The 144,179-nt window shown below is 39.3% G+C and overlaps 1 protein-coding gene across 2 annotated transcripts; it reads right to left on the bottom strand.

Moving 5' to 3' along the window:
- Nucleotides 1-33,387: 33,387 nt before the first annotated feature.
- On the bottom strand, nucleotides 33,388-121,076 carry LOC131064226 (uncharacterized). Of its 2 annotated transcripts, XM_057998310.2 has the most exons (10): nucleotides 120,824-121,076; nucleotides 96,543-97,124; nucleotides 80,362-80,450; nucleotides 37,541-37,891; nucleotides 37,090-37,410; nucleotides 36,674-36,922; nucleotides 36,337-36,558; nucleotides 34,883-35,456; nucleotides 34,592-34,750; nucleotides 33,388-34,084 (listed from the first exon to the last, which is right to left on the bottom strand). In XM_057998310.2, exons 1-10 carry the CDS (start codon nucleotides 121,014-121,016, stop codon nucleotides 34,005-34,007), a joined length of 2,820 nt encoding a protein of 939 aa, XP_057854293.2. In that variant the 5' UTR covers nucleotides 121,017-121,076; the 3' UTR covers nucleotides 33,388-34,004. The 2 variants fall into 2 exon arrangements, with proteins under 2 accessions (XP_057854293.2, XP_057854294.2); XM_057998311.2 differs by lacking the exon at nucleotides 96,543-97,124 and having other exon boundaries at nucleotides 120,824-121,075.
- Between the last annotated feature and the right edge of the window lie 23,103 nt (nucleotides 121,077-144,179).

Here is a 144,179-nt window from a genome sequence, read left to right on the forward strand (position 1 = left end):
ATCCTAAGGGGAATGTCATATGTATAGTAGGATGTTATAAGGGGTCCTATGTGACCTACTAAGGTGTCACGCATGTGTCAATGCATGCGTGGCCCCTTAGGACCACATATGACCCCTTAAGACGCTATGTGATGGGCTAAGGGGTATGTCGTTCACACTAGGATTTTATAAGGGGTCATATGTGGTTATAGGATTTTATAAGGGGTCATATGTGGGTCTAACCACATATGACCCCTTAGGACACTATATGATCCTAAGGGGAATGTCATATGTACAGTAGGATGTTATAAGGGGGTCACGCATGTGTTAATGCATGTTGACCCCTTAGGACCACATACGACCCCTTAAGATAGTATGTGATGGACTAAGGGGTATGTCGTTCACACTAGGATTTTATAAGGGGTCATATGCAGTTCTAAGGGGTCATGCATATGTTATAACAAATGCATGACCCCTCAGAACCACATATGACCCCTTATGACACTATGTGATCCTAAGGGGAATGTCATATGTATAGTAGGATGTTATAAGGGGTCCTATGTGACCTACTAAGGTGTCACGCATGTGTTAAAGCATGTGTGACCCCTTAGGACCACATACGACCCCTTAAGACGCTATGTGATGGGTTTTGGGATATGTCGTTCACACTAAGATTGATTTTATAAAGGGTCATATGCGATTTTAATGGGTCACGTATGTGTTAAGACACTATTTGATGGACTAAGGGGTATGTCATTCACCCTACAATTTTATAAGGGGTCATATGCGATTCTAAGGGGTCCCGCATGTGTTATAACACGTGTGACCCCTTAGAACCACGTATGACCCCTTAGGACACTAGATGTGATCCTAAAGGGAATGTCATACATGTACACTATTATATTATATGTGATCCTCTATGACCTCCTAAGAGAACGTATAGTGTCATATGTGGTCTTAAGGGGTCATGTTGTGCGTGTAATAGGATGTGAAAATAGGTCACATTGTAGAGGAAATTTATTTTGTCTAATTTGTTTAAATTTGGTATCTAAATTTTCTAATGTTTATTTAAATTAATTTTTTTAACGTTTTTCTTTTTTTGCTAATGGTTTTCTAAGATCTGATTTACTACAGGGTAGTTTTCTATGTTTTTCATAACAATTTTTTAAAATGTTGAAAAAAATATACATCTATACAATTACGTAATTTTAAAAACAAATTTACACATTTCAATCAAAATATTAAATTATCAAACATTTTTCTAAAATAATGAAAAACAATAAATTATCAAACATTTTTCTAAAATGTTCAAAACCAATAACTATATATAATTATTTAATTAAAAAATTAAATTAACAAATAAATTATTTACAAATTTAATAAAAAAAGACATTATTAAACCAAACAAAGGGTTATTTTGTGCACCTGATATAACAAGGGTCGAAAACTGAAATAAGAAAGATGCTAACTGCTGCAGACAATGCTCGATGACGTGATGCTGACGACCGGTTCGATCTAACCCCCACCAGACAGAAAAAGTCAAATGTAACAATGACCTTTTAACTGTCATTTTCGATATTTATAAAATTTTAAAAAAAACCCTAACTGCCAAGGGTTCGAGCGAACGGGGGGTTCGAGCGAACCCATTAAATATCGATATTTTAATGGGTTCGCTCGAACCACCGTGTTCGCTCGAACCCTGCTGAACCGTTTGGTTCGCTCGGACTCCCAGGGGTAGTCCGAGCGAACATTTATGTTTCGCTCGAACATTGTCAAATCTGAAATTCCCACTTTCGCCAAATTCTTTCGTTGGCAAAAGTGGGAACCAGTTTTGTGAATTCACCCTATCTTGAGGATACCGATCGATGGGGAGCTGATCCCATATGATCGAGATGGAGACAGGGAGGCCCTGAGACGAGTGTTCCAGGACCCAGGACTGGAGATGAGGGCTGGAAATGTGGCTTGGGATACTATGACAGCTATAGGGCTAGCGCTGCCGGCAGTGATAGGAGGAGCGATCAGTGGGTTCCTGTGTCCAGATAGGGCGACACGGGGGTTGGCTATGGGCTGGGGAGGAGCACTGGAGACACTGGTGACACAGCACACCAGATATGCCTGGGGACCATGTGTGCTGGCACACCTCTACTATGAGTTGCATCAGTTTGTATACCATGGATCAGTGGGATTGGGCTGCGGGGTCACATTGTTGCAAGTGTGGGCCTATGAGCATCTGCCAGTGATGAGACCGATACACTTCAGAGGTAGAGGTCACAGACACAGTTTTGTTCACCTATACGACATGATCACATCGTAGCCATGGATTGGCAGGTTAGAGTACTGGCAGCGGGTGATTGATGACATTGACATGGTCATATGGAGGCCATACCTGGGATGTGAGCAGTGGGAGGATGATGCGGTTGAGCTTCCCTACACCTTCCAGAGTAGGTACCTGATTGGGCGGATGCCCTATGTGCTGGAGAGGCAGCTCGTGGATAGGGTTGGCAGGCAGTTTGGCAGGATTCAGCGGATGCCACAGGGCTCAAGCATGTATGCACGGACTGTGAGAGATCAGGCACAGTTTGGGCCCCTGTTATCATATGATCAGGCTGTTACGTAGCTGGTAGAGATGATACCCCTACCCTGGGACATGTGGCCAGAGATTGAGGATGTTGGCATGGATGCCGAGTACACAGCATACTGGGCCGAGCATCCATTCCCACGCTTGACGGATCCAGGAGAGCCATTAGATGGAGATGGTGGTGGGGATGATGATGATGGTGGAGCTAATGGGGGCAGAGGCCGATGGAGGAGGAGGGGACCAGTTGGAGAGTGGAGGGTTGCACCACGGAGGGAGGGTGGAGAGGAGAGGTAGACTCGAGTGGTGAGGGGTCGCGGTGGATTGCCACTACAGGTGCCAACAGCACAGGGTCCCAGACAGGTGCAGGTACAGGGACAAGGACAGATACAAGGACAGGTACCAGTACCGGTACCAGTATAGGCATAGGCATAGGCATAGGGGCAGGCACCCGTACAGGGGGATCCACAGGCAGAGCCATAGGGAGTTGATGCAGAGGAGGATGAGTTGATGGAGCTGAGGGAGATCTGCTAGGGATAGGCAGATGAGATTCAGGAGTTGGAGAGGGAGAGGGATAGGCTCAGGAGGCGGCTCCGAGGTACTGAGTGAGAGTGAGACTAGGCCATTCTACGCTATACAGAGGCTGAGACAGCACTGAGGGCTGGGAGGCAGGCAGCAGAGGACACAGGGGCCGGATATGCCTATGTTCTGCGGGCGAGGGAGGAGATTGCCTACTGGCGGGATCTCTATTATGGTGCAGTGCCAGTGGATCAGTGGGTGAGGAGCTTCCATAGACCATCACGGACAGCAATAGCTACGGGAGGGAGCCGGAGGAGACAGGCATCGAGTGGTGGGGTTATGGGTCCTCCACCACCACCAGATAGAGGGGACATGAGGGATGATCCAGGGGCGGGTCCTTCAGGGTCTTAGATTTCGTCGAGGCCAGGCGGCTCCGAGGGAGGGAGTTCATCATAGCCATAGAGGGCTCCCTACGTATCAGTATTGTACCATTTTTGTATGATGATGTAGACACCTTCGGGTGATTGTAGCCATATGATTTTTTGACATCATTGTATCATGACACTTTATATATATATATATATATATATATATATGAGATGATTTAGCTTTGCGGCAGCTATATGCATGTGTACCCATGTGATGCTTCTATATGTTTTATGATGTATGCTTCTATGTGATTCTTATGATATGGATGCAAATATGTACATGATGCAATGCAATATTTTTGTTCCTTTATGTTTTTAATATGTGTATGCCAATGCAAATGTGAATGTATGTAATGCAGATGAATATGGTAATGCAAATGTAAATTGTGCTAACAGGTGTTGTGTGCAGGATGTGATGCAGTTGTGATATCTATATGTATGTATGAAATGCTTATATGTGGTAATGCAGGTGCAACTACATGAAATGCAGATGTTTTTGGTGTGTCATTATACTCAGTCATGTGATAGCAAGCTACACGGACTCGAGAAGGACGATGAAAGTCAATCAAGAAAGGGGGATGGAAGACAGAAGATATGAAAGTGAAAGAGCTTCTTGTGCGTTATCATCATTGAGCTTTATTATGGCAAGTAGGTTATGACAATCGAGGCATATGTTCAACCCAGAAAGTCATTGTACCTGTTTGCATGGAGATAAGACAGTCACAAACAAGGAATGCCCCAGTTCATACTAGACTCACAGTGTCCTCATATCCTTGGACAAGTCATAGCATTACTAAGAGACAATCCACAAACAACAAATACAAATAGGTGATGACGCCCCATCCTCACCTTTCTAGTCAAAGACATCCTGGAGAGATAGAATCTCTAGTCAGAGACATCCTGGAAAAGCTAAAAGACATGTCACCAAAAGATAAAATCAAAAGAAAACCAAGACTTGACACCAACATCCACTGTAGTCCTCAAGTTTAGTGTCTCTTGTCACTTGTATAAGTTTTATTTGATTGTGGTCACAATGTTTACTTTCACAGAAAGGATAGATAGCACTGAACCATATGTTGTCTGAGTCTGTTCAAAGATTTGATTTGTTGAAGCCCATTGTTGTTGCTGTGTCTCATCTGAAACTGACTGAATCCATGAAACTGATACTTTATTGCAGAGAAGATGAAACTTTATTGCGGATCTGTGATGCAAATGTTGCTTTATTGTGGATTGTGCGCGGATAGACTGAAGGAAGCTGGAAGAAACTGTACTCCTCGAAACATGTGATGTTCTCAGTTCCACACCCATCACTAGACGTAGGATTTGCCTTAGCCACAAATAGGAGCTGATTTATTATGGATGGAAAGGGAGGTGAAAATGGAGATTTATTATGAATGGCTAACCAATCTTGGGTAGATCAATAACAAGCCATGATGGGAATGGGTAAGTTTATTATGGATGAATTGGTCGTGAGTGTGTGCAAAGTGAAGTGATGAAAGAGAATCCTGAAGGAAGGAGGAGAAATGTCTCTACACATGGCACTGGTGACCCATTTTTCACCATGGTACTTTCCCAGGGCGCCACCAAAGTGGTTTTCACCGTTGGACAAAATTATTTCTCTTTACTTTTTTCAAATTTTTTTTTTTTTTTTTGTATTTTTGAAATTTTTTAATTTTTTTGTATTTTTGAATTAGGATACTCTGAAGAGCTATGTGTAAAACCTGCGAAGGTGCATGTTGTTGATAGGATCCTCCAAAGGTTCACCTTCTGTAGTTGAGAGCTGATATGCCCCAGATCCATATGTTGTTGTAATGATGTAAGGACCAAGCCAATTTGGTTCAAACTTGCCCTTCTTCTCTTTGTCTTGCTGATTTTTGGGGTTTTCTCTGAGAACCAAATTACCTACCTCAAATGTGCGAGGCTTGACCTTGTGATTGTAGCTGCGACTCATTCATTGTTGGTAAGCCTTGAGATGATTAAAAACAGTTTGTCTTCGTTCATCCAATAGTTCAAGCTCTTGTAAGCGAGAGACCCTATAGTCTTCATCACTGATGATGTTTTGCAAAGAGACCCGTAAAGAGGGTAGCTCGACCTCAATAGGCAAGATGGCTTCAGTGCCATAGACAAGTGAATAGGGTGTAGCTCCTGTAGGTGTGCGGACACTTGTACGGTAGGCCCAAAGTGCAGGATTAAGTTGGATATGCCAATTACGGCCAGCGTCGTCGACTGTCTTCTTTAGGATTTTAAGGATTGTTTTATTAGACGCCTCAGCTTGACTGTTACCTTGGGGATAATATGGCGTGGAGAAATGATGGGAAATATGGAAGCGGTCACAGAGTTCACAAACATCCTGATTTTTGAAGGGACGCCCATTATCAGTGATAATGGAAACAGGAATACCGCATCGGCAAATGATATAGTTGAGGATGAATGTAGCAATCTGTTTTCCAGTGACTTGTGTGAGAGGCACAACTTCAATCCATTTTGTAAAATACTCTGTGGCAGTGATAATGAAATTATGACCATTGAAAGAAGGAGGGTGAATCTTGCCTATGAGATCGAGTCCCCACTGAAAAAAGGGCTAAGGAGACGCAATTGGTTGAAGTTCTTGTGCTGGCGCATGTATGAGGTCTCCATGAATTTGACATTGCTTACATTTCTTAACAAACTTATATGATTCCTTTTCCATATTGGGCCAGTAATATCTAGTCCCGATGAGTTTCTTGGCCAAGGTAAGACCACTAGCATGTGGACCACATATCCCTTCATGTACTTCACGTAACGCAATTTGAGCTTCATCGCTTTCTAAACATCTAAGAAGAGTGCCATCTAGACCTCTCCGGTATAGGATATCAGCTAAAATGACATATCGATAGGATTGGCGAATGAAAGTGCGACGTTGGTTATTTGATATATCAGGAGGTAGGGTATTGTCACGAAGGTATGTGAAGATGGAACCGTATAATTGGGACTCGGGACCGACAACACATATCATCTCAGTAGGCATGATCTCATATGAAGGAACCAAAAGGTTATCCACCAAGAACTCATAGCGGGTCTCTTTTGGAGGTAGATCAATCAGTGAAGCAATTGTAGCCATGGCATCCACGGCGCGATTCTGCTCTCTTGGTATCTGCTCAAAGTCTATCTTTGTGAAGTGTTGTTCCAGGTCATCCACCATTTGTTTGTAAGGCATTAATTTTTCATCTTTTGTTTGGTAATCATCAGTGACTTGATGGATTACAAGTTGAGAGTCCCCAAGAATACAAAGTTCCTGGATCTTCCACTGAACTGCGATCCGTAATCTTGTTGTTAATGCCTCATATTCCGCTATATTGTTAGTGCAAGGAAATGATAAGCGGTATAATTTTGGTATAGAATCCCCTTGAGGAGTTATAAAGAGGATGCCAGCTCCTGCCCCATGTTGTGTGTATGAGCCGTCAAAGTACAGTTGCCATGGCTTTGCATGTGACATTGTTAAAATAGATTCATCTGGAAATTCTGAACTTAGAGGAACATCATCTATCATGGGAGCATCTGCTAATTGATTTGCGATGGCTTGTCCTTTTATTGCTTTTCTGTCCACATACTCGATGTTGAATTCACTCAGGATCATTACCCATTTGGCCAGTCACCCAGTAAGTGTTGCTTTATTGAGAACATATTTCAATGGGTCTATCCTTGCAACCAACTTGGTCTTATGAGTGAGCATGTAATGTCATAATTTCTGCGAAGCAAAGACCACGGCGAGACATGCACGCTCAATTGGTGTGTAGTTTAGCTCATATCCCACCAATGTGCGACTGATATAGTATACTACTTTTTCCTTGCCCTCAGCAATTTGTTGTGCTAAGAGTGCCCCCAATGCTATTGGAGTAGCTGATATGTATAATAACAGAGGTTGATCTGGAACTGGTGGCATCAGAACTGGCGGATTTAGAAGATAATCTTTGAGCGTCTGGAAAGCCTGTTGACAGTTATCATCCCATTTGAATTTGATGTTTTTATGTAGCAAGTACTGAAAAGGATTACATTTATCTGCAAGTTGTGCTATGAATCTTTGTATGGACTGGAGTCTGCCTTGTAAGGATCGAAGTTGACTGATATTTCTTGGTGGTTGCATCTCCAAGATAGCTTTGACTTTTGCTGGATCAGCTTCGATTCCCCTTTTGGATACAATGAATCCTAGAAGCTTCCCGAAGGTTACTCCAAAGACACATTTCTTGGGGTTTAATCTTACTTTGTATTTTTCCAACCGATCAAAGACGACTGAAAGTATGTCCAAATGTGTATTTCTATCTATTGATTTGCCCAAGAGGTCGTCGACATAATCTTCCATGGTTACGTGCATGAGATCATGAAAGATGGTAGTCATGGCTCTTTGATATGTAGCACCTGCATTCTTTAGCCCGAAGGGCATGACATTCCAGCAGAAAGTTCCCCAAGGACAAGTGAATGATGTTTTGTGTTGATCCTCAGGCGCGATCCTTATTTGATTATAACCAGAGAATCCGTCCATTAATGATAACATTTCATGTCCTGTTGTGAGATCAACAATCAAGTCAATATTTGGTAATGGGAAGTCATCCTTTGGACAAGATTTGTTGATGTCTCTGAAATCTTTACATACTCTGATGTTGCGGTCTGGTTTACTAACAGGCACTAAGTTAGAGATCCATTCAGGATAATCAATTGGGTGTATGAATCCGGCATCCAATAATTTCTCAAGTTCTGCTTTGACTAGTAATGCCACTTGTGGATGCATTTTTCTTAATTTCTGTTTCACTGGCTTTGCCCTCGGTTTGACTGTCAAATGATGCATTACCAAATCCGGATCTAATCCAAGCATATCAGCGTATGACCATGCAAAGTTGATTTGTCGATCTTTGAAGAAAATTATGAATTTTGACCTTTCTGACTCCGTCAACGATTGAGCCCGGAATATGTTGTGTGGAACCTCTTCTGTACCAATGTTTGTTTTAATAGTCTCTTCTACCAACATGGATGACTTTTCCTCATAGGATGCTAGGAGAATGTCGAGCCTTCCATCTTCGGGTGCCTCAGAGAGGTTTTCGCCCTCAGATACGTCCTCTCTTTTTACTTTTTTGGGGTCAGACAGCGGCACAGTGTGGTTTTTGCCATAAGACCCTTGGTTTGTTCTTATTTTCACATTTTTGCGACTGGAAGGTCCGACACCCTCACCAAAATATGCCATGCTATTGAGTTCTATAGTGTATCCCGCTTTATGGTCCCTAGGAGGAAGATCATCTTGTATGCCAAGATAGTCAATAAAAGCTTCATCATTTTGGAATGTGTCAAATTGTGCAGGTCCTTCATGATCCCAGTCAATGAGTTGGTGGTGAACAAGGGGAAGGCCTTCAATGTCTTCAAAGTTAGCGGGACTAAGAGTGAAGATGCAGTTATATTCGGGTATATCAAGGTAATTATCAAGGTCATCGATGGCACTCTCCTCATCAGTCTCAATCGCGAGCGAATCCAAATTATCATCACTAGTAGCGCATTCTGGGACAGGTGTTCTCATCCTATGTGATTTCAACCTAGAACCTTGAGACAAGGACCGTGTGGACTCCTCATGGGTTATTTCTTGACCAACTCTGAACTTGTTATAAAATTCCTCTTCTTCTGTGGGTTCATCTGGCTCTTTGAATGTCTCGGTGAGCTCGTAGTCACTGGAGGACTTATCTGAACCCCATTCCCATTCGTTGGAGTTTGTGGAATAGCGATCCTCTTGTTGAATTTTGGCAGCTTTGATTTGTAAGGCTTCTTCTGTCCTTTGAGTATGGACCTTGGAAGTCAGGAAACCAAGTCCTTTCGAGCGTTCCTTTTTTAATGTCAATTCAGGTTGTAAAGGTTCAATGATGCCTTCCTTTCATAACCCAAGAGGGCTTTTTCCATCATACCCAAATTTTTGTAGAATTTTGAAGGCTTTGCCATATTTCTCACATGGTAGACTGATGTGATGTTGTGTGTCATCTTCAATGTCTTTGTAAAGCATTTTGTATAGATATTCCTCTTCCAGTTCACCCCATCTTTGAAAGGTAGTAGGGTCCCATTTGAGTATCGTGATGGATACTTGCTTGTTAGGATGTGGTCTTCCATATTCTTTTGGGGAACTCATGACTTGTCGTAGGTACATGGTCTAATTTAGAGTGTATTCCCCCACGCCTTTGTCTTGAAACTTGCCTTTAAGCTCACCTTGTTTTGATGTCGAAGGTTTTAATGACTCAGGATCAATGTATGCCGAGGAAGGAACAGCTTCGCGATTACTGGGAATGATGGTCTAAGTTTTTGATCTCAGGTTATTGCAGTATATGAATGGATTAGGATCATCGTTAACTGTTACCTCCACTCCATTATGAGGAAACTTAATGCATTGGTGATATGTGGATGGGACTGCCCTCATTTCATGAATCCAAGGACGTCCTAGCAATATATTATAAGTGAGATCTAGATCCAAGACTTGACAAACCACATCCTTTGTAACTGGCCCAACTCTGAGAGGCAAGGTGACTGTGCCCTTAGATGAATGCTCTTCATCATCATATGCCTTGATGGTGATTTGATTTGTAGAATTCACAGCTTTATCAGAATATCCCAATTGTTTAATTGTGCTCAATGTACAAATGTTTAGACCAGCTCCATCTATCAGGACTCGTTTTATTCTATGTTTGTGTATGAAGGCTTCAATGTGTAGCGGTGCATTATGTGGCTGACTTACGGAGGCGTCGTCGGCTTCTGTGAAAGTAAGGGAATGTGGAATGGAAAGGTACCCCACCATGGCTTGAAACTGATCCACATTCAGATCAGTAGGAACGGCAGTATCTCTCAAGATTTTGTCAAGAATGGCTTTATGTGCGGGGGATATGCGTAATAGCTCAAGGATGGAGATGAGCACGGGTGTCTTCCCTAATTGTTCTACACGGTCATACTCAGGCTTGGTTGATGAGGAAGCGGTGTTCTTGGCTGGAGCACCCTGCAAAGTGAATTTACCTCAGCGGGTTGTAACATGACATTCAGAGGTAGGTTCGGAAGAAGATCCAACGCCTTTCAAAATGATCTTGGGTCTCTGGGTAGAATTCTCAGGGGTTTTGTCCTTGATGATATTGGTAGAGACATAATTGTCCATCGAGATGTGATTGATGGTTGAATCATAGTTATAAGATGCTCTGGTATAGTTGGTTTGGTCATCTGTGGCTGCAGCTTTTCCCTTGTCATGCTTTGGGAATGGTTCCTTAAACATTTCATGTTCTTGATTGGAGGAATGTCCCTCAATCTCAATGTCACCTCTATCAATGAGATCTTGCATGATGTTCTTCAGTCGATGACAATTTCCTATCTTATGACCCTTGCTCTTATGAAATTCACAATATTCATCATCGTTCCACCAATTTGGTTTAACCTTTGGTTCATATGGAGGAAAATCTGGAACTATGATTACCTTGTTTGCCACTAGCTTCTTGAAGACTGACTCAAGTGGTTCTCCCAATGGGGTGTACTTCCTTCGTGACCTGGAAGTTGTTTGAGTATTCACCTAATTATTTGTAGAACTTGATGCCGAAAAGATGAATTTGGGTCGCACTGTGTTGGCATCAACAACACCATCATTGATTGTGTTCTTGTTTTTATTCCAAAATCTCGTCTTGTCTTTTCCTTTAAAGTCATCTTTGTTTTCCTTGAATATCTTAATGACTCCTTGTTCAATTAGGACCTTCTCTATTGCTAAGCCTTTTTCAATGACGTCCTTAAAGGTGGACAAACAAGCTTTCCTTAAGTCATAACCAATCTCTTTGTTAACATTTTGGGTGAACATTTCTACCATTTGTTTTGGAATTTCACAAGAGCATCGGCTGGCTAGATTTCTCCATCTTTGTAAAAATGATGCAAAAGGCTCTCCCTCTTTTTGCTTGGTGTTGCACAAAGTAGTGACTGATATGTCTATCTCTATGTTGTAGGAGAAATGTTGAATAAATGCCTCTGCTAGATCACCCCATGACTTAATACCAGGTGGGAGTTGAGAGAACCATTCCATAGCTTGATCTCCTAAGCTCTGTGGGAATAATCTCATCAAATATGTCTCTTCTACTGCTACCTCAATGCAAGCTGTGAAAAACTGTCTTATGTGTGCCTTAGGATCCCCTTTTCCTCTATACTTATCAAACTTAGGCGTCACAAAGTGTGTAGGAAATGGAGGCATTGGAATGCTCTTGTCAAATGGATAAGGACATATGTCTCTCATTGTGTATGTTGGCTTCGGTGTATTTATGTCCTCCATTTTCTTTTGTAAGTCCCTGATTTGTTGCTCCAAATTGCTCTTAGGTGGAGATCTACTTCTTAGACCATACCCCATGCTTGAGGCACCAATTGGAGGAGGAGCATGTTGCATATATGGATGATATTGATCATACACATGTTCATATGGAGGAGGTCTATAGTGATGCTGCGTATATGGACCACTTGGTATAGATTCATGTTGAGGAATACCGTATCTATTTTGTGCATGTATACCATACTCTACAGGCATGTCATGTTCTAATGTGTTGTCCCCAAATTTGACACAGGGTTTCCTTGTGTCCAAATTTTGAGCATGCCTTTGAATATCCAATTGCTTTGGTGGTTGATCCTTAGCATTGGTATGTGATTGAGCATATCTTTATGCATAAGACTTCCATAATGGTTTGCGAAGGTGAGTATCATATGCTTGACCATGTGTGTATGGGACCTCTGGTTTTTGAAGCAAAGACGATGGTGATTCAGGTACCCTATGTGGTCCTCTATTGCCTCCACTATTAGGCCTTCTTTGATCCATGTTGGAGTGAGGTTGTTGCAAAGGTCGATTTTCCATTATTTGAGACATGTCAAAATCATGAGGTATCTTGGCTCCACTTTGTGCCATCATTTATAAGAAGTATTGTCTATCCCTCCTCATTATTTCCTCAACCAATCGATTGAAATGGGGATTCATAATGGAATCTTCCACATCTGCGGAATGTACGGAAAAGTTGTCCATATTGTCATTATGTGTAGCATTATTGTTTGTAGTGTCCATGTTCTCAACATTTGGAATGTTTCTATAGGCATCCATGTCAGGTAATGTGTTATGATCAGTATTGAAAAAGACATCATTGTCATACTCATAGACACTCATGTTTGCGGATTCTTGCGCCTCTTTAGTTTCTCTCCTGGATTTTTGAAGACGAGTTTCAACCATGAACTAGGTATTGACCAATATGTGTGAGAATAGATGAAAATGTAAAAAGGTATAGAAGACCAAGAGTTGAATGGAATGTAAATGAATCTGAGGTGTACTTGCAATGTCCAAAGTGTAAGACCAAGTATGTATGTAGTAGAGTAGGTGTGACTTCCAAAGAGAGGATAGTTTCTCTTGATGAGGTAAGTTGACCTTGACTCTAAGTAAGACCAAATGAGACCCAAAGGTGATGGACCTTGATGAGGGACCACTTAGCAAAGTGTTGTTGTATGTAGTGTGTTGACAAAGTATGATGAGGACAAGCAAGTGACCTTTTGACTCAAGTTTAGACAAATGTGAATGCAATGTGAGGTGTAAAGCAATGATGGACTTTGTGAGACCCAAGGACAGGTTGACTGCTAAATGAAACCTTGGAAAAATGACCTAGGAAGCTCAAGAATTCCGAAACTGACTGTGTTTGTTTGCTGGACTATAACAGTTTTTCAATTCTGAACACAGACGCGCCTGTATACTTCACAGACGCGGTTTCCTGACACAAACGCGGCTCTGTTCAACACAAAGGGAACACAGACGCGTTTCTGTCCTTCACAGACGCGGTTATACAACACAGATGCTATTATGTCCGACATAGACGCGTTTCTGCAAAATTTGTGCAATTTTTTTCAATCTGTGAAGTCATTTTGTTGTGACCAAATCTGATTGTTTGACTATTTTTCGTGATAAGAGGACACAGTGTTGATGAAGACCCAATGTTTGCAAGTGTCTAGACTCAAATGACTCCAATAAAAGTGTGTTGTTTGATGTAAAATTGTTTTGCATACACTTGAAGACACAAAAGACACAATATTTTGATGTTTGGTCTTGAATGTTTTGAATGTTTAAAATAAGTCAAGCACAATTCTTATGGCTGGCCAAGACAATAGTTGTTGATCCCACATGGGGTTTTACCCCCGAGGCTACGCTATTCAGAGCCGATACTTAGATGCTTGACCTCACTGGCTCCACCCTCGACACTCACTTCTCGGGTCAGCCAAGCATCAGTCCCCATGAAAACTCCCCGTGGCAAACTTTGTTTCTCTACTAAGAACCGTATGTGTGTGGGCCGCTACCAGAGGTCCGACCTCCTACCCCAACAACTAGAAGGATTTGGGCTTCTAAAACAAAAAGGTGCTAGTAAGGGCATCCGCTCATGTGGCCATACATGCAGCACTTTCAGCTCTGTAAATACAGAAGGCCCAGTCGGTAGGGGTTACGCCCTACAACTGATCAAATAAATTTGATCAAACAGGTTTATGGGGAGACATAGTGTCGGTATGAACTAATCAGCACATGTTATCCATAGTTTTCACCATGAATACAGTTGTTTATATTGGTTCGGAAGAGGTGGGTTTTCCTCGCTACCACTCGGGTCGTTCTCTTCTCACTAGTAGTCCTAATGACCACACGGGAAGATAGGCCCTCTAAAGATTAAACAAAAAGAGCCTATTGCTCAAGACACAAAAGACAATGATTCAATTTTAATGCACCAATTGAAGTGTTTGCTAGTCTATGAAAACAAGGCACACAATAAAAATCCAAAAACCCTTGCCAAGGACCTGCAACAAAGAGTTGTTAGTAGTTTGGATTGTTTGAAATGATCACCCCTTCCTGCAAGCACACAAGTTAGGTAAATTTTAAATCCAAAAAGACTTTGTGAAAATAGGGGCCTTCAACCAAACGATTTTGCTTTCAAGACAAACTGCACCAATTTTGTTAGCTAGATCTGAAAATGTTAGCACAAAATAAACCAGATCTGAAACCCTAAATGCAAAACCCAAAACTGAATCAATAAACACAAAATTTGAAACCGGTGAACACAGATGCGATTACCCTCAACACAGACACGACTTCCTGACTCAGACGCGGTTCTATGAGACACAGACGCGGCTCTAGAACGCAAACGCAGCTTCTGGACACAAACGCAGCTAAAAACACCGCAAACGCGACTAAGGAATGCAAACGCGATTTTTGGAACCTGCAAAAATAAAATACTGTCGATAACATAGATGCGATTCCAGATGTCGCAGACACGCCGGAAAATCAGAAACGCGATCCAAAAGTGCGCAGACACGGGAATATCAAAATGCTGCCGAAAATGTTAGATCTGCAACTTCAAAACACAAAATCTGCAACAAGGATGTTAAATACAAAAGGGACAAAAGTCCCACCGGGCGTGCCAAAATGTATATGGTGAAAATGGATAAACAATAATAACGATATTGAAAGGCTAAATGAATTCAACCACAAAACCCTAGCCTAACAAATATAAAGATCCACTATAACATATGAAGATTACCTAAGACAATGCAAATCAAATGAAATCACAAAAATTATACCATCACATGTCCAATAGGGTTTTGATCTCCATTCTTCCTATCTCCATTGATCTTGCTTGATATATTTGCTCTCAGATTTTATGTGTGCACAAGAGCTCAACAAAGAACGAAATGTGGTTGCAAGTAGGATCGTAGTGTAGTCAAGTCTTTAAAATGATTAGGATGAATGATTAGAGTTTGATAATGAAGGAAGCATCTCCTTATATAGAAGACACAATAAGAAATGGAGGGATAAGATTGAGAGGTGTAAAAGGAGGTCGGCTATGATTAGAGGGTAGGTAAAAGAAATAATTAAATAATGAAAGGGGTAGGTAGTGTATGAATTAAGAGATGAATGACATGTGTCATGGGTAGAAAAGGTTAATGAATTAATTAAATAAATAAAGATTTATTTAATTAATAGAAGAAGTGGGATAATTAAATAAATAAAATATTTATTTAATTTAGGAAAAGGATAATTTAAATAAATAAATGTATTTATTTAAATGAGAAATAAGGCTAGAAGAGGATAAATGAATGAATTAAATAAATAAGGATTTATTTAATTAATAGAAGAATTAGGCTAAAAATAATTAAATAAATAAAATATTTATTTAATTAGACTGGACAATTTTGGGTGTCTACATAAACAAAAAGAGTTTATTGCTCAAGACACAAAAGACACTAGTTCAATTTTAGTGCACCAATTGAAGTGTTTGGTAATCTATGAAAACAAGGCACACAATAAAGATCAAAAACCCTTGCCAAAATTCTACAACAAAGATTTGTTAGTATTTTTGCAATAATACCCCTCCTGCAAGCACACAAGTTAGGTAAATTTTAGATCCAAAAAATTGTGAAAAGGGGCCTTCGACAAGACATTTTTGCTTAAAGGACAAGCTGCACCAATTTTGTTAGCTAGATCACAAGATGTTAGCCCGAAATAAACCAGATCTAAAATCCAAATGACGAAATGAAGCCTTCAAACTGGAACAAAAACTGAAAAATATGAAATCAAAAACACAGACACGATTAAACCTAAAACAGACCTGGTAGAAGATCACAAACGCGCCTAAAACCCTCGTAGGCGTGCCTAGACAACATAGGCGCGATTCTAGAACATAGACGCGTCTGAAAGATGCACAGATGCGATTCAAAAATAAAGACGCGACCCTGCAATCTGCAAAATAAAATAAAATAATGTCGAACGTAGATGCAATTACAGAGGTCACAGATGCGGCAAAAAATCAAAAACGTGATTCCAGGATGCGTAGGCGCGGAAATGTCGAAATGTTGTCGAAAATGTTAGATCTACAACTTCAAAAACACAAAATTTGCAACAAAAGATGTTAAATGCAAAAGAGACAAGAGTCCCACCAGGCATGCCAAAATGTTTATGGTAAAAATAGAAACAACAATATTGAAATACTAAATGAATTCAACCACAAAACCCTAGCCTAACAACAACAAAGATCTACCATAACATATGGAGATTACTTAAGACAATGCAAATCAACAAAATCACAAAGATTATACCATCACATGTCCAATAGGGTTTGGATCTCCATTCTTCCTATCTCCATTGATTTTGCTTGATGTATTTGCTCTCAGACTTTATGTGTGCACAAGAGCTCAACAAAGAACGGAAATGTGGTTGCAAGTAGGCTTGATCGCATATGAAAGTTTGAATGCTAGAATGCTTCAAGGATTCCCGGTTGATAATGAAGGAAGAATCTCCTTATATAAAAGACACTATAAGAAATGTAAGGATAAGATTGAGAGGTGTAAAAGATAAATGGTCGGCTAGGATTAGAGGGTAGGTAGAGGAAATAAGAAAATATTGAGAGGGTAGGTAGTGTAAGAATTAAGATATGAATGACATGTGTCATGGGTAGAAAAGGTTAATGAATTAATTAAATAAATAAAGATTCATTTAATTAATAGAAGAAGTGGGGTCTTCTATTTATTTTATTTAGGAAAAGGATAATTTAAATAAATAAATGTATTTATTTAAATGAGAAATAAGGCTAGAAGAGGATAAATGAATTAATTAAATAAATAAAGATTTATTTAATTAATAGAAGAATTGGGCTTAAATAATTAAATAAAAAATATATATTTATTTAATTAGACAGGACAATTTTAGGTGTCTACACTTATAGATCCTACAAACCAATACAATGTATGCAAAAAATACTTCTTAGTAGCAAATCATATGAAACCAAGACCTTACGAACATAGTAGGTTATCATTGAAAATTTCTAATGGGTTATTGATTCACACTTTAAGTTGCACTATATTACCCATCACAACTAGATCAAAAGAAGTAGCTATGCTATGTCATGTTATCATTGTTTGTGATAGGTCTCTATTTTATTTGGTAGGCCATGGTTGGAGATGTTGAGGAAAGACTGTCATTGATGTCAAGCTATATGGAAGAATGCAATTATTATAATGTCTATATTTGAGCATTGGGGTTTTGAAAAGGTCGTGACAAGCTATGGTTGACAGCTATCTTAATGATATCATTATGCTCTAGTCTAGTATTTCTTTATGGTATATCACATATGCTGGTGTCTAGAAGTATCTACAAAATGTTTTTTGAGGTTTTTTGCTCAGAAATAGCATGTACATTCAGGTGCATTATCATGATGTTTGGCTCTGCATCCTACCACAATTAATAATTATGGTTGGTGGTTTGGAAATATAATAAAAACTATACGTAAGGTATCATATTCTAGATATTTGGAGGTTAAGCTTCAGGAGACAAAAATTTAGAAGTGACAAAGTGCTTAATGTGTCAGTTGACCAACTATGTTGGTATTTTGGTTTGATGTGTCAGAAGTTTGTAATGTGTGTCAATCGGAGATAGTGTGTGGATATTCTTTGGGTCCAGTAGAGTGTATATCGGGTAGCACATAGAATGTACCTTCTCCTAGAGTAACATGTGGGATTTTGGACCTGGCCTATCAAACATTTGGTGTAACAATTAGTTTTGTGGTTGACTTGAAGATGCATAAATCTTGTTATGGGTTGTCATGTGAATGTAATTATCATTCTAATGCATACATATATTTGATCTAGGTTCATTTATAACGTGTCTAGTGTGCGTATGTCTGAAAGATGTAGTTGATATGCGAGTATGTGGGTGATATTGTCTCAATCATTATGTGCAATTTTGCTTGAAGATCATATGTATTGTAACATTATGTTCTGAGTTTGATGAGTTCGGATAGAATCCAAGTATTTAGTTTGGAAAGTATGCATTTCATGTCTCTTGTATTCATATTAAATTGGTGTCTCATACACTAGGTTGGTGCTTAGATCTTGGTGTAGGGGATTGGTGTCTCCAGTAGGTTTGTGTTTGCAACTATAATTAGGGATAGGTGTATTTGATAGGTTGATGCCTACTTCATATTGTAAGTTCTCTATTATTTCGTGAGGTTGGATTTAGGCAATAGATCCAAGCAACTATTCTCATCATGGTTTTTCCATTTTTGGGTTTTCATAAAAATTTGGTGTTCTATTGAGTGGATGTGTTTTATGGTTTTATAAGTTGTTTTTACATTAAGGAAAGATTAGTGAATGTTTCTATGATGATTTAGATTCATACTTGGTAAAGTTATTAATGATAATTATTGTTCAATCAAGTTGAAATTTGCATATATCGATTCACCTTCCTTGGTATATCTTTGTGCTTAACGATTGGTATTATAGCCAAGTTCCTTGGAAGAAGCTTAATAGCTTAAGGTAGATGCGGGATGGCACACTTTGAGAAATGCTTTCTTCAAACAAGGCAACATTATTTGATGGATCCAATTATGTGTTTTGGAGAGTGTGGCACCCTAAAATTACATCATTTGCAATTTTGACTGCATTTGGGGCCCTCACCTTAGTGTGCTCATCCCCATGCTTGATCGAGACTTTTTCATGCCTCCCCCATGCAACCAAGATTTATTTTTCCATCTTCCTTAGCCCCATCCAAAATTTGAGTGGGAGTTAATCCTTCATGTGGGCTTATGTCAAAAATTTAACATTGACGATGGGCAAGGATGTAAGGAGGTCTTCCCTCTCATTTGGACATTAAAGCCTTCTCTTTCCACACATCATAAAATTGGGCCCTTTATCCTAACGGTAACCCTTTTTATTCTTCCAATTAATTAATTCATCAAAATCCCTAATTATGTCCTATTTCGACCTTCAAGACCCAATTTCGCATATCTAGATATCTCAAATTCCCACATGCTCTTATAATTTGCTCTAAAATCACAATATCTTGCTTCTCTAAAAATTTGGCGAAAAGTTAGTCGGACCGTGTGTTCGGACCATGTTGGTACCAACATGGTCCCGACTTTTTCTCCCTGAATTTCGGGAGCATGTTTTGGCGGTATTTTACTATTGAAGTCCAAGAGATTGGTGAAAAATATAATTTCTAGGTCGGCCTATGACTCAAAACAAAGTTAGGGTTTCCTACATAAATCATTCATTTCCTCATTTGAAGATCTAAGATCGAGCAATTTGGGAGGAGCCTCTTATGAAGTGAAAGTGTAGGTTATGTGAAGTCTTCTCAAGAATTCGTCAATTCTACGTCAACCATTCTCATTCAACTATTGTGGAGAAACTTTACATCATTCATTTGCAAGTATGTGTGTGTGTTAGGGTTTTGCCATGTTCATGACATTCCACACAACACATGTGATTACATTCAAGAAGCAAAGCATCATCATCATCTATTGCAGATATGAAGGTATACATTTCCATCATTTATTTCAAGCATTTGCAATATTCCATTCAAGGTTGATTCCAACCAGGGTTTGACTAAGCCAAACCCCTATTTCCAACCCTTTTCCCATGCTTTTTTGTTTGTAGAAAACAGGCACGCAACTATTCTTCTAGAGTTAAGCTTTATTAGCCGAGACAAAAAAACCCTTTTCGACATGCAGAAATTTTGGAGGACTAATAGGAGGGCACCCTTGTCTGGACACACGGTCTCTGCAAGTTTTGTCGGATTTCGCAGAGCAGCTCTAAATCATCTCAAACTTCTCAGATCCAAGTGCACGCCTGAATCCCGAAATTGTAGCTTGTTGTTTTCTCATACTTTGTCTTCATTTCCAGCATTTAGTCTTAATTCAACTAGTCAACTTACAAAAGAGGGTCAATTGCATTCCAATTTCAACCAATCTACTTAGTATTTAGTCCTTGCGTCATTTAGGATTGGATCTAGTAGATTCAACCCCTCTTTTGAATGTAAAGTTTCCCCAAGTGAAAATTGAGCTTAGTAGCGAATTTTCTAAGCTCACAATTTTCCACTTTACAGAGAGTAAGGGTGGAAGCCTATCTCATGAAATTAGGGTTCAATATTTGTTAATATTATGGAGGGTTATGAGATTTCAAATAGTTCTCCAAGAGATCAAGTTGGGAAGATGTCATGTGAAACTAATGCAAAGGTATGGAATATTATTTTATATGATCTAGCTAGCTATGAGTTTGTGAAAATAATGCATTACAGGACTGCAAAATAATTTTGGGACAAACCCTACAATATCTATGAAGCTAGTGATAATGTGGAGGAAAAGCTTCATACATAGTGTGGGTTGTTTGAAGGTCTAAATATGAAGGATGAAAAAATCATTGTTAAATATTTACTTTGGGTTGATGAGGTTAACAATACTATTAGAGGACTTGGTGACTAAGTGAAAGAATTAGTGATTCTCAAAGAGGTACTCAAATCTCTTCCCTCTAAGTTTTGATTCAAAGGTTTCTGCAATAGAAGAAGCCAAAGATATGGATAGTTTGACTATAGATGACTTGCATGGGACATTAACAACATATGACATGATAATTGTGAATGACAAATATTTAAGAAAGGAGGCGGCCTTCAAGGCATCTATGGAGAAAGAGGATTCATATTTCACTGAAGATTCAAATTCGAAAGAAGAAAACTTTATGAGAAAATTAAAAAGAGGCTTCAACAAGTATAAAGATAAGTTACCATTCAAATGTTTCAATTGTGGTAAGACTCGTCACATTACATCAAAGTTAAAATTGAGAACTCGATGCAAGAAGAAGAATCAATTGTATGCTAAGGAAAAAGATTACTCATTTGATGAGTTTGATGAAGACACTTCCAGAAGTGAAAACAAGAAGGATGTACTCATAGTGATAGAAACCTTAAGTAAATATGTAGGAAATATGTTCTCCAGAAATGAAGAACAAGACTTTGAAATAGATTTTGAAGAACTTCATCATGCATATAATGAGATCAAGAATCTGAAGAAAAGGATTGTGAAATAAGGGCTACAAATTTTGGAAGATTTCAAAATCAAAGAAAGGTCATATATATGCAATTAATAGAATTGCAAGTTTGATTGGAACAAGCAAAAGGAGAATTGATGTCATAAAAAAAAATTCAGGACCAAGGAGAAGGACTATGAAATCTACTACAAGAAGAAGTGCTATCCTTGAGAAAGGACTTAGAGAAAGCAAACATTCAGTTGAGAAAAAACGTAAAGAGTATTGAGATCTTAGATGAGATCATATGCAATCAAAGGGCATCACACATCAAGATTGATATTGGAATCAATAAAAATTAGATCAAAAAGGCTACAAAGATCCCTATGAAGAAAAATACAAAAGATCTTAATAAACATGGTTATGTAAATTCTGGATCTAATCAACCCTAAGTGACTAAAGACTACAAAAATGAGGACAAGAAGAACTCATCTATGTTCACAGACAAATAAATAGATCCATAAGACAAAATCTAGGTGGACCAGTGCGCAATATAAGGTTTATTCACTCTATTTACTATTTTAATTGTAATCATTATGGACACAAGGCAGTAGATTGTAGAAAATTTCCTTCAAGAAGAAATAGTTTTCTGAGCAGAAATGCATTTGCTCCTTTGGTTGATCTCAATATTATATGTTATAAATGCAACAACTTTGGACACATTAAATGACATTGCAAAAGCAATTTGGTGAAAGCATCTAAATTGTATAGAAAGGAAAGCACCCTTACTAATCAAAGAGTGGAAAGTAAGAAAGAATTGAATAGAAGGCAAGAAAAACAAAAGTTCGAATAGTCCAAAATTCCTCACATTGCATTTCATGCCCAAACTGAGATGTGTGATGGATCCGAAGATAAAGACTACAATAATACACTTAGTATTGAAGAACGTGAACCTATGGAAGAAATTTATGACAATCTTGTAGTGGATGGTTGCAACACAGAAAGTGAGGATCTAATTGAGACCAAGGAAACATAATGCTTGTTGGGAAAAGGAAATGAAATTTGGCCTTGGTATAAAAAGAAAGAGTATGATAACACATTTGAATTCTTTATGTCAAAGATGAGAGAGGGCGCTCTCTCCTATTTGACATTCTAAAGATAGCACAAGTTCAAGGGGAGCGTTGACTCCCTACAAGAAGAAGACTTGGTGGTCTTGTGATGATTTATAGGATGTATCAATGCATGATTATATTGAAGCAGGGGGGAGAATATCTCAAGATGAAGAATTAAAGTGCCCCTTTACCATTGATGTCAAAAGGGGGAGAGAAAACAAAAATTCTTGGATGACAGAACTTGTTCAAGAAAAAGTATTCTTAGGGGATGAATTTTGTTAGTTTCCCATCAATGACAAAGGGGGAGATTGTTGAGAAAAGGTTGTCATTGATTTCAAATATATTGGTCAATTTTGTCATTAATGTCAATGTATTTGAAAGATTGCAATTACTATCATGTTTATGTCTGAGCATTTGGGTTCTGGAAAGGTTGTGACAAGCTATGGATGATAGCTTTCTTAATGGTATCATCATGCTTCAGTCTTAGTAGTTCCTAGGTGTATATCACATATGTTGGTGTCAGAAGTATTTATGGAATGTTTCTAATGATTGTTGCTCAGAAACAACATGTGCACTCAAGTGCACTATCATGATGTTTGGCCTTACTTCATGTCGCCATTAAGAATTATGGCTTAAGGTTTAGAAATAAAGAAAACTTACATATAAAGTATTATATTCCAAATTTTTTAGAGGTTGGCCTTTAGCAGACAGAAAGTTAAGAGTGATAGAGTACTCACTATGCTAGTTGGTCGACTGTGTTGATGTTTTGATTCGATGCGCTAGAAGTTTGTAATGTGTGCTAGGTAAAGGTAGTGTGTGGATGTTCATTGGGTCCAATAGAGTGTATGTTGGGTAGTGCATAGTGTGTACCTTGTCCTAGGGTAAGTGTGGGTTTTTAGACTAGGCCTATCTCACGTTTGGTATAAAGATAAGTCTTGTGACCAACTTGCAAATCTAGAAATCTTATCTTGGGCCAACATGTGAATGCAATTATCATTGTAATGCATACATATATTTGATCTAGTTTTATTGCTAACATGTCTGTCACGTATATGTCCAAAAGGTGTGGGTGATGTGTGAGTGTGTGGGTGAAGTTGTCTCAATCACTATGTGTGGTTTCATTTGAAGATCATATGCATTGTATCATTATGTTCTAAGTTTGATGAGATTAGGTAGAAGCTAAGTAAACAATTTTGAAGGTCTATGTTTCATATCTCTTGAATTCATATGAGATTGGTGTCTCATATGTTGAGTTGGTTCCCAAATCTTGGTGTAGGGGTTTGGTGTCTCCTATAGGTTGGTGTTTGCAAATGTAATTAGGGATTGGTGTCTCTGATAGGTTGGTGCCTACTTAATATATTAAGTTATCTATTCTTTTGTGAGGATGGATTTGGGCAATAGATCCAAGCAGCTACTCTCACCATGGTTTTTCCCTTTTTGGGTTTCCACATAAATATGGTGTTCTATTATGTGGATCTGTGTTTATGGTTTGATAAGTTTCTTTTACATTGAAGAAAGATTAGTGAATGCTTCTATGATGATTTGGTTTCATAATTGGTAAAATTATTAATGATAATTAATGTTCAATAAAGTTAAAATATGCATATGTCAATCCACCTGCCTAATGTCTATGTGCTTAACATGATCTTTTATGAGCAATTTATCTTATGTCATATCAATTTGTAACGTACATTCATGAGGGTAGAGTTATCAATGTTAATATAGATGCATACAAACCACTATGGAGTTAAGTCACTTTACTTTGGACACATACATGCCTACTCCTAAGGAACCTCCATACCATAATGAAAAAGATCATCATGACACATCAATTCAAATTCTATAAGAAACAAATAAAGAGAATCAAATAGAGATGGACCACCCAAGGTATTTCACAAAAACCTAAAGTAGAAAATAATGTTCCAAAACTAATAAAGGATGATACCAAGGAAGAACCAAAAACTAATAATAACAAAGGTTCCACAAAACTAGAATTTCATGTTTAAAGTAATACTTGGAACCCAAACAAGAATTTATGGTAAGCCAAATGAATGTCATACTACCACAACCACAAGTCAAGAAACAATAAATGTGGATAAGAAATAAATTACCTAATATTACACTTGTTAAACATGTGTTTGTACTAAAAATGTAACTCTCATCCTCGGTGTTGCTCTCGCCCTCTATTTTAGACAATAAAAATTGTCAACACTCGGTTGATGTTCCAACCACCCATGGCGTGTTGTTAGCTCATTTGGGCAAATTTGCTATTATTTTGGGTGTCATTGTGGCCATTGTGCTTCCATTCTCATTTAGGTCTTTGACTCCTTTTATTATGGTCGATAATGTTTGTATTGGTTTGCCTTTTATTACTAAGCTCATGGGTATTCGTTGCGACCCCACTCTAAGGCTTGCTATTGTAGCTAGTGGTTGGATATTTTCTCATGTGATAGTACTAGTGTTTTTCATTCATTGAGGGGGAAAATCTATCCTTTTCCTTGTGCCAAATCATCTCTGATGGTGGGTTTTGGACAAGATGTGTTGGAAAATAAGTATTTCTACCAATGTAGGGATCTAATGTGTATATTCTTCAATATTTGGCCTTCTCTTCCTAATCTTCACAAATGAGTGTTGAATTCCTAAAGGCCTCTTGTGGAGGTACAAATATTGAATTTTTTCTCTATGCCAAATGATTTTTCATTGTCTCTTATAAAGATAAAAACTTGGTGTTCAGAAAGCTATGGGCTTGGGGGGAGAACTCTCTCCATTGAGCCTTGGTCAACCTCTTCTAACCCTCTTATTGAGCCACTAATCATATGTCTTGTGGAGGATGGACTTATAAACCTCCCTCTTGGGAGATTTCTTGTTATGAAGCCATAGGCAACTCTATTGATTAGTTCTTGAAGGTTGAAAATCCCACTTCCTACATGGGCACTCTACTTTTACTTGCATTAAAGTGGATATTGAAATATCCAAGCCTCTTCATAGGTATTTGGTTTGTATGGTTCAATATAGGTCGTGGACTCAACCTCTTTCTTATGATGGTCTTCCCTTCAGATGTCATTGATGTTTCTCCTTTAGTCATCTTGATATGGATTATCCTCTCTTGCGCCATAAAGGGCATTGTTATGTGCTACGATGTTGATGAAGATCACCTAACCATTCATGCTCCTAATTCTCCATGGGATGACTCCTCTCAAGGTGATGATGAGTCTTTAGCTTATGATGTGACTTCAATGTGTCCTTTGAAACCTATTAGGGGATCTCCTACCCTGACCTCACAGTCTAATATATCATTGGCTTTCGATGAGTTGCAAAGTATTCATGTGGTGGATGGTCACCTTTTGCCTTGTTGTTCTATGGCTCTCTCCTAGCATGCTAATAATATCTCCATGGTGGAATCCCCCCTACTTTCGTTGTTCTAAAAAATTGGATGCTAATCTCATGGATTGTTGTAAAGAGGAGGAAGAAAGGTCTTCCTATATCACTTCCCCAAACTCATGTTTGAGTATTAGGTGAGAGGCAAATTCATTCTAGACCTAGTATTGTCTAATAGGGACCTTATTGGGTGCCAACGCTTTTATTCATTTGTTATTGTTTATGACAACTTGGTCAATGTTCCTCTCTTCTGGTTTTGTTGTTTCTCTATTGTTTCTAGCCAATTAGGGCCTATTCTATATTTCCTTATGGTGGCTTTGTAAGGGGTCAAGACCCTATTTTCCCCCTTAACCAAAAACATGTGTTTGTACAAAATTTTAATATAATTTTTTAAACATGCATTGTCTACCTCCATCAATGGCTCTTCGTACTCATATAACTATCATTGCATGGGTCATCCTAGGGCTTTTTAAATCACCTTGACTCATTTTTATCCTCCTATTCCAGGCACCTCAATACCCTACAAACCTAATGGCTCCTCCATTTTCGGTGGAGAATAAGTTCCTACAACTTCTACTCACCATGATCTTACTCTAGATTTCTTGCCCAATTGATGGTGGTGGGACTTTAATGGCTACTATTGGTCCCTTATCACCTCCTCTCCATATTGCAACTATGGGAACCTCTCCTCATTTTGAAACAAATAATTATGCTTCTCATGGTCATCATGTCAATTTAGGTGCTAAGGATACTGTGCAGGAGTCGAGTTGAAAGTCATGCAAAGATAGTTGGTAATGAGTTTGAAGTTCACCCTCTACAAGAAAAACTATGAAATCTTGCATGTGTACTCGTCCCTAACAATGGTTTGTAGGTAGGATGTTATAGACAAATAAGATTTTTTCTTGTGTAGGGGTTTGGTTTGCAAATTTAATAATGTATAACCTTCCCTTCCTAGTTTACACAATTGGGTCTTAGATTTGTAGAAACATCTCATCAAGGGAAAGATTGAGCTCTTCCATTGTGTTAAGGGTTTCTTCATACATCATTTGACTCTTCAAAGGATAAGGATTTGGTGCTTGAATATGGTTTTATATGTGGACAAATCACTATTTCTCAGCCAAACCTTAGACTACTTCCTTCAACCCCCTTTCTAAACCTCTTAATGTAAGATTTTTTTTTTACTATCAAAATCTTCCCCTTCGATTTTAGGAAAATTCTTGTTATGAGACAATGGGAATTTTTGTTGATCATTTCTTGAATGTTAATTCCACGACTTCCTACATAGGTCACTCAATGTTCACTTGTATTCTAGTGGATCTTGGTATCTCCAAACCTCTTCACGTTGACATTGTTTAGATGGTGAGGGATAGGACTCAAACTCAACTTATTGATTATGAGGGTCTCCCCTTTAGATGTAGACTATTCTTTATCGTTGAATTCCTAGTTGGTAATTGTCCACTCCCATACCACAAGATTGTAGCGGCATGGTGGAAGAATGCTCACAAAGATCAATTGACTATCCAGGCCTTTGATAGTTTGACTAATGGTTTCTCTTTTGGACCTCGTGGGATTGGTGCAACTCTTGTGAGTCTCACTCCTACTCCTCCATCTCATTTCTGAGTCCTAACCATCTAGTACTTCATTACTCAACCTACAATACTATCAGCTTCATATTTTCATCAACCTACTCTTGAGGTGGTCATTTGATGTTTGAATACTCTATCTCAACATTCCTCTACTACTATTGTGCAAATATATGGGCCCTCTATGAAAATATCTCCTCCCCTTGCTCCTTATTTTATGGAGTTGGAAGATAATGTTTCCTAAATAGAACTGTACTAATGGGAAAGAAATGCCTTCCTATATCCATCTCTCAATCTCATTCTAGAGTAAAGGATTGAGATTGAATAGGATTAGGTCTAGCTTTTTCTAGTTTGGATGCCTAGTTTCCATGTTGTGCCTTTTTTATGCGGATGTGCTTGGCAACTAGGTTCTAATTGTGCCTCTATTTTGCTTTGATTGATCATTTGGTTTGTCTCATATCTCATGGTACTCATTTTATTTACCTATTCGTTTCTTTTATTGAACATGGGTCCAAACCCTTTCAAAACTTGCTTTTATCAATATCAAAAAGGTATTTGTACCTACAACATGAAGGAATATAAATAAGAGACCATGTTATAGAGAAGGAAAGCAAAGAGGAAGAACAAGAACAAAATCATGAAGACAATTTTGATAACTTTGGTTGGAGTGATCATCATTTGTTGGATGAAAAGCATCATGATCTTTTGAAGCAAAAGATTGAACCTCCTAAGTTTGTTCAATGATACATGAACATGATGATAGTATACCTATATCTTAGATTCTTTTTTATGTTTATCCTTCTTATTGCTTTCACATTTTGACAATTTTATTGTGTTTTCATACTAATTTCACCTTGTATCTTTGTTTTAATGTTTACCTTTCCCCACTTTGGGGACATTTTCCTTATTCCATTTGCTCGGCTCCTATGTTTCTTTACATTTACTTTATTTTCATTGTCTTCCTACTTCAATCACTCCATCCTTACTCTCCTTTTCCCTTTATGTTTATTGATTCATATTTTGTTTGTATTCATTACCTGACCACATTGTTTTCCTATATTGCTTCGTTATCTCTCATTTCCTATGTGTCATACATTATGATGTTTATTGTAATATTTTTCCTTTGATACCCATGCGTGTTAGCGTATTTACCTCTATAGCATTTACCAAACTATAATTATTATGCTTCAATTTTACTCTTTGTGAGATTTTATAGTGCCTTACCATGCTTTTAGAGCTTGCCTATCGAGCGTACATTCACACCCTTGGTCATCTATTGTGCTTATATTGCCTTATCATACTTTTAGAGTTATCACACTAGGTTGGGAACATCATGCCTTCCCTCTTTACATCTTTTGCTTCCATGGCCACATCTTTACATCAAAGCACTTTGCCTTCCCCTATATCATTGGAGCTTTCCTTGCTACATATTTACATTAAGGGCTCCTACATAGCTATATCATGGCCACAATACCACCCTTTTGACATCAAGGGCATCATGTTTTCCCCCATTCATATTATACTTGCATTGCTTTAGAGCCACACCTTTTGAGTTGGGGCGGCATCTTGCCCTCTCCATTCTTTTCCTACAACATCAACAATTATCTCTTTCATACTATAAGCATCACACCTTCCATTTCATCAATGTAGACCACATTTGTAGATCCATATTACCATTGGTGACCAATTGTCTCACATTGACCACATTAAGGAGATATGCCTTTCCTAGTGCCTTATGTACCTATACAAGAGTTTTTAGCCATGTGGACCACATAACCATTTTGCATATTGTCTATGCTCAAGGCAGCCTTATACCTTTAGATCCATCTCCAATAGATGATTTCTACACTTCATCATTTTATATGTTCTGCATGCATTTTACATGATGTCACTTTTTTATTACATGATTTATATGCTTGCATCTTGTCTTCAAACTACATTACTACATTTACTTTCATGTACTATTTTTTTCTCCAATGTCTTGCATCATATAGATACATCCAGTTGTAGGAAAGGTCAATATTGTCACCAACATTCTTATGATTGAGTATTTAGGAGTTATAAAAAATATTCATTACTTCGTTCAAATGGGTGTTACTACATAGTGTGGCATTATCTTGTATGCCACAACATCAAGTCCTTTCTTTTCCCAAACACACTATTTGTATACCTTACTCATTTCTTGTTTTTTCCCATTTCCAAGACAAATAAGCAAACTTGTACTTTGTGCATAGTTTTCATTTGGAAGACAAATACTACTTGTTGCTTATTTTTCCTTTGTTTTACAAAATTTCATGGAGAGTGCATATCAAAGATGAACATATACAATGACATTCAATATGGTCCATTACTTTATGTGGAACTAAATAGCATTTTATGTCCAAATATTTATTTTACATGCATGTTTGAAGCTACACACTTTTAGATACATGATCAATCTATGATTCATACGCATCTTAAAGTGTGGTCAAAATGTGATGGTGAAATTTACTTACCCATATCATTCCCCATTTACTTTTGTGCACAATTTGATAGAATGGCTTACTACACTTATATATCAATAAATAGCACAATGTAATGTGAAGTTGGGCTCATTCCTCTGGCCTTCAGCTATTCCTATTACACACATTCCTGCATATTTATCTATATTTTATCCATTTCTATACATTTATTCCACCTAGTATGAGCAAACATTCATTATGTAAACAAACTTTACTATTGCATCATTCACATCTGCAAATCTAACCCCTAAATGTCTAAATTTGGTCAGAAGTCACACAAATCTCACTGGTTGTGAGCCAACCAAATACATATGTTCACAATTTATTGCTATATCCATTTCTTCACATATCCTCACGCAAACCATATCTATTGCATCTTACATGATCAAACATTCATTATGCAAACAAACTTTACTATTCCATCATCCTAGGTCATTTATGTAGACATGTGATCAATCCCACATACGCAAACCTAACCCCTAAATTATCCATAATTCAAATTAAAGTTTGGCCAACTCAAATTTCATTAAACATTATGAGTCAACCAAACACACATTTGGACAATTCCTTACTATGTATCTATATTTAAAGGCATCCAGTTGCATTCATTTGACCATCCTCTCATATCCAAATAAATTAGAGCATTTAAGAAGCTATCATTAGAAAAACACATTAGTTTGTTGCACTAAAATACACCAAAGGGCTACATATTCATTTTGGGACATTCCCCATCAATGTGAATCATTTACATGACAAAGAGTCTTTAGGGACTGACCTAATAGAACATGTACCATACCAATCTAAGAACCCTCTTTAAATTTAACTACTACGAGCCCAAATCGCAAAGCAAACAATGAACCCAACTAATCAAGAAGCGTCATTTTTGCATCCAATAAGATCATATCCACATATTTGACAATGGACCTACAAATGCAAAACAATAATCTATAATCCCACTCCAAGGCAACATACAAACAAAGAATCAAATTCAAACATCTATGTTGGCACCCACTCCTCTTAGAGGAAACTATTTGAACCATTCAACTCTCGCCCAACTCACTGCACTTTGTCGTGGGGTCGTCATTCATTGGTCGTGGGACTACCCCTACTGCCAGGTGTGCCCCACCTGCTTGTCTCTAGGTCTACCCCTTCTACGGTGCTAGGAACTCATACAAATTTGGTGGGTGATATGGTTCCCCTTATTGTCTTTTCCTCTGCAATAATGGTGCACAATACTCCTCTCCCTAGTACTGTTATTGCTCATGAGGAGGTTTTGCCTTATGTCATAGTTGTGGGTGTTGGGTACCCCCTTCTAAACCTTTTTATTCTGTTGGTGGGCAGAGCTTTGCTCATGTTGCCAAGTCTATTGCTGCTAATCCTCCCATGGGGAAATCTCACCCTCTTGCTTGTGCCAAGACCTCCCCCATTGTGGTTTGTGGTCAAGATGTATGGACAATGTGAATTTCTATCAACGATGTGGGTTAGTGTGTAGATTTGTTGGTCTTTGGCCTTCTCTCTCGAATCTGCATCAATGGGTGGTGGATTCTTGGAAGCCCTTGGTTGCTGGTAACATTGAACTTTTCCCTTGTGCCAAGGGTTTCTTTGTTGCTACTTTTGTTGCTTCTAATGACCCTGATTTGGTGTTGGGTAAGCTATGGGTTTGGGGTATTCACTCCCTCTTAAGTTAAACCTTGGACAACCTCCTTTAACCCTCTTACTAATCCACTCAATGTGTCTCCGGTGTGGGTTCATCTCTTGAATCTTCCCTTTCATTTTTGGGAGAGCTCTTGATTTAAGGCCATTGGTAACTCTATCGGTCGCTTCTTGAAAGTTGATGATACCACCCCCTCGATAGGTCTTCTACTTTCGCACGCATCTTGATCAATATTGACATCTCCATTCCCCTTCCTGAAGTTGCAGATCTTATGGTTGGGGATAAGCCATGGACTCAATCGTTGGATTATGAGGGGGGCCCCTTTCGATGTCATTGTTGCGTCTCTACTAGTCACTTGGCCACGAATTGTTCTCTTTCACGTCGTAAGGGCACTGCCACTTGGTGGAAGGATGTTAATGATGATCACTTGACTATCTTGGATTCCGATTCTTCCTCTAATAACTCTTCACAGGTTGTTGATTCCTTCGAAGATGATGTTTCCTCTTGCTATTGGTTTGGCCTCCTCAGACCCACGAATTTGTCTCTAGCTCCTGTTGTTGACATGGCCCCCTCTTGCCCCATAGACCCTTCTCTACTTGTTGCTCCTATTCTACTCCAACCTATGGTGGCTAACGTTTCACCTTGTCAACATTCTGGTCGCTATGCTGACAATCTCACTATAGGGATTCCTCCTCCTGATCCCCCTTGTGGTGGTGTTCCAAATGATAGTATTGCTTGGGCTATTGTTCGTCCACGAAGGAGAGATCGTTCTTCCTCCTCCCAAACTCTTCCTCAAGTTGTGGATGTTTTTTCTCCCCACCCTTGATGTGGGTTACTAGTTGTTTTGTTGGTGTGCTTTAAGTGATCTGTTTGGGCCTTTGTTGTCAATGGGATGTTCTTACCAGTTGTTTGTGGCCTTTTTGGTCTGTCTTTGTACAAGGTCAGCAGCCTTGTTTTGCTGCTTTTTTAATCAAAAGCATACAAATAAAGATGCCCTATAAACAGTCCAAGTCTAAAGCTAAGTGCCATTAAGCTTTTGCACATTTACATTTTTTAATTAGCACTTAATTCATAATTACACATACCCAGAGACTGTCTATTACTCTAGATTGATTTCTTCCTATGTTTATGCATCTTATTGGATTAGCCTAGTTAAGCATAGAACAAGCTTATTTTCCTTTAAAGATATATCCTCCTCTTTTTGTTGGTTACATTGATTGTGTATAATTCCTTCACATTCCTGTAATTTTTATATTATATAGTCATTAGAGTATATTTGGTCATGTTAAGTCTTTTGAGTCCAAAGTAACAAAAAGCTCTTATGTTTAATTAAACTTAAATAGTATTAATATTAGCCACAATTTAGAAGAAATATGTATCACCCTTTACACTCGCTACAGATTCTTTGCTCTCAAAACCGCTTCAAGTGAGTTCATCTGTGCTGTATATGCAATAAACAGTCGTAATTTTTCTCTTGTAAAAATCTGAAAACGTCACAACCGAACATCCTGCAAGACATTAATATAAATCCATTTTTTTTTTTAAAACCATATAACTCAAATATGGAATCACAACTAACAATTCAAGTGGTCACAAAATGAATATAATGTGGCAAAGCATCTGTTTGTAGCTGTAGTCCATCCAGCAACTCTCTTATGCAAATCTGGGTTTGATATATACAACCTTGAATTATATGTGGACAAACCGACAAAATATCAACTAACCCTATGAGGGTTGCAATATTGATCTCTTTATCATACTAGAATTAATGCATCTTCATTAAGTCAAAAATTATTTATTTGTTATTAATTAAATCAAGTGTGGGAAGCATACAACGAGATCAGTTCACATAATTTGCTAAGAATTTTGCAATATAAGAAAAAGTACAGTACAGTGAGACTTTGTTCTCACGAAAGTCCTGCCTTATGCCAACCCTAATATTCATAATAAGGGTCCTGTGCCAACCTAATATTAATATCAGGCCATTGTGCCAAACTTACTATTTAAAATCAAGGCCTTATGTGGATCTTAGAATTGGACCTCAATATTTAGAACCATGACAGGAAAGAATGATGTCTAACATGAATTTGATTCCAAATTTCCAAAACGGAAGAATCTCACAACAACCATGTGAAATCCATTTTCACAAGCCATGGGCCTACCAATAGCATATGAAAAGAAATCGATGATGCGTCAAAGGACCCCACGAATGAAATGTTCTACATTGTTTCTCAACAGCTTATTTCCAAAATCAGCATCATCAATTGATTTACTAAGATGATCACAACTTTAATATTATGATCATAGGTGACAAAACTATATCATCTGGGTCCAATTTAACAGTAGACATCATTTGAAGGGAAAACGAACCTCTCTGTGAGCAATTTTAGATTGCTGCACATTACTTGTACTTTACAAGTACAAATACTTTTCCATTGTCCTCCCAAATTATAAAATGGCCTCAGGGCATATCGTTTATGTTCCGTGCCCTATTGTATTTGAAAAATTGGTGAAGCAACCTTTGAACCTCTCCAAAATTACCTGAAACAGTAAAAAGATGCCTCTTAGGTAACTAATATTAATAGTTTCCCACATTTCCTCGTCTGTTAGAACATTGCCTCACACAGCAAAAAATTTCCAATGTCTCTTTACTGACAATTTTTTCCTGACTTTCTGATGGGGGGACTCAAGTTTGGAATGCAAAAAGTTTCCAGAATTTTGGGAAAGCAGAGGCATGGCTATTAAAATAACTTAAAGAAACTAAAAGCAGCTGAAGTTTTAAAAAGTAAACACAATGTGCTGAATTAACAATGAGAACCCTTTCCCTTTCAGCTTTTTAGGTGTTTTAAGAATTTATTTTCTCAAAAATTAAATCTATTTAGATTTACACGCCAAATGGAGCAGGTCATCCAGCCCTGAAAAGGGGCACATCCCTTCCAAAACCTTGACTCCTTGGGACATTGAGGACATCTCCCCATGGAACATTCCTTATTGATCATATTCTAAATTCTAAACTGAGAAGCAACCTTTAAACTTCATTGTAGATACCTGTGACAGTAACGAGGCGTTCCTTTATCCAACCAGGAAGCTTAGAAGTTGGTGTTGAGAAGCCAGCCTTGTATGAATTAGCCTCCCTTGTTAATGATGCATAGCGAGCATCAACTAGCAGTACAGCAGCATAATCTCCAATATGCCTGATTGCTCGACCTGCATTAGTTCATTACTGCGAAACTTCAGTTTTACAAAGTATAGTTTTAAGTTTAAACAATACAGAGAACATTTGATGCTCCATCATTTCTATATTGAATAATAATTTTACAAATCACACGTTCTACTTACCTATTGATTGATTTACTGCTTTCATACAAAGATTCTCATAATATTCTCTTCCTTTTTGGTTGCAGCAACGCAAAATGTTTAATCCTGATTGCATAGAAGTTATTTTGTCAGTATCTTTACTCACTGGTAATGGCGTGCCCCCCACTATGGCTTCTGTTCCCAGCCGATCAATGTACTTAATGCGTTCAATCAACTCTGGATCAGATGGGCTTGGATAGGGGAGTCCTACCATTACCACACACCGACCCATTCCATCACTAAAATTGATTCCTTCTGAAATCTTTCCACCTACTACAGCTAGAAGAAGAGCACCTTGCCCTGGTCTATCCTCTTTGATGCCCTTGGTGGATGATGCCATTATGGTCTCTTTGTAATCCTGTAAAGTAAGCTCCACAGCTGCATTATTCCGAGGTTCTCGAAAGACACGTTTTTTCTTTTGAAGAGTGGACAGGATCCCTGATTCTGTCCATGCAGCATAAACTTGGTTCTCATACTCAAAAGAAGAAAAAAATACAATAATCCCCTCAGGAACAACTGATGTTAAATTACAAAGCAACCTTCCAAGCTCCTCCATCTGTTTGCAAGTATAAGAAGTGATTACTTCATATAGTCATGAGAAAAAAATGCAAAAACTTATAAGATAGGCTATATAAAGCTACAATAAAGCATAAAACTTCTAAGAATCTAAAGTTGAGACCTGAAAAAAAAAACTAAAAAGAGAGTAAAGGGATTAAAAGTTCAACAGAGAAAGCTTGTTAGACTTATACAGAGTAATAGAACATGCAAACCAATTAGTAAATTACTCATGATAAATGCAAAGCCTTGTTGGATATATTATTGTAGTGTTAAAGAAGGAAAAAAAATCCAGAAGGAATGTTTGGAGTTGCCATAATGTGGGTTTGGAAGGAAATGATTGTTAAATGTCCACTTGAGAATGGTTAACTAAAAATTATGGCCGGATTAATTTACCCTCAAGGTAATTTATTTTTCTTTGAATACTTATTTAACTCCAGCTTTGTTATGTTACACTTTGTAACAGAGATATGCATTCACTTTGGAAGAATCACATTTTGTTTCCTCATTTATTAAGTGTAGCTGATCTCCTTTGTTCTTCATTACTACTCCTTGCAATAATGGTCTTTTATGATGATTTAAGATTGATATTTCTTCACTTCCAAGCTCCATTAATACAGGTCAATTATGTGCTTGAGAAAGCATCTTCCAAGTATATGCAGTGCCACAATCACCAGTGCATCACAACTTAAGGAACAAAATTTAGTTGTATAATCACATTTTTAATAGATTGGAAAAAGTTGTGATTAAATAGCAGCTAGTTTCAAATAACCAAAAATTGTAAGGTTTAACTAGGAGAAACAATATAATAGTTATATTGACCTTACCTCTTTAGTAACTAATTAAAAAAAGTATATATGTCCTTGTAGATAAGTTCTTACCATGCTTGGGGAACTTCGGTTTTGATGGGTAAAATCGAATGTCCTTCCCGTAGGCCCACGCGAAACTGCAATTGGTAAAATACTTTCAGGGGAAACAATATGGCCACAAGAGAACAAGTGCAGTTGATCTGCTTTTATGTGAGGAAACAATCTTTCCTTAATCTCTTCTACAGGCTGAAGAGTTCCACCAGATAGTACAACAGTTCGAGCTTGATCTACAATCTGCAAAATATGTCCAATCAATTGCCCTCAATTCACTTGATATACATGACAATATAAAAGATCTTTACTTGTCTCATTTGCAAAAACATGCCAAAAAAACATCCAATTACAGTACCTCTGCAAAAAGTTTCTCAGCATCAAGCATCACAAATTTAAGATATCCCTCTTTGTGCTTCTCACTACTGGCCATGGTTTGTCTTGAAACAATTATTCTACCATCACTATCAGCATTTGTTAATGCAAGCAGAAGACCTGCCAATGAACGAAACCCAGACAGTGCACTGCTTACAAGCCGTCCTGCACTATTCTGAGATTGCAAATAATCACTCTGCAGAAGCAGATGTTTCTCCCCATAACTGCTTGCCTGAGAAAGAAAGGTGCAAACATAAACTTCTTCAGCATATTTGCATGAACCTTTGAAAATGGTGGTCATATAATAGCATACTTCTACTGTCTAATATTGTAACATAAGATGCATACCATCAATAAAGTAAAAAGCAGCAGTTAGCCTACAAAGCTTAAAATATTTACCTTATGAATAATATTGCTCTCTTTCATGTATCGTTGCAGCTTAACCAGGTTTATATTGTCAATCTCAAGTGAAAATAGGAACTCATTGACAGTCATAATAACACCATTTTCTGAATCATTTCCATCAAATTCGGGACTTTGAACATTAACAAGATCATTTGCAGATCTCCCAGACATATATTTTTTTTTATCATCTGACAAGCATTGTAAAAATGCTTGAACAAGCACCAAGAGCATTTGTATGTACCGTCGATTGCCAGCTCCTAAGCAGTTCCTGAATCTTTCAAAATATCCTTTAATATGAGAGTTCACAAGTTGAAGCTGTTATAAACATGAAACATTCAGATATTTTGAACTTTGTAGCATTAATAACTTTTGATTCAAATGTCGGAAAATATCAAATTGATGATGCAGAAAGAGCCAACACTGAGATTTAACAAAGATATTTCACCTGAAAGTTAGTAATTTGTGAGTTATACATATTGGTTACTGAGTCAACAAGGTTGTGTGCCTCATCTATAATGACAATGCTGTCCTTCAAGTTAAGTCCAAGAGATTCACGAGCAGATTTAAGGAGCAGAGATTGGTAAGGCAGTACAACAAGATTAGCTGATGGTACCAATGCTCGAGATCCATAGTATGAACAGGTGCCAATTTTTCGTCCCAGGTGCTGAAGATCCTCAATATCCAAAACTCCCTGTTGATTAGCTTCTTCTTTGAACTTCTTCTGCAGCTTTTTCTTCCGTAAGAGCGGGCACCCAGATGTGGTTTTCTTGACCTTCACACCTTCATCTAGTAAAATCTGTCACACTTAAAACAATTATTCATTCAGTAATGAGAATAATTAGCAGTAAATGACAGCTTCCATTGAGGCAAAAAAATACAATCCAGTTCTCCATAATCTAAGAAAAAGAATAGAAAAATAAGACAGACAAGCCAGATGCCACAAAATGGAAAGGATTGAGCCAAGACTAAAAAATGCTACATCCGTAACCTTTCATAGGATTATGTTAAAGGATAGGCTTAACGCCTCCCCAGAAGATATTGATGTAATATACAAATAAATATATCTAAGAGTGTACTTCAAATATGAGATTAGCAGCTTATTGCCATGCTAATTTACAGGCTTTAAATTTGGTAATCACCTATGCCCATCAAACAGTTTTTCAGTGACAGCTGTTTTTCCATTATTGCCCTTCTTTGTGCATACAATTGTACAGCTTTCAACACACTTGCAGAAATAAAGAAGCAGAAATCATTTTAATTATTAGTATTTAAGTTTTTTTGTATAAATTATAGATTAGTCGAAATAAAATTGATGGTTATATTTTCAAACTGCAAATTAAACAAGATGGGGAAGTAAAAAATTGCAAATATTTTATGGCCAAAACAAAAATAAAGTGCAAACGGGTATCAATTTCAAACCCTGCAAATTTCTGTTGACCTTGACCACTCCACCTAGTACAATCTGCACAACAATTACACAGCTTCTACTGAGAAAAAAATATAATTGATTTCCACATAGTCAAAAGATAAAAATAGCAAAGATAAGATACTCCAACCTAGATGCAATGAAAAGGAAAGGAGAGAGAAAACTAGAGAATGAAGCGTGTCAGAGCTGAAACAGATCTGCCTCTAAATTGGCTCATACCATTCAAATCAAACAATTGGCTGCATAAAATACTTTGCAATAAGTCTCTAAAATTTTCTTAACGCTGATTTTCAAACATAGCTTTTATGAAAACAGATGGGCAAAATAGAAAATACTCATTTTGGTGCCTATTCATCACAATTAGTCTATTGAGGTACTGAAGAGCTATATGATCTGAGACCTTCAAGCTTCTATAAAGCTGATAACTTTTGATAGATGATAATAAAATTAACAAAATGTAAAGATTGTGACAAACCACTGCCTACGCCATTTGTATCCTAGAGACTTCACAATCCCCATTAAACATAAATGTGTACATGGTTGCAGAGGTCTGTTTCAAATGATTGTAGAAAATTCAAATCTCAATGGAAAACACTTCAATTCCCAATGAGATGGGCACTGTTGAACAAACCAGAGAAACTGAAGATAGTGATATCGCATTGGAAGACAATTTGCAGGAACTAGAGCAACTACTAGAAATCACCCAAAAACTATCTCCTGCTAGGATAAACTTGCCTGGACTGTGTTTTATATGAAACGCAAAGGTTAATGATATGATATTAACTATGTAGGCCATATCTGCAAGAGGTGTTATGGAATGAACCTGCAAAGATAAATAAGACCCTGCAGAATATAATATGCAATAAAAGATCTCAATTAGAAAGGAAAATCGCAGAAATAACAGAAATTAGAATATGTTAATGTTCATGTCACCACTTTGAGGGAGCAATCCTCCAACAGAACTGCAGCTCCAAATATATTTATTCAATCTAAGGCTAAGGCTATTTTTTGGTTGTTACCTAGTCTTTTTCACTGCAACTTCAAGTTTGCGATAGAAAACACATTTCCAAGTAGTCACAAACCTCTTTCAAGTTTCAGCAACGTTCTCCAACAACCCTTGTTTCAACTTTCAAATTACATGGCATAAGTTGAGTACTGTTTATGCATTTGATCAAACTAATTATATGAAGAGCCACTTTGAGAAGATGAAATCTGACTTCACCAATAAAATGAATGGCGTAACAATGGTAGGGTACATTTTGCATACATGCTTTCGGGATGCAACAAAATAGGTGGTCGAATTTTTAGAGCTTCTAGTAAAAAATTTGAGACTAGAAAATAGGAAGAAACCCCACCGTGGGCTATTTGTCTAAAGTCAAGAATAGGGCCAAGGAGGTGATGAGGGGTATGATGAAGGACAAGGGCATGCCATTGTGGGGCATGATCGATAGGAGATGGGATTGACAAATGCACTCCAATCTCTATGTCATTGAATACTATCTAAATCCATTGTTGTTCTATAGCTTCTCATGCAAAGATGATGTTGGAGTCACAGTAAACCTACTAATGTCCATGGAGAAAATGTTCCCTAACCCAACAAAGTTGAATGCAATTTCGCTAGATCTACCAATCTACATCCAAGCAAGTGGTTTTTTCTCAAGAATGGTTGGTGTGGAAGGCACGAAGACCTTCAAACCAAGTAGACTCCATAAATTTCTAGCATTCTCTCTTTATTGTACACTTGTACATCAAAAAAGTGTTAAGATTTTAGTAGATCTTACATGATATCATCTCAAAATAATGCATATTTTCAATGATGGAACTTTTGTAGCCGAGAAGCCAAAACTCTACGATGAATGGCAATGCACATTTTGAGCCATCCATGCAATTCATCTACTTGCAAGCATGATTGAATGTTTTTTAACACAATACATTCCAAGAAACATAACAAATGGATTGTTGTTTTTTTTTAATCGGTGATAATATGTATTTTATTAATTAATATAGTATGTAAATATCTGACAAAATCAGGGGCTTGCCTGTAATTCTGTCACCACTGCTAACAACTATCCATCCCTATCAGAGTTTGAAAGAGAAACTACCAACAGTACATTACCGTCCAGTATAATCTAATATCAAAACAAGACATTAAGGCTAACACCTTACAAACATAAAAACTATTTTCATAACTAAAAAGAGACTCCCCACCTCTACAAACATCTAAATTCACCCAAACTATGCCTTCTTCTCTTTATCAGGGTTGTTCTCCTAGTAATCACCCAAACCGAAGTGCATACCTCTATCCTTCTATCGTTTGGCCTCCCTAGCCATCCGCAACTCTACCTCACACTCTCAAACATAATCTTTTGACATTTCCCAACCAACTCGAGCTTACTCCCAGCGAGGTTCCCTGTCCAAGCCATTGTTCCAAAGAATGAATGGGTGGAATTTTGTGTCACCCCCCTCCGAAAGAATCCCCTCACCAAAACGACGGTGTAAACCCTTACCAACCTCTGCTCTAGTCAAAATGGACATGAGTCCACAAGTGAGCTGCTCTAGAGCGCGGGCTTTAACAACCCACAATAGGTCCTCTTTCAAGCCCAACTCCAGCCCCCACGCTACCAGCATTGGCACCAAATCCACATTTGTTCGATAGAGAAATTCAAATAACATATATTCTTCATAAAAGAGGACAGCCAAAATCTGTGTGAACATTGGGTCATTGAATTTGACCACTCCGCCAAGACGCATTTCTGTAACTTTCCCAAAGAAGGCGAGTTGTTGCTTCGTTGAATGCAAAGAGAAGTTTGCTTCCATTATTCAACTCGCACCTTGCCCACAACACACCAAAAACAAATTCGTTGGAGAAAGCAGAGAAAATGGCAAGAAATAATGCCTTAAAACTCACAACTACCTCTCTCGTCATGTCATCCTTAATTGCTCGTGCATGATATTGTACCCATCCCCTAACACCCAGCTCATTTCCCAGTAGTCCTCGTACAACCCTTCGCTACCCACACCATCCAATGATGCTCCCACATTAAAAAGAATATCAGCAATAGAGTTTTCTTCACGCCAAACGTGTGAAATACAAAAAAATTTAAATTTTGCCAACTCCCCCCATATGGCTTAAATAAATTTATTTAATTTCCAAGAGGGGGCCTCACCTTTGGAAATGGCATTTATAATAACTTGCGAATCACCTTCTAGGTGCAAATAATCCACCGCCAATTTTTCGGCCAATCAGATACCCCCCAAAGCAACCTAAGCCTCCTCCTCGTTATTGGTACCATCTGCCAACCTTTGAGCCCCAAACGCCACTAGATCACCCCTCCAATCATGAGCAACCCATCCAGCACCGGAAGGGCCTGGATCACCCTTTGAAGCGCCAAACAACTAAATTGGGCTCCCTTACTTCCAGACTAACCCGAAGGGGCCCATTAACGGGCGGATTGTGATCATTATTTTTTCACTTTCAATTGCCAAATATATTTTCTAAATAGAAAAAATCAATTACCGAAGAGGAATACTAGTCAATCGACCTCAACAAATCCAGACCAAATTCTAAGTGGACTACAAATGATGATGTCCTCCTTGATCCTAATAATTTTGATATCCTAACTCATGGTTACAGAGGGACCTGTCTCCTACCCCATGAGACGTGTCTCAAAGATGAAGACATGTCTCCAGTATCGGAGACATCTCTAGCAACTTCCCGACAAGTAGGGTGTTTTTGGCTGTCGTCTCTTGCCATCTCCAAAGTCTCCCGACCAAAAATTGATGTCTCTTGTCAAAAATCTTAGGGTGAAATGCAATAAAAGGCAAATAAATAAAATAAGACTGCAGCAAAACAAAGACAGGGAAATAACTAATAAGGAAACCATGTCACAAGAAGATAAAAACCCATGTAAAATTATAGCAATCAGATCTATTGATATTGTAGACTATTTGAGAGGGGCATAAACAGTTGTATGACTGATTTCCTATCATTGTAATGGTCTACAAAGAAATTGCCTTTACTATTTAGCGGTAGCCAACAATATTGAGTGTGCTCAACACCTATATTACCTTACTTTCACTAAGGTAATATAGGTAAGTAGAAGGGTGGAGTTGGAAATGTGCTATGGTATCAACAGTATAAGCAATTTTAATTTCAATTTTTGTTCAATTTTAAAGTTAATGTTAAACTTCACCACTATTCTTGTTTTCAAATTTCTCTGTCATGATATTTTCTGGAAATTATTATATTATATTAAAAAAAAAATGGGGTCTCCAGGTACTGTTGTGACCTTTTTCACACATCGCCCCATTGCAAATGGGGACCCTCTCTTTTCCTGCTTTCTAGGGTTTTGTTAGTGTCCTATGACCTTTTGCTGCAGTTTCACCAAGCCTTGTCCAGTTCAGAGCATTTCAGGCCCTGACGATTGAAAGTTAGTTTTTGCAAGTTATGTGATTCCGAAATGCAAACACCACCAGAGTGCTTAGAGAGGCCAAAGGACGAAGATCGCAATTGATTTGGACGAATCTGGACAACTTTCTATTTTTAGAAAGTTTGCTTTTTTGCTTTTTCCTATTTTTTAGGAAGTTTCATTTTTGGCATTTTTAGCCCAATCCCCGGTATGGCTATTTTTAGAAAGTTTTCCCTATTTTTTAGGGATGTCTGCTTTTTGCTTTTTCGGAATGGGAACCTAGGGTTTACACTTGCACCACTGACCCGCTTCGACCGGAACTCGAAAATTCCAAGTTTTGACCTAAAAAAGCTAAATCCCTAGATTTTAGGCTTTTTGCTTTTTCGGGATGCAAACCTAGGGTTTACACTTGCACCACTGACCAGCTTCAACCGGAACTCGAAAATTCCAAGTTTTGACCTAAAAAAGCTAAATCCCTAGATTTTAGGCTTTTTGCTTTTTCGGGATGCAAACCTAGGGTTTACACTTGTACCACTGACCTGCTTCGACCGCGATCCAAAATTTTCAAGTTTTGACCCAAAAAGCTAAGTTCCTATATTTTAGGGGGTCATGGCACCTTCAAAGGATAATCAGCTCGAAAAATCATCCTGATCCTCAAATGCCCTGAAATTTGGCTAAGTCTGGAATGTCATCTTGATCCTGAAATTTGACTAAGTCTAGAAAATTGGAGAATCCTCCAAAAACTAGATTTTGCATTATTAGTCCTAGAGGCCCGAAACCACTCTCAAACATCCTGACAATATATATGAAATATAACTTAAAGTATAAGTTCTCTTTCTTATACTTAAATGTTATACTAACATTTCATATATAGTTCACCCTCTTGAGAGCCTCCAAAAGTCTGCCTTGAAGAGCAAAGGTCTAGAAGTCCGCCCATGTTGGAGATGTCTAAAAGTCCGCCATGTTGGGAGGTAGACCAAAACTCCGCCAAGATGGGAGAGATGCTTGAAGTCCGCCCAAGAGGAGGGATGCCTAAAGTCCGCCCTAGGAGGTGTCTCCAAAGTCCGCTCAAGGTGGGAGAGATGCCTAAAGTCCACCCTAGGAGGTGTCTCCAAAGTCCGCTCAAGGTGGGAATGTTGCCTAAAGTCCGCCTTGCATGGAGCAACTCCAAAGTCCGCCATAGGTTGAAGAGGCCATGGTGGCCAACACTCCAAAGTCCGCCATAGGTTGAAGAGGCCATGGTGGCCAACACTCCAAACTCCGCCATAGGTTAGAGAGCCATGAGGAGGTGTCTCCAAAGTCCGCCCAAGGTGGGAGAGATGATAGAAGTCCGCCCAAGTTGGGGACACCACCAAAGTCCGCCCAAGATGAGAGACCACCAAAGTCCGCCCAAGATGGGAGCCGCCACCAAAGTCCGCGCAAGATGGAGGTCATGTAGGAGCCCTCTCCCAAGTCCGCCAAAGTAAGAGAGCAAGGTAGGAGGTGCCAAGTTTAAAGTCCACCAAGGGTAAAGAGAGCTATGAGGAGGGACCTTCAAAGTCCGCCCCATGCCTTAGCCAAAATTTCGCCTTGATGGAGAGCCATGAGGAGAGGCCTTCAAAGTCCGCCCCATGCCTTAGCCAAAATTTCGCCTTGATGGAGCCAAGTCTAAAGTCCGCCAAAGGTTCGAGAGCCATGTAGGAGGTGCCACCAAAGTCCGCCATGCCTAAGGGGACTCACCAAAACTCTGCCCAAGGTGCTGCTGAGTGAATGGCCTTGAAACTCCGCCCTATCCTACCATGTTGGTGGCCAACCCTTCAAAGTCCGCCATGTTCTGGAAGAGGCCATGATGGCCAACACTCTAAAGTCCGCCATGTGTGTGGGGTGCCCAAGGGGTGAAGTCCAAAGTCCACCCTATGTTGGAGACCCATCAAAACTCCGCCCTACCCTAGCAAAATGATGCAAAGGTCTAGAAGTCCGCCCATGTTGGAGATGTCTTAGAAGTCCGCCTAGGGGGTGTGTTCCAAAGTCCGCCCTATGCCTTAGCTAAAAATTCGCCTTGATTGAGCTTTGCTCAAAGTCCGCCCTCCATGTTGAAGGGACCCTTCAAAACTCCGCCCAAGGAAGTAGATGCTAAGTATGATGTTGAAGAGCCTTCTCAAACTCCGCCATGCCTTGGAGAGGTCAGGAAAGTCCGCCCAAGTTTGAGGAAGATGAAGGTAAGCCTCCAAAAGTCCGCCTACACATAAAAGTCAAACAGAATCAACGAAAATACAAAGTGATGTCATGAAAATCCTTCAAGATTTCGAACTTAAATCCAAAATAGAAAGTTTTCAAAAGGAGAATATTGGAAGATTGATAAGGATTTTGAACTTAAATCCAAAATGGAAAGTTTTTTTTAAAGAGAATATTGGAAGATTAATAGATATTTCGAACTTATAGCCAAATTGGAAACTTTTGGAATATATTTTCTTCAAATTTGGAAACATGACAACACTTTCCTAAAGAATGAAGTTAAAATTGGAAACATGAGTTGGAAGATTTTAAGGGTTTCTGATTGAGGATTTAACTTTATTTACAAATACTTAGTTGTAAACTTCATTTCTACACCAAGAAGTTCGAGTTACTAAGGAGAGCTTAGTAAAATACTTTCAGTTTGGAGTTCATATGGAGAAAGTTTTGAACAGTGCTGGAGGTTGGATAAACTTTTTTGACAAAAGTTTCATAGATTTTTTTTTGAGAAAGACAACCAGCATAAGGAAGAGTTATTGAATCGTTCTTGAATTTCCTGAGTGTTCTTGAGAAAATTCCAGCCTTACTTCTATCCAAGTCAGAGCTGAAATTAAAATTGTGAATTTTCTGAATATTTTCCAGAATTTAATAAATGATTTTTTTAAAAATTTTGAAGGAAGAAAATCATTTTTTTGGCTAAGTATGAAATTTTTTTTGAAAGTTTTGACACTTGGTGGTAACCACAACTAGCCTTAAGACTGAGGGTTTTAAGGTGAAAATTTGATTTTTATGGCTAAGTATGAAAATGAAGTGAAATTTTCCAAACACCTAGCCGTTCGCAGCCTCAATTTTCTTTAATCCAAGATAGATTTCTAACTTATTTTCCTTTGGTTTTACAGGTCGCAGGAGGAAATAGAAGGGGGGTCATCATAGAGATCGCAGTTGGAGTTTCAAGCCAAACGAAAGATTGAGGACAAGTTCACAGGCAAGGTTCATCTGGGCGTGAAGATACCCAAAATTTGGCTAAGTATGGGAAATGTTTCACAAAGAAAATTCCAATTTCCTCAATTATGATGAAGGCATGTCAGGGTATCAAGAAGAAGGACATGATCACAGCGAATGCCTGAACAACTTGATCCCATCATTTCATATTTGCAAGGGGTTATCTAGAGCTTTTACCCTCCTCCCACGCAACATAAATTGGCAACTGAGGACAGGATCATCACAGAAACACAAATGGAGTTTCGAGCCAAATTCAGAATTGAAGACAGGACCACGAGCAAGGTTCGTCCGAGTATAGAGAGGGCCAAAATTTGGCTAAGTATAAGAAAAAACTTCACGAGGGGATTTCTTCTCCAAATTCGAGGCACTTGAAAGAATCTCAAGGCATCAAGAAAGAAAAGTTCTCAGACTTGGTGAAAATATGGAAAAGTTAGATAAACTTCCAACTTCTTGAAGAATTTCATCTCCTGAAGGAATTAAAAAAAGACAAGCTCCCAAGCAAAATCAAATGGCGACAAGAAGGAATCAAATTTCCATACTTAGACGATTTCTTGACACAAATTGGAGAATTCAAGAAAGACATCCAACACGTTGAGGTGGTGCCTCATCATTTTCCAACCAATCAGATCGCTCCAAGTCAGCATGTCCAGGTTCGATGAACCTGACTTATCCAGAAGCTGCTAGAAGGGCACACTTCACAAAGCAACAACTTTCTATTTTCATTGATGGTTCATATTTAGCAAGAAGGACAAGTGTCCCAAATGTAATTGGTCGAGGGTAGTTAGTTTTGGGAAACCCTAATTAGGGTTTATAGCTTTCAATCTGGGCCCTTGATCACTGTTTGATCTCGGCCGTTCATTTATTCTTGAAAACTATATAAGGTTGTCTCCTCTCATTTGGAGGGGGTGAGGTTTTTGATGTATTGTTGCTTAAGGTCATTTCAAGATAATATATTGCATGTGCGCTGCTTTGTAATCTCTATTATTTGAATGATTTGCATGGTTTCAATTGCCTCAACACTTGGTTAGAATTAATTTAGATTTGCTTTCATTGTTGTTAATTTGAATGAAGGATTTGATAAGTATCAATTGACGGTGTATCTCCGCTCATACTTTTGGTAAATGGATGATTTCCATTCTACCGTGCAAAGTTAGTCTGAGCCCATCCCTGTGCATCCCAACATCTCGATCATAAGCACAACCCATTGAAGATTGCATCGGCCTTGTGTAGTTGTCCCTAGTGTGGCGAAGCAAGGTTTGGTTTCTCGAGAGCACCCAGTTGATACCGTCTCCAGAGTTTGTAGGATTAGATTAGCCTTCTTAACCCTATCCTTTTCCCCCTTCCTTTTGAAAGTCTAAATCCCAGAAAATCCCAAAAAAAAAGAAGAGCCTAAATTGCTAAATCCATCCAAGTCCAGCAGTTCAAAATACTTGTCAAACGTAAGTCCCCCTTGAAATTTCAGCATACACTACCCAAGAAGCTATTCCACTAAAGTCGCTTGTTCGCACATATAGACCTTGGAATCAGTAGAGATTTTTCAGGAGAGGATAGAATACCTTCGGGTATCCTATCCTAATGTTTGGTAGATGATAAAACAAACACCAACAGGTACCCCCGTCTCTTCTTTTTAAAAATTAGTTGTACCAATACCGGTACAATCTCCAAGTACCCCCGTCTCCTAGCAACCTTGTCCTAACTAAAGCCAACCTTGATAGTGATCTAGTTCAACAACTTAAAAGAGGCTCTTACCAAGGAGCTTCATCATCTAGACATGCAGCCCTCTAGTGTAGCTCTCTTCATAGCAGCAAGGCCATTGGATACGTCTGATTTTTTGAAACTTTGTGCTCAATTTTTATGTTGACTTTATACAAAGTAGATTGTAGTTGATAATTTGAAAACTAAAATCATCTACTAATTATTTTTAGTTTATACACTATTCATTATGCAATGCAATGTAATGAACAATATGAACATATATGATGAAAATCTATATTCCACAATTTATGGGCTAAAACTCCCAAAAAAAATTTCTCTCTATATCTCTATACTATTGAAATGCCTTAAATTTAAAAAACAATAGTTTTTTCTCTTTTTGGGGTTTTTTCTTTGGTTTGATAGTGTCAGAATTGTTTTTCAATTTTTCTCCAATTAAATCCTTATTTTTTTCAAAAAATATTTATCTTTTGGTTTGCTAATTTTTTTCCCAAAATATTTTTCTTCTACAATGTTGGCACACTTCACACTCAACCACAAAAGATTTTGCATCCTACTTAAGTCACCTAAAAAGAGATTTCACTTGATGCACTAATACCTCTTCAAGAAGTTTGAGTACATATTGTGGGGGATGAATGAAGTTCCATGAAATGCAGTCATGGTATTTCAGCAATCATCCCAACCACATAAACCTTGGTATTGACTAAGGATATTGTTCCAATTGTTGAATAATATTCTAAATTTTGGAATCGACTTCCCATTCTAGAAAAATTGCCTACATTCATGTGGGTACTAGAACTAAGAGAGAGAACGATGAACCTTCCTCTTCATACTTACAAGAACGTGCACAAACCACCAGATTCTCTTTGCCTTTTTTATAAACAATCTCATAATCAAAATCTAGCATCTAAGTCACCTAATTTTGTTGTTTAAAGTAGGACACCCTTTGCTGCAAGTTATATTTAAGTTTATAATGATCAACTTTGACTTAGAACTTGTGGCCCAATAAAGTAAACATGCTAATGCTGAACATCATGTAGAATAGTGATCATCTCTTTTTTGAGAAAGATTTAACCAATTTTTCCTTGTCAGCTGGTGAAAGCAAGCAGTTGACCCTCTTGCATCAAGACAGCACCATACATGTCCTGAAAGCATCACACTTCTAGGACAAATGGTTATTAAAAATCAAACATAGCCAAAACTAGGGTGGAACACATAGTAACTTTGAGGGAATGGAAGGCTATCTCAGCTCCCTCATTCCATACAAACTAAATCTTTTTGAGCAATGCTTTCAGTGGTCCTAAAATTTTGCCATAATTTCCAACACACTTCTAGTAGTACCTAAGCAAGGCTAAGAAACTTCTAAAACTTTCGAGTAATTTAAGTTTGGGCCAATCCTATATTGCCATGATCTTTTTTGGATCCATTTGCACTCCCTCTTGTGAAACAATGTGTCCCAAATACTCCACCTCTTGCAAACTTAGAGCACTTGGCAAAAAGGGAATGATCCTCTAAAACCTGGAGGGTAAGCTCCACATGCTAGATACCATCCTAATTGTCATTGTTAATGAGAATATCATTAAAAAATACCAAGATGAATTTGTGAATGTAGTAGTTGAACATCTGAGATAGCCTTTAAATTTGCAAAGATACCAAATTCTAAAAGGTACAAGAAGCATTAGTCAAGCCAAAGGGCATAACCAAGAACTAATAGTGACCTTAATTTTTTCTAGAAAACCATTTTCGAAATATCTTCCATCTTGACTCAATTCTGATAATATCCCAATCTAAGATCCAGCTTGGTAAAAAACATTAAGACCTAGAAAGCTTATCCAATAAATCATCTATGATGGGAATCGAGAACTTTGTCTTTGATTGTCAACTTGTTGAGTTCCTAAAATCTAGGCATGTCTACTATCTGTCATCTTTCTTAGGAACCATCAAAATGGGAGATGAATATGGACTTCTACTAGATTAGATGACATCAATCTCTAATAGCTCCCAAACCATCTTCTCAATTTCACTCTTCTCGTAAAAAGGATGTCTATAGGTTTGGATGCTTAGGGATTACTACTTGGTATTATGGGAATGGTATGGTCATGTGATTATTAAGGAGGCAATCCTTTAGGTTCATGTTCCTCAAAAACATGTTGATGCCAATCCACATATCCATGAGTGTGCTTCAAGAGACTAGAACCATGCAATAATTGTAAAATGTCCCTTCTTTAACAAGTTGCTCATGTGGTGAGAACTAACCAAGTAAACATCCCCATCCTTCATATTGTGCAAAGTATATTATTTGCCTTGTTGACAACATTTCATCCAAATTGCGAATAAATCACAAAGTGAGTGGTCCCAAGGTTTGCAACCATTGCGCTCCCAAGACCACATAGCACCACCAAGGGAGAAAGCATATATGTCAAATGTCAGCTAATAATCAGCCATAGAGAATTTGACATTACAACACTTATTGCCATAGGACATGGTACTCCCACAAGCCACCATAATTTGGAGATCATTGCGAGAATGGACATAGAAACGTTTCTTGCTACAAAAATTATGAGTGTTGCCTCCATCAATAAGATTCCCAGAATGTTGGTGCTTAATGCAACCAATAACTTTGAGGGTTTTAGGGGAAGAGAAACCTGTGAGAGCATGAAAAAAGATGTAAGCCTCCTCTATTGACTCACTACTCTATAGAGCTGCCTCATACAACTAGTCCAAACTCCTCAATGTCATCAGCCACACCTACTAAATTAATGAGGTGCAACCTTTGTTCTCTACACGAGCGGCCTTTCTACCATATTTGATAGCAATTAAAAAAAAGTTCCTTAGCCCACTTCTCAACCATCTTCTCATGAGATAGCCTAGTGATAGTAGTGGGTTTACTCAATCTCCAAAATCATTCCATAGCTAGGTGGAATGAGAAGAGAGTCCCCAATCTTTTTAATGAGCCACAAGCTTGTCTTCTGCCAAGCAAACTATAACAACATTTATCATATGTTGCAGGTTATTCATTGTTATCTCCACCTACATTTCTAGTTTCAAGCTCAAAATGAAACAAATTTTAAGAGGAATGTTTAATAGCCCTTGCATCAAATTTGACACCTCAACATTGGTGTAGTCAATGATGGTTCCTATCTAGATAAGTTTAAAGAGGTTGCCTTCTAGGTCCTGTTGGTGTCTGCTTTATCATCTACCAAACATTAGAATAAAGTACCCAAAGATAATTTATCCTCTCTTGACAAATCACCACGTATGCTAAGATTGCTAGAAGATCATATAGCGATTCCAAGGTTTCTTTTGTCAGGTCTTGACGTGTGGATAAGCTCAATGGGCATTGTGATTTGCTTGTAATACACAACGGGACTTATGCTGGAACGAATTGTCAACAACTTTGGGATTTAGATGGATTTGTCAATTAAAGCTCTCTCTCTGTCTTTTGGGATTTTCGGGATTTAAGACTTCAAAAAAAAGGTAAAAGAGATAAGGGTTGAGAGATCTACTCTAATCCTATGAATTCCAGAGACGGTATTGATTTGGTGAACTCAGTAAACCACACTTTGTTCCGCCTCACTTAAGACAACTTACACAAAGTGGATGCAATCTTCAAGGGATGTGCTTATAATCGGAAGTTTATGCATACACAAAATGGAAAGCTTGGACTAACTTTGCACAGTGAATGAAAATCATCCATTCACTAAAAGTATGAGCACCATAAACCAATACTTATCAGATCTTTAATTCAATCTAATAACATGAAATAAATTCTAACTAATGTGTTGAAGAAATTGAAAACCTTGCTTAATCACTCAAACAATAGGGATTACAAAGCCTTAAGAGAAAGCACACATGTAATATATTATCTGGAAATGATCTTCATGCAACAATATTTCAAAAACCTCACCCTCTCCCAATGAGAGGAGGCAACCTTATATAGGAGTCCAAAAATTTTGAACGGCCAAGATCGAACAATGATCAAGGGCTCAAATTAAAAGTTCAAAACCCTAATTAGGGTTTCCCCAAACTCTAACAGTTAAAAATGAACAAGGAGACAAGTGGCGTAGCTGCTATTCTCACTGAGGTGAGTGTCCAGTTTCCTTCTTTGTAGATTCAATGTGCCTGGACACAAGAAGTCACACCTCCTCTATGGTGACACTTGGCAAGTTGCTAATTTGGAAGTTGACCATATCCACGTCATCAGTACAGGTGGCGAGAGTGTCTTCCCAGCCTGTTGCTTGTGTCAAGAAATTTTGGTCTATGTGTATGAAGCTGGAAACTCTGGAGAGATTCTCCCTGAGAATTGGCCCTGAATCTTTGAAGAAGTTTCCTTGAACTTTGGCCCTTAAATTCTCTGCACGCAGATGCTTCTCTCACACCTCATCCTATTGCAATATCTCAGGTGCCACGAAGAAGACCTTGTCTTGAATATCTCTGATGGTCTTTTCAATTTTTGAACACTTAGCCTCGGATTTTCTCAAAGATTCAACCCTTGTAACCAAGGCAAAGTACCAAGTACTGAAATCATATAGGCCACTAAGCTGGATGACTTTTATGTCTATAAGATCCTGCTGAGAAAGTCCTTTGATTGCTTTCAGATATGGAATGATTCCTCTCTGAATATCCTCAACATCTTCCCAAGCTTCAGCCATGTCTTGAATTTTGCTCAATAAGGAAGATGTGGAGTCATGTGTTGATGTCAGGTTCTCAATAAGTATGTCAACACGTTCTGAGGCATCACCCGTCCATTCCTTAGCTTCTCTGAAAGTTGTCTTCATGTCTTCATAATCCTTTAATGATTCTTGTGGGAGAGGTATGGGGCGAAGCAACAAGTACCTCCTCCCGATCTATAGGTTTTGTCAAATGTTGAGCATATCTCTTCCATTACTCATTTTCATCTTCAACCTTCTTTCTTTTTTCCTTTTCCTTAGCTAGTCTTGCCTTAAGAGTGTTGCAAGAATCATCAAAATCTTGGATCTCTTAGGCTTGAGTAGGCTTACCCAAATTCACAGTAGTGATTTCATAATCCTCAGGAGTGATGTTATCCTAAGTTTTCCCTGCCTTAGGTACTGCCACCTGAATTGTCCTGCATCCTGCACTATCTCTCTGGATCAAGGAGAATCTCTTGGTTGGCTTGGGCGGCTTCATCTTGCTAGATTTATCTAACTCAGCCAAAAGTTTAGCTGTATTATCTATATGGTGAACCTCTTTAGGAACTTTGGCTTTAATTCTTTCTCTCAACCAATCAAGAATGGTTGACTGCTCCACGCCACTCTCATCAAAATTATCTTCTACCTCCTTCGGTCCAGTGACTATGCCATCGAAGAAATCTCTTGGCTGCTCCAAGTTCTCAACTTCAATAACTTCAGCCACTTTGGGTTCTTGTCCTGGTTCCTGAAATGGGAACTGAACTAGTTCCTCCGTGATCTCCTTAATGACAGGAGAAGGAAGTCTCATTTCTTGTTCTTCTATCTCAACATCTTACTCTTGCTCATCAATTATCACTCTCAGCGGCGTGGTAGAGGAAGCACTTATGGTCGAGTGACCTTCTCTTGTTTGTGGTGGTCCACCTACATCTACCTCTCTAGCGACCTTCTTTCCTTTTGCCCTCAATAAATTTGTAATGGGCTCTTTTCTTTTCCTCGATCCCACACTTTCGAGGTTCCTGAGGCCGCTGGACGTTACACCATGATTCGAGGACATAGATTCATCTCTCCCCATAAGATCATATGTGAAAGTAACATTCTTCGCCTTATGTTCCTTTGTCTTTTGAGCTGCCCACCATTTGAAATATTCAATTACTGGCCTCATAAGGTCTCCAAGGTTAGACCTCTCAACATCTGACCAATCAATGGGGGCAAGGGGCCCATTTTTCAAGACGACATAGTGCAGTTTCTCATACTCACTGTCCTCTTCAAGCTGGTCTGCTACCCGGAATACTTCAAAAACTCTGATCAAATTTAGCGGAATTCTAGACCACAACCTCCTCCTTATGTCAAAGTTGTCACCAACATTGGCCCAATAATCTTCTAAGTCTGACCTATGCTCGAATTTTACTTCATTTACTTTCCCCATTTTATGAAAAGGGTCAAAATGACTCCTAGCCTGGTACTGGAAAAAGGGATACCACTGGATCTCCTTATCAACAAATGCAGCAGCTTGGGATGACGGACATGTTTCTAACCCATTCCCAATAGTAAGCAAAGACGCTCCCATCTTCTGCTTTTTTCTCTTGACCCTCATAAAAATTTCTAACTGTCGTACTACCTCGAGTAGTACCATTCTGTTCGTGGGAAACTGTTGTGATGTATTCACACATCGCCCCATTGCAAATGGGGACCCCTACTTTTTGCTTTCCTGGGTTTGTTTTCTGGGTCTTTTAGGGTCCTGTCTATTAGCTTTGCGTTTTGAGTGTTGTCCGAGGGATCACTAGGATGGCAGGCTCTGTTTTAGCTAGGGTGAGTCAGTGGATGCTCAGGGTTAGGGTCATCTTTGGAAGTCTTCCTTAGAGCGAAGTTTTTCTCTGGATGCTAATTGTGTCTTGTTTTTGAAGAGGTCAATGAAGCTTGGTGAGTGAATATCATTTTTGAAGGTTTGAGTTAGGTCAAAATGGTAAGTGATGAAGTCTTGAGCATTGATTGATGAGTAGTTGACCTATCTATCCTTTGGAGACGCCTTGGACAAATCTAGACGTGATGATTTGATGAAATGGTCAAGAAGCCTGAGCAAGACTTTAATTTCGCTTCTGACCCTTCCAAAGGGTTCAGAGCGAAATTTCACCAAGGACCCAAGATTTCACCTAAGTCAAAGAGTGGTTGAGCGAATTGGCACGGATATGGAAGGATATCCACCAAGGGTTGAGTCTAGGGCAAAGTCAAGTTAATTCCAAAGTGAATCAAGCCTAGAATCAGGAATTTCGCTCCTGACCCTTCCAAATGGTCCAGAGCGAATTCCTTCATAAGACATTTTACCTTGCCCAAACCTATGAACTAATCCTTGTCCCATGCATTTTTGAGAGCCAAGAACTTCTTTGGATAAGGAAATATGAAAATGAAAACAAGATTTGAGCCTAAATATGAATTTTGCTCTTGACCCTTCCAAAGGGTCCAGAGCGAAATTCACATAACCTTCATTTTCTTCCTTGTTATGGCCAAGTTTTAGAATTTTAAGGCATGATTGGAGTGACCTTGAGGTGTTCTAGCCTTTGAAAAGAGGTTTGAGGTGATGAAATGGTGAAAATCAACCTAGAATGGAAATTTCGCTCCTGACCCTTCCAAAGGGTCCAGAGCGAAATCCTCATCTGACCCTCTATTTTGCCTAGGACATTGGAAAGACCTTGTTTTGAGCTAAGTAAGTGGCAAATAGACTTGATGGTGATAAGGAGAGGTGAATTTGATCAAGTTTGAAGGTGAATTGAGGCAATGGAGTGTGAAATCAACCTAATTTATGAATTTCGCTCTTGACCCTTCCAAAGGGTCCAGAGCAAAATTCTTAGAAGTCACCTTTTTTCTCCTTGTTTGCATTGAAAGTCGTGTTCCTTGGACATGGTAAGGGCAAATTGATATGTTCTAGCCCTAGGAAGTGATTGAGGGCATTGGAAAGTGTGGATTTTGTCCAAGACAAGAATTTCGCTCCTGACCCTTCCAAAGGGTCTAGAGCGAAATTCATATTCCCTCTATTTTGCTCTTTAACTTGACCAAGTTTGGAACTTCTAAGGCATGGATTGGAAGACTTGGATGCATATTTGCCTTGGAGAGGAGGTTTGAGGCGATGAAATGCTGGAAATCAACCTGGAAGGAGAATTTCACTCCTGACCCTTCCAAAGGGTCCAGAGCGAAATCCTCCATTTGACCTTCCTTTTTGCCTTAAGACCTAGGTTAGCCTTGTTTGGAGCTAGTTTGATGGTGGATTGCCTTGATTAGGGTGGAAGGAAGTTGAATTGATCACGCTTGAGGAAGAACTGGATGAATGAAGTAGAAAATCAAGCCAAGAAGGAAAATTTCACTCCTGACCCTTCCAAAGGGTCCAGAGCAAAAATTCCCATAACTCTCATTTCCTTCCTAGTTTTGGCCAAGTGTTGGTTTATGAGGCATGTTGGAGGGTGGATTGATATGTTTTTTCCTTAGGGAGTGACTCAAAGTGAAGGAGTGAAGGATTTTAGCCTAAAATAGAAATTTCGCTCCTGACCCTTCCAAAGGGTCCAAAGCGAAATTCCACAAAACCACTCTATTCTCCCAGTTTTGTGCCAAGTCAAGGTGGGTCATGGTGAGATAGGATTGGATTTGTCCTTAGGAATGACTTTGAGTTGCTAGTGATCAATAAATGTGAAGGAATTGAGCAAAATCAAGAATTTCGCTCCTGACCCTTCCAAAGGGTCCAGAGCAAAATTCCTAAGATCACCTATTTCCCTTGCAAATCAATTCAGGCTTTTGGTTTTTATGGCCTAGATAGGAATGGAATAACGTTTTCTTGGCCTTTGAGGTGAATTGAAATGGATGAATGAAGAAATAAGCTCAAGGACAAGGATTTTGCTCCTGACCCTTCCAAAGGGTCCAAAGCGAAAATCCTAAAACCTATTCTATCTTCCAAAATTTGTGCCAAGCCAAGCCTAGACCAAGGTGAGAGAAGTTGGGAGATGCCCCTAGGATTGCCCTTGGATGGATTTTGGCCACCAAAAATGAAGATTTTAGGCTAGGACAAGAATTTCGCTCCTGACCCTTCCAAAGGGTCCAGAGCGAAATCCTAGATAGGTCATGTCCTTGGCCATGTTTTTTAGCGAATTTCTCCTAGCAAGCCATTTTGAGGTCAAACAAAGTGTTGCATACATGGGAGAAGGATCCAAATGGAGATTCAAGGTAGAACAAAGTGAGAAGAGTGGAGCCAAGTAAGAGAAATCAACCTAAAAGAAGAATTTCGCTCCTGACCCTTCCAAAGGGTCCAGAGTGAAATTCCTCAAAGCACCTATTTTCTCCTTGTGTGAAGCCAAAACATTGATTCCTATGGCATACTTGAAGGAGGAGTGAGGTATTCTTGTCTTTTGAAGTAAAGTGGAATGAAGAAAATGAAGGATCAAGTCAAAATCAAGAATTTCGCTCCTGACCCTTCCAAAGGGTCCAAAGTGAAATTCTCAATTTCACCTAATTTGCTCATGATGAAGGTCAAGTTGTGGATTTCTAAGCTTTGGTGAAGAGAAGGATAGCGTATGCTTGCCTTGGAAGGCATTTTGGAGTAGAGACCTGATGGAATTTGTCCTAAAATGCAAATTTCGCTCCTGACCCTTCCAAAGGGTCTAGAGCGAAATCCTTAAAAAACTCCATTTTGCTCCAATTTTGCATCAAGCTTGGTATTGGTTGAGATTGAGGGCATCCTTAGACAGGCATCTGAGCGAGTATGGTCCCAAAGTGAGAAGAATTTGAGCCAAGAATGCAAATTTCGCTCTTGACCCTTCCAAAGGGTCCAGAGCGAAATTCCTAAGTGGTCTAGTATTTTGCCTAGGTCCTTGAGCAAAACCTTGTCCTGGGCAATTTTCGAGGTGAATAACTTGATCTTGGTGGAATAATGTTGAAAATGAGGTTTGATTGAGCAACTTTGTCAAAATTCGCTCCTAGCCCTTCCAAAGGGTCCAGAGCGAAATTTTTATAGGGCCCGTCTCTGGGGAGGATATTGAGCGAAATTCCATTTTGATGTCTTTTTGTTGATGATTTAAGGTAAGAAATGCTATGATTGGAATGAATTTATTATGTGTCCTTAATCACCTTTTGGTTTGTTTTGCAGATGGAAGAAGATCAGAGCAAGGACGACCTATTCCAGTCCATCACCATCAAGGACACTTCAAAGGCATGGAGGAGGACTCAAGGTGTTTTGAAGCCTTGGAAAACTACATGTGTTCAAGGAGTTGCCAGCTATCTCCAAAACCTTCACTTCGCCACGCAAAGGAACCACAAGATGACAAAGAAAGGCTTTGCAAGCACTTCAAAGCAATATGAATTATCAGAGAAGAAGGAAAGACTTGACCATAAGGAAGCCTTATCAAGCACAAGGGAGTCAAGGAAGTGCATCATTCATCAAGTCAGAAAAAGAGGAAGATCAACCAAGACACAGACGTCAAACAAGGTGGCATCTCAGTCACTTTCCCTCCAGTTAGATTGGTCCACCTCAGCATGTCCAGATTAAAAGTACCTAACCCATCGGAGGCGGCACAAACTTCGGTGTACCAACCCTTGCTTCCTATTGGTCCTCACTCTTGGAATGTACTTTTCTCATTGGCTAGAGGAAGTTTATTGTAACAAACCCTAATTAGGGTTTCTATCTTGTAATCCTAGCCATTGATTCTAAAACAATCAGAGCCGTATGTTTGTAAAGGGTTCTCTATATAAAGCCCTGGCTCCTCATTTGCAAAAGTTAATAGTGAGTTAATAGTTAATAGTTAACTAATAGTAAATAGTCAGAGAGTAGGAAATAGTTAGAGTAGAGTAGAAAGAGAAGGCAAAGATTGTTGCCAAGATATTGTTGCAAAAGACTTGTAAACTTCATTGAAGAAATGGTGAATTCTATGGGTCGATTCAACAATTTGCATGGTCTCTATACTTCTCAAATTTGATTTCATGTTATTAGGTGAATGGAAGAAATTTGTATGATCAATGGTGAAATTCGTATATCCATACTACTAGCGGTTTGTTGGTGGCAGACTTGCCTTGTGTAGTCAACTAGAATCATTCAGCTTAAGCTTAACTTCAATCATCGCTTCTTCATTGATATGCATCAACCTGACGGTGTCCATGCTTGTAGCGGTGATCTAAACATCATAAAGCTTTCCCAGAAGATCTCACTAATCTTGTGGAGATGATCCTAGGATGTCAAAGCAAGACTTAGTTAGACTTTCATCGAAGGTCGTCCATTGCTCCTACATTCTTAGCATTAGAATTAGATTCATCTCCAACCCTTATCCTTTTTTCCCTTTTTTTTAAAATCAAGGGCCAATGAAATTCCACGTTCCAGTAATATCCAAAGCAAATCAGACGTTCAGGTCGTCGAAAGTAAGTCCCCTTGTGATTCCAACAAAATCACATCATACTACAAAGAGCTTATCCACACGTAGAGAATCTACATATCGGAACCTTGGAGTTACTCCGACTGATCCTTCGGCAAGATCTTCAACAGTCGGGAAACTTTGTTCAAGAGAGGATAAGGTACCTTTAGGTATTTTATTCTATGTTTGGTCATGTACAAAAGACACATCAACAAAAACATAGGCAATTTGTATGGCTATCCTGAGGATCCTTCAATCCTCAGATAAGTGAACCTGGGGTACTGGATAAACCAATATCCAAATCTACTAATGAAGTCCATCGACTCTTGAGAGAGTCGTTGATGGGTACTTGTTGATGTGTCTTTTATACACAACCAAACACAGAATAAAATACCTAAAGGTACCTTATCCTCTCTTGAATAAAGCTCCCCGAATGCTGAAGATTTCGCAGAAGGATCAATCGGAGCAACTCCAAGGTTCTGTTATGTAGGTTCTCTACTCGTGGATAAGCACCAGTGGTCGTTGTGTTTGCTGTTTTACAAGGGGCCTTACGTACTTTCTAAGAAAGGTTGTTCTTGCAACTACTTTTCAATGAGGAAACTGAATTCTCCTAATATTAACTGATGTTTCAAAAAAGGGCAAAAGATAAGGGGTTTAAGAAGGTGATGCTAAACTAATCCTAGGAATGACTAAATGAGGACTGGTCTTGATAAAACTCTACCAATTTCAGTATTGCCAAAAGATTACAACTCTACTGGAATTGGTGCGATCTTCTAAGGGGATTCAATGATTTTCGAATCATCAATGGAATAAATACTATCAATAAGATACATATCAATATCTCCAACAATGATTGAACTCTTAAACAATCTTAATATCTCCAGTTGACCACACAAGGCGTGCTTACAATCAGTAAGGAGCTAGTGGTTTGGACTATGAGTTTTACCAAAGATCAAACACAACATTCGTCCTTCAATCTAATTCTAAAATTTAAGTAATATCTCTACTAAGAGTGATTCAAGAAGATAAACAAACATGAAAATAGCCACAAGGATTGCAATAAAACACCATAACTTCAATATTTCATTGATCTCATAGCAAGATAAAACAACAATTGTTCAACTTTCTCTCTTCACTACTTCTTTCTCTACTGCTAACAATCTTAATCTTTTTCTCTCTTTTTCTCTAACTCTAACTCTTTAGAATGAATTGAGTGAGGGCTTATATAGCACTCTCAAATACAACGAATGGCCTGGATCTAAAGAAGATCAAAGGCTGAGATCTTGACACCTAAACCCTAATTAGGGTTTTGCCACAAAAATCACCCTAATCAAATAAGCATTATCATTCCATAGCCAATAGAAATTGGCACAAATAACGAGGAAACATAGCCCAATAGGAATTGAATTGCCACATCATTTCATAACAACTTTTCATCTAGAATTTTGTTCCCTTTTCTGTGTTCTTTTCTGGCATATTCAATGAATCTGGACGTAATCCCCTTGATCTCAACAATGGGAATCTCATGCAGGTTCTTCATCCACTCTTCCAAGTGAAGGACCTGATCAAAGGCTTCAAGAAGGGTCATCTCCCATCCATGCTCTAGTTCTTTTGTTTTCTCAATCAGGAACATAGTAGCATACATCTGATCTCTCTGCTTTTCTGTGATCATGTTCTCCTCTTTGCAAAAAATAATCTTGATCCTGCCTTCCAATTCTTGGACATCCACATCTGTTTCGATCTCTATCCTTCTGCCAAGGATTGTACATAATACATCGAACACCTTATCCTGAATAGGATGGATAGTGCCCTCAACTCGGCTGCATCTACTATTGATGTCCTCGAATAGAACTTCCTTCATTTGGAGTAAAGTTGACCATTGCAGAAGATTATGGACTCCTCCATTTATTATCTTTTCTTGTGCTAAAACCTATCTAGATGTCCTTCTTACTACCTGTAATATATGGATGACAATATCTCTAGTGTGAGTGAAGGCATCTACAGTTATCAATAGATTATGAATGATCTCAAGGACTTGGATAGCTCTATGGACAGTCTTCATCATTCTTGTTACAAATTCAATGGCTACCTTGTAGGATTCATCAATCCATGAACTCATGAGTTGGGCTAAGTTCTTCATCTTTTCTGCCTCATTTATCGACTCAAGAGGAAGTGCATGCAAGGGCGATATTGCTGGATCCTATTGCCTTAATGGTTGGTTGAGGTGGCTAAAATAATTCCTCCAAGTGCTAACCTCCTTTTCCAGCCTCTTATTCTTTTCCATTTCTTCCTTGAGTTTATCATTAAGTGCTCTCACTGAATCAATCGCTTCTTCCATAGCCTGCTCAGAGGTAAGTGGAACAAGATCAAATGTTTCTAAATCACATCCCTCCGCCATAATCTCATCCTCATACTTGTCCACTGCTGGTGTGGCTACATGTATCTTCCTGGATCCTGCATCATCTCTAATTACCTTTGACATCTTTGTAGCCTTTCTCTTTTCGATTTCTTCTTGGGAGTTTCCTATGAGACTTTCGAAATCAAATACTTGTTCTTCCTCTTCAACTACAACTACCCTTGTCAGTCTTTCTTTTAGAAAAATCTGGAATGGAAGACTTTCTTTCCCTTACCTGTATTTCCTCAAGCAGAGGTCTCTCATCTCTGAAAGGAGATGTTGCTTCATCATCATTCTTTTTTTCTTGTTGTTCATTAGCACCAACCTGGAGAGGAAGAGATTGACTTGATGAGTGTTGAGGTGTTCATTCTTTGCCTTGTTTATCATTTTGCACCATGGATTCCATAGACTCATCAACTTCATACACTATCTCTCTTTGATCCTCTCCTTGACTTATCTCCTTTTCATGTCTAGAAGAAGTACTCAATGGACGATCAAGATTCACCTTTTGTTTCTTCTTGGAGGGTTCTCTCTTCTCAGGTCCCTTTCTCTTTGACCCCTTGGAATGAGAAGTATTTTCACTCACACTTGCTTCTCCTTCTTCTGTTCTTGCTTCTAGGGTGAATGTCATGGCTATATTCTGCTCCTTCAATTTTTGATGTTGTACGTCCACCCATCTGCGAGTGCAATTTAAAACTGGGTCCATCAATGCTCTCAGGTCTGCAACTTCTTGCTCATTCCAATCTATCTTCACTTCTTTATCTTCCTTCTCATAGGATGATTGGAGATATCTACCACTGTCTTGTGCTTGATCAGCTACTCTATAAACTTTACATTTCCTGATAAGATCCAAGGGTAATCTAGAATGCATCTTTCTTTTCACCTCCACATCATCTTGAAAATTTACCCAGAAGTCCTCTGCTTGAAACTCATGTATGTACTTCTTCCCAAGTGTCTCTTCCATATGACCATAAGGATCAAAATTCTCTCTTGAGGCAAAGGATGTGAATGAATACAGAGATAATTCCTTTTCTGCATCTTCGGTTGCTTGAGAATTAGGACACACTTCAATTGAATTTCCCAATAAAATAGGTACGAGGATACCATTTCCATGTTTTTGTCTCGATGCTTTAGCATAAGCTGCCAACTGTCTAGTCACTTCAAGTAATATTATTCTGTTTGTAGGATACCTTGGCAACATATAGGGAGGTGAAGGACATCCATGGACCCTAATGTAGGTGAATTTTGGAAATTGAATGAACCATGCACCATGTTTCTTCATGAGTTCCTGTGCTTCCGGAGACACTCGATGGTGTATCCCTCCTTGCAATGTCCTAGTGATATACATTGTGAAGGTGTCATTGACTAGCTTGTAGTCATTCTTAGGTGGATGATGCAGTTGAGTATAAGAATCACATGCTCTTATCTCTCCTGTCCCTCTCCCAACAACTCCTCTATGTGGTAGCCCTACATACTCAAAACTTCTGACTAAAGAATATATAACATATGAACTCATGTGGAATGCCGAATGACTAAGTAGGGACTAGCCTCCTCAACTGCACATCTAGGTTATTGCTAATAATTCCGGCCCAATTGAACATTCCTTTTCCTTGGACGATCACTTGAATAAAGAAGAACATCCACTTGTCGAAGAAGAAGGCCTGAGAGGCACCTATAACCCGATTGAGCATGGTTATCAAATCTTTGAATTCCTCTTGGAAATCAATTCTGTGTGGCGTATTAGGTATCTTGTTCAAGCGAGGCCTACTCTTGAGTAACCAATTCTTATTGATGAAGTTCAAACAGGTATCAGGATCATCTTCGTAGATAGACCTAGCTCCTTCCAAGCTCTTGTAGATCATATCTCTTGGCTCCGGGAGATGAAAAGCTTCACTTATAGCTTCTTCTGAAAGATAGGCTAGGATAGTTCCATCCTCAGCTATGATTGTCCTTAAATGTGAATCATAGTGCCTGGCACATTCGATCATCAGCTCACGACATTTGACTGCGGGAGGGAAACCTGCGGCCTTGATGATGCCACTCTCAATTATCTTCTTGGCTATGGGTGATGGCTTGCCGATGTAGGGTGTTTCTCGAAACTTCTTCACATTGAAGTTCCCTAAGTTGGTGTCTCAATATTGCTCCATTTGGACACGATCCTTGTCTCCAAATCGTCATTCTTTTGATCTTCTTTGATGAGAGCCTACTGGGTAGCGGATCCACTCGCCTTGGGGGTCGCCATTTGCTACCTACAAAAAAAAGGCTTAAGTTAGGTTTAAGTGTAGAACCTTAGCTAGGTGACTTGAGACTCCTTTAAAAATTGAAATGATAAAACCTTAAAAATTAAGAATTTCCAAACTTGGCATCACCTAGAAATTAAACTAGATATTGAAGACCTAACCTTAAGAAAATTTAAAATAGATACTTGAATCAGATCTTCAAAACCTTATCAAAATATCAGATTATACACCTTACCTTCGATTTCTAATTATCAACTTGAAAGGATGGATAAAAAATGGAGATTTCTGCTGGATTCGCCCTCCTTCCAAGTGGTATTCCAAGGGTTTGAAAAAGTCTTTTGATCTGGACTTCAGGTTCGCCCTTGTTGATTCAGCCCTTAATCAGCCTTTATGGATCAGAAATTTGCCTTCTTATTGCAATCTGCTCTGCTATTTCTACTCCTAAAATTCGTTTTAGAAAAAACACAAATGAATGAATGATTAAAGCTTCACAAACCTTCTTCTCTTTATATGGCGATTTCTTCATTTCCTCAAGAGGCCGACCTCCTAGAGAAACAAATAAATTTTTTTTAAAAATCATCCTTAAGGTGGCCGACCTAGCCATAAGGCTTTTAAAAAAATATAATTGGGCGGCAAAGGGTGAAATTTTGAATTTTAAGGCTTAAAAAATCAATTTAACATATTTTATAAGTGTTTAATTAAGGGAGATTAGCATTATTTACCCAAATGAGGTTTGATTAGCAACTCATGAGAGGGAAAATGAGTCTTGAATGTGGCTTAATTTGTGAATTTCTTGAAGAGGCATAGACGAGCCTAGGAGATATTGATGTTTCTTTAATGTTTGCCACTTTTTCTCCATTGTTATTATGATTCCACCATCTTGATCCTTCTTCTAATGTTATTGCCATTATGAGCTTTGCCTTCAACCAAGGTGAAGAATGAGGATTACTAAGGACTTCGCCCTAGACCCTTTGGAAGGGTCAGGAGCAATTTCTATGATTAGGCCCAGATTGTATCACTTCTTCACTCCGAATCGCTCCTCAAGGTAAGTATTGCTATTCTTAGCTCTTCCAAAGCCTAGGGATTCATTTTTTAGCATCTATCATGAGTGAATTAGGTGATCTTGAGAATTTCGCTCTGGACCCTTTGGAAGGGTCAAGAGCGAAATTCTTTCCTTGCTTGTTTTCTCTTACTTAGCTCCATTCTTCTCACTTTGTTCTTCCTCGATTCTCACCTTTGGATCCATCTCTCAACATGACAACATTTGCTTGACCCCCAAAAAGGCCTGAAAGGGGGAATTCGCTCAAAATCATGGCCAGGGACAGGACCTATTTAGGATTTCGCTCTAGACCCTTTGGAAGGGTCAAGAGCGAAATCCTTGTCCTAGCTTAAAATCTTCATTTTTGGTGACCATAATCCATTCAAGGGCAATCCTAGGGGCATCTCCAAACTTATCTCACCTTGATCAAGGTTTGTCTTGACACAAATTTAGAAGAAAGAATAGGTTTTAGGATTTTCGCTTTGGACCCTTTGGAAGGGTCAGGAGCGAAATCCTTGCTCTTGAGCTCATTTCTTCATTCTTCCACTTCAATTCACCTCAAAGCTCAAGGAAACGTTACTCCATTCCTATCTAGGCCATAAAAACCAAAAGTTTGACTTGTTTTGAAGGGGAAATAGGTGTTCTTAGGAATTTCACTTTGGACCCTTTGGAAGGGTCAATAGCGAAATTCTAGTTTTTTGCTCAATTCCTTCACATTTGTTGATTACTAGCAACTCAAAGTCATGCCTAAGGACATCTCCAATCCTAATTCACCCTGACCCACACTTGTCTTGGCATAAAATTGAGAGAGGTTTTGGAGAATTTCGCTCTAGACCCTTTGGAAGGGTCAGGAGCGAAATCCACATTCTAGGCTTGACTCTTCATCTTTTCAACTCCAATCTTCTTTGCAAGGCAAAAATACATCACTCTTCGCCCAAGGAACAAGGTTTGTAGCCTAAGCAAGAAAGTAAATGAGGTTTATGAAGAATTTCGCTCTGGACCCTTCGGAAGGGTCAAGAGCGAAATTCATATTCTAGGCAAAATCTTCACCTTTTAATGCTTTCAATCACTTCCCAAGGCAAGAACATATCAATCCACCTTCCAACATGCCTTAGAAACCAAAAACTTGGCCAAAACAAGGAAAAAAATGAGAGTTATGGGGATTTTCACTCTGGACCCTTTGGAAGGGTCAAGAGCGAAATTCTCATTCTTGGTTGATTTTCCACTTCATTCATCGAATTCTCCCTCAAACTTGATCAATTTCAAGCTCTTTTCACCATAATCAAGGCAATCCATCATCAACTAGCTCAAGACAAGGTCAACCTAGGGCTTAAGGCAAAAAAGAAGGTCAAATTGAGGATTTCGCTTTGGACCCTTTGGAAGGGTCAAGAGCGAAATTCTCCTTCCAGGTTGATTTCCATCATTTCATCACCTCAAACCTCCTCTCCAAGGCAAATATGCATCCAAGTCCTCCAAACCATGCCTTAGAAGTTCCAAACTTGGTCAAGTTAAAGAGTAAAATAGAGGAAATATGAATTTCGCTCTGGACCCTTTGGAAGGGTCAAGAGCGAAATTCTTGTCTTGGTAAAAAATCCTTCACTCTTTCACATTCTATCACTTCAAAAGGCAACGACACATCATTAACCCCCACCATGTCCAAAGAACAAGACTTTTAGTGCAAACAAAGAGGAAAAAGGTCTCTTCTAAGAATTTCGCTCTGGACCCTTTGGAAGGGTCAGGAGCGAAATTCTAGTTTTGCTCGATTTCCTACCTCCTTCATCCAATCCATCTTCAAAATTTGATCAAATTTGCTCTCCTTTCGCCACATCCAAGTCCATTGCCATCCACTTGGCTCCAAAATCTTCATTTTCAATGCCTTAGGCCAAAATTGAGGGTCAAATGAGGATTTCGCTCTGGACCCTTTGGAAGGGTCAGGAGCGAAATCCTAGTTTTGAGCTAATCTTTCACCTCTTTTCTCCTTTTCATGTCTTGGACACACATTGTTAGGCTTTCTTCCATCATGATCATGCAAATTTGCTCATATAGCTCAAGGTTTTATGAAAAATAGGGTTTTACATGAATTTCGCTCTAGACCCTTTGGAAGGGTCAGGAGCGAAATCCACTCTTAGGCCATGATCCTAACTTCATTTTTCACATTTCCTTATTCAAACAAGTGTTTTTACCTTCATTCAAGCCTACGAATGGGTTAGCTCATACTTTGGGTCAAGGTGGAATGTTTTGTAGAGGAATTCGCTCTGGACCCTTTGGAAGGGTCAAGAGCGGAATTCCTATTCTTGGCATAATTTCCCCTAAAATTGACTTGACTTTACCCCAGACTCATCCCTTGATGCATATCCTTCCATATCCTTGCCAATTCACTCAACAATTCTTTGACTCAGGTGAAATCTGGGGTCCTTGGTGAAATTTCGCTCTGGACCCTTTGGAAGGGTTAGGAGTGAAATTCCTGTTCTTTGGTTCAAATTCTTTACCTTTTTTCACCTATCATGCCTTAAATCGCCTCCTGAATCTTCTCTTTGTTACTGGCGATATTCAATCGACCCCGACTCGACAGAGGACAAGACTTTGACTCACAAACCAACAACCCTGGCCTATCCTGACTTACAACCTTCAACCCTTTTTGCACAATTTATCCATTTTCTATCTCCTGAGAGGCAAGATCCTTCTAAGATAACAATAGGGCTCAAGGCAGACAACGCATGACTTTCCCAAGCCTAGGTCAAATTTAGCTTTGAAAGAAACCCTAGGTGAGCTCTCTGAAGGAAACCCTAACTTACCCAGCCCAGGCGACCACTAACTCACTCAAAACACCTAGCAAGCAGAGAAAAAACCTAGCTAAGAGAAACCAAAACCAAAAAAAACAAGAGGGGGTCCCCATCCTGATGGGGCGATGTGTGAAATGGTCACAATAGTACCCCCTTGTAGGGTTCTGGTGATATGCATCAGGAATGCATCATTAACTCTCTTTAAGTGGAACTTTTCTTCTAAATGCAGCTGGGGATAGCAATCATAAACAGGAAACTGGTTTTCTTTGTTCCCAACAACGCCTCTACATACAATACCTATGTACCTATATGTTCTGGCCAAAGAATAGAAGAAGTAGGAACTCATGTAGAAAGTCCTATTCTTTTCCAATTTTCTCAATTGATCATCAAGGTTATCACTAATAATTCTTGCCCAGTTGATCATATTCACTCCAACGGTGACCTCATGGATAAAGTAGTACATCCATGGTTCAAAAGGAACACCCTACTGGCTTCCCATAACCCTGTTCAATAGGACAATGAGGTCTCCATAATCTTCCTTGAAGTATGCCCGTACAAGGAGTTTGGGTATTTTAGAGCTTCCTTTCCTTGGCTTTTCCAACCATTGATGGTTGATTTTAGCTTCATATTCTTCTATGCGATCCTTGTACAATTGTGTCGCCTCATCCCTGGTTATTGTTGACGTGTATTTTGTACACAATCATACACAGAATAAAATACCCAAAGGCATCTTATCCTCTCTTGAATAAAGTCTCTAACTGCTGAAGATTTCGCAAGAAGGATCAGTTAGGATGACTCCAATGTTCTTTTAGTAGGGTCTCTACGTGTGGATAAGCACCAGTGGTCGTTGTGATTTGCTGTGTCCTCAAGGGGCCTTACGTTGCCAAAGTTTTTTGCTAAACTAAACAAGCTTTTCAAAAAATAACAAAAGGATAGGGTTGCAAGAGGTCTAATCTAGTCTAACCTTAAGAATGACTTGATGTGAACAAGACTTGGTGAGATTCTACCAACTTCAATTTTGCCATAAATTAACAACTCAATTGAAATTGATGCGATCTTCTAAGGTAACGAATGATTTTCAACACATCAAAGATCAAAGACACTACCACGAAGGTACATATCCAAGATACAACAATGATTGAAGGTTTGAGTGATTCCAATATCTCCAGTCGACCACGCAAGGCGTTCCTACAATCAGCAAGAAGCTAGTGGTTTGGAAAGCGAATCCTACCAAAGATCAAGTCCAACACTTTGTCCTTCGAATTAACACACTACTTTGATTGAGAATGTTTCAAGAAAAATGAACAACCATGAAGATAACCAAGAGAATTGCAACAAAACACCATAACTTCAATATTTCATTGATTCCAAAGTCATCACGTACAACAATTGTTTGAATTCCTTCCTCAAAACTCAATCTTGCTACAAAAATAAATTGCTTCTAAACTCTAATCTCTCTAATACATCAATAATCTAATCTTCTTCTCACATCTAATTCTGAAAATGAAATGAAATGAGGGTATAAATAGCATCCTCAATTACAATGAATGGTCCAGATCAAAAGCAGATCAACGGTCAAGATCATGACACCTAAACCCTAATTAGGGTTTTATTACAAAAGTTCCCCTTTTATTGCACAACATTAAATGCATAGCCAATTATTAAATTTGGCACGAAAATCTAGGAGACATAGACCAATGACAATTAAGGTGCCATGTCATCTATAACAACCTCTCATCTAGAATCTTATTCCCTTTCCAATGCTCCTTTTTAGCATATGCAATGAATCTTGATACGATTCCTTCGATCTCAGCAATTGGAATCTCGGGAAGATTCTTCATTCTTTCTTCGAAGTGGATGACCTGATCAAATGCATCTAGAAGAGCTGCGTCCCATGTAAGTTCAAGTTCCTTAGTCTTTTCAATCAGGAGCATGGTAGCAAACATCTGGTCCTGTTGCTCATCTGTGATATTGGCGTCCTTGCAAAAGATGACCTTGATCCTATCCTCCAATTCCTACAAATCCACATCTGTCTCAACTTCGATCCTCCTGCCAAGAATGGTACGTAGTACCTCAAATACTCTGTCCTAGATCGGGTTGATCACCTCCTCAACATGACTGCATCTAGTACTGATGTCCTCAAAGAGAACTTCCTTCATCTGGAGTAAGGTTGACCACTGAAGTAAACTGTGAGGTCCTCCATCCATAATCTTTTCCTGCGTTAAGACCTTCCTCGATGTTTGTCTAATTACTTTCAAGACAGGAATGATAACATCTTTGGTATGAGCAAAAGCGGCCACTGTTATCATCAAGTTATGGATGATCTCAAGAACCTGAATAGCTCTATGAATAGTCTTCATCATCCTTGTTGTAAATTCTACGGCAACTGTATGAGATTTGTCCATCCAAGTACTCATACGCTGGACCATACTCCTGAATCTCTCTGCCTCACCAATTGATTGAAGGGGAAGTGCCTGTATGGGTGATCTCGCTGGATCCTGACGTCCTAAAGGCTGATTGAGATGGCTGAAATATGTTCTCCATGCACCGACCTCTCTCTCAAGCTTCCTATTCTTCTCCATTTCTTCCCTAAGCTTGTCCTTCAATGCCTCAAACGAATCGGTGGCATCATCTAATGTCTGTTCGGCTGTGGATGGACCTAGCTCAAATGTCTCTATATCATATTCCTCTGCTAAGATCTCACCTTCATACTTGTCCACTGCCGGTGTAGCTATCTGTAATTTTCTGGATCCAGTCTCATCTCTAACCATCTTGGACATCTTGGTAGCCTTTCTCTTCTCTGTCACTTCCTGGGAATGTCCAACAAGCCTCTCTAAATCAATTACATTGTCCTTGTCCTCTATTACGATCACCTTGGTTAATCTTTCCTTCAACCAATCTGGGATGGCTGATCTTGTCTCTTTGACCTGTATTTCCTTATGCAATATTTCTTCTTCTCTGTGAGGAGATGTTACTTCGTCATTATTCTTGTCTTCATGTAACTCATAATCTTGGAGAGATCCACTTGGTGACCCTTGAGGTACCTGTCCTTCTTTATCATTCTGTACCATCGACTCCATAGACTCTTCCACTTCAAGTGTCCTTTTCTCCTGTCGAGAAGATGTACCGGATGAACGATCTCGGCTGGCCTCTTGTTTCTTCTTGGAAGATTCTCTCTTTCCAGGCCTCTCTTTCCTCTTCGAGCCTCTTGGATGGAGATCGCCTTCACTTGCACTTCGAAGGTTGCCCTCACTTGTATTTCTGGGATTAGGATTACCTTCGCTTACACTAGCTCCACCTTCGGCTGGTTTCTCTTCCAAAGTGAAAGTCATAGCTATGCCTTGCTCTCTCAACTTCTGATGCTGCACATCAACCCATCTGCGAGTACAAGACAAGACTGGAGCCATCAAAGCATCTAGATCCACGACCTCGGGCTCATTCCAATCTAACCTTATTGATTTGCTTTCTCGATCATAGGATGACTGGAGATGTCTGCCACTGTCCTGAGCTTGGTCGGCCACTCTGTAAATCTTGCACTTCCTGATGAAATCCAAAGGCTATCTAGAATGCATCTTTCTTTTCACTTCAAGATCGTCTAAGAGATTCATCATAAAATCTTCTATCTGAAACTCATGCTTAAACTTCCTACCGACTGTCTCCTCTATATATCCATGTGGATCAAAGCTTTCCCTCAAAGCGAAGAATGAAAAAGAATACAAAGCTAAATCCTTCTCTGCATCATCCATGGCTAAAGCATTAGGACATACCTCAACTGAATTGCCCAATATGATAGGTACAGGAACCCCATTTCCATGTCTGTGTCTGAATGCCTTCGCATAAGCTACCAACTGTCTTGTTACCTCAAGTAACACTATTCTGTCTGTCGGATATCTCGGCAACATGTATGGAGGTGAAGGACATCCATGAACTCTGATATAAGTAAACTTCGGAAATTGGATAAACCAAGCACCGTACCTCTTTACTAGTTCCTGCGCATCCTGAGATAATCTGTTGTGAATCCCACCTTGCAACGTCCTTGTGATGTTCATAATGAAGGTATCATTAACTAACTTGTAGTTGCTTCCTGGCGGATGATGCAAGTGAACATAGGAGTCACAAACTCTGACTTCGCCGGGTCCTCTTCCAATCACTCCTCTGTGAGGTAGTCCTGCGTACTCGAAGCTCCTGATCAAGGCATAGATGACGTATGAACTCATGTGGAAGGACTTGGTAGCCTTGAGTCTCCTCAACTGTACGTCCGAGCAATGGCTAATCATTCTAGCCCAATGAATTGTTCCCTTTCCCTGAACTATCACCTGGATGAAGTAGAACATCCACTTCTCAAAGTAGAAGGCCTGAGGGGCTCCTATGACTCGGTTGAGCATTGTAATCAAATCTCTGTACTCCTCCTGGAAATCAATCCTGTGTGGTGTGTTCGGTACCTTGCTCAGGCGAGGACGACTCTTGAGTAACCAGTTCTTGTTGATGATGCTTAGGCAAGCATCTGGATCATCTTCGTACATTGACCTGGCTCCCTCTATGCTCTTGTAGATCATATCTCTGTGCTTTGGAAGATGGAAAGCCTCACTTATAGCTTCCTCTAAAAGATAAGCTAAAGTGTTTCCTTCCTTGGACACGATCGTTCTGGATTGAGGATCATAATGACGAGCGCACTCGATCATCAACTCATGACACTGTACTGCTGGAGGGAAGCCGGCCGCCTTAATGATGCCACTTTCAATTATCCTCCGAGCGACAGGTGATGGCTTGCCAATGTAAGGGACCTCTCGAAACTTCTTCGTACTGAAGTTGCCCAAGTTGGTATCTCCAATGTTGCTCCACTTAGACACGATCTTGGTCTCCACTTCTTCGGTCTTTTGATCTTCCTTCATGAGAGCTGGACGACTGGTGGATGCTCCCGCCTTCAGGGTCGCCATACCTACACAACATTTCATAATAAGTAACTAGATATTGCAATGCATAACATAGATTAGATTAATTTTAGGAAACTTCATGATAAGTCCTTGAGTTATCATTTCCTAAAAACGATTGAGCTACTGGAATTCAAAATTTCAAAATTCAAAATTTGAAGCAATGACGATCAAAATTCAAAATTGAAAACAAGGGACCATATCGCCATACCTCACTTGAGAGCTTAACTCTAAGATGCAAAAATGAAGAAAATCGCCTAGGCAAAACTTAATTCGAAGCTCCCCACGTGATCCCTCTTCAAATGAACGTCCACCTTATCAATTCGCCACCCTTGGGGTCTTTGATGTGATCTTTAATGTCTTTGGCAAGTTCACCTTACTTTAACTTCAAGTTCGCACTCCCTTGATGATGTTTGCGCCTCCCTTGGAATGGAAATTCGCCCCACTTGAATACCAATCGCACTTCTCCAAAATCGCATATGGAAGATGATAACATGATAATGTGAAAATGAAAATTTTCACCCTCCTTTTATAAGCGCTCACCTCTCATTTACCTCTAGGCCGACTTTGCCAAAATAAAGAAATTAAAATGATTTTTAAATAAATAACAAGGGCCGACTTTTATAAAATAAATCCAAGCGCTCCAATTTTCTATAATAATAAATTAATTAATTGCCTTTATAATTAACTTTTTCGATTTTTAAATAGGCAAAATTAATTAAATAAATGTTTTGCGCAAATTTTAAATGCTATCAATTAAATATTCCAATTTATCGATTTTTAGCATTTAATAAAAAATTCAAAAAAATGTTTAGCGCCAAAATTTGGAGAAGGGAAAGATACAAACCCCATCGCTCTGGTCCCTGGGAGAGGGACAGGAGCGAATTACCATTTTAGCCTGGAATCTTGTGCTTTTGACGTTCGAAACCTCCATCTCCATGTTGAAACTAGCATTTTTGCTAAGAATTTCAAACTTGATTAACTTGGTTTTGTGGATGAGTGCCTTTTATGACCATTATCGCCCTGGTCCCTTGGTGAGGGACAGGAGCGAATTATGTGTTTTCTCCTTGACCTTCGTTTCTATGATCACCAAATTTCATTATAAGGGAGAAACAACGTTATCCTTTCGTTCCATGCTTGTTCTACTTGTCGTTAACAAGGCACTTTGATGCTTGGAGGATTATCGCCCTGGTCCCTTGGTGAGGGACAGGAGCGAACCTTGTATCTTAGCCTAAATTTGTCATTTTGTAACTTTTGTTTCTTGTTCATTGCCTTCCAAACGATATCCTTAATCTTGTGTATCCTTGCCTTGTCATGATTTTGAAGGAAAATGAATGATCTTGTGAAAATCGCCCTGGTCCCTGACTGAGGGACAGGAGCGATGTTGTCTCCTTGGCTCAATTGATCACCTTTTGATTTTGAAGTTTGATTTCTTTGCATATCATCTTCTTAAGACACCTTAGACCCCGTGCAACCTTGTACAACCTTGACTTGGCGTGATTTTTGAAGGATTTGGCCAATATGGTAAATATCGCCCTGGTCCCTGACTGAGGGACGGGAGCGAATTTGAGTATTTTGGGCTCATCCTTGCTTGTATCGACTTGCAATCACTTTCACCATGTAGAATGAGGTCTTTTGATCCCTCTTGGACACTTGAAACTTGATAAACCTTCAACACCCAAGCCTTCATAGGAATTTCGCTCTGGTCCCTGACTGAGGGACAGGAGCGAATTTGGATATTGGGTGCAATTCCCCCAACATTGGCGACCTTTGTAACTTTGTTCTTCGTCGAGACGCTTCAAAACGTCCTTGCCTCCATGCATCCTGACTTGGAGTGGTTTGAACTTGAGTGGAAGGCAAGATAATCATTATTTCGCCCTGGTCCCTGGCTGAGGGACAGGAGCGAATTTGTACTTGTAGGCTCCATCACAACTTGCTAACTTCAAAATTTATCTTCAACGATCTTGTTGTGCATCCCTTCATTCATCCATGGCTTGGAATTCGTTCTAACTTGGCAAGAAATTGACCTAAGGCAAAAATCGCTTTGGTCCCTGACTGAGGGACAGGAGCGCCTAGGCCAATTTGAGTCTCCTATTGATGTCTTGCAATCTTCAATTTGTCTTCAACGGGTTCATTTCATCCTCCTTTCTTGCTTCAAACTCAAAACTTGCTCAATCTTCATTCAAATTTTGCCCTATGAGGAATTTCGCTCTGGTCCCTGGGAGAGGGACGGGAGCTACACTGAATTTCGCCCTGGTCCCTGACTGAGGGACAGGAGCGAACTTTGCATTTTGGGTCCGTTTTCCTTCACGAAGGCACTTCAAGTTATATTCAATTGATAAAACATATCTCCTTTGATCTCTTCAAATCGTCAAGTTGTTTAAATCCTGCAAGGACAAGGCAATGTTTGATTTTGAGCTCCGGTCCTCCACTGAGGGACAGGAGCGATTTTCACTCCTGGGGCATTTCTGTGCTCATGAAATTCTTCAAATTATATTCAACGGAAAGATCATGCCCCCCTTTACCACTTCCACTTGAAAGGTCATCTTGATCCTGCAGGGACAGTAAGATTTTTGAAAACGAGCTCCAGTCCTTCACTGAGGGACAGGAGCGATTTTGCTCCTACAGGCCAAAATATCATGATTTCGGGATTACAATCACTTCACAAGGCAAAAACAAGACCTTTCCAATGCCCGGGACCAAATATCAAAATTTTCAAAATTTGGTCAAAATCACTCAATTGGACAAAAATCAAAATCTCATCATCGACACTTAAGCAAATTCATTCAAAATTCCAATTAAAAAATAGACCAACTCACTTAGCCTCTGGCGAATTCACTTTATTCAAAATTGCATCCTACGAAAGGAAGCTCGAAAAACTCTCAAGATTGACTGGACTCTGGCCCCAAAACGCAGTAACAGAAACCCTAAGGCTTGACCCTAAATCCAGACAACTGACAAACTAAACCAAAACCCTAAAAAGCAAAGCGAAAGGCGAGCAAAAACGAGCAAAAAGAGGGGGCCCCCATTTAAATGGGGCGATGTGTGAAATGGTCACAACAGTTATGTAAACAGTTTTGTGGTACTCGGGGATACAGAATGCTTCTCTGATCACCACTTCTCTGATGTTTGCCAAGATTCTGCCATCAGGGGCTACTATTTCTCTGCTTGTTGGGTTGTAATGTTTGCAGCATTCTGCCACTAACTCAGCACATTGCATCGCTGGGAGGAAACCAGCAGCTTGTACGATTCCATTGTTCATCATCCTTCGCGCAATTGCGTTAGGCAGTTGACCGATGTGACCCAAGTTTGTGTCACCAACTTGCTTCCATTTAGAATTCATCTTTGACTCCGGAGGGGGATCTTTGTCCACTAGAAACTTCATCTTGCATGATGTCCCCGCTTCGAAGGTCATCCAAATCTGCACAAGAACACAACTAATAAACTTAAGTTATAATCTGTATTTTAGGTGCAATTTCAGAGTTTGGAGGCTAAGTAATTTATGGTTTACTCTCTTATCAACACTTAGCCTTGAAAATTGGATTTTCAAATACTTTGATATTCTGAAAATTTTAAGAAAATCCCTTGAAAAATCATCAGACGTAAGGGGGTAAAAGTCTGATTTTATCTTCAAAATCAGAATTTGGAAAAATTAAGTTCGTTAAACTCCTTGAAATTTATTCTAACTTGTTTAAAGGCAGAAAATGAAAAAGAAAGAAAGGGAAATCTGCTAAATTTATTCTTTCTCTTTAAACTTTGAGGAAAAACCTGGGTTCAAAACCCAATACCCTGCCTTCAAAACAAATTTTCACCTTCTCTTTAAATTTTCACCTTCGAAATAATAACACAAATAACACAAAGAACCTGCTTGGAAGATGAGAATCAAATGTTAATCTCAGAAAATTAATAAATTTGTCTTCCAAACAGTCAAAGTCCCTCCAAAATCTGTGTGCAACTTGTGAAAAAAAATGGTTGAAAATCTGAGACTTATGCTTAAAATCCTTCTTGAGATTACTTTAACCTGCAGAAATACTCTCAACCTGCGCAACACTTCTCTCAAAATGCCTCTCAACTTGTTCTTAAAATTCGAACTTCATATGATGAAATGAGAGAATGAAAGGCATTTGTATTGGAGTTTGAATTCTTCATTTAGAAACACAGAGGATCTTCAAAATTTGTTTCTTATTTATCCTTTATACATAGAACTTGGACATTCAGTCTATCAAGCTTGCAAAGAAAGTTTCCATTTTGATCCCTAGTTGCTTTGTCATCACTCGAATCCTCATCTTATCTTTCCAATGCAACTTTCTAATTCAGTTTTCAGTTCATAATTCGAACAAAATTTGCAACATTCTCTTTTTAAAAACTTTCCAAATATGTCATAGTTCGAACTTGGGAATCAAATCTTGATGACATCCCCTTGGAATATTCCTTCATTTCAGACTTAGCGAGTTTTCACATGAGGCGGACTTTATTGCATTGATTCTCCTTGCTAGGGCAGACTTCCTAATGTTTGTGCACCTTTCATATTAGTCAAGGGCGGACTTCATTGATTTCATGGCTCATTGCTTGAGGGCGGACTTTGACATCACCTTATCCACACGGCAGACTTCATAAACTTCATGACACACAACCTTCTCCTTCAAGGCGGACTTGAACATTTTCAGGAACTATGGAGGGCGGACTTGGTAAACTCCATGCTCTTCAAACATTTGTTGATTCCCTCACCCTTGGGTGGACTTCTTCACTTCCTTGCACCATGTCTTATGATAGGGCGGGGTTGCTTGACATTGTGCACCAAGAAGACGGACTTTACAAACTTTAGGAACCATAGTCCTTGACCAAGGGCGGACTTTCTTACTTCCTCACACCTCAACTCTCCACTCATGGCAGACTTTGACATTCGCTTGCACTTGTACCATTTGGTAAGGCGGACTTCTGCAATATCATGACCCACCTCACCTTTCCCAAGGCAGACTTTACCAACTTTGTGCACCAAGAAGGCGGACTTGGTGGATCTCAGGAACCATGACCTTGACCAAGGGCAGACTTTCTTGATTGTCGAGAACCCCTTCATCATTTTCAAGGCGGACTTCATTGATTTCATGAACCATATGATCAAAACTTGAAATCTCCATAACTTGTGCAAATTTTACCAGATTGCCTTGAAATTTGAAAACTATGCCTCAATCATTCACTGAATTCCTCGAGATTCCTAAAATTTAGGAAATTGGCTTTTTGGGTCAAAAATTGGATTTGAGGAGGAATTGGTCGATCATTTTAGTGTATTTCAGTGTGACTAGTGCAAACCCTATATCCACTTTCTAAAAATAGAAAAAGCAAGGTTCCCTAAAAAATAGGAAAAACTTTCTAAAAATAGCCATTTCGAGGATCGTGCTCAAAATGCCAAAATGAAACTTCCTAAAAACTAGGAAAAAGCAAAAAAACAAAACTTTCCAAAAATAGAAAGTTGTCCAAATTAGCTCAAATCAATTGTGATCTTCATCCTTTGGGCTTTCTAGACACAATGATGACGTCTAGACTCTGTTCTAACCATGGCTTGGACGCATTGACTCATAATGTTCAAAACTCAGGTTGCTCAAAACTGACAAACTTGACAATACTGATGCAAGAAGGTCACAAGGCTCTAACAAAAGCCCTAGAAAGCAGGAAAAAGGGAGGGTCCCCATTTGCAATGGGGTGACGTGTGAAAGGTCACAACAGGTCCCCATACAAACTTGGCTTAAATCAATCACGAAGAGATTTTTTAAATTTGGCCCATTTAGATTTTCCTATACATAACTTAGTACACCAAAGATACCACAAGGCTATTACTCCTTCTAAAACAAACCTAACCAAACTAACACACTCATTTTCAAAAACTTGATAAATTTCAAGGTAGTGTTCCATAATTCTTAACCATGTGCCAATTCCATACCCATGAAATTTGTGCATGTCAATATTTCAAGGCTTTGGGAAGCCCCTAGAGGTACCCTCTAAATTATGTTGATTGAAACAACTGTAATTGGTCCAAAAATTAGACCATTTGACCAATTGATTGAGTGTAGCACTCAATCGGGCAAAGTCAAATTGGTTAATATTCTTATTAAGACTGATAAAATGTTGTTGCATGTTGGAAATAGTAAGCATGGTGGCTATTTCGACTTCAACCTTGGAATTCACTTTTGGAGGCACAATGTCATTTCCAAATGACAATTTAGGGGGTTACCAAAATATAGACCAATGCAATCTGCTCAATGAGATAATTGCAACAAGCAATTTACTCGCAAGGTCGAAAAATTTGCACGACTTCTTTTTTTAATAGATAATACCCTCTAAGCAAAATACTCAGTCAAACTAATCCCTCTTTGATTAGGAAACTTTTGCCTCGAAAATTTTGAAATGTCGAACTGTATAAGAGTTGTGTAAGAACTATTGTATAACCACCTATACAAACTATGGGCCCAAACTATTGTAATTTACTAGGGGTTTATGAGAAAACCTCATAGCACAACGAGGTTGTCTAATCAAATAATGCTCTTTAGGTATCAATAATTTTCCCATAGAGTAGTTGTTAATATTCCAGCCACAGATTTACCTCTGAACGACAACTCATTGTATACACTTAGGGTAAATACTATTATAAATATAAGAGGCAAAGCTGTTGACATTTTTCGCTGGCAAATTTCCTCACATGCCAACTTAGGGGTCTTGGGGTACTACTCACAATGAGTTTCTGGACTGATTTTAAGCCCAAGTAGTTCCCCCAATTAATCAGTTGGGAATTGTGCTTGATCCTACAAGAGGTTATTGTCCTATCACAGACACTTCTATGCACCATGTTGCAAAAAGAGAGATTGTGAATCGCCAAGGAGATCAAGAAAGAGCTCTAATAACACATGGAAGGAACCTGCAAGATCAATAAGACCCTACAAAATATAATATGCAATAACAAATCTCAATTAGGCAGAAAATGTGCACAGATAAAACAAAAATTAGAATATTTTAATGTTCGCAGCAACACTTTGAGGGGGCAATCCTCCAATAGAGCAGCAGACCCAAATATAATATACTCAAGATGTCTTACACTTGCTAAGTCATTACAACATACAGAGTCTAGCTACAGACAACTAGTACTACCCCATACATTTGGGATAAATACAATATAGAGAATCTAACTGAAGATAACTGCTACTGTCTAATACATAAGAGATAAATATTTTTATTCTAATTTAGCAAATGGATCAACTTACAAAGCATATGCAGCCAAGCCAATGCTAACTAATTCCTAATACAGGTATCAGAACAGTGGTTCCTAACATGCTATTCTTCACCACCTGCCAATAATCAAGGCTACGACCCTTACATGGTTTGGCTTTTGAAGTTCCATAATACTTGACACAAAATGGGCACGGAGCACTTGCAACATCAACTTGAAATGATTCATCAATTCCTAAGCACAGAAGCTTGAGCAACGAGTGGCAGCTTGACTGCTAATTGTTTGATCTCAATATTTGTTTATATATGTGTATAACTATAAACAACGACAGTCTTTAGGGCCTTATTCTACAACCTAAACCAATTTGAAGGAATTGAAAGTTTATGGGCTAGTTGTGCTGTTCGTATACCTCCTCGTGACACTTAGTTTCTTGATTGTCAAAACTGTAATGTACAAAGTGTTTAATTAAATTTTGTACATATGATCTTAATTCTGAACCATCTAATGAGCTATAGCTTACACGAATATAAGTGAGACTGAATAGTCAGCATTTCACGAATTTTAAATTGGCTTTGACTGAAAATATTAGAATATATTCATTTAGTGAAAGAAAGTAAAATGAATGAACCGCATTTATAGAACAATCACAAGTATTATCTATAGGCATTGAAAATCTGGATAAGTAGTAAATGATAGTGGAGTTCATATTAAAAATAATTCATAGAAACTAAGGATTGTATACTGCAATGAGAAAAGCCTTACAGCAGGTAAGAAATTCACACCAATATAAAATTTCACAATATAATAAGAAAAGTCTTATGTCAGGGAAAGGATTCAATACATTATGAAAAGGGGACACTTGCTACCACCTTGTTGCTGGATTTTCCACAGCTTTTATTCTTCTGCAGTTCCAAGCAACGCTCATTGATCTGAGTTGAATCTCCCAGTTTTAAAACATCTGCCAGCAAAGGAAAACAAAAATGTAACTTAAAAGATGCAACTATAACACATAAACCAATGAACTATCATTAATTCATTTGAATTCAATTTATATTGAGGGTATGGCCATAAGAGACAAGGTGAAATATATTCATATATATATATATATATATATATATATATATATATATCGATCTACACAACAAATCTCAATGATTTCATGGAAGCTCAACCATAACAGTCATCCTCCATTGCTGACCCAAACTGATTTGAAGGAGGCTGGAGTGAGCTCTGGGGTCTGGCTGGGAGACAAACAGTCATCCTCCATTACTGACCTGCTATGCTCTTGCTCTGGCCTCTTGAGGCTTCTTCCTACCCTTTGTTGACCTTGAAGACCAATTCTTGTTCCTTTGGATGGTTTTGAGTTGGGTCGCTTCCTTTGTCTTTCTTTTGTTTTCAAATTTTCTTTCCACTCATGGTTGCTTGGTTTTTGAAAAATTTTGAATTGAGAATATTTCTTTTAGCCACTTGAGGTGCCTGGTCACATCTCATTTAATGCCTGAAGGCGATGAATCCTCAGGGGAGCCACCCGAGGAGCAGAAAAAGCAGACTAGAATTAAACTCCAGAGATAAGTCTTTCAACGAAGTTATCGCAGGTAGTGAAGGAAAAGCAGTCCTGGTCTCTACTAGATTTGAAGTGTGTGCAGAACATGGAAAACTCAGAGATTGTCAAGATACTGGAAGAGAAGAAGGTAAGCACACCTCTTCCAACCTTAACACCCTTTTCATGGTTCCTAACGATAACATGCTAAGTACTTTGAGTAAAGAAGGAAGCAAACTCTAAAATAATGCAATATTTTTGGTGGCTCTGGACAATAACAAACTGCCTTAAAGGAGATTTCTTGATGACTGGTTGCTAATGTATGGGGGAAAAAACTAGGGCTTCACATATCCTTCTCTAGGATGGTGCAAAAAGGTTTATTTGTTGTATTTTTCAAAAATCATTCTATGCAAGAGAGAGCCCTTGCTAAGCAATTATGGAACGTGGGGAACCAATCTTCAGGGCTGTTCAATGGTCTCCAGACACCCTGACTGATAAAGTCCTTGCTGTATCAGTCCCTAGATGGATTTTGTGATGTATGTCCTTGCTCAACATTGCTCAATTCTTCCCCAACTTTTGTCTCCTATGAGCAAAGTGCTCCAAGTGGAGGAGCCCAGAGCCACCCTGCCACACATGGATACCATGTTGTTGATTGCTCTATCCCTGAGGGTGGACATCCTTCACCAAATTGGCATTGAATTGGGGGGTAGTCTGCTTGTTTGCAAAATTGACCTATTGGGAGGGTTGAGTTCATGCTTCTATGCAAAAAGTAAGAGCATCAAAACAGGAACTGCCCTAATTTCAAATTGAGACCTTTGAAAAATCCTAAATTCTCCCCAAAGACTTAGAAAGAGAAACCTTACCAGCAGTTATCTCAACAGTCAATGAGACAGAAAAGATTGAATCTCTGGAGAAGAATTTGAATTATTCTAATGTGAGTAGCCATAATGGACCTACTCGGCAAAAGGTTGTGCATGGAAACTTAGCTAATGTGCCCAATACCAACCCCAGAGACAAAAAGAATGCCCAGGAGTTGGTATTGAACAAGCTAAGAACAAAAATGGGTCAAGCTAAAAGGAAAATTGTTCAAGACATGATTGAACAAGTAGAACCAAAGGAGATTTCAGAATCTCTGGTTAGTAAGGCTATCATAGGGAAAGATATAGATAACTCTGCTATGGATAGTAGTGATGATAATATATTGAAAGAAATTGACAAAAGCCTTTCCTTCATAGATAAAAAAGAGGAAACCTAAGTAGAGGTGATAGTGAATCTAAAAATAAAAAAGAAAGTAAAGAAGATAGGATGCCTAAATGCTTTGAAAAATTTAGGAATTATAAAGATGGGTGGCAAACCCTAAATGATGATGACCTTGAACTGCATTAGCTGGAATGTCAAGGGACTTGAGTCTCCTGACAGAAAATTCGTTATCAGAAGAGTATTAAAACAGTTTGGCAATATTGATATTCTCCTCCTTCGTGAGGTGAAAGTTGTGGGCTTCACCCTTGACACCAATCTAAAATTCACATGGAAAGACTAAATCCACTTCTATACCAATCATGAAAAGGGCAGAGGAGGCATTGTTATATTATTGAATAGCAAATGGTCTCAATCTATTATTGAATGTGGGGTTTCCCTTCCAACAGAGCCCTATGAATCATTGTTGAGATAGATAACAAAAAATAGGGATACACTCAATATATGTTCCCAATCATTATAGTGAAAGAATTGAACTCTCAAAATGGCTGTACAACCTTCCTAACATCCTTGGATTGTTGGAGGGGACTTCAATATGATGGAAAACAATGATAATAAAGTTGGTGACCTGGATAAGGGGCGGAAGGGTAATGAGAAATGCTTGGTATAAGATGAAGAATAGATTAAATCTTTTTTACCCACTTGAAGGACTAAAGAAAGATTACAAGGGCATATGGTATACTTGGTGCAACTCTCAAAAAGGCTCTGAGAGAATCTACTGTAGGGTTGACAAGTTCTATGTAAACAAAGATTTCTTTAATTTTGATCAAATTGAAGATGATTGTAGGTGAAAGTTCATCCAAGTTCCCTCTCTTATCATCATCCTATTGAAGTCAGAATTCAAGTGTATAATGATAGGCCTAAAGAAGTCAAGATGAACAACATGCTTATGCTTAATAACTCCTTGCTAAATCTTGAAGATTACAATGATGCTATCTCCACTCTTAGAGAGATTAATAGAATCCTGCTGAGAAATTGCTCTACTATTGAGAGGTAGAACAAAAATGTTAGCAGTTGAACTGTCTTATTTCTACTTAGAGGAAAAAAGAGTGATGGATGGGAGAAAAGAAGAATATGAGCTGCAGAACAAGCTTTGCTCCTTGGAGAGATCTCTACAAGCTGGCCCCTCTAATGAAGGTTTAAATGATGAAATGACCTCTCCAAAGCATAATCTCAGAGTCTTCCAAACTAAGAAAACTCAGGGCCTAAGAATTAGATCTAAGTTGAATTGGCTTACTAATGATTATACACGCTCTAGTTTTTTCTTTAATTGTATTAAACAAAGGAACTTTAGAGAAAAAGTGGATTGTGTGTGGGTTGATGATGTTTTGATGAACAACCCTGAGGAAATAAAAAAACAGTTCTTGTTTTATAAAACTCTCTTCTCTTTTGAGGGAAAGAGTAATGAATGTGAGAAGGCTAGAAATTGTTGCAAAGGTATTATTTTAAAAAAAAAATTAAAAAGAGGATTCTAAAATGTTAAGTAAAGACATCTCAAAAGATGAAATTATTAGAGCCATTCACTCTCTGAAAAATGATAAATCTCCTGGTGCAGATGGCTTACCTACTGAATTTTATAAAATGAATTGTAAGTGGATTAGTGAAGATCTCATGCAATTTTATAAAGAAACTATCACTAAAAGATCCTTGGGAAGCAATATTACTAGAGGTATCATTAGGCTCTAACCAAAAGATGAAGACAAATCCTTAACCAATAATTGGAGGCCTATCACCCTCCTCAATGTTTCCTACAAGATCCTAGCTAAGATTCTAGCCTTCAGTAATTGACATCCTTCCAACCTTCATCAGCAATACACAAACTGGATTTATTAAGGGGAGGTATATTCTTGAAAACCTAATAACCAGCTGGGAAGCAATTGATTGGGCCGGAGTGTCTGAACAGGAAGTTGATATGTTCCTTCTTGACTTTGAGAAAGCCTATACAGAGTTGAATGGCCCTATATTTTTATGGCCCTTGAAGCTTTTGGGTTTCCAAAGAAATTCTACCAAATGGAAAAAATACTATTTAATAATGCAGTGGCTCAGGTAGATGTCAAAGGTGATTTATCTGAACCCTTTAACCTTCAGAGGTTCATTAGGCAAGGTGTCCCCTTGCCCATGCTCTATTTTATATTGCCTCTGATGCTATTTTTTATCTATTAAGGGACTCAAGTTTGAGCCCAAGGGTTAAAGGGGTGACTTTGCCCAATCAAGATGAATTACTCAATGTTCAGTTTGTTGATGATATGGCTATGTTTGTACTCTTGAGAGAAGAAAACTTTGATAATATAATGAGCGGACTTGAGATTTTTTGCACGGCTTTTGGTGCTAAACTGTCAAATGCTAAATCAATGGTTCTCGGCTGGAAAGACAAGCCTCCTAATTGGTTTGGTAAACTTAATCTGCAATGGGGAGGTCCCAGCAAACAGGTCAGGCACCTAGGTATTCCTCTTGTTGTTAACCCTTGTCTTAAGGACATGTGGAACTGGATCAAGGAAAAAAGTGATACTAAGATTGCTAAGAGGAATAAGCATCATTTGTCCTTGGCTGGAAGGCGCCAAGTAAGCCAGAAAATACTCTCCTCTTACAGCCTATACTATTCTTCAGTGTGGTTATTTTGTAGTTATCAAGTTAATGATATCCAGAAGAAGATTAGAGTCTTTCTTTGGTCAAATGGCAAAAGCAAGAAGAGGCATGCTGTGAGGTGGGATTGGTGCTGCTTGAGTAAATTTGAAGGTGGCCTTGGTCTCAAAGGTTTAAAATATCATGGTGTTTCCATGGCAGTGAAATGGATAATAAAAGCATTAGATGGCAATGAACCCTGGAAACTACTTGTAAGGAACAATATTTAGATGGCTTCTCCCAAACATGCCAAATTTTGGAAAGGTATCCACATCTCACCCCTTCTGGTTCTAATGTGTTCAAAAGTATCTTGAGAGCTTAGGAGCTGATTAAAAACATGGTGACTAGCTGTGACTTTTACAATAAGGAAGACAAAAAAATTTCCTGCTCGACATCTGTTTGGTGGAATTTGCATCACAAAGACAAACCTCTTGGAGTGTTGCAGGGTTGCTCTTAACGTCTTGGTCTGACCTGAGCACAGAGTTTGAGCTCCTCAGCTCCCATTGGAGAACTTACTCTGTGATTAGGGAAGCCTGCAAGGTTTTCCAACTTCCTATTCACTCCGAAGTTGATTCATTCATGATAAGTAATGCCAAGTGATGCGAAGGCACTGTTCTGCATAAAGTCGAATCCAAGTTGATTTATAACACCATTGTAAAGTCCCAAGATGTGATCAGGCATCTCATTGTAAGCTGGAAATTGAATCTTAGTCCTAACCACTGATCCAAAGTTTTTAATCATCTTTGGTCAAGTGTCTTGGAACCTAAAAAATCATGTGTTAAATGGCTGCTTCTTTCAAAGAAACTGCCCTTTTTAAGTTCTTCCAACCACATTGATAACCTCTGCCCTATTTGCAGGGTACCTGAAAGTATTGAACATGTCTTCTTTGATTTTTTTTTGCCAAAGAAATCTGATCTTTATTCCTGTTTGGGCTAGGTTCTTGGGGTGTAAATGGTAATCTGTGCAAATTTGAAATCTTGTTTGGTTTTATTGATGATCTTAATACGGTCTGTAACCTTTTTTGGCTTGTTTTATTTGTTGAGATACTTTAGCTTTTGTGTAAGTCCAGGAACAAGGATTGGTTTCAAGGTAAGAAGAGGTTGCTTACTGAGTCTTCTAGGAATACTGGTTGTTCACCTTGTTGCAGAGCAGGTTACCATTACAATGGAGACATCCAAGGAGAGGTTCCAGGAGCTGATTGATGCAGGGCAAACCATGGTCAACAAATCTGAAATCAAATATGCCAGACATAGGCCATATGCAAGAAAAGGTAATGAAGAATTCCTGAGGAACTATTTTGAGTTTCAAAAAAAAATACAACAAAAAGTACCCTCGAGAGACATCAATGGAAGACTTGGGATTCAGAGACAAATGCAAAGACAAAAGCCTTGTGAATGGAAATAAATTTGTACTGGAAATGGTGAGATCTAATGAAGAGTTTTTTGGGAATTGAGCCCCCTATAGGATGGAACAATACGATGTATACAGTGAAAATTATAACTAAACTTCTTTTGTAACCACTTTCTGTTTTGACTGTACATGGTCTTGTTGACGTGTATTTTGTACACCATCATACACAAAATAAAATACCTAAAGGCATCTTATCCTCTCTTGAATAAAGTCTCTAACTGCTGAAGATTCGCATGAAGGATCAGTTAGGATGACTCCAATGTTCTAGTTAGTAGGGTCTCTACGTGTGGACAAGCACCAGTGGTATGATGTGATTTGTTGTATCCTCAAGGGGCCTTACGCTCCGAAAGCTAGAAATTTTACTAAACTAAGAAGCTTTTCAAAAAATAACAAAAGGATAGGGTTTTGAAAGAAGTCTAATCTAATCTAACCCTAAGAAATGACTTCATGTGGACAAGACTTGGCAAGATTCAACCAACTTCAATTTCGCAATGAAATAACAACTTAATTGAAATTGATGCGATCTTCTAAGGTAACAAAATGATTTTCAACACATCAAAGATCAAAGACACTACCACGAAGGTACATATCCAAGATACAATAATGATCGAAATTTAAGTGATTCAGGTATTCTCCAGTCGACCACGCAAGGCGTTCCTACAATCAGCAAGAAGCTAGTGGTTTGGATAGCGAATCCTACCAAAGATCAAGTCTCACACTATATCCTTCAAATTAACACACTACTTTGATTGAGCATGATTCAAATGAATTGAACAACCATGAAGATAACCAAGAAAGTTGCAACAAAACACCATAACTTCAATATTTCATTGATTTCAAAATTATCATGTACAACAATTGCTTGAATTCCTTTCCTCAAACTCAATCTTGCTACAAAAACAAATTGCTTCTAAACTCTAATCTCTCTAATCTCTTAACTATCTCTATTCTCTATTACATCACATTACTGATTGATCCTCCATGAAATGAAAAAATGGGGGTATAAATAGCATCCTCAATTACAATGAAAGGTCCAGATTGAAAGTAGATCAACGGTCAAGATCATGACACCTAAACCCTAATTAGGGTTTGTTACAAATGGCCTCCTTTTTACTGAACAATATTAAATGCATAGCCAAATATTAAATTTGGCACAAAAACCTAGGAGACATAAACCAATGACAAATAAGATGCCATGTCATCTATAACAACCTCTCATCTAGAATCTTATTCCCTTTCCAATTCTCTTTTTTAGCATATGCAATGAATCTTGATACGATTCCTTCGATCTCTGCAATTGGAATCTCGGGAAGATTCTTCATACTTTCCTCCAAATGGATGACCTGATCAAATGCATCTAGAAGAGCTGCGTCCCATGAAGATTCAAGTTCCTTTGTTCTTTCAATCAGGAGCATGGTGGCAAACATCTGATCATATTGCTCGTCTGTGACATTAGCATCCTTACAAAAGATGACCTTGATTCTATCCTCTAATTCCTGCATATCCACATCTGTCTCGACTTCGATCCTCTGCCAAGAATGGTACGTAGTACCTCAAATACTCTGTTCTGGATCGGATTGATCACCTCCTCCACTTGGCTACATCTAGTACTGATGTCCTCAAAGAAAACACTCTTCATATGGAGTAAGGTTGACCATTGAAGCAAACTGTGAGGTCCTCCATCCATGATCTTTTCCTGCGCTAAGACCTTCCTTGATGTGTGTCTAATTACTTTCAAGACAGGAATGATAACATCTTTGGTATGAGCGAATGCGGCTACTGTTATCATCAAATTGTGGATTATCTCAAGAACCTGGATAGCTTGATGAATAGTCTTCATCATCCTTGTTACAAATTCCACGGCAACTGTATGAGATTTATCCATCCAAGTACTCGTACGCTGGACCATATTCCTGAATCTTTCTGCCTCATTAATTGATTGAAGGGGAAGTGCCTGTATAGGTGATCTCGCTGGATCCTGACGTCCCAAAGGTTCATTGAGATGACTGAAATATGTCCTCCATGCACCGACCTCTCTCTCAAGCTTTCTATTCTTCTCCATTTCTTCTCTAAGCTTGTCTTTCAATGCCTCAAATGAATCGGTGGCATCATCTAGTGTCTGCTCAACTGTGGATGGACCTAGCTCAAATGTCTCTACATCATATTCCTCTGCTAGGATCTCACCTTCGTACTTGTCTACTTCCGGTGTAGCTATCTGTAATTTTCTAGATCCAGTCTCATCTCGAATCATCTTGGACATCTTGGTAGCCTTCCTCTTCTCTGTTACTTCGTGAGAACGTCCAACAAGGCTCTCTAAATCAATTGCATTATCTTCGTCCTCTATCACGATCACCTTGGTTAATCTTTCCTTCAACCAATCTGGGATGGCCGATCTTCTCTCTTGAACTTGAATTTCCTTATGCACTACTTCTTCTTGTCTGGGAGGAGATGTTATTTCGTTGCCTTCTCTATCTTCATCTAACTCATAATCCTGGAGAGATCCATCTGGTGACCCTTGCAATGCCTGTCCTTCCTCCTGCCTATCATTCTGTACCATCGACTCCATGGATTCTTCTACTTGAAGTGTCCTCTTCTCTGGTCTAGAAGATGTACCGGATGAACGATCACGATTGACTCCTTGCTTCCTCTTGGAAGATTCCTTCTTTTCTGATCTTTCTTTCCTCTTCGAACCTCTTGGATGGAGATTGCCCTCACTGGCACATCGAAGGTTACCTTCACCTGAATTTCTAGGATTAGGATTGCCTTCACTCACACTAGCTCCACCTTCGGTTGGTTTCTCTTCCAAAGTGAAAGTCATAGCTATGCCTTGCTCTCTCAACTTCTGATGCTGTACGTCAACCCATCTGCGAGTACAAGACAAGACTGGAGCCATCAAAGCATCTAAATCCACAACTTCGGGCTCATTCCAATCTAACCTTACTGATTTACTCTCTCGATCATAGGATGACTGGATATGTCTGCCACTGTCCTGAGCTTGGTCGGCCACTCTGTAAATCCTGCATTTCCTGATGAAATCCAAAGGCAATCTAGAATGCATTTTTCATTTCACTTCAAGATCATCTAAGAGATTCATCATAAAATCTTCAATTTGGTACTCATGCTTAAACTTCCTACCGACTGTCTCTTCTAAATACCCATGTGGATCGAAGCTTTCTCTCAAAGCAAAGGATGAAAAAGAATACAAAGCTAACTCCTTCTCTGCGTCATCCATGGCTAAAGCATTAGGACATACCTCAACTGAATTGCCCAATATGATAGGTACCGGAACTCCATTTCCATGTCTGTGTCTGAATGCCTTCGCATAAGCTGCCAACTGTCTTGTTACCTCAAGTAACACAATTCTGTCTATCGGATATCTTGGCAACATGTATGGAAGTGAAGGACATCCATGAACTCTGATATAAGTAAACTTCGGAAATTGGATAAACCAAGCACCGTACCTCTTTACTAGTTCCTGTGCACCCTGAGATAATCTGTTGTGAATCCCGCCTTGCAACGTCCTTGTGATGTTCATCGTGAAGGTATCATTAACTAACCTGTAGTTGCTCCCTGGCGGATGATGCAAGTAGGCATAGGAATCACAAACTCTGACCTCGCCGGGTCCTCTTCCAATCACTCCTCTGTGAGGTAGTCCTGCATACTCGAAGCTCCTGATCAAGGCATAGATGACGTATGAACTCATGTGGAAGGACTTGGTAGCTTTGAGTCTCCTCAACTGTACGTCCAAGCAATGGCTAATTATTCTAGCCCAATGAATTGTTCCTTTACCCTGAACTATCACCTGAATGAAGTAGAACATCCACTTTTCAAAGTAAAAAGCTTGAGGGGCTCCTGTGACTCGGTTGAGCATTGTAATCAAATCTTTGTACTCCTCCTGGAAATCAATCCTGTGTGGTGTGTTCGGTACCTTACTCAGGCGAGGACGACTCTTGAATAACCAGTTCTTGTTAATGATGCTTAGGCAAGCATCTGGATCATCTTCATACATGGACTTGGCTCCTTCGATGCTCTTGTATATCATATCCCTGTGCTTTGGAAGATGGAAAGCCTCACTTATAGCTTCCTCTGAAAGGTACGCCAAAGTGTTCCCTTCATTGGACACGATCGTTCTGGACTGAGGATCCTAATGACGAGCACACTCGATCATCAACTCATGGCACTGAACAGCTGGAGGAAAGTCGGCCGCCTTAATGATGCCACTTTCAATTATCCTCCAGGCGACAGGTGATGGCTTGCCAATGTAAGGGACATCTCGAAACTTCTTCGTGCTGAAGTTGCCCAAGTTAGTATCTCCAATGTTGCTCCACTTAGACACGATCTTGGTCTCCACTTCTTCGGTCCTTTGATCTTCCTTCATGAGAGCTGGACGACTGGTGGATGCTCCCGCCTTAGGGGTCGCCATACCTACACAACATTTCACAATAAGTAACTGGATATTGCAATGCATAACATAGATTAGATTAATTTTAGGAAACTTCATGATAAGTCTTTGAGTTATCATTTCCTAAAAACGATTGAGCTAGTTGGAATTCAAAATTTCAAAATTCAAAATTTAAGCTATGACGATCAACGATTCAAAATTAAAACGATAACACCATATCGCCATACCTCCCTAGAGAGCTAACTCTAGAATGCAAAAAGAATAAAATCGCCTAGGCAAAATTGATATTAGATGGCCTCAACGTGATTCTCTCTTCAAGTTAGCAACTTCGCCACCTTTTGGGATATCTTTTACGTCCTTGGCAAGCTCGCTCAAATGGAAACTTCAAGTTCGCACCCCCTTTGGGTAATAGTTCGCACCACCTTGCTTGAAAATGAAATTCGCACTCTAACACACAATTCGCACCTTCCTTTGTCTTCCTCAAATAGCATGTGAAATGGTAAAATGATAATGTGAAAATAACGATTCTCACCTCTCCTTTATAAGCGCTCACACCTCAATTACCACTAGGCCAACCTTGATAAAATTAGGCAATTAAAAATGATTTTTTAAATAAATAACAAGGCCGACTTCCATAAACCAATTAATACCAAGCGCTCCATTTAATTTTTAAATTAATAATTAATAATTAATTATTAAATGCCATTGTTTTTTATTAATAAATTCGATTTTTACAAGGCAATAATTAATTAATGATCAAGCGCAAATTTTAAATGCTTTCAATTAAATATCGATTTTCCTAGCATTTAAATAAATTCAAAATGTGTTTGAGCGCCAAAATTTAAAGATGAAAAATGCAAACCTTATCACCCTGGTCCCTGACTGAGGGACAGGAGTGATCTACCATTTTAGTCTCGATCCTTGTGCTTTTGACGTTCAAAATCTTCATCCTTACATTGAAGTGGGCATTTTCGCTAGGATTTTTGAACTTGAGTGTCTTGCTTGTGTGAACGAGTGCCTCCAGATGTGATATCGCCCTGGTCCCTTGGAGAGGGACAGGAGCGATCCTTATGTTTTTACTTGAAATTCTTCGTTCTTGACTTTGACTCCTCGTTCATTGCCTTTCAAACGATGTTTCAAACCCTTTGCAACTTTGTTTGTCATGATCTTCGAAGGATAACAAGTGTTTTAGTAAATATCGCCCTGGTCCCTTGGAGAGGGACAGGAGCGATCCTGGTGTTTTCTCCTTGATTTCGCTTCTTAGATCTCAAATCTCCATCATAAGGCGAATAACAATGTTATTTCTTCATTCCACACTTGTCTCACTTGACTTCTACAAGGCGTATTTGATTTTTTGGAAGATTATCGCCCTGGTCCCTTGGTGAGGGACAGAAGCGATCCTTGTGTCTTGGCTCAAATTTGCTAACTTCTAACCTTTGCTTCTTGTTCATCGCCTTCCAAATGGCGTCCTTGATCTTGCCTATCCTTGCCTTGTCTTGATTTTGAAGGAAAATGAATGATCCTATGCAAATCGCCCTGGTCCCTGGCTGAGGGACAGGAGCGATATTATCTCCTTGGCTCAATTGATAGTTATTTGACGTTTGAAACCTTTGCATATCATCTTGTTAAGACGCCTTAGAGCTTGTGCGACCTCGCAAAACCTTGACTTGGCATGAATTTTACATGGATTGGCAAATATGGTGGATATCGCTCTGGTCCCTGCCTGAGGGACAGGAGCGAACTTCAATGTTTTGAGCTTGTCTTTGCGTCCATCAACTTGCAATTACTTTCATCGTGTAGAATGAGGTTCTTTTGATTCCCTTGGACACTTGATATTTGTTAATCCTTCAAAATCTAGGCCTTTATATGAATTTCGCTCTGGTCCCTGCCTGAGGGACAGGAGCGAACCTAGGTATTTAAGTGCAAATCCTTCATTTTGGCGGTCCTTGTAACTTTGTGCTTCATCAAGATGCCTTAAAACGTCCTCACCACCCTTCTCATTGACTTGGAGAGGTTTGAACCTTTTCACTCATCCATGCCTTGGAATTCATTGTAACTTGGCAAAAAATTTGTCTAAGACAAAAATCGCTCTGGTCCCTGACTGAGGGACAGGAGCGAACTTGGGCATTTGGGTCCCTTGTTGACGTTTGGCAATCTTCAATTTATCTTCAACGAGTTCAACTCACCTCCTTTCTTGTCTTCGATCATAAAACTTGCTTGATCTTTGCCCCGTACATGCCTTATGAAGAATTTCGCTCTGGTCCCTGGGAGAGGGACGGGAGCTACAATAGACTTCGCCCTGGTCCCTGACTGAGGGACAGGAGCGAACTTGGCATTTTGGTGCATTTTTCTTCATGTTTGTGTCTTCAAATTATATTCATCTGGTAAAATGTACTTCCTTGGACCTCTTCAAATCGTCAAGTTGTTAAAATCCTGCAAGGACAAAGCAATATTTGATTTTGAGCTCCGGTCCTTCACTGAGGGACAGGAGCGATTTTTACTCCTGGGGCATTTCCGTGTTTGTGAAGTTCTTCAATTTATATTCAACGGAACGATCACGCCTTTCTTTATCACTTCCAATTCGAAATTCATCTTGACCCTGCAGAGACAATAAGATTTTTGAAAACGAGCTCCGGTCCTTCACTGAGGGACAGGAGCGATTTTTACTCCTACAGGCCAAAATATCAAGATTTCTCAAGTTTAATCACTTCACAAGGCAAAAACAAATCATTCCCAATGCCCGGGATCAAAAATCAAAAAACTCAAAATTTAGTCAAAAAAACTCAATTGGACAAAATTCACAATTTCATTATCAACACTTAGACAAATTAAGACTCTGCACTCAAAATTCCAATTGAAAATAGACCATTCTGGCGAATTCATTCCATTCAAAATTGCATCCTACAAGAGGAGGCTCAAAAAGCTCTCAAAACTGGCTGGACTCTGGCCTGAAAAGATCGAAAAAGGGAACCCTAAGGCTTGACCTTAAATCCAGACAACTGACGAACTACCAAAACCCTAAGAAGCAAAGCGAAAGGCGAGCAAAAAACGAGCAAAAAGAGGGGGTCCCCATTTTAAATGGGGCGATGTGTGAAATGGTCACAACAGGTCTATAATGTCACTTTGTATTCTAGATATGATCTGTACTAAAGATACTATTATGTGATCTGATCTATAACTTTCTGTGGCTCCTTTTTAAGTAATTTATTAACAATTTGGAAAAAAATGATTTAGATGAATGGTATAGCAATAAGAGAAGCAGAAGCATATAACAATAACAGATGAATGACTGAGTAATTTGAAGTGTGTATGTATATGTATACACATAAATATGTGTGCACGCACACACATATGTATGTGTATGTACATATGCATGTATGCATGGATGTATGTATGCATGCATGACTGTATGCATGTACATAACATGCATGTATGTAAGTATGCATGTGTAAATATGTGTGTGTACATGCATCTGTGTGTGTCCAGATCTAGATTGACACATCTGAGCATAATATATGAATGCATGCACATAACATGCATGCACTTATATGTGCATGTATGTATGTATGCATGCATGTATTTATGTATGTATGTATGTATGTATGTATGTATGCACGTGTGAATATGTATGTGTGTATATGCATGTCTGTGTGTCCAGATCTAGATTGACACATATCTGAGCATGTAAAACACAGACACCTACATTTCTTAGCATCTTCAAGGATGTCAAGATGTGATGACTCTCCAATATTAGAAATGATTTTCTGGAGCACTTTCTCTTACCAGTATTTACTTCAGAGAAGCAGTAAGTGAACCCAAACAGGTGTTGTGTTTGGGAGTTCTTCATTAAGGTTGAAATTAGGAACCCACTGTTTCATAATGAAGCCTAATTTGTTCAAAAACCAATGTCCTCCTAGAAAGATTTTCTTTGTTTCTTGTGTGGAGACGAAAATTGTGAGAAATATTGTTCAAGTGTCATCAATGTCTCCAATTCCATTGTACTCCTACACTTCCGATCTTCCAGGAACAATGCTTTCAGAGTACCGGGACCTCAGTGAGCATCCATAAAATGGCAGTTTCTTAAGTAACCAGAGTTTACTCGCCATTTCTGCTGTTGTGAAGCTAATTTTGGTGGGTGTCCTATTTTAATGAAGCATAAATTTTCTTTTTTTTTGCAGGGAAGTCAGATCTGTTTATGGACTTTTGCATGTTGTTGGGTAAAGCCTTTGACCTTTCTTCCGCAAGGTTTCATAATGTCGCTTTCACATTTTTATATGACTGATGAATAGCAGAGTCCTACTCTGTGGAGGAGCCCATCACATTCTCCCTTTAGGTAAAGAATATAAGAATTCAGCAAGTGGTGAGAGTTATAGAGTATGGTTGTACATGACCGAATGGTTGCAAGCTAGTGGAGTATAATTTGGCAAAGCTAACATTCTAAAAGACTCAAGTTGTTGAGCATTCTTCTCACTGGCTGAATTTGCTAGTTATCAAATATATAATTCTCTCTATTAATTCATGAGGATTTGTTCATCATTTGCTTAATATTGTTTCTGTACTGGCCAGCAAATGTTTGATCTTCAAATGACTGAGATTTAGCTTTTTACGTCCTTGGCACTCTACATTTTTAAAGGGGCACTAACACAGTTCTAAAACTCAATGTCATCTACAATTCCTTTATTTCTTTTTATTTTTATATCTCTAAAGCATCACTCCATGTTGTTGAGGCTTCATCTGAGATCTATTGCTCTTTTATTTTAATTGTTTCTTCCCCATTTTTTGCTTCTGGCAACATGGTTTGTACTTTTGATGTTTTCTAAAAGGTTAAGTTTGAGTTTAAATGATAATGAATGGTGAGGAATCATGTAATAACAAGTACAGGATGGGAAGGGAGCAAACTGCTATTTTGAATTGTTCAAACATTTATAATGGATTAGGTAATAGGTGAAACGTACCTTAACAAACTGTCCTACCTTTGATAATTCTAACACACCAACAATAGACTATAGTGCTTAGTCATCGATGAAACTTGACACCTTTCTTGCACTTTTGCATACAATTTTGTGCTTTAATGTGTTTTGCTTCTTCATTACATATCGTCCTTGAGACTAGAAGTTATACCTATCTCTATAAGCACTTGAATGCACCAGTCACTTGCACTATAGAACCTTCACACAAATTGTCTTGACTAATTGTGGATCAATTAACATAAAACACTGAACTCCAAATCATTTTGTACACATATTGGACACCAAACATTTATTTTATATGTATCATGGCTACTTATCCTTGGTTTATCCAATCTACAGACAGCTTATTAAGTTCATAGGATAGATCTTTGTAGGTTGGTGATTGCTGATGACAACCCTTGAACTTCTTTGTTAAAAATTTATCTGTCTGCAATGCAATTGTAATTCCCAGTAGACTTCTTTTTACATTTCGTTTCCCTTGAAAGTAACTATAATAGCTATTGTCCCAACTGTGGGACTAAGCATTACCCCAGCTGCTTTTAGTTATACTAATTTCCCAGGTAACATCTGACTACCTGCCATAAGAGTAAAAGTACTCTGTTCTTCGGTTATAAGTTTGGAGCAAAGTTAGATAATAAAGGGGCTTCTTACAAGCTTCATTGAGTTCTGTAATTATATTGTCAAGATTATTAAAATAATAAAACGCAGGTTATATAAAGTGCCTTTTTTTTCCATAAAAATACAAAAGACTCTGAAACCCACACTGGTTTGAATGGAAATTATTATTGAGGTGCATGATTGTATTGCTAAGATCTTTACTTGTCTTAGAAAATTAGCAGAAGGCAACACCTGAATTAATGCATAACGTTTTCCTGGAGCCCAGACAGGCAACTTTCAAGGATGATCCAAAAGTTGTGCGCTGAAGCTCTTTGACGAACTGTGACAGCTGTGAATGAGTCCGACTGCAATAGAAAACCTTTAGGGGCTCCTTCTCCACAGCATCATCTCCTGACTCTTCATCACTACTTGAAGACATAAATCCAGGCTTCCTTTTCACATTATTGCCACAGCCAGAATCCTCATCACTCTCATAGTCATCAATCAAAAACTCTGCTTCATCATCAGAGTTTTCAGATGGATTAGAGACCATTTTAACACTTTTTCTGGCCATTCCGTTCTCTGCCATAATTTTCTCTCTGGAGAAAACTGTAGACAATTTATGACTACTCTTAAAGACTTTGCGTTTCACATCTTTCTCTGCAGGGTCCTTGATCTGTTTCTCCTCGATCTTTGCAACAAAATCTCTCATCCAATCTGGTTCATCATCATTAGCAGACGATTTTTCAGTCAACTGCTTTGATCCAGAGTGCGATTTTTTATCAAGTAACCATTGCAGTGCACTGCAGATTAAGCTCAGGGTTTTCCCTGTGCCTGACAACAGCAAGCAGACAATTGCAAATATTAGTTTAAACAGCAATGGTAATGGCCCACTTAACAACATGCTAAACAATCAAAAATGAAGTTCTAAGGTTTTAGCTATTAAAAAAGTTTTAGAAATTAGCATTGATAAATTTGACTATCATAATACAAATCAAATTACCAACCATTTTATTCTACAAATACAAAGATACGTGATATTCAGATTAATTGTTGAGAGTTAACAAAACAACAAATAATACCCACACCAGACAACAAAACTTAATTGCTGCATACTTTCAGTTTCACAAGATGAGATTCTATGGCCACAATAGAATAAAATAGAAAATGTTACAAACAGAATTACTTTGTCCAGCATTTGTTACTGACCAGAAAAAGCTAAAAATAGTGATTTTCTGAGAAAGCAGATTGTAGAACACGAGGACACCCCACCATTCTATTACTGATAAAATCACCACAAGGTGCTATGCAAGAAATGATAAGTGGCATTTATCATAGATTGCCTGAAGGCCACATTGCATTGGCCGATATATGTTCAGGACCAAAGGAGCTTCAACCATTTTCTTTAAAATGGTCCAGGGCTTTCCCTAAGATCAAACACAAACCAATTCATTTAATGCATTTATATGAAAGGAAATCGTAAGACACCATAGAGTGCAATGCCCACATTAATGAAAAATTTTGCACCCTTCTACTCCAGCTGAGACATTCCTCTAGCACCACCTGGTTATTTTCTTGACTATGGAAGTGTTGTGACCTTTTCACACATCGCCCCATTGCTAACGGGGACCCCCTCTTTGCTAGCTTCCTGCGTTGTTAGGTTAGGGTTTTGGCTGCTTAGTGGGCAATTTTGCGTTTCCCGTGCCCGAGTCTCGGAGTTTTGATCATGCCTAGTGCCGTCTAGGGTTTTTGAAGTGTTAGGATCAAGTTGCAAAAGATGATATTTTTAATGATCCTAAGTTTTGCTAAGTGTTTGAACATTTGAACATTAACGTGTTTTTGAACACGCGCATCAATGATTTTAAAGTGCCAAGGTATTCACAGACCTTTTGGAGTTGTTTTCTCGCTCCTAAGGTAATATTTAAGTTGGTTTCGCACTTTATTCCAATATTTTCCTAGCATTTCACTCATATTTTTGGAAAATTAGTATAAGTCCAGTCAAATTTAAAGTCGCTGAGTGATTTTGAGTGGTTAAAATGATAAAATCCTAAGGGAAATCCTTATTCCAAGGGTTAAAGGGTCAAAATCCATACTAGGTGATTTTCCCCTCACATTCCAAACTACCCAACCCATTCCCCCACTCAAAATCCATACTACACATGGGTTTCCCCTGGAATCCATACTGGCCACTAATTTCCCCCACTGTTTATCCACACCTGGGTCGAATTTCCCTTGGAGATGCTAAAATTTGGCTAAGTGTCAGGATTTATCCAGACTGCCATCGAATTTCCCCTGGGAGTGCGGACTGGAGTGCAAGGATAATTCCATGCTTGGGTCGATTTTCCACCAAGATTTTTGTGACAACTAAGTGAGGATTTTTGTCCGGATTTTTATCCAAACAGGGATCGATTTTCCCCTAAGCATTTTTGTAAGGATTTTTGTCCGGATTTTTATCCAAACAGGGATCGATTTTCCACTGGGAACATTATGAAGAGTTTTGAGTCCGGATTTTTGTCCATACTGAGGTCGATTTTCCACCAGGGAGGTATTTTTCCAAGTTAAGTGAGTTTTGAGTGTGGATTTTTGTCCAGACACCCATCGAATTTCCCCTGGGGGGTGATTTTTGCAAAATGAGTGCATTTTTTGTCTGGATTTTTGTCCAAACTCATATCGATTTTCCCTTGGGATGGTTTTTATGTGCATTTTGATGATTTTGAGCATGGATTTTTATCCAAGCATGGATCGAATTTCCCCTATGGGGCAAATTTTGACACTTAAATGATTTTTGAAGGGATTTTTTAATCCCAGCCTATAGTTCCCCTGGAGGCTTATTTTTGGATTTAAATTGAAATATTTTAATAAAAAGCCCATTTTGATTGCTTTTAAATAATTATTAAATGATTATTTAAAATTTAAAAGCAAATTTAATAACTTGCAATAATTATTAAATGATTGAACCTTCTAGAAGCAAGTTAGGGTTTCACCAAGCAAGTATTTATACAAGTGTTTTTTATCCCACATTGCTTGTGTGGTGAAAGTGAAAGATGAAAGCAAGTATATGAGAGGAACTTCAGCATTATTTTATTATTATTTCTGCCAGGTGTCTCCATGAAAGCGATTTTTTCTCCAAGTTGGGCAAATTTTTGGCAAGGCGTTTTTGTCAAGTGTGGGATTGAGGATTTATTTTCCTCCATTTTTTCCAACTTGCTGATTTATTCCTCCTTGGCTGCCATTAAAGACCAATTTCAGATTTTTCGATTTTGCAAAGTTTGGCAATTTTTCCAAATTTAGCAATTTTTGGTAAAAGTTGGCAAATTCTTGATTGAAGACTTGGGCGATTTTTCCTCCACCATTTTTGCTGCTGTTCAGACCTTCATTGCTGCAAATTGCTGCCATTAACATCAAATTTTCAGATTTCCATTTTTTGGCGCTAAACTTGGGGAAAATTCGATTTTGCTTGGAAGGTGTTTTGGTGCCATGTTTTGATGATTTTCATGCATGTTTGGTGGCTGCCATCACTTCCAGCCTGCTGATTCGCTTCAGATCTGAGGTTTGCTTCAGATTTTGACCTCCATTAATGGCTGCCATTAATTTTCAGACTTAAGTTTTTATTGCCCAGCCAATTCTAACTTAAACATTTAGCATTCGGAGGTGTTTTATGGAGTTTTTTGTGCACTTTTTAGACCATTTTATCGCTGTTGCAGGTCTGAAACTCCATTGTTAGGTGGTTGTCCTCAGAAATTTTCATTTCCAGCCACCTAGCCAATTTTGGCGAATTTGCTTGGGGCTGTTTCCTTAGCAATTTTTCATCATTTTCAGGGATTTAAACCACTTTGCAAGGTGCTGGTAAGTCTGAAGTGTTCGATTTTCAGACTTGTCCTCAGAAAACTAAGTTTTACCAGCCATACTTACATTACAGAAAATGATTGTTTTCATCAATAAAACTGATTTTTATTGATTTCATGCACATTTTGAAGATTACAAATGTTTTGAAAGTCTGAATTTTCAGGTTGTCTTCAGAATTTTGACCTCCATTGTTGACTGCGAAAGATGTCTTCAGACATTCATTGTGTGAAAACACAACCTTTCACACCTTTCCTAAGTCATCATCAGTCCGATATACTCCTTTGCATTCTTTGCTTGCATATTTTCTAAGCATAAGGAGGTATAAATGAATTTTATGGAAGGCTTCCATGCCTTAGTGTTGTCACACATTGAACGTAATTGCTAAAATTTACCAAGTGTATGGATTATTTTCCTGACTCCATGCTCTAAATTAGCTAAATCTCTAGAAAGTCAGGAATTTTATTACAAGTATTTATTTTTATCCTAGGACTAACTTCCAGCTTCGTACAGATGCGATGTCAAAATCAAGATACAAGGAAAGGAAAGAGCTGCTGAAGACGTTGGAGACTGGATTTTATCCAGAGTTCAAGATTTCATCCAGATGGAAGAAGATCACTGATACCAACATGCATTTCCTAGACTTCGACCAGATGCAACGTCGGATGTTCGGATCTAGAGATCAGGTTCCTTCTCCAGCATATGCGAATATTATGAAGAGTGGCATTTTCCATGCCGCTGGGTTTCCACAATCCATACAGTGCAGTGAGTTGATCCTGGAGTGTGCACAATGTTACAATCCACTCACCAGAATGATCAAGAGTCCCAAGGGTGTTGTCATCGCCTACCTTGCTGAGGATGCCATTGCTGAGGTATTCGGAATTCCACGTAGTACAGACATGAAGGATGTGACCAAGGAAGATTATGCAGATAGATACACGAAGAAGATGGGTGTATGCAAGAGTTTAATTAATAAAGAGTGGATGATTGAACCTAGGAATCATCATTCCAAGGCTCCCAAGACACTTATGTGCGTAGATTTTAAGGAGGAATATAGTGATTTGATATTCCTACTCAATAGAGTCATGGGAATGCTGCAAGGAGCATTATTTCATGGATGGATGTTCTACTTCATCCAGGATTGTCTTAGAGGAACACTAGTGAATTGGTCCAAGATCATAAGTGACAACTTGGATTTCCAGTTGAGGAATGTAGAGCGGTCCAAGTCATTCGCCATGACTTCTTACCTGGTGTACCTGCTTGCACGATTTGTTTCATACAGAGGATTAATATGCAAAGGTGAAGTCGGGAATGGGCAAGGACAATACAAGAGTTATGAATGCTACCCCCAACTGAGCATGCACAGAATTGAAGACTATAAGAGAGTGAATGATGCATTCACTATGTACATCACATGGATGCTGCAGGGCGGAATCCACAGAAGATTGTCCAAGGAGGCAACAGAGTTAATAGAGAAATATGGATCATGGTATATATAGTTTCCCACTTTCACATACCTCAGGATTCATGGGTTTCAATCTGAACCCTACAGACTTCCTAGGTATCCAACTGACAGAATGATATTGTTGGAAGTGGTAAGACAGCTTCTAGAGTTTGATGTTATCCAGAGAGAGAAGCACCGAACAGGGATGACATTCCCTATTTCAGTTGGGAAGACGTCAGAGGTCTGCCAATCCGTCATAGCTGCCAACACTGCAGGTGAGGAGATTGCATTCTACAGATTTGCTACCTACAAGAAAAGAGAGAGATTCGATCCAGACAAGAAGGTCGGAAGGATCAAAGGAGAGAAGTTCACTCATAAGGTTGACATAGAGGATTATTGGGCTAACTTAATGGACGAGCAAGCAGTGAAGAGAAGAATGTGGTCCAGAATGTTAGTGGATTTTATGAGGAAGTGTGGACTTTTCCTCTTCCCTGATCAGGTATTAGATGATAGAGATCATACACACCCACATTATGAGAATGAAATGAAGAAGGCAATCCTATTGCCAAATTGGTCAGAGTCAGAAGAGACTGACCTAAATGTATTGATGAGAGAAGTCTTGAATTTCTCCCGCACATGGGTAGATATGCAGATGAACAGATTAGTTGACATGGGTGTTCCCTTCACTTATGAAAGGATGAAGCCAGAAAAGTCTACTTCCGAGGATGATCAGAGGACTGTCAGTGATGTTAGGATTCATGCAGACGAAGAGAGTCAAGCTCCCAAGAGAAGGAAGAACATGCCTGGAGAAGTCAAGGCTAGAGGGAAGAAGATTGAGGATGTGAAGAAGAAACAGAAGATTATCATTCCTCCACTTATCATTCCTTCACCCCCTCCCAATGTCTCATCAATCGAAGTGATTGAAGTAACAGAACAGAATAAGGAGACTCAGCAGTGTTCCAACACAGTGATACTACCAGAGAATACTCAAGAATTTCATGCCACAGCGACATCTGCACCTCCTGATGAGAATGATGACCAGCCGGGATCCCCTACTGTCCTTTTGGAAGTCAGCTTGGGAAATGAAGTATATGATTGGACTAAGGATAATCCTGCTGATAATGAGGATGTTATCTCAAAACTGAAGGACCTTGATCGAGAAATATGTCTCGATGATGGTATGGAGATGACCGCTATTCCTGAATGGTTGAAGAAGAGTATGGAGAAAAGTAAACAAATGATAAAGGTACAGCCTATTGAGGATATTGATGACTACCTAGCTAGGAGTGCTAAGAAGGAGCCCAAGAGAGCGGAGATTTTGTCGCACATAGCTAGAGATGAGACAGAAATGCGGATTGCGCAGATTGCTGTTCCTAGAGCCGGCGTGACAGCGGACACTGCTACTCCCATGGATTTCCAGATCACTTCAGTCGCCCTTGGTCGTCCATCCGCAAGGCAAGAATTCCAGGAGATTGGTGACAACCTCCAAGCAATCAATGCAAAGTTAGACATAGAGATTGCGGAAAATGAAAGGTACAAAGAAGAAAATATTAGACTCAGAGAGTATATTGCAGGGACAAGGCGTGGAGATCCCACCCTTATCTCCCCTATTGCAGTTGACCATGGAATACATTCACACTGCGAGGTAGCGAGAGGTACACACTCAGAGGTGGAAAAGTGGATTGAAAGCACAAGGAGGCAGGCAGATGATTTCCTTACTCAGTTTGTCCAAGCATATGATAAGACAACAACGCTTGTATTCAGAATCCAGTATTTGGAGGGAGTTTGGGAGGAATTTCGGCCTATCCAAGAGAAGACTATTCCACGCCTCCTGGCATTGAAGAAGGTTCCTAATTCCACCTTGGTTAGCGAGAACATTGTGCACAGTGGAGACATATATAATTTCCATGGCTGGTATTATGCATTAGCCTTGAAGAAATCAGCTTATGAGAACGCCCAATCGAGTTGTATGGAGATGGAAGGATTAATTCAGGACATTCAGATGAAAATCCTTGCCTCGATTGAGGAATTATTGGGTATTGATGTTAGTGATGCTAGTGGTTTACACTTAGCCGAATTAAGAGACAAGATGAAGTTTATGTATTTTTGTCAGTTGGACTCTTTGCAGAAGAGTCAAATAGATGACTTGGTCTCTTTGTTGATTCATGTTCATAATTCGCAGAAGCTTATGCCAGAATGGGATAACACTTTGAATGCTTGCTCGGATTCATTGGATGTGATTGATTTACAACAGGATACCTTGCTTAGCATTTCCATGGAGGAGTTAGATTCAATATTGGCTAGATTCTTGGAGTATGCTAGGAGAGAGAGAGAGATGCAGGGAGGAATCTTCTAGAAGATTCGTTATATGATGACTGGGTATCTTTTCATTGGGCCATATGTTGGTGGCGCCATTTTGATGTAACCCTAATAAGGGCAATTCTAGGGTTTTGTTGGCATGATCTCGGCCATTGATCTTAGATCAATCTGGGCCATCCATTTTTGTAAGAGACTCTATATATGCCCCTTTGTCTCTCATTTGTAAGAGAGAGTTTTTGTAGAATTGTTGGTATATGCTACAGCTATTTGAATCCTAATCATTGTTCAATTGTTGGTGATTTTGCTCTTCAAGTGTTGTATTTGCATTCATGGTTCTCAATTCCTCCAAGTTAGATTAGAATTTAGATTAGAATTTATTTTCATGTATGTTAGATTGAGTGGAAGATTTGTTGAATTCATTTGTGTGGAATCCTTAGTCCATACCACTAGCCTCTTTCCGCTGGTAAGTGCGCCTTGTGTGGTCAACTGGAGTTTGAGTAAGCATAACTTCAACTATTATGCGTCCGTTGACAAGCATCAACTTGGATGGTGTCTACGTTTGATGGTAATAGTCTGAAAATCATTAAGTATACCTTAGATGATTGCACTAAGCTTGTGTCAATACCTGATTGTGAGACCTTGCCTAGTTTGATTCCACTAGATCCATTCATCATTTCCTACATTCCTAGGATTAGAATAGATTTCCTGAACCCTATTCTTTTTCCCCCTTTTTTAGTAAGAAGTAAATCCAGAGCCTTATTGATAAATCTTAAGTTGTCAGCACACCTATTCCGCATCATTCATGATAATCCAAACATTTGCGTAAGTCCCCAAAGTGAAACACAGCAATTCACATCAACCACTGAACTTACCCACTCGTCAAGACCTGACATGTAGAAACCTTGGAATCATTTTAGTTGATCTCATTCTTAGCATCTGAGGTGATTTTGTTCAAGAGAGGGTAAATTACCTTGGTACTTTATTCTGAAATGTTTTGTGCATTAAAAACACATCAACAGGAAGCAAGGGGGTGCAGGATCCAGCATTTTTCAGCAGACCACCATTCTCCATGAACAAATAATGGTTTGCGAAAGCTTTGTTGTTGCTCCTTTGAAAAAGCATGTGGATTACCAAGCTAGAGATGCAATTTTCATAAAGAATCACCTAATTAGATGGCAAAAACCAGGCAACATTTTAAGGGATGCAAAGTTTATCATGCAATCTGGCTAATCTTTTGTTTTAAGATAAAAATATGGATCATGGACTGATATTTGGGAGAAAAGATAGAATCTGCCATCAATATTTATAAATTTTAATATTAGCATTTCACTTTGTTTTCTGAGGAATTTTTAGAGGTAAATCTCTAATTCATTCTGTCCAATTTACATTAGAAATTAGACTGCCAGTTCTTTGAGAGTTTGCTAAACAGCAGATCTAATTTTTGAAAAATCTTATGGAAAACTAACCCACGAACAAATAAAATGGCAGAATCCACTTTTCAAGAACCTTATATAAAATTATCCAACTAAACAAAAAATGCCCATATAATTGCCTGTGTTGCTACCTCATTTTCTTAATCAGTGATGGACTACTTGCCTAGTCGGCAAGTACTCCCCAAGTCAAATGCTCTACGAATAATTGTGCCAAAAATGCGCCACAAGTACTCACTGGGTTTTGGTGAAAACTTGCCAAGTTATTGGTGAGTTTTTGGCCAAAACTCTGCGAGTCTGTGCCAAAAGCTTGGCTGCACAGGTTAAAAAGGCGGTGACCAGAAAAAAAGGCATTTTATTTTCATTTTTGCTCCTCCTTTCTGCTGTCCAAGGCAAGTAAACCCTCCCAACATCAAGCACACCATTTGCAAGAATTTTTTTTGAGGAGAGAAGATTAGAAGAGAGTTTTTGGAGAATTTCGAAGGCAAATTGGAAGCACGGGTAGGTTTTCTGATTTTCATTTTCTTTGTCTTTTAAAAACATTTTACTTCATTTTTGTTGCATCTAGGTTTAAAAAAATCATTAATGCTAATACTAAGCAGTATATTTAGATTTAAATTCCACAAAACAAGATTCAACACCCCTTTTTTGTCAATTTTTCTAATTTTTTCAATATTTTCACTGTTTTTCATACCCAATTTATTTTATTTATTTTAATCCATTTTTTTGAAGAAAAAATTTAGAATTTTTTGATTAGATTAAATTTTTACTGATTTAAACTAATTTAGGTTGTTTTTTTGTTTAAAAATTAATATGTTGTGCTTCCACTTTGTATGTGATGCCAGGTGTTGTCCTAGGACCACCGAAGAAATAAAAAGAGAAATGAATTCCCTACTTGCAGCCGCTGAAGAAAACAAAATGCAAAGGGAGAGGACAAAGGCAACCATGGCAACATCAATAGCTACTTCTCAAGGTGCTATAGTCAACCTCGGATCAGATGAAGATGCACTTCAAGGCATAGTGGGCTCTCTTTGTGGTCCACATATCCAAAACAAATCCACCACCACCACCACCACTTCATCTACTTCTAGTAGAGTCCCAACAACAATGCCTACATGCATGCCGCATACCTTTTTTGTGCCCAAAAACACACCTAAAGCACAACTATCATTGGAAGCTACTGGGTGGAATAGAGAGGTGCACGAGCATGCAAACATTGCGTGTGCTGATTTTTTGTACTTAAACAACATTCCTTATAATGTGGCAAGTAATCCTTATGAGGCCATGGATAGTTCCATATGGATAGTATAAGACTGCCTCAAATTTGATCTCATATGGAAGATTATTGATAGGAGGTGGAACAATCAACTCTAACAACCCATCCATGCAACAGGATACTTCCTCGACCCTAGTTTTTTCAACTCAAATACCTTTTTAGATCCCAATGGAGAGGTTATCGAGGGCCTCACTACATACATTCAGATGATGACACCCCAAGTTGAGGTGAGAGACCTCATTGCCAATGAATTGCAAAATTATAAGGAAGCAAGGGGTATGCTCTTTTCTTCAAACCTAGCTAAGCGAGGAAGAACCACTCAAACACCAAGTATAAAATTTGAAGTCTTTCACATGCATCTTACAAGATACAAATTTCAAATTTACAAGTTTAAAACTATTGGTAATTTGATAAAATATGTTTTGTTTTCTAACTCTTCAAATTTTTATTTTGTAGAGTCTAGGTGGACAAATTGGAATGTAAATATCCCAAATCTCCAATTTGCCCTCAACATCCTATGCCAACCTTTAGTGCATCTAGCTAAGAGCACAATTAGAGTTTGTTTGAGGCCATCGACATGAAGAAGAGGAACAAATTAGTTCAAAGATGCCTCAATGACCTTGTCTTTGTGCAATACAATCTTCGGTTGCGCACAAGAAAGGTAGAGAAAATATCAACAGATCCAATTGATTTGAATGAGATAGATCCTTACAATGATTGGATAGGGCGGGATGAGCAGCCTCCATTGTTTACCAAGGCTAAGATCTATAATTTGGAGAGGCAAGCATTGGAAGGAGGAGGGTGCAGCAAGAGATTTGGGATTGGATGACATTGATGAGGCTAAGGAGTCATTGCCACTCGCATCTACAACAAACTCCAAGGACTAGACCCTCTAGTTCTACCTCTCCACTAGTTATCACAAAGATGAAGCGAGAGCTACAACTTGTTATGCCAAGCGAGGTGGAGGAGCCACAACAAACTCCAAGGACTAGACCCTCTAGTTCTACCTCTCCACTAGTTATCACTAGGGCAAGGAAGAGAAATGTCTGAAGTTTTAATGTAGTATTTACATTTAGTTTTACAAAAATAGTTTACTATTTTCATTTTGTTTCAGTCTAGCAGCCATCAGCATTCCGCATGAGGATGCCATTTTGTACCCAATTTGCATTGAAATCAATCAAATATAACAAAAAACACTTTTGTTTTCGTTTATGGACTCATTGGGTGCATCTTCTCGTTGAATTTTGCAAAAAAAGGTGTTCCTAATGAAATTTAAGCAATTTTTTAAATTGCCGAGTTTGTTGGGCTTGGCGAGTTTTTGCCAAGTCCAAGTAGTTCAACTATGTTCTTAACCATGGTTTTGATAAAGTAACAAATATTATTTGATATATAGAGAGTTTCCACAGCTTAATATTTTTTAAATCAGTTTTATACTTAAAGATGGGAATCTTTAATGCTCAAGGGCTTCATTAATGGTACATTTTTGTTGAGTGGCGATTCAAAAGAACCTATCTCTAATGAGCTTGATTGATTCACTTGGCACCCATTACATCACACTTGACAACAACAGTGATGACAGTGAATTGAAAGTCTGGAATAACAGTGTGGACTATTTTATATGTGAATTCATTCGGCTTCCTTTAGTGACCCATCTCTCATAAGTAGCAATTCACAAGAACCCACTCTCATGAACTTAAAATAGTCCACTTGAAACTATGCACTAGACAATGTCCACACAAATGAAGACTTTGAAGTGAAACTAGAGAATTAAGTCTCTCTGCCCAGACTTTAACCCAGCACCCATGACTTTCTATATGTCATCCATCCAAATATTACTCCCACTCAACCATAGAGCTTTCCCGCACAATCAAGCCAATTTAGCAGCTTAACATAACATATTGATTGAAAACAGAGCTAAAATTGCGTACATATCACATCAAAATGACTGCAAATTTTCAATCTACTCTACTCCTCTCTTTGATTGAAAAACAACTAAGGAAAAGAGAATTTTCAAGAAACATGCCTAATAAACCAGGTAGACAATCTAAAGCATGGAAAACCTTAAGTACTGCAAAATTTACCCTTATATGACACCTTTGAATCTGGTGCCAGTACACAAATAGCTTATCCAATGTTTATTTGCATAGCAACCATACAATTTCAAATATACTTGGAAATTTTGCACTACCTGTTGTGGGTGACCATGATTAAATGAGCATCATTAAATCCACTGATAAATACCATTTTATCTTGATGAGAAAGTATAAAAAAAATAATGGTAGGGGGTGGTCCACAAGTTCTGAGATTCTTGACTGGAGAGGGTCAGACCACTGGCCTATCAAGTTGGTTTCTTCTTCTGCCCGGGTTGCTCGCTCTCCTTCATTCAAATTCCAACTTATGTGGCTTCGGGATCCTGATTTGCCGGCTCTTGTTGAGCAGTGGTGGAGGAAGGGGAGGCCGGCCTTTGGCACCACTATGTACACTTTCGCCAAGCAGTTGCAGTTTGTTAAGTTCCAGCTTAAACAATGGAATCGGCAGGGTTTCGGGAACATTTTTCACGCTAAGAAAGCTGCCCAAACAGAGTTAAATGGCATCACCAGTGAAATCAAAGAGCATAGTTTGTCTGAAGCTTTGCTTAGGGAGGAGGAGAGGGCTGTCAAGGCTTTAGAGGAATGGGAGCTCAGGGAAGAAATTTACTGGAAACAGAGAACCCGTATTGATTGGCTTCAAGCGGGCGATAAGAACAACTCTATGAAAGCAAGACGTCATGGAAATTCCATTCCTGCTCTGGTCAATGATAGAGGTGAGGTGTTATTATCCTTGCAGGAGATATCTAGGGAGGCTTTACAGTATTTTCGATCCCTCTTCAATGAAGATTCTCAAGGGGAATCGGTGGAGGAGAACCAGGTTCTTGCTTGCATTCCTCCTCTTGTTACTGGGGAGATGAATGAGCAGCTTATGGACCCTATTTTGCTGGAAGAACTCGAGAGGATTGTTTTTAATATGAGGAAAGGAAAAGCCCTTGGCCCGGATGGGTTCCCGGTTGAATTCTTTCAAGAGTTCTGGGATATCATCAAACTGGACTTACTGGAAGTAGTCCAAGAGTCCCAGGGGAATAAACAGATGCTTCGGGCCCTGAATGTGACCTTCATTGCGCTAATCCCTAAGTGTGAGGGGGCCGACAGGTTAGGCCAGTTCCACCCTATATCTCTCTGCAATGTGATTTATAAGATCATCTCGAAGCTGATTGCAGAGAGGTTGAAGAAGTGTCTGGGGGGTGTTATCTCTGAGGAACAGAGCGGGTTTGTGGAAGGGCGTCAAATTCTGGATGGTGTGGTCATTGCTACGGAGACCATTCATTCTATGGCAACCTCCAAGGAAAAAGCTACGTTTATCAAGTTGGACATGGCTAAGGCTTACGATAGAGTTCGTTGGTCTTTCCTCCAGAAGATCCTTAGGGCTTTTGGCTTTGCTGAGGAATGGATTCAATGGGTTACAAGTGGAGTTACGTCCACCTCTTTCTCAATGCTAATCAATGGGGATCATACTAAGCTATTTGGTGCATCTAGGGGCTTTCGTCAGAGGGACCCCCTCTCCCCTTACTTATTCATTCTCCTAGCTGAGGACCTGGGGAGGTGTTGTGACCATTTCACACATCGCCCCATTAAAATGGGGACCCCCTCTTTTTTGCTCTTGTTTTGCCTGTTCTTCTCTCTGCTTTAGGGTTTTGGATTAAATGAGTGAGTCGTCTGGATTAGGGTTCCCTTTGATATTTTCAAGCTGAAGTCCAGTCAATTTTGACAGATTGTTATGCATCTTCCTGAAGATTGCAAATTTTGAAATAGGATGAGCCTGTCAGGAAGTCAAGTTTGTCTCAGGATGGGTCCAATTATGATTTTGAAGGCAAATTCAAGTTGGGTCTTAGCGTTTTAATGATACATTTTGTCCGGGTGAATTTTGACCAAATTTTTGAAGGTTTACTAACTTGCCCCTGGCCTTGGAGATGACCTAATTTTGCCTTGTCAAGTGATTGAAGACCAAAAATGTGGATATTTTGGCCTACAGAGGTGAAATCGCCCCTGTCCCTCACCCAGGGACCAGGGCGAAAGTGATATTTTGTGCATATTGGTTATTGACTTGTTTAATTTGTTTTATGCAGGGTCTCCAGGAGGACAAATTGGACGTAAATTGAATATTTTGAAGATTTTGAAGACTCAAAAATGATGAATTTTAAAGTTTAAGACCAAATCGCTCCTGTCCTTCACTCAGGGACCAGGGCGAAATGGTTTCCTTAGATCGTTTTGGGCCTCATTTGATCAAACTGAAGCATCAAGGACGCAATGAAAGATGAAGTGAACGTAATTGAATATCCAGACTTCGTCGTTGGCAATGAAAGATTGAGCTTTGAGCCTAACAAGACAAGTTCGCTCCTGTCCCTCACTGAAGGACCGGAGCTTGTTTTTCAAAGTTACACTGTCCTTGCAGGACCAAGACAATTTTTTTGATTGGAAGAGATCAAGGAGGGCATGTTTTGTCCATTGAATATAATTTGAGTAATTGGCGAGCAAGGAAATATGCTAAAGTGACAAAATCGCTCCTATCCCTCACTGAAGGACCGGAGCTTGAATTCCAAACTTGCGTTGTCCACACAAGATTTAAGTGATTTTGCGATTTAAGGAGGTCAGGAGAAGAATGCTTTGTTCATTGAATATAACTTGAATGGACCACGAAGGAGAAAATCGACCCAAGGTACAAATTCGCTCCTGTCCCTCTCCAAGGGACCAGGGCGATTTTCAAATGAAGCTCTTGTCCCTCTCCAAGGGACCAAAGCGATCCTCCTTCAAGGCAAATATCTGGCAAGGGATATGCAAGTTTCGTGCTTGAGATGAAGGAAGGAGGGCGTAATCAACCCATTGAGGATAGTTTCGAAAGTTAGCAATGCATAAATGAGCTCATGATGACCAAGGCGCTCCTGTCCCTCTCCAAGGGACCAGAGCGATTTTCTCAAGAGACAAGTTTTTGGCAAAGGAAAAGCGAGTTTTTAGTTTGAGATAAAGGAAGGAAGGCTTGATCACCCCGATGAAGATAATTTTGAAAGTTGGCGAAACACAAGTGAAGCCTATATTGGCCAAGGCGCTCCTGTCCCTCACCCAGGGACCAGGGCGAAAAATGCATTATCAAGTCTTCCCTTCCAAATTTGGACGAGTCCAAGTCAAGACACAAGGTCAAAATGATATTTGGAATGCCTCTAAGAAGAACGAGGTTGCAAAAACCACAAAAACTTGATGTAAATGGTTAAGGCGCTCCTGTCCCTCACCAAGGGACCAGAGCGAAATCTTCAAATTTGCCTTATTTCCTAATATTTTGGAGTGCTACTTCCGTTCGCAAGACTCAAGATGGAATAAGGAACAACGTTTTACGCCTCGAAGATAATTTGATATTGATATGATTGAGGATTTGTGCCATGGATTAAAAATCGCTCCTGTCCTTCATTGGAGGACCAGGGCGATTTCTATAAAATCAAGCATCTCCCTCCAGGATCACGTCAAGGCAAGGTTTTACGAAATGAGAAACGTCTTTTTGAAAACGATGGACAAGCAAACATCCACAAGAATTGACAATTTTTGGCTCAAGTATAAAGTTCGCTCCTGTCCTTCACTGGAGGACCAGGGCGAAAATCCTTGGGAGAGCTCAGTTAGTCTTGAAAAGGCGAATTGGACATGCATGAAGCAAACAATAAAGATCATTGCCTACCTCACAACTCGATTTGGCGACTTAGAAGATAAAGACCAAGGGCAAAAAGCAAAGATCGCTCCTGTCCCTCACCAAGGGACCAGGGCGAAAATCTCTAGAATATCAAGTTTGCCTTACAAGGGACAAGTTAAGCATGTATGGAATGGATGGAGGAAGATCATCGATTGCCTTGCAACATGAATTGGCGGTTGGAAAAAACAAGAACCAAGGCTAAGTGTGGGATCGCTCTTGTCCCTCTCCAAGGGACCAGGGCGAAAATGTTCCAATGTACGCCCCTTCCAAAGATCACATGAATCAAGCTCAAGGTTCCCAAGCAAAATGCTATTTTGGACGTCCAAGATGGGACTTTGAACGTGAAAAACAAGAAATGCAAGGCCAAATGAAAAGGGCGCTCCTGTCCCTCTCCCAGGGACCAGAGCGATATTATTGATGTCCCAAATATCTCCCATGCTTAGGCGCCAACATTTTTTGAATTGCATTAAATGCCAAATTCGATAAAATTTTGGAATATTTTTAATTAAAATGGGCATTTAATGAGTTCGCATAAGGCATTTAATAATTAATTTAGCCTTTTAAAAAAATCGAAATTCTAATTACAAAGGCATTTAAATTAATTAATTAAATTATTAAATGAAGGGAGTGCGCTTGGGGTTTTATTTTAAATATTTTATAAAGGTCGGCCTCCTTTTTATTTAATTCTTGTTTATTTTCGCCTATTTTCTAAGTCGGCCTATGGGCAATTGCAAAGCATAAGCGCCTATGTATGGGAGGTACTTTGAGGCATTTTACTCCATCATTCAATCATTGTTTACATACGATTTGGAGAAGCAATAGGAGGAGCGAAATCTCATCCAAGGAGAAGTGCGAATTTTGATCCAAGGAGGAGTGCGAATTTTGTTGGAGGTGGAGCGAATTGTTCCTCAAGGCGTTGAAGACCCCCAAGGTGGTGAAGTTGATAGAGGAGGCGCCTTTGCTAGAAGACTTCGATCTTCATTTTGCCTAGCAAATCTCTTAATTTTTGCATTTTTTTTAGAGCTAGTTCTCCAAGAAAGGTATGGTGAAGATCTTCCTAGCCTAATTTTGAAATTTTGAATTTCCAATTGCATCGTTATATTTAGGAAATGATAATTCAAAGATTTATCATGAAGTTTCCTAAATTTAAAGCTTAAACTTAATCTATATTTTTACGTGCCAAGGTATATTGCTCATTATGAAATGTTGTGTAGGTGTCAAGATGGCGACCCCAAAGCCAGGAGCATCCACCAGTCGTCCAACCCTCATGAAGGAAGATCAAAAGAACAAAGAATTGGAGACCAAGATCGTGTCGAAGTGGAGCAACATTGGAGATACCAACTTGGGAAACTTCAGTGTGAAGAAGTTTCGAGAGGTCCCCTACATTGGAAAGCCATCACCTGTCACAAGGAGAATAATTGAGAGTGGCATTATCAAGGCGGCCGGCTTCCCTCCTGCAATCCAGTGCCATGAGCTGATGATCGAGTGTGCTCGCCATTATGACCCACAGTCAAGATCGATCGTGTCCAAAGAGGGAAACACTTTGGCGTATCTTTCAGATGAGGCTATCAGTGAAGCTCTCCATCTGCCAGAACATAAAGACATGATTTACAAAAGCTTGGAAGGAGCTAGATCCATGTACGAAGATGATCCAGACACTTGCTTGAGCATCATCAACAAGAATTGGTTACTCAAAAGTCGTCCTCGCCTGAGCAAGATTCCAAACACACCACATAGGATCGACTTCCAGGAGGAGTACAGAGATTTGATAACATTACTCAACCGAGTCACAGGAGTTCCTTAGGCCTTCTATTTTGAGAAGTGGATGTTCTTCTTCATCCAAGTGATAGTTCAAGGAAAAGGAACAATTCATTGGGCTAGAATTATTAGCCATTGCTTGGACGTATAGTTGAGAAGATTGAAGGCTACCAAGTCATTTCACATGAGTTCGTACATCATGTATGCCTTGATCAGGAGTTTTGAATATGCAGGACTACCTCACAGAGAGGCGATTGGAAGAGGACCTGGAGAAGTCAGAGTTTGTGACTCTTATGTTCATTTGCATCATCCACCTGGGAGTAATTACAAGTTAGTCAATGATACTTTCACAATGAACATCACCAGGACACTGCAAGGCGGGATTCATAATCGGCTATCTCAGGAGGCACAAGAACTTGTAAAGAGGTATGGTGCTTGGTTTATCCAATTCCAGAAGTTTACATATATTAGAGTTCATGGGTGTCCTTCACCTCCATATATGTTGCCAAGATATCCGACAGACAGGATAGTACTTCTTGAGGTGACTAGGCAGTTAGCAGCTTATGCGAAGGCATTCAGACACAGGCATGGAAATGGGATTCCTGTACCTATCATATTAGGAAATTCAGTTGAGGTATGTCCTAATGTTCCAACTTTAGATGATGCAGAAAGGGAGTTGGCCTTATATTCTTTTTCATTCTTTTCATTGAGGGAGAATTTTGATCCTTATGGGTATATAGAAGAGACAGTTGGTAGAAAATATAAGCATGAATGTCAGGTGGAGGACTTTTGGATGAATCTCTCAGATGATTTGGAAGTGAAAAGAAAGATGCATTCCAGATTGCCTTTGGATTTCATCAGGAAATGAAAAGTTTACAGAGTGGCCGATCAAGCTCAGGACAGTGGCAGGCACCTCCAGTCATCCTATGATAGAGAAGACAAGGCAATAAAGATAGATTGGAATGAACCTGAGGTTGTGGACTTGAAGACTTTGATGGCTCCAGTTTTGTCCTGTACTCGCAGATGGGTTGATGTGCAACATCAAAAGTTGAGAGAGCAGAATATATCAATGACTTTTACTTTGGAGGAAAGGTCAGCAGAGGGAGCAAGCGCAAGTGAGGGCCATCCTCATCCTAGAAGCACAAGCGAAGGCAATCCTCACCCCAGAAGCGTAAGTGAAGGCAATCCTCATCATAGAGGTGCGAAGAGGAAAGAAAGACCTGAGAAAAGAGAATCTTCCAAGAAGAAGCAAGAGGCCAATCGTGATCGCTCATCCGGCACATCTTCTCGACAGGAGAAGAGGGTACTTGAAGTTGAGGAATCTATGGAGTCAATGGTTCAGAATGATAAGCATGAAGAAGGACAGGCATCTCAACGTTCACCAAGTCAATCTCCCCAGGTCGATGAGCTACATGAAGACAAGGATGATGATGAAGCAACATCTCCTCTCCGGAAAGAAGTCACTACCTAAAGAAATACAAGTTAGAGAGACAAGGTCCGCCATTCCAGATTGGTTGAAGGAGAGACTAACAAGGGTGATTGTGATCGAAGACGAAGAAGATAATGTGATTGATTTAGATAGCCTTGTTGGAGATTCTCAGGGAGTAACAGAAAGGAGGAAGGCCACCAAAATGTCCAAGATGATCAGAGATGAGGCAGGGTCCAGGAAGTTGCAGATAGCTACACCGGCAGTGGACAAGTACGAGGGTGAGATTCTTGCAAAAGAATATGATGTAGAAACCATTGAGCTTGGTCCACTCACCACCGAGCAGGCATTGGATGAGGCAACTGATTCATTTGAGGCACTTAAAGATAAACTTAAGGAAGAAATGGAAAAGAGTAGAAAACTTGAGAGAGAGGTCGGTGCTTGGAGAAGCTACTTTGGCCACCTCAGTCAGCCCTTGGGACGTCAGGATCCAGCAGTATCTCCCGTGCAAGCACTTCCCCTTGAATCAGTTGGTGAAGCAGAGAAAGTTAAGAGCTTGGTCCAGCTTATGAGCTCTTAGATTGACAAATCCCATACAGTTGCCGTTGAGTTTGCAACAAGAATGATGCAGACCATTCATCGGGCTATCCAGGTCCTTGAGATCATCCACAACCTAATGATAACGGTAGCCGCCTTTGCTCATACTAAAGATGTTATCATCCCTGTTCTGCAAGTAATCAGGCAAACACCAAGAAAGATCTTAGCACAAGAAAAGATAATGGATGGAGCAGCTCATAATTTACTCAAGTGGTCTACTTTCCTCCAGATGAAGGAAGTTCTCTTCGAGGACACCAGCACCAAATGCAATCAAGTGGAGGAGGTCATCCATCCAATCCAGGACAAGGTGTTTGGGGTTTTATGTACTATTCTTGGCAGAAGGATCGAAGTTGAGACAGATGTGGATCTTCAAGAATTAGAAGAAAGGGTCAAAGTCATCTTTTGCAAAGATGAGAATGTGATTACAGACGAGCAAAGAGATCAAATGTTTGCTACTATGCTCCTGATTGAGAAAATCAAGGAACTCGAACCTGAATGGGACGCAGCTCTTCTCAAGGCCTTTGATCAGATTATTCACTTGGAGGAACGAATGAGGAATCTTCCCGAGATTCCTATTGCTGAGATTGAAGGAATCGTGTCCAGATTCATTGCATATGCTAAAAAGGAGCATTGGAAAGGGAATAAGGTTCTAGAAGAGAGGTTGTTATAGATGACATGGCACCTTAATTGTCATTGGTCTATGTTTCCTAGATTTTTGTGCCAAATTAAATATTTGGCTATGCATTTAATATTGTGCAATAAAAAGGGAACTTTTGTAATAAAACCCTAATTAGGGTTTAGGTGTCAAAATCTCGGCCGTTGATCTTCTTTTGATCTGGGCCGTTCATTGTAATTGAGGATGCTATATATACCCTCACTCATTTTCATTTTGTCATTAGAAGATAGAATTAGAAATAGAGCAATAAGAAATAGTTAGAAGATTAGAGCTTTTGGAGAGAAGAAAGTTATTTTGTAGCAAGATTGAGTTTGAAGAAAGGATTTCAAACAATTGTTGTTTATTTTGGCTTTGAGATCAATAAAATATTGAAGTTATGGTGTTTTATTGCAATTCTTGTGGCTATCTTCATGGTTGTTTGTTTTCTTGAATCATTCTCAGTCGAAGTAGTATTTAAGTTTGAAGGACTAAGTGTTGGGCTTGATTTTGGTGAAGATTCACGTTCCAAACCACTAGCTTCTTACTGATTGTGGGAACGCCTTGTGTGGTCAACTGGAGAGACTTGAATTACTTAAACCTTCAATCGTCATTGAGCTTTGGATATGTGCCTTTGTGGTAGTGTCCATGATCCTTGATGAATTGAAAAAAATCATTTGTTACCTTAGAAGATCGCATCAATTTCAGTTGGGTTGTTATTTCATGGCAATATTGAAATTGGTAGAATCTTGCCAAGTCTAGCCTACATTGGGTCATTCTTAGGATTAGATTAGAATTTATCCCTTGCAAACCCTACCTTTTGATCTTTTTGAAGAACTTGTTAGTTTTAGGAAATCTTGTTCCTGCAAATCGGAGGACGTAAGGCCCCTTGATGAAACAGCATTCACAATGACCACTGGTGCTTATCCACACGTAGAGATCCGACAACGAAGAACCTTGGAGTCATCCTAATTGATCCTTTTTTGCGACATCTTCAGCAATCAGAGGCTTTATTCAAGAGAGGATAAGGTACCCTTGGGTATTTTATTCTGTGTATGATTGTGTACAAAATACACGTCAACAGGAGGCTGATCAAGCATAATGTGGGTCAGGGCAGTATTCAGGGTTGGAGCTGGGGTAATGACTTGCAACCGCAATCTCATTTGCAATTTGTTGATGACACGGCCTTGATGGGACTTGCTCGGATCAGAGAAGCTACGAATCTGCGTAAGGTTTTGGATGTTTATTTGGCGGCCTCGGGCCAGTTGATCAATGAAGATAAATCTTCTATCATTTTCTTCAACACCCCTAGAACTATTCAAAGGAGGATTGCTCTTATCTTAAGATTCCAAGTTGGCTCTTTGCCCTTGACTTATTTGGGTATTCCTATCTCTCCTGGTAACCCTCCTCGGGAGTCATGGCAGGGTATCTTGGATAAATTTCGCTCAAAGGTTGAACATTGGACTCATAGATGGTTGTCATTTGCTGGGAGGGTTCAACTGATCCAGTCGATGGTTCAGGCTCTTCCGACCTATCGATGTATGCTTCAAGTGGCTCCTAAGTGGTTCTTGAAGGGCTTGGACTCTTTGGCAAGGCAATTCTTATGGGCAGGCAATCTATCCTCGTCCAAATGGAGTCTTGTCAATTAAGACTTGGTGTGTAGCCCGAAGCAATCAGGGGGGCTTGGTTTAAGGCAGGCTATTCTATTCGGGGAGGCTCTGGCGGCAAAATTGTACTGGAGGTGGTGTGTCAAGCAGGAGAGGATACCAACTCAAGAGGTTCTGAGATATCCGCTTGAGGGTAAAGGCTCTACAATTTGGTATACTCTCAAGAAGGGGGCCTCTCTCATTAAGGAAGGACTCTTTTGGATCTGCAGGAGGGGGGAAGAGGTCCTTTTTTGGAACGACTCTTGGGACGGGTACCCCCCATCCTTGTTCAGTTTCCTAATCTTGGGAACCTTAGCCAGAGGTTTTTGGAGGCAGGGTGGTCAAGGGTGAGTGATTTCAAGACTGTTTACAGGTGTGGGCGGCTGGAGATGGAGCGGTGAAAGGATCTTAATGAGTGGTCGGTTGCTGGGATGGAGGAGGACTGTGCTGAGTTACAAGGCATTCTGGCGAGTAGACACTGTAGTGGCATCAAGGGTAGGGATGGACTTGCCTGGTCTCCGAATCCTAAGGGCGTCTTTACTGTAGCTAGTGGATACAAGGAACTGTTGAACCGAAGATTGGAGGGAAGAGAGGTGCACTGGTGGAAACAGGTTTGGAACAATTCTTCTTGGCCGAAGTGCAACTGCTTCGCTTGGACTCTGGCCTTGAATAGATGCCTAACTTGGGATAATATTCGCAAGCGGGGATTCTTGGGGCCTTCGATTTGTGCTTTGTGTGGTAATGGGGAGGAAGACTCCTCACATCTATTCTTCAGATGCCCCTTCTCTATGCTTATTTGGCATTACTGGTGGGGGGTGTGGAAGTGTCCTTGTGTTCACGCAGATTCTCTGGTGGATTTTTGGAGCAGTTTGGGCAGACCTCCTATCTTGTCCCCTTTCCTCCAGATGGTCTGGTATATTGGGCCCATTTTCATTCTCTGGCAGATCTAGCTTGAGAGGAACAGAAGGATCTTTCGTGAGGCCAGACTATTAGTGCAACAAGTGTGGAATAGAATCATGGTTATGATTCGAGAGACGGTGGAAGCTAAATATGAGGTGAATTTTCCTTTGGATAGAGATGAGGCGGATATCGTGAGTGGGTTTGGCTGCCAGGAGTTGTCTCCCACCTCCGCTTGTGTCAGAAGAGGTAGGTGTGCTATGAAGAAGGTCCAAAGGGTGGGAAGGTGGAGACCCCCCAGGATGAGATTATCAAGATTAACACTGATGGCTCCTCCAGGGGTAACCCAGGCCCCGCAGGGGTTAGAGGTGTTGGTAGGAATTGTTTGGGGGAGGTGGTTTTCTTCTTTTCAGTGCATAAAGGGAAGCAATCTAATAATTTTATGGAGGGACTTGCTATTCTCTATGCCCTGGAGCGGACTTGGGAGTTGGGTAGAAAGAAGGTTATCTCTGAATCGGATTCACAAATTATTGTGAATTTGTTGACTGAGAAGAAGGTGAGTGGGATTCATTGGCAGCTGGCATGGATAGTTCATCAGATTCTTCAAATTAGTTCTCTAATGGAGCAGGTGTCCTTCATCCACATTCCTTGTGAATGGAATAGAGCAGCTGATTGTTTGGCTAAGTGGGCTCCGGAACATGACAATGATTGAAAAATTGAAGGTTTGGGAGCATCTTTCACCGGATTACTGTGAGGTCTTGCAGAAGATTTTTGTTGAGGATATGGATAGTAATGATGTTGGCTAGGTCAGAGCCTGAGGCTCTTTTTTGGAGCCTCGGGGCTTGGGCCCTCCTTTTGATTTTTGTGTCTATGTTTCAATAAAGTTTTTATCCCTTTTATTAAAAAAAAGGGTATAAAAAAAATAAAATAATTAGAGTATATCACAGTGGATTAGCTTAAATGGTAAATCATTGGGGTTACCACAGCAGATATACATCAAATTCCCAGGGAAACTATCTCCTGACGATACGTACAAATGCTGAATTAACAGCGAGTAGATTACTAAATCCATAAGAATGTTGAATATATAAATGGGTAAATTACCACTTATGTAAACATGTTGAATTTATAGTTGGATAATTTATCACATCAGTACAAAAGTCGAATGCTAAAATAGAGGAAACTGCCCAATCCAATTCTGGCTGCTGCAAATCCAATGAACAAGGTCAGATGGAATGTCTGAATTAATTAGACACAAGAGATACTCCCCTGTTGTGTCATCTCAGCAGGACATTTCACGATGGGAAAGTTTTTCATATCCTATTCCCGAGTCTCAGCTAGAACTCATCAAAAAACAAAAAGAAAACTCTAACATGCATAAAAAGTAAAATTCAATCCCAGAGTTGAGGACCATAGGAACTTGTTGAAATGTAATGGAAATTTTAAATAAGAATGGAGAAGCAAAATCTATTTACAGACCAGTGGGACTTTCGAGAATGGCGACGCCTCCTTTGTCGAGAGCGTTGTTAAGGGCGTTCATGAAATCAACCTGAATTGAGTAGGGTTTGAATGGGAATGCAGGAAACCTATTTTCCTCCATTGTTTTTGCTTTTTCTTCCATACCAGAATGAAATGAGCATTTTATCCTCTGCGCCTTCTTTGGATATTTCATTCATCTCTCCCGCCTTAACAGACACTGTCTACGTGTTATTTTAGCCGACCAGCCTGACGCTTTTGAGCTGACGTGTTGAGAAATATTCGATCTTTTGATTAGATAAATTGTCCTTTTTGTCAATAAGGCAAGTTTAAGTTCAGCAGTTAATCTGATTTTTTAATTAAGATTGTTAACTTTTAGGAATGATAGATTTTTAAGGTTTTTTTTTTTTTTATATATATATTTTAAAAAAATAAATATCTATTTTAAATAGTTTTTTTCATTTTTTATTATTTATAATATTATAATTAAATATTTTTCTAAATAGATATATAAATTTTAATAATTTTTTTTTATTTCAAAATATATATAATAAAATCAAGGGATTTGATTTAGTTTAAATTAAATTAATGAAAAAATAAATACAAGTATCTTTACTAAAAAATCTAATTATTATATGTATTTTTTATAATTGTATTTTATATATCTTTTTGAAATCATTCTATTTTTAAATATATTTTTGAAAATCATAATTTTTTAATCATTTTAATATATAAAAAATAATATAATAACTTTTAATCATAAATTATGCAATACTCCCTAGTTCTAATTTCAATAGGGCTGAGTGAATTAACATTAATATCCATATTAACTATCAATACACAGAAGATGGCGAGTGAAGTGCAGAGGGCGTGCGAGGGGCAGAAAGAGTGCGAATTGCAGAAGACGGTGGGCGAGGAGCAAAGGGTTTCATTTCATGGACGATCTCGAGAAGGTGAATCCCTACCAGAAGCGCACAAACAATTTTGGCAGAGGGAAGATGATATTACCAATGGTCACAGGAAGGAGCAACCTTCGGAAAATTTGACAAAATGGCGCATTGTGGATGTCGATTGGAACAACTTTGGTCCGACTCACAGAGTCCAGAATCACGATAACATTCCAGTCAATGAGGCAGATAAGGCACATCCTAAATCCACTGAAGATACCAGCATTCCCGATCAGATATCTATCGATTTAATGGATGAAGTAGTGGATGAGAAGTGTGTTTGGGAAGACCTTGCCATTATTGCCAGAATCATTGGACCAAAGCAACCCAAGAGATATATCACGCCTTGGGTGGAGAAAAATTGGGGCAGCCATGCGGTGGTAAAATACCTGCCAAAAGGCTTTTTCGTCACAATATTTGCAGAAAAAGAAGAAAGGGACCAAGCCCTAAATTCAAAAAACTGGTGTTTTGAAATTTTTCCGCTATACATTCAACCCTGGTCTCCTAATTTTGATCCATTAAAACTAGTGGTATATGATTCACCAGTTTGGATTAGACTGTTCAATCTTCCGATCGAGTATTGGGGGGACCCGTGTCTCGAGAAAATTGGCAGATCACTGGGAACTTTTCTAAAAATCGATAAGGACATAATTGATAATGACTCTTATGTGTATGCAAGGATGAGAATTGTCGCAGTCAAACAAATTCCTTCTTGCATTAATTTAATAACGGCTAATGGGATTTGGAAGCAAAACATTGAAATTGAGAAAGAAATCCACGCATGCCAAAAATGTGGAAGCAAAACACACCAAACCAAAAAATGCAGAATCTTTGTGCGAACGGCATATAACAAAAAACAAAGGCATGAAAAAATGGTATGGCTAGAAAAAATGAATGCGAGGGCACGGTTGACTTCTAAAGTAATTGTGACACAACCGGAGGACAACATCCATGCTGAACATAATCCTCGGCCTTGTCAGAAGGATCCAGAATTGGACAACCTTGTGAGGGAGGCCATCTTGATTCGAACCGTGACACCCCTGGTGGGGGTTCCGACTGCCAACGATATTAGGGACTGCACAGTGGAATCTGACACTAGCAACTCAGAACCAAAAGAAGAGGAAGATGTTTTAGATAACCTGGACCCCAAATGCATTAGTCAATCTGCTAATACCATTTTGGGCAGAGCAAAGAGGACTAAAGGCAGGAAAAGCAATAGACAGATTAGAGAAGAAAAAGCCACGGAGAAGGGTATTTTTAGCGTTCAGGACTTCATAAGGAACTCCAAGGGAGGCAGCCCCTCGGGAAGAAATGAGAATCACATCATGGAATGTCAGGGGTTTATCAGCCCCTAACAAGAGACGCTTGGTCAAAAGATCTTTGATCAAGCTTGGGTCTGATATGGTTTTACTACAGGAAACAAAGCTATGTGGCGATAAGGTGCTTGAATTCATTAAGTATTGTTATAAATGGGATGGGTTGTTTCAAGATGCCAGAGGTTCCTTTAGGGGTCTTGGAATTTTGTGGAATTCAGAGGTCTTTAAGGTGGATCCAATTGCATCCAACGAGTTTTGGATGGCCTTTAACATTAAGAACAAAGCAGGAGGTATTGGCTTCCCTCTGTTTAACATTTACGGTCTGGTTAAAATAGATGAAAAACTGAGGGTATGGTCGGAGATCTATGATCAACTGTAAGTTTTGGAGATGCACAAAGTAATCATGGCTGGGGACTTCAATGCAATTCTGGATATAGGTGATAAAGATGGAGGTCTCAGAAAAAGTACAAAAGTAATGGAGGACTTCAGAGAATTCATATCGAAATGCCAGGTGATGGATGTTATTCCCAAAAATGGTAAGTTTACATGGACTAATAGAAGACTCAATTTCTCAAAAATTTTTGAAAGATTTGATCGTTTCTTTGTGGGGGAATGGTGGGTTAATGGCAGTTTCTCCATGGACACTAATATTATCCCTCAAGTTGGTTCAGATCACCTGTCAGTTATGTTATCCATCAATCATGAATCTCCCAAGAACAAGAATTATTTTAAATTTCAGAGCATGTGGTGGAGGGATCCTTCATTCACAGAACTACTAAGGACTTGGTGGTTGGAAAGCAAAACATTTTTGGGCTCCCGTAGCTTCTGGTTTGTTAAAAGAATGCAATATATTAAAAATAAAATCAAGCATTGGAATAAGCTCTCGTTCAAAAATATCTTCACTGAAAAACTAAGAATTGAAGAAGAATTGGAAGATATCAATAATAGATTCATGTCTGTAGGGATGGACCGCAGTGACTATCTGAAAGAAAAATTACTTAAGAAACAATATGCGGAGCTGCTAAATAGAGAAGAAATCTACTGGAGGGGTAATCAAGAGCGTTATGGATTGCAGAGGGAGATCGAAACACAAAGTTTTTCCAAGCCTCTTCAAAGGGCAGAAGGATCAAGAACAAAATCACGGCAGTTCTGGATGACAATGGAGAGTTGAGAGACACGGAGGCTGAAATTGAGCAAACTACACTAGATCACTTTGAGAGAATTTTGGGGAGCAATAACCAATCTTGGAGTGCATCTGATGGTAGGCTATTTGAAATCCTACATAAGCTGGTCTCTAACGGTGAGGCTTTAATGTTGTGTGAACCATATTCTTTGGAAGAAATTAAAAGTGCTACATTCGAGCTTCACCCACACAAGGCCCCAGGTCCGGATGGTATGACTGCAGATTTCTATCAGAGATGTTGGGACTTCATGGGAAAGGACATCTGGATGATTGTGGAAGAATTCAGGAAAAAAGGGAAGTTTGTAAAAGAGATGAACAACACACTCATTGCCTTAATCCCAAAAAAATAGGATTGCACCTCAATGAGCGATTTCAGGCCCATATCGTTATGTAATACCATATACAAAATTATCTCAAAGGCTATGGCCATCAGACTAAAGAAGATTTTACCACACCTTATCTCAGAAAATCAGAATGGCTTCACTCTTGGAAGGGAACTTGCGGACAGCAGTATTCTTGTGTCAAAAGTAATGCACTCCATACACAAAGAAAAATTAAGTGGTATGATCATAAAGCTTGATGTTGCAAAAGCGTATGACAAGGTGGTTTGGCAATTTTTGGTTAAGGTATTAAAATGCTATGAATTTCCGAAATAATGGATAGATTGTCTCTTTCTATTTATCCACAGTCAATTTCTCTTTACTGATGAATGGTGCGGTCTGTGGTTTCTTCAAAGTGACTAATGGACTAAGGCAAGGGGACCCTCTATCCCCTACTCTCTTTGTCCTGATGGTAGAAGTTCTAGGGAAATTAATCAAAGAAAAACGAGTAGCCAGACAATGGAGTGGCATTCGACTCCATAGAATGTTAGAGCCCATCACCCACTCGCAGTTCGCGGGCGACACGATTCTAGTCGAAGAAGCTACGGTGAGGGAAGCCAGAGGAGTGTTGGAAGTTTTAGAGGAATATTCTCAGCTATCGGGGCAAGAAATGAATAAGGACAAATCGCACATATATTTTTTTAACACAAGCAGATTGAATCAAAATCGCATCGCTCATATCTTGGGCTTTAGTATCGCTGATCTTCTTCTTAAATATCTTGGGATCAGACTTAATAAGGGCAGTAGACAATCCCAGATATGGGAAGATGTATTAAACTCGTGCAAGGTGAAATCGGAACAATGGAAGAATAGATGGCTTACACAGGCTGGTCGACTTTTAATGATAAGATCTATGTTAGCAACAGTTCCAATTTATAGCATGCAATGCTTTCATATGTCAAATGTGGTTGGTGCGAAATTAGATAGTCTTTTAAAGAAATTCATTTGGGAAGGGGCTAAGGACCAAAGAAGGATGCCATTGATAAACTGGGATACCATGTGCATGTTGAAAGAAGATGGGGGTGCAGGGTTGAGGAAAATGAATATCCAAAACATGGCCCTTGGCACGAAATTGGTATGGAAAATGTATAGGAATCCCAATAAATTGTGGTGTAGAATTTTTCAGAAAAAATATTTGGACTCGGATGCACCGGATCGAATCCTCACAATTGTTGATATAGAGAAGGGCTCTCCCACTTGGAACTTTCTTTGGAAAAGTCCGGACATTATTACGAACCACATCTCCTGGAAAGTTGGTAATGGGTGCAAGGCTAAGTTTTTGCGAGACTCTTGGGATGGTGAATTGCCCCTATCAGAAATCTTCGAAGATCATAATTGGATTAATTCCATTGAATCTGCAATAGGAGTGCAGGTTGCTAACTATTTTGAGGATGTTGATAGTCACGACATTAGGACTTGGAAAAAGATAACAATAGGTAACTTGGAATTGCGTAAAAGGCTGGAAGGTATTCTGAGAAATAGATTGATTTTAGCTTCAGGAGATGAGGATTGTATTTTCTGGTGTACTGCTAAGTCAGGGGAATATAGTGTTAAGTTGGGATATGAAGTGCAGAGGCATAGAGTTATCAATCCAAACTGGTTAGGCAAGCTTTGTTGGAATAACTGGATATTGCCTAAGGCAGGGGCGTTCTTATGGATAGCCCTACACGGACGTATTCTCACTGGCGACAGACTCAAGACAATTGGTATCCATGGACCAAGTTGGTGTGTGTTATGCAGCATTGAGGACAAATCGGCGGACCATCAGCTTTTCAACTGCACGTTTGCTCAAAAGTGCTGGGAATGGTTTCTAAGGATGGTGAACTTGTGCACAGTCAGGAACGGGTCCCTAAAGGAATTCCTTGTCTCATGGCCAATGTTTAGCCAGACTAAGTGGGGAGCACTATGGCTAGTGGGCCCTGCAATGATTGTCTGGCTGATTTGGAAGGCACAAAAAAAACAAATATTCAAAGAGACATCTAAACCAATAGATGTTGTCATTAGCAATCTAAAGGCTGCCATAGAGGAAGTTATCTGTGGTAAATCAAGGAATGTCAGAAAGTTCAGATTCAATGATTGGGACGCAGAAATGGAGAGGAATTGGTCTCTCAAAAATGTTATCTTATATTATCCCAAAAAGAGAATTGATAGGGAAAATGTCAGGTGGGCTAAGCCTCATAGCAATTGGGTAAAACTCAACTTTGACGGAGCCTGCAGCGGCAATCCGGGGCTGGCCGGATATGGTGCAGTTATTCGAAACGAGGATGGGAATATTTTGTCAGGTACCTACAAACATATTGGAAATGCCACAAATAATGAAGTAGAACTTAGAGCCCTCGTGGATGGTCTGCTACTTTGCAAACAGAAAGGATTAACCAGATCGAAGGTGATTCACAGACAATTATAAATGGGGTGATTAACTCTAGATTTACAAACTGGAAATTGGCTAAATGGCTCCCACACATACACACTCTCCTACAAACAATCAAACCATATGAAATTTCTCACATCCATCGGGAAGGTAATCGATTGGCAGATCTTTTTGCCAATCTGGGTGTCAACTTTAATGTGGCAGAAGTGTTAGTAGATCCCATATCAATAAGCATGGAGTTTATGGAACTGTGCAGAAAAGACTCGATGGAAAGAAATCGGGATGGTGTTGGATAATGCCTCTTGTCACGAGGCCTGCGATTGTAGAGTAGGTGGCAGAGGTTGAGCACAACCTTAGCAAACTGCCTTCATAAACTTTCAGTGTCGGTAGCCTGAGATGCATGTGATTGACAAGAAAGGCTAGAAGGACAGTTTTGGGCAGGCTATGTGTTCTAGATTGTTTTGGCATGTGTGGTTTCATATGGATCCTTCTAGATGTCGCATAACCTATTAATTGGCTTGCCCCAAGGCTTGGCCTCATGATTAAGTTGAGTGTTGAGCATATTTCTGGGAGTAAGAGAGCTGGTTACTATCTTGGACTATGGCATACTTTGGCAACATTGGGTGCATGAACTGTAAGGAAACACTTGACGCCCAACTCCGCAATTTGTTTATCTCAGAGGAGTATGCATATGAGGCGATTAAAGGTCTGGTGGGGATTACACTCAACTTCGACAGTCACTGGTGTGACTCCATTATCTATGAAGTTGTTCTTATGCCATTAGTGGACGTCATCGAATCCAGGGAGAGAGTTGTGGAGCGGCTGTGCGGCTTTGTTAAGACTGTCAATGGGAACTACATCGCCGACTCCATTTTAAGCCTGCCGAAGAATGTATGGATCAGTATCCTGAAGACATACTTCCAGTCGGATGTATTCCCGCCCACAAATTCTAAGGATGAAGAGGAGAGTGAGGATGAAGGGAGTGACGAGTTTGATGACAGTAAGAGAAATAGGGCAGAATGTAGGTGTTTGGTGAGGGAAGAATTAAAGGAGATGATGAGGGCATTTGGAGAAAATGCTTGGGAAGTATTCAGGTGTGTTGTACTAAATGGGGATATGGCTCCCTTCCGCAGAGTTACAAACTCTGAAACTTGGTGGTTCTCGGCTGGAGCAACAGAAACAGTAATCGATGTTGGAGAGTTTGTGGGGTTCATTTTGCAAACTCTTAATGGCGGGGCTTAATGTTGATCAAGATTTGGACTAACTCTGTCCTTGACGTATTGTTCAATCAACCGAAATATGTATGCAGGGGTGGGTTAGATGGCATAGTAGCTTGTGGGTTGGATAGTTAGTATGTGTCTGTTCAAAATTTGTATATAGGGGTTAGATAGGTAGAAATATTAACTGTGGTCTCGTTATCAGGATTGATGCCTTTTTGTAAACCTTTTTGGAAATTAATACAAGGGTGCTATCCCCTTTAATGATAGCTCTTACCATTAAAAAAAACAAAAACAAAAAAACTTTTAATCATAAATTTGAATATTTTTCATTAAGTTATTCAAAAAATGTCTATTTTCACTTTGATAATTATTACTAGTTATTTAATTAAGATCAATTATAATTAATATTACGTAAACATGAAAAATAATATAATATTACACTACAAATTAATAATTAAATTTGAGATTAATTTTATTATTATAATTTTTTTTTATCGATAAAAGGCCGAGGCCAAAGAATTTTATTAATTTAAAAATAGACAGATTTACATTTACACCTCCATTCGGTGTGGGCACTAGTAGGAAAGAATGGAGGGAAGAAAACCTCTAGTCTAACCCAGATCCTTCAAGGATCAGAAAAATTAAGAATGCAATACAAAATAGAGATGCCAGATCACAAAAGGAACTTGTCCCAAATAATGAAGATAGTGTTTAGAAATCCTTTGTGTGAAGTTGAGCAGTCGGTTGCCCATCTCTTGGGGTGATGTTGCCATTTGTGGGCGGCAATTCTTACAATTCCTGAAACACATGGTTAAGCATGTTCTACTCCTTATGCTGCACAAAATCTTGAGAAAATCTTTCTCTAGAATGTTAGGACAAGGAAAACCGAACAGGAAACTTATACAATATATCATACCTGCCTAGATGGTCATCCTGTTAGGATACACAGCTCAAAATATTAGTCTCAAAAGGAACAAACTCCAGATACATAATGTGAGAATGATTACCCATTGAAGAGCATAAACTCAATAAATATTTACGAGGCAGATTCTATAAATGTTTATGCAGAGGGATCGCTGGAAGCTACCATCCTAAGAAAATGGTTCGAGAGCCATCGAGGCCCTTTATTGAGTGTAATGGGAAAGCTTTGAGTATATCAAGCATGCCCTTAAGAATTTTGGTAAATCCTTGAAACTTCCACCGACATCAGAGACCTAAAAGTTATTGCCCAAACCAAAGCCATCAGATGTACCTATTAACCTCTCCCCGAAATATCTATTTTTATCAAAATGGTACACCTATTGAACCGAAGAGACCTGTCGATGATTCATCGATAAGATGATTTATCGAATAGACTTGGGCCTCGATGAACTTCAAAAGGGACTTATCGAGAGCGTTATTTTTCATCAATAGAAGGGATATCGAGGAAACCAAAGGAGGTTTCGTCAATGAAACAAGGTGTAAAGCAGAAAAAATCGAACCCTAGTCATTCTCCCCTCCCCAACTCCAAGGAGAGAGAAGGGAGAGTCACTAGGGTTGATGGTTTTCACTTAGGAGGGACTTTACATTCAAAAGAGGGGTTGAAACCCACAAGATCCAATCCCACGCAATGCAAGATTGGATTCTATATGAGTTTCAAGGGTTGTGATAGCAAGGATACCCTCTTTTGTAAAGAATGTAGATAGAAAGATTGAACTAGGAATGCATGTAGAAGCAAGAAAGATTCACTTATAAATAGAGATAGGTATATGATATGAAGCTGCGGACTTGGAATTAGCAGTAAAATGTTGAGACGGCGCTGTCCTGCAAATTTGAGCAAAAGTTGACGGGACGATGGCGCCCGGTGTGCACACGGTCCTCCGAAAAATCCGCGAAACGAAGGGGGATCTGTTCATCTCTGCACAAGGATTCCAGATCTTCAATTTCAGCCGCGTACCTGCAACCTACACATAGAAAAGCGAAGACCATTGGGGGGTTAGGGATTAGGGGTTTGCCTTTAGGTCAAACCCTGGTTTTGGAATTAACCAAGAAATGAGAAATGTTGTAAATGTAATGTAAAACAAGTACTAATACCTTGCTGTAAGGATGTTTGTATCCTTATATGCGAAGGTATAGATGTTGTTGTTTGTTGTATGTTGTATGTTGTAGCATGTAATGTGTTGTAAGTGATCTCCTCTTCAATGGTTGAATCCTTGTCTTGAATGCAACACTTAGCCTTGAATGGAGACTTAGAATGATCAATTGCTTGAAGGAATGCTTGAATGCTTGAATGTTTGAATATCGTTTCCACGCCTTGTACACATATGTCCTTCCTCCCTCAAATGGGAGAGGAAATGTAGTTTTTATACTTGCCAATTAGGGTTGATAGACTGATTTTCCCGACCTTAGGCCAACCAGGAAATGTTATTTTCCAAATTGCAAACAAAAAGGCCCGAAGTCCCATAGGAGACCGGGCCCAAAATAGGGCCAGGGACCAGGGCGTTGGGCGCTCTGGTCCCACCTCCCGGGACAGCAGGGTGCAAGGAGGATCAGGCCAGGGTGCTGGAAAAATGCAGTTTTTGATGTTATGAACAAGTTTCGGGGTCTCCATTCAGGTTCAGTGTTGCGTCGCCATCGTGAAGACCCAAATGCAGTCGAAATTGCAAGTGTCTCAATTTTAGGACACTACACAAGGCTACCGAAGAAACTATGGTATCGGTCACCAAAGAAGATAGTTCTACTGAAATGATGAGGTCAAAGAAACTGGGGAAGGTTTCATCGATAGGACAATTCGAGAGAAGAAGGGTGTCGAAGAGATACTAAGGATATTGGCTGATAGTGACAGTTTCATCGAAAGGCAAAAGGTTGATAAAACATAAGAGATTTTAATCGATATGAAAAGGGTATCTAGGGAAAGGGAGCATCGATGAACTCTAAAGGGACTCATCGGAAGCAATGATTCCCTTGAAAGAGGATATCGAAGAAAGCAGAGACGGTTTTCATTGACGGGAAAAGGCTTTCGAGGAAATAATACCATCGACGCAACATGAAGGAAGCTTACCTAAAGAAGCATTCTTATCGAAAGAATGATATCGATCAAACAAAAGGAGGCTACATCGATTAAAGATATTGATAAGAATATGAGTTTCGAGGAGGCTAAAAGGCAAGTTACCGATTGTAGCATCCTAAAATTGCGACACTTGCAATTTCGACTGCATTTCGGTCTTCACGATGGCGACGCAACACGCAACCTGAATGGAGACCCCGAAACTTGCTCACGACACTGAAAACTGCATTTTTCAAGCACCTTGGCCTGAACCTCCTTGCACCCTGCTGTCCCGGGAGGTGGGACCAGAGCGCCCAACGCCCTGGTCCCTGGGTCCTATTTTGGGCCCGGTCTCCTAAGGGGTCTCGAGTCTTTTTGTTTGCAAATTGGAAATTAACTTTCTTGGTCGGCCTAAGGTCGGGAAAATCAGTCTATCAGCCCTAAATGACAAGTATATAAACTACATTTTTCTCTCTCATTTGGCATATGAAGAGGATATGTGTACAAAGCGTGGAAATTATACTCAAGCATTCAAGCATTCTTTCAAGCAATCGATCATTTCAAGTCTCCATTCAAGGCTAAGTGTTGCATTCAAGACAAGGATTCAACCATTGAAGAGGAGATCACATACTACATGCTACAACATACAACATACAACATCTAAACCTTCGCACATAAGGATACAAACATCCTTAGAACAAGGTATTAGTACTTGTTTTACATACATTTACATTTACAGCACTTGCTCATTTCTTGGTTAATTCCAAAACCGGGGTTTGACCTAAAGGCAAACCCCTAATCCCTAACCCCCCAATCGTCTTCGCTTTTCTGTGTGTAGGTTGCAGGTACGCGGCTGAAATTGAAGATCTGGAATCCTTGTGCAGAGACGAACAGATCCCCCTTTGTTTCGCGGATTTTTCGAAGGACCGTGGCGCCGGGCGCCATCGTCCAGGCAACTTTCGCTCAAATTTGCAGGACAGCGCCGTATCGACATTTTACTGCTAATTCCAGGTCCGCAGCTTCATACTGTATTCCTATCTCAGTTTATAAGCGAATCTTTATCACTTTCTATGCATGCTTAGCTTAATTCTTCTATCAACATTCTTTACGAAAGAGGGTAGCCTTGCTGTCTTAACCCTTGAAACACATTTAGCATCCAATCTTGCATTGCGTGGGATTGGATCTTGTGGGTTTCAACCCCTCTTTTGAATGTAAAGTCTCTCCCCTAAGTGAAAACCATCGAATCCTAGCGAACCTCCCTTCTCTCTCCTCGGAGTTGGAAGAGGGGAGAACAACTAGGGTTCGATCGCGATTTTCCGCTTTACATTTTGGTGAACCCGACGTGAACATCCTTTCTGATTTTTCATGCTTAGATCTGAAAAAAATTGATTACATTTCCATGTTTGATCTTTTGCAAAATTTTAGAGGTGATTGCATAAAAACCCTAAATTTTCTCTTTAGTAATTGAACTTGCGAAATGTCTAAATGTTAATGCCTGTTTCAGATCTGCCCTTCTATTACAAATTTTCAATTCATATTTGTGCTTTAATTCTGAAAATTAAGTGGTTAAGTGTCAAAACCCTAATTTTTGAAACCCTCTTGATTCAACCTTTGTCCGACAATTTCACTGATCAAAACATCTCCAAATCAGCTGTAACTTTGGATTCCGCAATAAAATCACAATATCTTTCATCCCTGAAAATTTGGAAAAAAGTTGCGAGGACCGTGGCGCCGAGTGCCATCGTCCCCGACATTTTTTCCGAAATTTCGGGAGCGAGATCTTACTGTATTTTCCTGCTAAAATCCAGAATTTTGGCTGATTTTATCAATTTTAACACCTTCAAAATAACAGTCAAAGTTGGTCTTGTGATTGCTTGGATTAAGGCTTCTAAACATTTAAAAATCATTGAAATTGAAATTTTGTGTCAAAATTGTGTTCTTACTGTCCTAAATCTGAAAAGTGTGTTATCATTCATTAAAAATTTCAGTGCTTTATTCAAATTCTTGCATTTTGTGACTTTTGAAATTAAGTGCTTAGTCACAACAACTTTGATTTCCGCTTTCAAAATTGAATTTTGCGTGAAATTGAGTCAATTTTCAAATTCCAAAATTTGCATTGCTCTGGATATTCCCTCTAAAATCACAAAATTCAAAATTTCAGTTTCCCTCTCTTTTTCAAAATTCAAATTTTTGCATTTTTCGACAATCTTGATAGGGTTCAATTTTGAGATTACAACTTTAATTTGGCCTATCTACAGATTGTAAAATCACTCAATTTTTTCAGATTAGCTCTAAAATCATCATACCTTTCATCCCTGCAAATTTCGAAAAAAGTTGCAAGGACCGTGTTGCACTCCGGGCGCCACGGTCCCGGACATTTTTTTCGAAATTTCGGGAGACTGTTGTGATTGCATTTAACAGCTTAAATCCAGAAGATTGGCTGATTTTACTGAAAATTGCTACCTCTAAATTCAAAATCTTCTCTCTCTTTCTTGTGCATGAGTTTTACAACAATAAGCCCTACTTACAATATTCTCGTTAGACGAAGCCGTAGAATTAAGTCTTTCCAAGGTTTAACTACTGAGGAGATGGAACCTAATTTGAATAGCCTTTTTAACGAGGACATGGGTAATTCCTCTAATCCTCCTAATGATGAAGAAGCTCTCCATGAGGTTTCTGTAGAACAACTTTCGAAATTGGATAACCAATTTGACGATTTTCGACAATGGATGTCTCAAGAATACCCTGATAGTCAAGCTCTTCCTTTAATTGAGGGTCTAAAACGTATGCTTCAAAGTGATAAGAATGGAATTGATATTTTGCATGGTATTGCACACATTGTGGATTCGAATGTGATGCCTATGAAGAGTTGTGCCGAATCTTTAGGTTATACACAACCTCCTACTCAAGTCAATCATTCTATTCCTTTGACAACTCCTATTGCTAGTATACCTACCTTTACATCAAACATCATGGCTACCTCTATACAAGACATTCCTCCCGTGATTACTAGTCATGGGGGCAACCCTTCTTCTTCAATTAACCCTCTTCCTTCATTCAATCCGACTTCTTCATTCATTCCTTCAATGAGTGTCCCTATTATATCACCACAAATGAACATGACGCAAGGGGGCAATTCATTTAACCATTCCATCCCTCCTTGTAGTATTCCTCCTGTCCAACCATCTCCCATGACTAATTATCATAGGGTCCCACCACATTACTCTTTACCTTCTTTCAATAACATAACACCTCCATCTCAATCTAACACATCTAATATGAACTCTTCGACCGAAGCGACCATTAACAATCTTGCACAAACTGTCTCTTCTTTACAGCAACAAATTGCCACTATGAATCAATCTAAGTTTAGTGTGCCCACATTTGATGTTGCGAGCCCACTTTCTCTTGACATTGTTCGAGCTATCCCTCCTAAACATGTTGAAATCCCGCATTTGGAACTTTATAATGGTAAAGGAGATCCTCTAACACATGTTAAGACTTTTCAAACAATATGTACCGATTTTGCTTATGACCAAAGGTTGCTTGCAAAACTATTCACTAGAACATTAAGAGACAAAGCCCTACAATGGTATTGCTCGTTGCCTTCTTATTCTATTACTTCTTTCGAACAACTTGCAAATGCTTTCATTCAACAATTTCAAAACAATATAAGTCCTAAGGTTACTTTGATTGATTTAATGCATTGTAAACAAGGTGTTAAAGAAAAACTGACTGATTTCATTGGTAGATATAAGCATTTGTATGCTCAAATTTCTTTTCCAGTGCCTGACAATGATATTCAAAGAATCTTTATTTCTAATTTACAAAAAGATATTCGAGACAAACTTCTGTTTTCTGAGTTTACTTCTTTCCAACAGTTGTGTGCCACTCTTCACAATTATCAACTGACTGTGAGTCAAATGGAACAATCACATCCTATGGCTCCGAGTGATAAGGGTGATAGCAGTCAACAACCATTTGGGAAGTTTAAACCGAACAGAGATTCCATCAAATTCAATGAAAACATCATCAACAACAATGTGAATGCAGCATCAGGTGTGCCTCCTATTTCTAAATTTTTCAAGAAAGAAAGAAAGTATACTCCTTTGAATGAATCATTGCATAGTATTATGAATAAGTTATTGGAACAAAATGTGCTTACACTTCCTCCTATAAGACAAATTGATCCTGCAAAGATTACTTCACCTTATTTTGATAACAAATCTTTTTGTCAATTTCACCGTCAGCCTGGGCATGATACTGAAAAATGTTTTTCTTTAAAGGGTAAAATTCAAGATTTGATTGATAACAATACTATCTCTGTTTCTGGAGTGAATGATAAAGGCAACACATCTGTAGCTCCTCCTAACCAAAATCTTCAGATTTTCACTGATCCATTGCCTTCTCATACCTCTAATGCAATTGAGGCTAATGATTCCTCTCTCTCATCTGATGGTCTTGTGTCTATGACTCCGAATGTGATTAACTTTGTAGAGCAGCAAGAAATCCCTAAAGAACCTTCCATCACATTTGATTCCAGTGAAACCATTAGGGCACCTGATGGTCCTTTATACATAGTTGCAAAAGTTAAGAATACACCTTGCCGTGGAGTGCTTATTGATCCTTCGTGCATGATTAATGTTATTACTGAAGAATTTCTTTTTACTTTGCAATTGAATCAAGTGATGTATGACAAAATAGATGTGATTGTGAAACTATTTGATTTATTTTCTTCTCCTGCAATTGGTTCTATTACATTGCCTATTGAGGTCCATAACAAATCTCTTGATGTGAACTTTGCTATTATTCCATCTTCCGAACAATTTCGTGTGAAGGTTGGCTATCCTTGGCTATCTTCCATGAAAGCTATTGCTTTTCCTATTCATAAGTGTTTGAAATTTCCCCATAATGGTGAAGTTGTTACTGTCAATCATAGTCTCTTTAAACCAGCTGAAAGAACCTCTAGTGTTCCTATTGATTACTTTTGGCCTAAACAATTCCAATCTCTTCCTCTGCGAAGTGATCATCTTTTCAAATCTTATCAAAAGTGGAAAACAGATATGATCCTATCTCTAAGTGAACCTAGAGCACCTAAACTTGATATTCCTATCATTCTTGAGAAGGAAGTTCTTCCTTTGAAAGATAAAACTAATGTCTTTCCTCAAGAAGATTCTCAACCCATCCCTATGGATGTGACTATGTCTATGCCTAATAAACTTCCTAAGAGTAGACCTATACCTCCTCGTCATGATGGACTTGGTCTTCTCCCTAAACCAAAAATTCCTCCTTTATATGGAGCAGTTCCTCCTCCTTCTTTTTATAGAGAGAAGAGACCTTCTTCTTCTCCTATTGTCCAGCCTAAGAGACCACAACCTAAACACCCAAGTGCTAAGGATGAGAACATTCCTCCTCCTCAATCTTCTCCACTTCCTACTAAGACTAGACGAAATCATTCTGCACGTGAACGCCGACGAAAGCGTCGTCTTAGAGCTCAGGCAGCTGCTTCTCAAACTTTGCAATCTCCAAAAACACCTTCAACAAGCATTATTCCATTTTCTCCTCAGCCGGACATTGAGCCTAAATCTCCTAAACATAAGATGCATGATGGTCTTGATCCTGTGCGAGTTAAAGATCCTATTTTTATAAATCTTGATGATGATATAGATGAAAATGTTATTCATGATGAAAATATTACTCCTCTTGCTTCTAATAGTGAATATGAACTTGTTGATGTCGATAACCATTTATCTAATGAATTTTCTAAAGCACTTATCCTAGCTCCTAGACAAGAACAATGTGGCTCGGAACATGAACATAGCCCTTGTTTGGATCTTATGATAGCTCCATCTGCTGTGTTGGATGTTCCTCCTCTAGCGTGTTCCCTGCCTTCCCGAAACATTGATCAGCAAGATCGGGGGGTAGATGACATGCTAGACTAGTTACATTAGCATAGCAGATTCTCTCCCCCTCTCTTTTGTTACTTCTTCCATATGTTACTCTCATTCTTCTATTTGTTGTCCTTAGTGTTGTCTACTTGAGGACGATGCAAAGCATTGAGATCTCTCGATCTCTCTCATGTTGACTCAAAAGACACATGTGTTCCCTTCTTCTAGGTGACCTTCCTTGATTGGGGAATGAAGAACAATTATGCATACATACATATGATATATATACATGAATTATCATACAGCATACTGACCCCGAGGAAAGCGAAGTCACCTCATGCTTTATGTTTTGTGTCTATTATCCTTGGGCTTATCTCACACTTGGGGGCTAAATCCTTGCGATAACGTGCTCCTTTCCTTTCTCATTTCTTATGTGTATCACTACGTTAAAACAATCACCCCCGATGAGGCGTGTGCGATCGCTTTAACGTAGGGGGGCATACATCCCGTTCATATCTTTTCAAGATACTTGAAAATTTCTTGGCAAATTTAGCCTTGCCTTGAAAATTTTTGATATCTTTCTTGCATGACTCATAGTGAGGGAGCCTTACTACTGACAGTCATGGTTCTCCCTCGTGATCTTCCCTTTTACTTTGTCAATCGAAGTCGTAAGATCCTTAGTCCACTGGGGGCTTGGTGTATCTTGCCTCCATGACGTGGTGAAAGTCTTTCAATATTGTTTCCTTGTACTTTACCGGAAGTATGAGCATACATACTCCCGCTAAAGTGGGGGCTAAATGTAGCGTCCTAAAATTGCAACACTTGCAATTTCGACTACATTTCGGTCTTCACGATGGCGACGCAACACGCAACCTGAATGGAGACCCCGAAACTTGCTCACGACACTGAAAACTGCATTTTTCAAGCACCTTGGCCTGAACCTCCTTGCACCCTGCTGTCCCGGGAGGTGGGACCAAAGCGCCCAGCGCCCTGGTCCCTGGGTCCTATTTTGGGCCCGGTCTCCTAAGGGGTCTCGGGTCTTTTTGTTTGCAAATTGGAAATTAACTTTCCTGGTCGGCCTAAGGTCGGGAAAATTAGTCTATCAGCCCTAAATGACAAGTATATAAACTACATTTTTCTCTCTCATTTGGCATATGAAGAGGATATGTGTACAAAGCGTGGAAATTATACTCAAGCATTCAAGCATTCAAGCATTCTTTCAAGCAATCGATCATTTCAAGTCTCCATTCAAGGCTAAGTGTTGCATTCAAGACAAGGATTCAACCATTGAAGAGGAGATCACATACTACATGCTACAACATACAACATACAACATCTAAACCTTCGCACATAAGGATACAAACATCCTTAGAACAAGGTATTAGTACTTGTTTTACATACATTTACATTTACAGCACTTGCTCATTTCTTGGTTAATTCCAAAACCGGGGTTTGACCTAAAGGCAAACCCCTAATCCCTAACCCCCCAATCGTCTTTGCTTTTCTGTGTGTAGGTTGCAGGTACGCGGCTGAAATTGAAGATCTGGAATCCTTGTGCAGAGACGAACAGATCCCCCTTCGTTTCGCGGATTTTTCGGAGGACCGTGGCGTCGGGCGTCATCGTCCCGACAACTTTCGCTCAAATTTGCAGGACAGCGCCGTATCGACATTTTACTGCTAATTCGAGGTCCGCAGCTTCATACTGTATTCCTATCTCAGTTTATAAGCGAATCTTTATCACTTTCTATGCATGCTTAGCTTAATTCTTCTATCAACATTCTTTACGAAAGAGGGTAGCCTTGCTGTCTTAACCCTTGAAACACATTTAGCATCCAATCTTGCATTGCGTGGGATTGGATCTTGTGGGTTTCAACCCCTCTTTTGAATGTAAAGTCTCTCCCCTAAGTGAAAACCATCGAATCCTAGCGAACCTCCCTTCTCTCTCCTCGGAGTTGGAAGAGGGGAGAACAACTAGGGTTCGATCGCGATTTTCCGCTTTACACCGATGTGTGGTTTTACCACTTTATCGAGGAGGGTACCTGATGAGCTCATCGATGAAAAATGAAATCATCAAAAGAAAGATGGCCTCGATGAAATAATAGACCCATTCATCGAAGGAGTGTAGTGATGTCGATAGAGAAGGTGTTTCGATGGAAGGATAAAGGAAGTCACCGAAACCCAAGGTTTCTACGACATAAAGATATCCGGATTCAAATAGTATCGGTGAGACCCAACGATGTCTCATGGATATAGAAGGGCCATCGAAGAAAGGAAACGCCGATGAACTTCAGATAGGACTATCGAAGATGGTAATTCCATCGACAAAAGATATCAAGGAAAGCGGAGATGGTTTTCATCATCGGGAAAAGGTGTATCGAGGAGATAATACCATCGGTACTAAGGGACTCACTGAAAGAAACGTTCTCATTGAAAGAAAAAGTTTGATCAAACAAAAAAGAAGTTACATCGACAAAGGATATCGATAAGGAGATAGGTTTTGAGGAGGCTAAAAGGCCTGTCTCCGATATGCGTTGTTTCGTCGATACCACTTTATTGGTGGAAGACGATAGGAGAGGATGGAAAGGCTTCGATGAGACAATAGATCCATTCATCAACAAGCATAGTGATATCGATGGAAGAGGTATTTTGGTGGAAAAGTAAAGGAGCTCATCAAAGCCCAAGGTTTCTTCGACATAAAGATATCCAGATTCAAATAGTATTGATGAGACCCAATGATGTCTCATCAATATAGAAGGGCCATCAAAGAAAGGAAACACCGATGAACTTCAGAGGTGACTCATCAAAGACAATAAATCCATCGACAAAAGATATCGAGGAAAGCGGAGAGGTTTTCATCGATGGGAAAAGGTCTTCAAGGAGATAATACCAACGGTGCATAGGGACTTCACCGAAAGAAACGTTCTCATTGAAAAGAAAAGGTCAATCAGACAAAAAGAAGTTACATCGACAAAAGATATCGATGAGGAAATAGGTTTTGAGGAGGCTAAAGGGCATGTCTCTAATATGCGTTGTTTCACCGATACAACTTTATTGGTGGAAGACGACAAGAGAGCATAAAGAAAGGCTTCGATGAGACAATAGATCCATTCATCAACGGGGCATAGTAGTATCGATGGAAGAAGTATTTCGGTGGAAAACTAAAGGAGGTCGCCGCAGCCCAAGATTTCTTCAACACAAAACCCGATGGATATCAGATAGGTAACGGTGAGGAGGCAGCCCTAGCGACCGAATACAGTATTTTGATGAATGAAGGAAATACTTGATCGAAGTGATATTCGAAACAACAATGATAGTTAACGGTTATGTGTTGAAAAGCCAATTTTAAACTGAATGCTTACTTGAGTATCTATATGAAAATACAGGGGGCAGGAAGAGGAATAAATAAGGGGGTTAAAATAGAGTTTGGGCAGGAGAAACATAAGGGGATGAAAGGAGGAATGTGCTAATGACCACTTAGGACATGAAAACAAAAGAGGGGGTTGCCTTAAGGTGGCACAAATAGGAGATTGATGTCATCGACTCCCAAGTTGGCCAACTCATCCGCTCTCTTATTGCCCTCCCTATAAATATGATTGACTGTGAACCTATCAAAATCTCTACACGAGTCAAGAGCTTTTGACAACAAAGTATTTAGTCTCCAATCAGGCATACTACCTTTCCTCAGAGCATTGACAATTATAGTTGAATCTCCTTCAATTTCCAAGTTCTTAGCACCTAGTTTCCTGCATAAATGCACACCCTCCACTAGGGCCATAAGTTCCGCCCAATTGTTGGTGTTGATGCCAACTGAAGAAGCAAGGGTTGCTAGTTCCTTGCCTTCCCAATTATGCACAACACATCTGATCCCTACTTGCCCTAGGTTGCCACGAGATGCCCCATCAAAGTTTAGCTTCAACCACCCTTCGCCTGGGGGCTGCCATCTGCATGCTTCCCTTGATCGTAGACTTGCAAAAGGACCCTCTCCTACAAAGGGAGGAAAGGATAAGCCTTCCCATCATTTTTTAACTTTCATCCCAATGAGTGATAGAGGAATTATTCAATGTGCCTAATGACAGTCGGTTGTTCATGAGCTCAGTGATAGCTGACTCTATCCTGTTAATGATTCTGGGAACCTCTAGTTTTTAATTCTTAAAGAGACGTCTATTTCTCCTTCCATAGTTCCCACACAATGGAAGAAGGAAGAGTTGTCCATAAACCTTCAAAGAGATAGCCACGCCTGAGGAAAGGCCATGCCTTGAGCATTCCAAAGATGGTGTGGGGGAAGGCCGCAAACTATTCAAGTTTGTTGGTGAACCAGATCCAACATTTGTGAGCAAAGGGGAAGTTAAGGAGGGATATGATTGGTGTCTTCCTCCTCTGCCTCACAGAGAGGACATCTACTAGGGCCCTCATACCCCATCCTCCTGAATTTGTTCACAGTTAGGAGCTTATTCTGAATCGCAAGCCAAGAGAAGATGCCTGCCTTTGGCAGACAATATTTATCCCAACACAGTTTCAAGGGAAGTTCAGTCGTAGGTCTTAAAAATGCTTTGGAGATGTGAGAGTACCCATCCCTGGAGTTGTATTCCCCTTTTAGGGAACCATCCCATATGAGCTTATCCTCTTCATGACTAAAGACTATGTTCCTTGATTTGAGAATGGTCATAAGAATATGTTTGTCTCTTTCTGGGATAACCTCATCACCTTCTCGATCCACTGCCAACCAACCCCATCCTCTGAAGGGGAAATATAGTTGTTTAATAGGGGGCCTTTGTGAGATTCCAGAAGGAAATGAGCAACATTGAAGTCATGGATTTTATCAATGGCCTTATACCCACCCCATGAATCAGACGAGAAGAGGGCTTTATCCCTAGATCCCAGGTTCTAGGTAAGTCTGTCAGAGATAATCCTCCTACAGTCTAGCATGAAATTCCATAGGTAGGACCCTCTAGGGGGGTTTCTTTCTCTGAAGATTTGGATAGGATCCCCACCATTGAGGTATTTGAGGTGCAGTAGATGAGCCCATTTGAAGTGGGGGGATCTGAACAATCTCTAGATCAACTTGGCACCCAAGGCTCTACCCTGATCTCAGAGATTTTTAATGCCAAATCCAGCTTCTTCCTTGGGTCTGCATATCTTATCCCAGGATATGAGAGATATTTTCCAGTTGACATTAGTACCTTGCCAAAAGAAGGTCCTAAGATGTTTGTTGAGCTTGACAAGTTTGGAAGAAGACAGATGTTGACAGGAGAGCTGGTAGATGGGCATGGCTGACAAGACCGATCTTACCAAGGTTGCCCTACCCGCAGAAGAGAGCCATTTTCCTTTCCATGAGTTAATCCTAGACTTGATTTTATCCACCAAGTTTTCCCATAATTTTGAGGGTCTCCTCCCTTTGTCAAGGGGGATGCCTAGATATTTACAAGGGAGGGTACCTTGACTAATCTCCAAGACATTGCAGATCTCCTTTCCTAAAGCTGGGTTTATGTTGAACATAAAAACTGCAGATTTAGCTAGATTCACCTCTTGACCCGAGGCTAACATATAGGACTCGAGGATGCCTTTGAAGGCACTTGCTTCTCTCGCACTTCCTTGCCCAAAAAGCATTGTGTCATCAACAAATTGCTGATGGGTGAAAGGAGGGAGGCCGTTGGTGATGGGGATTCCTTAGATCCCACCCTCCTCTTTGGCTTTAGAAATGGATCTGCCAAGAGCTTCAACCATGATGATGAAGAGGAAGGGGAACATTGGATCTCCTTGCCTGAGCCCTCTCGAGCTGCTGAAGAAACCTTCCGGCGAACTATTAACCATAACAAAGAATTTAGGGGTGGAAATACATTCAAAGATTAGGTTGATCCAGGATTTGGAAAATCCAAAGGCCTCTAAGCATTTACATAGGAAGCACCAATCAACTTTGTCGTAAGCTTTACTAATGTCTAATTTGACTAGCATGCTTGGAACCCTATTGAGCTGGACTGAATGAATGGCCTCTTGGGCAATAATAACCCCATCATAGATTGATCTATCTGCTACGAAGCCATTTTGTTCTTCACTGATGATAATGGGGAGAAAATTTTGAAGTCTAGCTGCTAGGGTTATGGTAAGGAGTTTATACAAAGTATTACAAAGGGCTATTGGTCTGAAGTCATTAAAGCTTTCAGGATTTTCTCTTTTGGGAATGAGAACTAGGAAGGTGTTGTTGATTTCTTTGAGAATCTTACCAGAGTTCCTAACTCCTTCTAAGGCATCCGTGATCTCTGTCGCCATAAAACCCCAGTATTTTTGGAAAAATATGGTGGGGAAGCCATCCGGACCCAGAGCCTTATCCAGATTCATCTTCATAAGCACAGATTTAACCTCCTCCATAGAGAATTTTTTTAACGGGATTTTATTGTGGTCATCGTTAATGAGTTTTGGAAGATTCTTGATGATGTTGAGTTGGCCCCTAAGGTTGGAGCCTTCAGGATTGTTCAAGATTTTATCAAAGAACCTTACTACCTCAGAGGCAACAACATCCAGTTCAGATAGGATGGAGCCCTGATAGTTCTTGATTTTAGAAATATGATTGACCCCTCACCTCTGCTTGGTGCTATTGTGGAAGAACTTAGTATTTCGGTCCCCATCACTCAACCAGGTCTCCCTTGATTTTTGTTTCCAGAAGATTTCTTCATTAGACAAAATCTTTTCATACTTAGAGAGTAAAGCCTTTTCCTTAAGGAAGAGAGGTTCATCCATTCCCTTCTCAAGAACATCCATGTTAACAATCTTAAGATCATTTTCAATTAAGAGTTTTTTTATCGAAAATATTGCCAAAATTAATTCGGTTCCATTCTAGGAGCTTCCTTTTGATAAGCTTTAACTTACTTGCAACAATAAACATCTTTGAACCAGAGAAGACAGAGCTTCTCCACCAATTCTCAATTAAGTTTAAAAGGTTATCATCTCTGAACCGCATGCTCTCAAACTTAAAGGGGCATTTATTAGGGGAGTGGTCAGATAATAAGTTAAGTTGGAGTGGAAAATGATTAG

The sequence above is a fragment of the Cryptomeria japonica genome, chromosome 6 (assembly GCF_030272615.1).
Source record: "Cryptomeria japonica chromosome 6, Sugi_1.0, whole genome shotgun sequence".
In the NCBI taxonomy this organism is placed as follows: Eukaryota; Viridiplantae; Streptophyta; class Pinopsida; order Cupressales; family Cupressaceae; genus Cryptomeria; species Cryptomeria japonica.

What these genes read in the sequence shown, in the direction of transcription:
- LOC131064226 (XM_057998310.2), bottom strand. Translation starts at nt 121,016, where the DNA reads ATGAAATATCCAAAGAAGGCGCAGAGGATAAAATGCTCATTTCATTCT. An exon ending in AACGTTATGCATTAATTCAG is followed by an intron (nt 80,451 to 96,542) that starts GTGTTGCCTTCT and finishes CTTTGCTGGCAG; the next exon opens with ATGTTTTAAAACTGGGAGAT. An exon ending in ACCGAAGTTCCCCAAGCATG is followed by an intron (nt 35,457 to 36,336) that starts GTAAGAACTTAT and finishes ACTTGCAAACAG; the next exon opens with ATGGAGGAGCTTGGAAGGTT.